This window comes from Pleurodeles waltl, chromosome 8 (assembly GCF_031143425.1).
Source record: "Pleurodeles waltl isolate 20211129_DDA chromosome 8, aPleWal1.hap1.20221129, whole genome shotgun sequence".
Taxonomy (NCBI): domain Eukaryota; kingdom Metazoa; phylum Chordata; class Amphibia; order Caudata; family Salamandridae; genus Pleurodeles; species Pleurodeles waltl.
Genome location: NC_090447.1, coordinates 1,016,391,039 through 1,016,535,217, shown reverse-complemented (window position 1 = coordinate 1,016,535,217; position 144,179 = coordinate 1,016,391,039).

The following is a 144,179-nucleotide window of genomic DNA, read 5'->3' as shown; positions in this document are numbered from 1 at the left end:
CTCTTTGAATCCTGTACCTTCAAGATGACTTTCTACAACCTTGGACCCTGGAACCTATTCATTCAGAGGGTGACATAATATTCCCTCGCCTTGACTAAAACCATCATTCTCTCATCACAACTAAGGGTGGTGCAATTGCTGGGTGTCTCTTCATTTTGATTTCTCTTTTATTCAAAGACACACTTACAGTTTAAATTTAAATGAGTATGTTTTAGAAGGAGAAAAGGAAAAAAGGATTCATTGTGTTTGGAGTGTGAACTAACACAATGCAACAAAAAAGTTAACAGAATGAATATTATCAGTGAAAAAACTAAATTAACCTTCCTTGGGTTCAGCGCAGGAGTCAGTATTCATAAAACCACTATATGGACTCTGATTTCTTTCAGTAATTGTTGTTTGATATTTTCTCAAAGACTTGCACCCAAAAAGAATCTTTAAATGAACCCCTTTTTGAAAAATTTAAAAATAACACCTTAGTGTCCCTTATGGAAAGTTGAAGGGTAACTCAATGGTGATCTCTGCAACTGGTATGGTGGAAGTAAGCTTCATATAACTCATGGTGGGGGCAAGAAAGGCATTCTCAAGCTGACTGTAAAGCACGCATGTACAGATGCCCAAAGTGACTGTGTTCTTTTGTCACAGACTACCTCCCCTGGCAGAGGGGTTGTGCCTGACTACTACAGCTTGAAGTATTCTGCTCAAAAGGTTCAGCACACACCCATCTGTCAGATTTGCTGGCATCATGACCCACCTCCCAGCTGTGGCAGGGAGGAACACACTGGAGATAAGAGCTGAGACGACGGGCAGGAAGCTGCTTATTGTTCTAGTTGTTTTGAGTCAGTTGCTTCCTGCCGTCGTGTGTCCTACCTTGTTTCTGGTATCTCCTCACTCTGTCTGCGTCCTCTGGAGGCTTCTCTCTTCCTTCCACAGTGTTTCTTAGGTGCGCATTGTTCTCAGGACCGAATTCTTTCTTTCCTTTCAGTGGAATTCATCTGCAAAAGAAAAGGAAGAACATTTTCTAAGGAATCACACCAGATTGAACATTGTTGAACATTGCAGCTACTTATCTGATGTTGAAGGCATCCACATTTTTTGCAGTGAAGTTACACTTGATACTTGTTCCTGAGAGAAAAAACAAAAGACATACAAAAGGTGTAATTGAGAATTATACAAACTGTAACCACACAATATTTTGCTCCACTCCTACAAGGAAAAGGCACACAAAACAATGGAGGAAAAAGCAAGGAGAAAGCAGTGAACATGAGGGAGAAGAAAGGGAGAAGGGACACAAAAAATGAGCGAAAACCGGAGAGAAAGCTATGAAAATGAGAGACAAGCAAGGAGAAGGCACACAAAAAGGGGGAAAAAGCAAGAAGACAAGAACAAGAGCAATGCATCAGGATGGGGAGAGTAGGGATTATTTAAAAAAATTGTTTTGTAGCAGATTTGTGGATAAACTGTGATTATGCATCAAACAATTAAAAAAAAAAAAAATGTGTCCCCACCGTTAACCCACCACCGAGCCTAGTGGGTATTTGTACCCTGCCCATTCTGTTTTATTTTGTACTCTTTTCTTAGGACCCAGCTAAGTCTGAGTCCCAAGATGGCTGCCAGCACTTCCTGGTTGAAGTGCTGGTAGCCAATTAGGTCTCAGCACAAGATCTATCAGATCTTCGGACGATCTGCATCCCTAGGTATACAAATTAGTTTTTTCTTTAATAAATCCAAAATGGGTTTACTCCAAGTCACAAAAAGTGATCTTTCTGGACCAAGATCTAGATTTATTGCAAATTTGGTCCAGTTCTGTGCAGGGGTTCAGGCTGTAGTCACATCTAAAATCTCTATGAACATTAACATGGGAAACATACATTTTTTAAACCACCCCATTATTCTTGACCCCCCCACCTCAAAACATGTAGTGGAGAACTGGACAAGGTAGGGCAAATTTTGTGAAGACTCATCAAATCAATCAATCAGGTGTTATTTGTATGGCACAGCTTGTCACCCAAGCAGGTATCCAAGCTCTTGCTGCAGTTGTTTATACAAAAAAACAGGTTTTCATTCCCTTCATGTAGCGGTTCAGCAAGGGTGCGGTGCGGAGATGAAGGGGTAGGGCATTCCAACCTTTGGTGGCGAGGTGAAAGAAGGAGCATTCTCCGGCGCCTCAGCTTCATATGTGTGGTATCTTTGTGATGGAAATTTGTACCGATCAGAGGTTCCCGGTTGGTTGGTGGAGGTGAAGTCTGTGGTTCAGGTAGGTGATCCTTGGTTTTAGAGGGCTTTGTAGGGATGGGTCCGGAGCTTGAAGTGGCATCTTTTTCTGGAACAGGAGCCAATGGAGGCCATTCAGGTGCACAGTGATGTAGGTTCTCTTAGGCAGATTTAGAGTGTCACTAGTGTTGCAGAGTGCTCTATATAGGAGGTTCCCATCACTTAAACGTGGGGACTAGCCAGAGTTCTCTGCTTCCTTTTTGCATAATTTAAGCAGCACTCCAAGCCTGAATGTGTTTTTGTTTTGACGTATACTGGGTGTTCCCTTGTTTCTGAGCAAAGCCAAACTTCTCCAAAGAGCTGTTATGAGACTGAAACAAGTGTCACAGGTTGCTTTTATTCATTCCAGATTAGCTTGGACACTAATACAAAGCTGTAATACTGTGCCTGGATGAGTATAAAACACATTTATTATTTTACATCTTGGCTTAGATGGCACTATCTTACCCTATGCTCAACTGCTTTGTTGTAGAAATCACAAACGTCCTTGTCTCCTTCTAGCATGGCGTGCATGACACTGGTAATCCTTGCTTAAAAAACCAACCAGTTCCCTCATTCATTTTTGCACAATATAAGCATCATTTGAGTCTGACTGAGATTTGTTTTGATTTATACTGGGTGTTCCCTCGTGTGTGGGCAAAGCTAAACCTCTCTGAAGAGATCTAATGAGAGTCAAACACAAGTAAGGGGTTGCTTTAAGTATTCCAGGTTAGTTTGGATGGTATTATACCAACCCAAAACTGTAAAGCTGTGCCTTGAGTGGTAAAATGTCTTTGTCATTTTACAGCTCGCCATGGATGGCACTATTGCATCCTATGTTTAATTAACTCATTTTTGAAATGACAAAAGACTTTGGGCCTAATTTAGATCTGGCGGTAACAGTCCTACCGTAAACATTTAAACTAAAAACCCATCTGCAGCCGTGATGGTCAACATCCCATACTTAGATGTTAGTGGGAGAATAGGCTAAAGACCTCCGACGGTCCTCTGTCACCACCAAGAAATACCACCCACATTAACAGCGCAATAGGCTAAAGGGACTGGCAGTGAGACGCCAGCCACTTTTTCTGCTGAGCCAATCACGATGTGAATTCCCATCAATGCAACTGTGGCGGCTAAACCTCCACACCTGAGTTGGCAGATTGGGAGGTATAGAAGCACAAAACGTACCGTTTTTATGCTTTCTACTTTTCCTGTTGCCATAAACCTGCTCATGCCAGTCCTGCTATTGTGTCTGGGCCAGGTCCAAGTTGGAAATCAACCTACATCATCCCTGGATCAGAAGGTAAGTCACGGTCTTTCCTGTTATCCTCAGAGTTGTTGTTTCACAGTAGTATTCAACTTGTAAATGTGTAAATATTGCTTTGCAGCAACACCATAATGATGCACAATACTTAAGTGTGTAGGGCCAGATGTAGATAGAAAAAATTTTGCGAGGTGCAAATTGCGAGTCCCAGCGACTCGCAATTTGCACCTCGCAAAATATTATGCAGGAAGGTGTCTCAGACACCTTCTGCGACTCGCTATGGGGTCGCAAAGACCCACCTCATAAATATTTATGAGGTGGGTTGCAGTTTGCGACCCCATAGCGAGTCTAGGCACTCACGGGGATGGTGGCCTACTGGAGACAGCAGACCTCCATGTCCGTGACTGCTTTGCAATAAAGCAGTTTTTTTTTCTCTTGGCAGCCCGTTTTCCTTAAAGGAAAACGAGCTGCAAATAGAAAAAATACCGAAACCTTTTTGTTTCGTTTTTTTTCAGAGTAGGCAGTGGTCCATAGGACCACTGCCTGCTCTGAAAAAATATTATTGTGTGCATTCACAAAGGGGAAGGGGTCCCATGGGGACCCCTTCCCGTTTGCAAAGGAGTTACCATCCACTTCAAGTGGATGGTAACTGCGAGTTCATTTGCGACAGCTTTCGCGGTCACAAATCAACTCAACATCGCGGTGCGACTGGCAAATAGGTAGGGAACACCCCTTCCTATTTGTGAGTCTGAAACAAATTTTGAGAGTCGGTACCGACTCGCAAAATGTGTTTCAGCATCGCGTAAGGGCTTTTGCGCCTCACAAACGGCGTTTTTCGCCGTTTGCGAGGCGCAAAAGCCTTCTTACATCTGGCCCGTAATGTTGTAGTTAGAACATATTTCAGAACAGACCTCAAGATGTAAGTAGAACCCACCAATCTGATGCTACAGGTGGGTGTACACAGAATGTACTACCAATCTTACCTCTGAATTGCAAACTTGGCAGAGATGTATGATGGTCACATGTCCCCTTGGTGTGTGCAATATTTGCCAAACATAAGATGTCACTTAATTGTAAAGTGCCAGGTTCTCTGTGTAATGCATATGTGCATATAAATGACACCTGATGTCAAAATAAACACACATGCATTCTTCAGTCACAATAAAAGAAACACATGTAATTTTGGTGTAAGTGTCCAGTAACCACATAAATGCCTGCACCAAAATTAATATGTCCATCACAAATGTAAAACGGGGGCATGGTTTTGATGTGCAGAGAAATGACGGCTTTCCCGTAAGCTCCACTAAGCCTCTGGCATTTCTGTCAGCACAGATGTCCATAGGGGATTAAAATCACCCATATTTGTGGCATAAAGCAAGCAGAATACAGATGGAGCAGTGGGATGCAAGTCGGAGCCTCAGACATGCCGTACTTTAGCATTTATTAGCAATTCAGCTTGTGACTCATCTCCCTCAAAATTGTGGCATCCTTTTTCTTCACAGAGGCACACAACACACATCGTTCTGAGAAACCATAATGTGAGTGGCAAATAGGATTTCAATTAGAACCTGGATATATTGCACATAATGTCCTTAGGTCCTGCAGTAGGAATAAGAATAGCACTTGCTTGACTCTTACAAAGCAACTTGCTTCAGTATACACGCACAGTTTATTTCTTATCAGCATTACTTTACCTCCACGAGTTCCCTGAGCCCACGCTTCCCAATGAATTACACTTATATCATTTTACATCACCTCTGCAGACTTTAGGTGGTCATTTTGACCTCGGCGGTCTTTTTCCAAGACCGCAGAGGGACCGCCGTGCGGAAGACCGCCAGTGGTGGCGGTTTGCCGCTCGGCCGATTATGACCGTTGGCAGCTCTCCGTCCCACCAACAGCCATACTAGAGGGCGGCAGGGAAGTGGAGGTTGCTCCACCTCCACCGCCACGCCAACAGAACCCCGTCCAGCGGAATCACGTCCTGTGATTCGGCGTGGCGGTGTTCTGTTGGCGGTGTGGTGTCGGCGGAGCAGCCCCCATGGCTCCGGTCCCCTCCCAGAGGGTCGTCCGTGAGGGGAGGGGGGTGGGGGGTTTTGTGTGCGTGCGTGGGGGTATGCGTGTGTGTATGTAGAGGGGGTGTGTGAGTGCGTGTATGCTTGCGGGGGTGTTGTGTATATGGGAATGAGTGCGTGTCTTTCTGTAGTTATGTCTGTATGGATGTGTGTGTGTATGTTTGAATGTGGATGTGCGTGTCTGACTGTTTGTGTGGATGTTTGCATGTATGTCAGTGTGTGTGCTTGTATGTGTGTTGGGGGTGCCTGTGTGTGTGTCGTGTGTTTATGAGTGTTGTTATGTTGGGGGTCGGGGTGGGGAGGGGTGTCCTGCCACCTTTGGGGGGTGGCAGGGGTGGTGGGGGGATAGGGGAGGGAGTCGGGTTGGGGGAGACCCCTATCAGTGCCAGGGAAGGAATTCCCTGGCACTGATAGTGCTTACCACCATGGATTTCATGGCGGTTTCAAACCGCATGAAATCCATGGCGGTAACCTGGGTCAAAATACTGGCAGCGGTATGGTGACGGGTGTCGGGCTGGAGACCCTGGTCTCCAGCCTGGCGGGCGGAACGGAGAACTGGCGGATGACCATGACGGTAACCGCCATGGTCATAATACAAAAAAAAATACCGCCAGCCTGTTGGCGGTCTTACCGCCGCTTCTCCGCCTTCCGCCAGGCTCATAATGACCCCCTTAGTCTGTAATCTTAAACCAGCAACATGCTCAGACCTTTGAACTGTATTCATACACCACGGCCATATTGTCTATACTTGATATTTCTCTTTTTCAAGGAGGAAAATCACGGTTCTCCTGCAACGCTTCAGTTTATTAATAATGCTTATCAAAATAAGGAAGACAGATCATAGAAGTATAAAAAAATCTTTGGGGGCTACCAACAGATCAGGTTTTACCTGTCAAGACGTGCCCCTGCAAATCGGTCTTGCTCACCATACATTCTTCCTAACGTATTTCACAGCAGACAGTAAGTTACGCTTCTAATGCCAATTCTGAAATACAGACCACATCAAGGCAACCACAAACATTCTGAGTAACCTGTTTCCACACTATCCGATATTTGTGGCGAAACACCTTTTCTCGACAATTTTTACATTTTAGCAGTCAAACAATAGGCTGACAACAGGGATAGCAACACAAAAAAAGGGGGGACAAAAGCCAACCAGTCCCTGAATCTCCTGTGATAGGTAGCCCTGAGACTGCTTCGACCCTTGAGGCCATACTCCACAAACTCAAATCTGTACATAAGATTGCACAGAGCATCAAAACTAATACAGACATGTTACAAGTGGAGGTGGTCGGTATCCGTAAGGACCTTAAAAAACGTAATCATCCATATCTGTAATGCTGCAACAAGAATAAATGTGTTGAAAGATTTTACTAATGGGCAAATCACACATGTATAATCCCTTGACCCATCCATCTCTTCACTAAAAAGGGAATTAACTGACCAAGAAGATCAAAACAGGAGCAACCTTAGTATTTTTGGTTCACATGAGGGAATAGAGAACTCTGCCAACTCTGCTGCTGAATTCCTAATTTCATGAATCCAAGAACCACTTCAAATTCCCTTCAGCAAAGAATTAGAAATTGAACTAGCTCATCAGTTTCCAACCTTTAAACCCAAAAACATGACCAACCCAGGACCTATGAGCTTTAAACCTTTACACTTTCAACATTCTGAGCAAATTGTAGCACATATGCAGAAGGTTCTAACACTCAAATAGCATGACCACAGGATCTCCATATCACAGGACTATACTAGAGACACAGTGACCCGGAGCAAAAGCTTCTTAAATTTTAGGAAATGTCTTATTGAAATGGAGATCCAATTCTCATTCTCCATCACATCGTAATTCCGGATTACCTTCAAAGGCCAGACACTTTCCTAGAAAACAAAACAGAGGCACATAATGAGTCTGACCATACTCCCGGTACCTCAATGACTCCCCACCCAACTGGCTTTTCCTACACATGGGAGTGGTCATCGCAATCAGTCAGCAAATATCCTTATATTGGGAAATCCACTCCCAACCCGAGGAAGAAACGTGTCCTGAACCTATGAACGGTTAGCTGGCCATTCCTAAATGTCTGCCATATATTTGAATGGTCACTTACAGTAATAATTACTTGCTCTGTGTGTATTGCTGTTGACATGTTATCTCAATGTGCATGTTAGCCTACAGGTCCTCACAATTCAAATTCAGTTTATCTGTAGTACTTTTAAGCTCTCAATCTGCACTGAATTTTATTGATATCATTCCAATGACTCACAGTTTTTTGTATGGCCCTTTATGGTCTGTTTTGATCACCTTAACTAATTTGCTGGTGTGGTCTTTCACACTTACCTTAGATTGGTATCATCTATATAATACTAGGTATTTCCCGCAATATCAATAATACAGTTACTATGAATACATTCAAACTGTTGCATACCAAAATTTTAAAAATAGGAGTTGAAGCATCTTAGTTTGTAATCTTTATATATACAATATAATATATATATTATATAAAACCGTTTCAGGTTTGAAACGTAGCTTATTTTAAATCCTAAAATGTATTGGATTTTTACAATACATTTTGGAGATGTCATCTCCTTTATAGTCCATGTTAATCTTATTTCGTCCTTTGATTTTAGTCTTTCTCCTTACACTACAAGATAATAATGTATGCATATCATCCTTTAAAGATTACAAACTAAGACGCCCCAAGTCCTTATCTATCATTCCGTGATTACATCATCTACCCAGCCGCCATGCTATGCCAGGCTTACCTGCCATATCCAGGCTCTACCATATTTTGTTTTCCCACATACTATGTCAACTACATACACCCCCTGGTGGGAAGGGACCCTTGTTTATATGGATATTTTTAAACCTTGTGGGTCCCTTAGGTTGTATATTTGTTTACCCCAATCCCAACACATAATCTACACCGAACTCCACTGGACCGACCACCACTGCGTCCATTTCTCCTTCACCAAACCCCCCACACACCACCACCGACCCACCACCCCTTACCGCATGTGGGACAAGATCCCCACAGAACGCCTGAACTCCGAACTGGCAAAGAACCCCCCCAACACCAACGACCCCAACACTGCGGCACACAACCTCACAAAATGTATCACCCCCTGCGCAGACTCACTCGCCCCCCTCAGAAAAAACATTACCACCGCAACATCAGGAACGCCCCATGGTTCACTGCAGAACTCCAGGACTCCAAGCGCAAATGCCGCAAAGCAGAAAAAGCCTGGAGACAAGAACCCTCCACTACAAACTTCTCCACCCTCAAAACTTCCACCTGCAACCACCACCAACTCATACGCACCACCAAAAGAGTACACTACAAGAAATGCATCGACAACAACGCCCAAAACATCAAAGAACTCTTTACCGTCATCAAAGAGCTCTCCAAACCTAAAGCCAGCAAACTAGACCCCACACACACACAGACCCTCTGCAACGCCCTCTCAAACCACTTCCACCGCAAAATTCTGGACATACACAACAGCTTCATACCACACACACCTGCCACACACACCCCCCACCCAACCAACACAGACCCCCCCTCACACCCCTTCAGTCTACTTACCACCTGGGCCCCTACCACCAAGGAAGAAACTTATAAAACAATGAACTCCATCAACTCTGGATCACCCTCCGACCCCTGCCCCCATCGTATCTACAACAAAGCCAGCCCAACCATCGCCCCCATACTTCGAGACATAATCAACAGCTCAATCAACACTGCGACCTTCCCTGACCCCTGGAAGCACGCAGAAGTTACTGCACTGCTAAAGAAACCCAAAGCTGACCCAGACGACCTCTCCATCTACCGCCCCATCTCTATCCTCCCCTTCCCTACCAAGGTCACTGAAAAACTAGGAAACGCCTGCCTATCTCACTTCCTCGAGGAAAACCACACACTCGACCCGTCCCAATCTGGGTTCCGCAAAAACCATAGCATGGAAACCGCCCTCATCGCATGCACTGACGACTTCAGAACCAAAGTCGACAGGGGTGAGACTGTCGCACTCATTCTCCTGGACCTCTCCGCAGCCTTTGACACTGTCTGCCACCAAACACTTCGTACACGCCTCCACAGCTATGGGATTCAACGCAAAGCCCTAGGCTGGATCTCCTCCTTCCTCACCAACAGAACCCAAAAAGTCTGCCTCCCACCCTTCCAATCCACTGCCACCAAAATCATCTGCGGAGTCCCCCAAGGCTCATCCCTCAGCCCCACCCATTTCAACATTTACATGATCCCATTAGCCAACATCCTCCAACCACACGGCATCACCATTCCCTTTTACACAGACGACACCCAACTAATCTTCTCCCTCTCCTGCAACCCCAATACCGCCAAAAGCAACCTCCACACTGCACTCCTCGACACTGCCGCCTGGATGACAGCCAACCACCTCAAGCTCAACTCCAACAAGACCGAGATAATCATTTTTGGCCCCCACAAATCCATATGGGACACCTCCTGGTGGCCCACTGGCCTAGGCCCTGCACCTAGCCCAGCACCCCACGCACGCAACCTTGGCATCATCCTCGACCCCTCCCTCACCATGACCCAGCAAATCAACGCCGTCACCTCCTCCTGTTTCAACACACTGTGCATGCTGAAAAAAACCTTCAAATGGATTCCCAGAGAGACCAGAAGAACCACCACTCATGCACCAATCAGTAGCAGGCTAGACTAAGGCAATGCCCTATACGCCGGCACCAAACTCAAACTCAAGCGCAAACTCCAGAGAATCCAGAACACAGCTGCATGACTCATCATGAACATCCCCCGCCACAACCACATCTCACCACACCTCAAATCCCTTCACTGGCTCCCCATAGACAAAAGGATCACCTTCAAAATCCTCATCCACGCACACAAATCCTTCCACAACACCGGCCCATCCTACCTCAACAATAGAATAAACTTCCACACCCCCACCCGACACCTCCGATCCACCTATCTTGCTCTTGCCACAATCCCACGCATCCAACACACCACCACAGGGGGCAGATCCTTCTCACATCTCGCCCCAAAGGCCTGGAACTCCCTCGCCATCAACCTCCGCAAAACCCAAGACCTCCTTCTTTTCAGAAAAAATCTCAAGACATGGCTATTCGAACAGTGATCGTCCAACTTCCCCCCCCCCCAGTGCCTTGAGACCCTCACGGGTGATTAGTGCGCTTTACAAATGTCTTTGATTGATTGATATATTCACCCCATGAGTGAGATACCTGGTACTTCGAGGAGTACTTTAAAAGCTGCCTTGGTTTCTTCCAGACCCCCTCCACCAGACAATTCATTCATCCCTGGGAAATCTACTCAATGTCCCTATGAAATGTAATTTCTCTGAATACCAAGGGGTTAAATCATCTAGTTGAAAGAGTACACGTTCTAGACTATTGCAAGGATCTTGCTTGGGATATAATATTGTTCTCAGAAAGTAAAATCAGTTTCAAAGATAGGGAAAGGCTGATTCTCAGATGTAACCTGTTTCTAGGCGATTCGGAATAAAGCAGGGTGCTTACCGTAATTTCCAAAAAATGGAACCTTACAGTGATAGCCGTAAAACATGATACCAAGGGCAGATGGTTACTTACCAGGTTTAATAATGGGTCTCAGGACCTTTATGTTATGAATATCTGTGCTCCAAATACAGATGATCCATCATTATGGCTCACATTTAATAAAAAATTTACTGAGATTCCATGCGAAGCCAAATTAATAGTAGACAGGGACTTAAACCTCCCAGCGGATCCCATCTTAGATCGACAATCTGCTTTCAAGTTCTCATAAACAATTGAATAATCTTTGATCCTCACACCATCTACAAGATATATGGTGAATACATTACCCCAAAGGTAATGACTCTGCCTTTTTCTCCTCAACACACTAGTTTTTCACAAATAGACTGCCTACTTACAAGCCCCTCTAGACGTAAAACAACATCAGATGCTAGGATTCATCCCATTCCCATATCCGATCATGCAGCCATCTCAATGTACATTCATATTAGCCCTGATAATAACTAAACATTTGGTGGCTAAACACAGAAATACTGGAAAATGAAACAGATATTGCATTCCTAAGGCAAGGAAATAGATCGATTTTTCAAAGAAAATGAAAATTCTGTCAATTCCCCAGTGATGCTATGGGATGCATGTATATGCACCATCATAGGTCATATTATTAAACACATGTCGATTAAAAATGGTGAGATTAAAAATGATCTTCACTCATTATGAGCGGAAATCAAACGTAAAGAAGAAGAATTTAGACACACTCATAACAAAATTTTACTTGATAATATCAAGAAATTAAAATACTCCTACAATTCAATAGTGAGTTAAAGGGCATATCTCAGTGTCCATACACAAAATCTAGACTATTCTTTCTCGCAGTAAAGCAGACAAACAACTAGCCTACACACTCAAGTCCATCAACCACAATATCCAAACTTCACAAATCAAAGACCAAGATGGATCTCAAAAACTCAAAACAAAAGAAATACTAGAGGTTTTTAAAAAGAATTATGAAAAACTTTTCATCATACCAACTGTAAGCAATACATTTGAATGTTTAAAATTTCTCATATTACTTCCCATGTCTTCCATCTTCAAGGCAGACAAATTAGTTCTAAACAAACCAATAAAAATAGTCAAAATTCTCACAGCAATAAAGTTGATGAAATCCAGAAAGCTCCAGGCCCTGATGGCTTTCCCATTTATTTCCACAAAACTTTTACAACTTCAAACATTAAGCACCCCCATAACACAATAGTGCACATCACTCTCCAAGGGAAAGTTTCAAGCACAGCATCTGAGATCACAATTATAGTAATTCCTAAAGAAGGTAAGGGTCATTTTGATCACAAAAGTGTTTACCCTACATCACTCCTAAATATGGAAGCAAAAATCTTCACCAAAATACTAGCTACAAGATTAGAAAAGTACATTCCTAACCTTATCCACAAATCCCAGACAGACTTTGTCAAAGGCCGCCTTGCCAGAGACAACATTCTGCCATATAATTGAAAAAGACTGTGTGTCCTCACTTCAACAGTGGCAATTGCCTTTAATGCCAAAATGGCATTTAACATTGTAGTATGGCCTTTTCTACACGCTGTTCTTGAATCTCATAATCTTAGCTACTCTTTCATTAAAATGGTGTTGGCTCTATATGCACACACCAAAGAAAATATCAGGATAAATGGCTCCACCTCTTCATATTTTGTTTTATACCGAGTCACAAGGCAGGGATGTCCTCTCTCTTCTCTACTTTTGTTTTACTAGCTATTGACCATCTACTCAAATTAATCAATATTGCACCTGACATTAAAAGTCTTAAATTTGTCTTGAACGTGTGCAGAACTGCATAGTTATCTTCTCAGAACACATTGAATATGCAATTCCATGTATTTTTAACATAATACATTTGGTCTCTAGAGTTTCTGGTCATACTCTATATAAAGATAAAACAAAGTTTTCCTCTAAACAACCTGTGCTTCCCCTCACATTTGGGTGATGCAGGATTAAAATGGCACTACAATACAATGAAATGCAAACTATCTCTAAAGCCAAAGATGTGCTAGCAGAATGGACATCTAAATACATATCCTGATGGGGCAGAATTCAAACACTTAAAATTATAATTACTCCAATAATTAATTTCATATCTTCCCTGCTGCCACTGAAACTATCCCAATCTTTCTTCCAGAAAAGCAATAGACTTACAGCAAAAATGCACTGGAGTGAGAAAAGAGCAAGAATCCCATCTGAAGCTCTTAGGAAGACATTCTCCAAGGGGGGGTAATTTCCCAAATTGGGATCATTATCAAACCACTTTTTTAGCAGCACAAGGTGTGGTGTGGCTGCTCCCAATAACAATAAACACTCCCAGATGGATAGAGATTGAACAGGGGATCTGTTCTCCCTTTAGTCCTGCTTTCATCATCACAATGTAAAATTCTCTACCATCTCTTTCCAAATGAATATTTACAGACACTATTAACACTCTCAGACTTCTAGATAAAAATCCCCTGGTGTCAATCCAGATTTCCAGATGAGCATCACTTTGGCATTATACTAAACTTGAGCTAAAAGATGCAACACAAATTACATCTGAATGGACTTCCAAAGGAGTTAGAGTACTCAGAGATTTATATGACAAGAATGATGATCTGATCCCTTATACAACTTTAGCTATCATGCATGCCCTAACAAATCTAGACTTTTCCAAAGATAAGGCAATTCTCAGAACATAGTGCCTCCAAAATTTACAAATGTTTAGCTGACTCACAAAATCCACACTCCTCTGTCTTGTTATCCAAATGGTCTAGGCACTTTGTGCAGATGTATTTGATCATATATCGAAAGAGGATTGGTAAACAATTGTCAAACTATCACTTTCAAACAAAGTATCTCCTGCCCTTATACAGTCCAGGTTCTTCACTATTCATTTATTGAACTGGACTCCAATGAGACTACATAAATTACATCTACAAAATAATGATGTCTTCTGGAATTGTAACCTAAAGTCTGGTTCTCATATTCACATGGTTTTTGGGTACACACTTTTAGAACCATACTGGAGATTAATACAAAATAAACTATCTAACATTTTTAGTACAACTATAACCCTCCATTTCCAAATGGTGGCCCTTGGGCTGCTGCAAATACATTGAACCTTAACTGTGCCACAGGGTCCCTCCAAGTCTGATCTCCTGTGACTGGAGGTACTGTGACCAGGTGCTTCCCCACTGGTTTTGACCCTGTCCCCTCTGCTTGCCTGTGTTAATGCTAAAATTGCAAAGACTAATAGGATGACTTCACGTGCCTGGTCACACTTGAACAAGCTTTAGCACAATGGCTCCAACATTTGATAACCATATGCATGCATACTACATGAACTGTGAACAATTGCCCACAAACAAATCAGAATCGCAGACAACTCCAAATGCATGGGTGACATTGTGCAATCACAATACCCATGGAGCAAGTTGGAGACCTTATCAACTTGAATGGTATGTATTTTGAATCACATGCCTGTGTAAAGCTTGACCCTACCCCCCCCCCTGAGAAGCTCAGGAGTGCTGGTGCTCTAATTCCACTGAAAGTCAGGTGCTAAAGGGATAGTACTTGACCCTGTTGCTCAGCATCTATGGTAGTTCAGCCCCAGGAACTACAGCAGTAAATGACCTCACACTCCTAGGTTGTACCAAGTAGCTCTTGTTTGCTCTCCGAAAGGGGTCTCTCACAGTTATAGTTTTTAACTATAAATGTATCTACATGTGCTGTCTTCTCCTCATTGGAATTTCTCTTTCTCTTCAACAGAGGAAGAGTTCTTGTAACAGAAAGACACAGGAGCTTATTTACAGGGAGCTTACAACTCTGTTGAGTCCTTTTTTTATGCAGCGGCAGCCAAATGCAACACTTTTCCTGGCCCTGCATAAAAAAAATCCTCCTTGGAATCCAGCTGCGTCATGTAGATTTTAATGTATGCAGAATGGGTGTTCCGTCAGGAAAAGTCACTTAAAACTCATGCAGTGATATGTATAACATTTCGCTCTTTTAGCACTTGTTCAAGATGCGTATCATATATCCTGTAGTGTCTCAGAATTTCCATGCCTGCTTTAGACAGGTGTATGGATTGACACAGTAGCTTTAAAACATGAATCTGGCCATGTTAAGTCACTTCACACCCTGGAAGACGTCTGTTTTTCACATTCTCACTAGTTGAGAAACTCATGCGGTAGGGCTCCTTGACCAACCTTGGACCATTGAACTATAATGTAATCATCCACTGTAGCAATGCTATGTGACATTGTGTACTTTTTGGAAGTGACAGGCCAGGACTGTCACTTCTCCATGGAGGAACGGATCCCCACGTCCAGGCCTGCAGGACAACAGATAAGTGCACACAAGAAGTAGGTAATACATGTATTGCCACTTTACATTCCAACACATACTTGTATTTACTTACAATATACTGTCACTCACTATTTCATACATAAATACACACTCTGCTCTGTACATACACATCAATAGACTATGCCCACTTGCAATGTAACACATAGCCATACTTCATACATTATCTCTGACATCCAGGACCAATGTGAATGTGTAGAATGTTTCATTCCAACATTTTACAGTCTTTTACATTGGTCCTCACACATTAGGCTCCCTGTGCCAAACTGAACTGATGCATCACCTCAGGTTTTTGGTGCATTGGATACATAAGGGGACACAGTGCGCATACCCTGACCTCAAGGCCCATAGTGAGGGTCTTCAAACTGAACTTTCTTTTGATCAACATTTTTTTTAAAATCCTAATTTATTTGTGGGTTCTCCAAATCCCAAATGGGATCCAAGTATCCCAAAATAAATTTAAAAAAGAAAGAAGGGTCTGGCCAAAGGCCAAATGCTACGTTAACATAGGTTAACTGCTCATGGAAGATGGCTGTATGGCATGCCCAGTGGCTAGGCCCTGTGCCCAACTCCCACTGTCCACTGCTGAATGGTTGTACACAGTGGTGGTTGGCCACCCACAGAGGTTTGAATGCAAAGCTTGGCTAAAGGTTATGTCATATGGCTGACTTCCACTATGGATGGTTTAAAAGTTGCACATCAGGAGTTGGCCATTCATGTTGGTAGGACACAGGGCCTCCAGCCAGCCCTGCTGTGGATAGGCCTTCCATGGAGAGTTAGGTGCACTGCCTGACCTGTGAAATAACAATGTGTTCACTTGATATCATTATGTCATTTGTGTCAAACACACAAAGGGGTGGTGAATAGATAGATAGATAGATAGATAGATAGATAGATAGATAGATAGATAGATAGATAGATAGATAGATAGATAGATAGATAGACAGACAGACAGACATGAGTTGCTTCATTCTGTTAGAATAACCCTCTCCTGAGGCAGGCATGTATTAATTAACTTCTGTCACTTTTCATTATACACCTTAATAGTAGAACTGCTTTCATATGTGTCAACTGTTGTACTTTTGAATGTGATAGGTTTAGTATATACATTTTTATTTTTGGGTTGTTTCATAAATGATAAATATTGCTTTGCTGTGCATTTGTACGCATACAATTGTGGGTTATATATTAACATGGCCCAAATAAACAAAAATATCACTTATCTGCATCCTTTTTGCTTGGTCTGGATAAAGGGCAAATGTGAGGTGCAATTTTTACTCCTTGACTGAGGACACAATAGCTTCAGTACATAATTCCATATTTATCGCTTACTTTGGGTAGAAATTAAATACGCAGTATTTCACAGGACAGAGCTTTAATCTGTAAAGGGACTTACAATCTTAGTAATTATTTGTATATGCTTATACATTTTAATAAAAAGTCATATTAACGTTTTGAAAAGGGATTGCATTCATTTATGGGTAACCTTTTCTAAAATACTCGTGTCACATGTATTTCGAATGATTATTAACAATATACACAATTTATAAAAGTTATTGCTTGCATTCTTTAAATTTCGTTTAACGTTCATACTCAATAAACGCATATTGGGAAAAGTGCACTTATCTTTACTAAATACAAAATTATTGGCCTCATTTACAAGAATCTGATACATTGGATCAATGACTCGGATTTCTTGCGCCTGCCGCAAATGCTCTCATGATACCATGGATGCGCTGTATTTGCAATACAGAGCTCCACAGTCCAAGTTCTCATGGATGCGTCCGAAATTCTGATCCATCTGTTAGTGCTAAAATGGCACATTACTGGAGTTGCATCATAAAAATGACGCAACTCCAGAAATGTGTCAGAACACAGAGGAGAGGCCTATGTTAAAAGCCCTGCATCAACCCTTACGCCTGGTCTGAGCAGGCGTAAGATTTTAAACGTAGTTAAGTAGCAGACTGACGCATTGAAAATTTGTATATTTCACTGAGCCAGTTCTGGTGGCTTTTAACACGGTAATGCCTACCATGCATACATTATACCTGGCAAAGGTAAAATGTGACACAGGCCTCTACAAACTGATGCATTGGGCTCAATGCGTCAGTTTGTAGATATGGAGCAGTGTGGGGCACTAATTGCACCCCTGCTGCATCCAAAAAATTGAAGGCGGTGCAAGATCCTTGTAAATGAGGCACCTACTTCAGTTATTTTATTTACAGGTAAGCAATATTTTAAGATTTAAGCCGAATATCATAATTTAATAAAGGAATTATTTGTGTTTGGAGTGCTCCTTTTCATCTTGCTTTATTGCAGAATAGTATTATAGCATTTTAAACAATTGTTAACATACTGTTGGGTTACTGAGGCCAAGCATCATTCATGTATGGAAATATATTATGTTCACAAACGCAAACAGTGATCCTTAATTGCCTGTTGCAATCAGTGGGAAAAGGTTTTTATTCATTAACCTATTGAAGCGTACAAAAGATAATGCCAGTGGTGATGCCAAGCTTTGTTGTTTTCTATTAATGATTCATATTATGTTTACTCTTCTCGTGAGACGCAGCAAGCACGCTTTTCTAAATGCTATTTAAATTATTCTCCTGTGAAAATATGCTTGAATGGGATTCTAAATCGAGACCTGCCTCGTCAATCTGTATTTAACAAAAGGTAAAACAACTATTTTTTATGTTGTAAAAATAAGCATTTCTATTTTTTATATGCATGCTGAATTTGTGAGTGGAAGTCCCACAGTGATTCAGTACTTAACAAGCATGTGAATATCCAGCATATTGTACAACAGATTTAATTGCAATTGTAAACACCCGTTAATTGATTATGAGTTGATGTTTCTAATGCTCGGTGCCAGATTGGAAATTTGAGATCCGTCCACCCTACAATTTTCTCTAGAGATATGATGACAAACATGTATCCTATCGAAATGTCCTTTGAATTAAAATTAAAAATCTTTGTCCCTCCAACGACAGGCTGTATTTTCATGGTAATGTTGTCACTGGCTAGTATTGTAATTTTTCATTTTTATAGTGCTTTTCTCTTTAATTTGTATCAAGGCCTCAAGGAGTGTTATAAGCGGACGATAAGGAAGGACGCAATATTCCGGTGCATGGATGACAAAATGTTGGTTGTAGTGTTGACCGAAATTGTAGTATTTTCATGTCAAGTGTGATATCCAGATAAACTTGTTACAGCAGCATGTGGCAAATTCTACGCATGAAGCACTATGCAAGAAGAGTGCCGCATACACAAACTAGAGTCATTTGAGGTATCTGTGTCTCATATCAGGAGAGCTTTAAGTATCAAAATTCTTTATGTGGGCGATTTCCAATATCTGTCTTATCGTTTAACGGAAAGTGCCCTCTCAATGGTCCATGGTTGAAGTTCAACTTCGGGCGGCACTTTATGCCACGCATGTTGTCATTAGTCAACGCAAGGTAAACATTGGTCTATCAACATTTGAACTCTGCAGCAGTTGATAAACTGTATCCAATCACCTCCTTTCTCCTACGTGTAATGAAAGGCTCCCAACGTGTAATGAAAGTCTCCCAACTCCCCAGAATGCTACCCACAGTTTCTCTTAGAGTTATCCATCTCAGTGTGCTGTTTTTAAGCTCTCTCTCACTGTTGCTCAGAAAATCTGGGAGTTTCCTTCATTGGGGGTGCCGGTCTTTTGTTTTAAGAAAGTGCCTTCCTGTCACACTCATGGTATGTGACTTTCTCTCTCAGAATGTTAGACCCTACTAAGTGTGACTGCCCACCCTCTGGCTGCTACATCAGCCTCCTCATTGGGATATCACTCTTCCCTTTTCCGGTGCTGTCCTGTTATTCTGAATGTACAGCTATCTTTCTGGATACTCCCTCCCACCAGGTGATGTTCTCTCCTCTGGGTTCCCCACTGAACTCACAAAAACCTACATAATCTAGGGGTGCTGCTTTCACTCTGAGCTCTTACTTCTAGAAGTGCTTTCTAAGGGCACTGGTGCCCTCTCTGGTGTTATTTCTCAGTCACTGCCCTTACCTGAGAACCCCTAGAGCTGGTGCTGATGTCGCTTTATGATAATTTCCCACTCTTAGGCTACCACCTTGTTTCTTCTGCCTCTCATGGTGCTCTCCCACCAGTCTGCTCCTCCATCATTATCCTGTTCTGACTTTCTTGTGAATGTGCTGCTCTCTCTGGATGCAATCCCATCCCTGAAAATCCCCTCCTTGGAGACAGCTTTCTCAAAGTGTGCTGCTTCAAAACATTGATAGTCCTCTTAATGCCCTATTGTACCTCTGATATGCTGGTGCAGACTTCCTGTGATGCCCTTCTCATGGTATTGCTCAGACTTCCTGCTTAGGGTACTGCTCTCTGTGTACACTGCCCTGTGCTATAGATCATGGTGCTATCCCCTCTTTCTAAAAGCCATCAGGGTGCTGTTCTCACTTCTCCTTTTGTGTGGTGCCTTTTCTCAGGGCACTGCCCCTTACTACGAAAAACACTCCTCTGGAAGCAACTCTCTCTGATGGTGCTTCTCCATCCTAGGGATAGTCCTCAGTACACTGTTGTTACTCAAGGTGTGACTCTCAAGGTGCTGCTGTCCTCTCTCTTTTGTGCTATTTTGTGCGGAATGTTCCCACCTCCCTCTGTCTTCTTAACCGGATGACTCACTTGGTCAAAGTCCTACCAGCTCTGCTACCTTGCAGATTACTGTCCTTTCCATCTGCAACCCTTCTGTTTCTGTTCCCCTTAAGATGCTGCTGATCTCTTAAATGCACGCAGCTGACTGTCCCATCTAATCAGGTTGCTCTGGCTTTTTACCTATATCTTTACCATGTTATCCACTTTATCCTTGTTTGTCTACCAGTCACACTCTTTTACACAGTTTCACTTTCATGGAGTGGGCTGTGTGTCACAGAAATGTCACTGTTCTGCACATGTGTTTAACAAGGAGGACCCATTTGCTGTAACTCTGTGCCGTTCCTAATCATAAGTAGGCTTCTATTTGTGAATAAAAGCATGTGATTTACAGAAATCTAACATTATTTTCACATTCTATTTGTGATTCCTTTTATTTTGTGTGTTATTTTCAGCCTTGCAACTCTCCACCCATTCGCACTGCCTTCCTCTTCCAGTCTATTGGCTCTGTCTCTCCACCTATCTCTCTCTACCTCCTTGCTTCAACTGCTCTACTTTCTATTAACAATTGGCATTGTTTGTTTGTCTATCTCTTGTCTCTCCCCTCATCCATTCTTTTGCTTGCCCATTCATTCATTCACCTTGTCAACCATTCATCCCTATATCCTTGCCTCTCCCCCTTTCCTTTGACCCTCACGGTCTAATTTTGGCTTGTCTCTTCAACCATACCTTGATCTTGTATCCAAACGTATCCCTTTGTCAGGGTCTGAACACCAATGTATCTGTTATCCCTAGTTTCTCCACAAATTTTTGTCTCGCCACTCATCACAAGCCATGACTCACACCCCTCCCGTCTTTTACTCATTCCTTAACCCTGGTTTCTCCACTGGTTGCTGGCCACTCCACACAGCCAATGGCCCTCTGTCTTCATCTATCCAATCCCCTAGCCTTCCCTTGCTAATACCTTCCCTTGTCTCCACACATCCTGTAGCCCTCCATCAATTCCGTTCCTTCACCCTGTCCTTGCCTCTAACCATTCCATGCTCCTTGTGCCACACTGTTCCTCAGTCTCTTTCCTCTCCCTTTTCTCTCCACCCACCACTTGCCCTGGTAATTTGAGACAATCCACATTTAAAATTAAAGACAGAGCTGATTTTGTTGCCAAGTTTGAGAGATATGCACTGTAATGTCTGATACTGAATTACAAAAGAGCTTGTGATTCAGATCCCCTACAGGAAAGCACGTTTAGCACCAGAGAGAGCACCGTTGCCTAATGTGCTAGCTGTGGTGGTCAGCATCTAGCCTGCTGGGTATGTATACATCCTGTCAAGGCTGGCCTGGCTAAGTATTTCATACTTCTGAGGTCGATAAAGGGAGCCTGAAATAGGGAGGGTAACCTATCCATCTGCATACACGTATTGTGCCTTATTCTCTCAATGCCCCCAGCTCCCTCTCTGCTGTCTTGTAGTGCAGAGGATTCGCCATCTGACCCTCTGCAGGCCTCCTGGCACTGCTGGTCTCACAAATGTATTCAATTCCCATTTCCTCCCTACTTCCACTCCTCACCGCCTCATTCAGTTTCTCTACTCCAACACAGGAACTTTTAGGCTTGCACTACACTTTTGATAATGTTTATGGTGTGGGCAGAAGCAGTTGCTTTTTAAAAGACAAAGCACTGCAGGTCAGACTTCCAGTCCCTACCGTCAGGCTCCCAATCTTGGTTGCTCAGTTGTTTAGTGAGCTCCTAAAGGTCAGCTGTAATACATGTGCTCATTTTCTTTACTAATCTTGCTGACGTTACCGACCATTTCAACGGTGCCCGGAGCTGAGGATGTGTTTTGGAGGCTATGAATTCTGGGCTACAGCGACAGCACGAATTCTGGGAATAGAAACTGGTTCCCAGAATCCTCTACCCTGGTCATCCTTTGTTGTTCTCCTGTTGGATCTTTCCATCCATTGCACATGTTGCACAGCGACTTAATTTAGGTTAAATTCGTGCCCTCATGGAGTTTGCAGCCTTTCACTAGCCCGGGCTGAAGAAGACAAGGGGAAGGCTGAGGCCCTTTTAGTCTAATGGGAGTTGCGCGCCTGAAACTGATGCATGCCTACTCTGAGATGATGTCTCACAAAAAGTCATTGCATGGACTAACTTTTACTGAAGTACTGTTTAGAAATGTTTACGCATTGAAAGAGTGTGCTGCTTTGCCCCATTAATTGCAGTGCTGATTGCTGTTTGACAGCTTTAAAATTAAAGGCTAATATTTTGCATACATCAACGCAATTTTATACTTTTTTGCTGCTGCAAAGCATCACTGTCTGCCACAAACAAGTAATGAACCACCACAGTGATCTCATTTAGCACCAGATTTCATAATGTAAGGGAGCACTATTTAGCTCCATTACTTTTTGTGGTACCAAGGTTGATTTTGATAAAGTAAAACATCAATGCTTTTATTTTGCTGGCTTGGAGATGGCGTCATTTCAACTGTCTTAGAATAGCACTAACTAACTTCTGTAAAATCATCAGAGAAAAAAGTTCATGTTTCGTGTCCTCTGTATCCTGGTTTGCTAACTAACAGGTTGTCATACAAGAAAAAACAAACGATCAAGACATTTTATAAAAAGTTTAATTTTGCAAGGACCTATTCAGTATCGAAACGTCAATCTCCCTGTTACCAAAACTGCAAGGAGGACACAGTCCTTTGTATTTGTACTGATAGTACATGAATAGGGCATGAATAGTCCCATGTTGTTCCAATGTGTTGGAGCCCATTCACAAAGGAAGAGTACATAAAAAAGTGAGGCAGTAGTACTACTTTATTTACTGCAAACTGCTTTTGTAAACACGCCCCAAACTGTACACCTTCTCAATGCAGATATAACATATAGCAGAAAAATAATGAACACTCGGATTCCATGCCTTCGATTTTGCAGGTCGCACTTTTATTTTAATAGTGGTTTACTCAGAGTTTGTCTTTGGATTGTGAAACAGTCATGAATATTTCAACATGATCAACTGTCTAGATTTAGCATGGGAATGGAGCGTACCCATACACTGAAGATGATTAAATATTTGACTGATTTGCAAATGGAGGAGTTTAGTCTTGGCACGTCATCAATGCTTAATGTGCTCTTTGGGGAGAATCTTTAGTTTCAAATCGTTTACTTGTGCTTTTAATATAGTGCGAGTTTCAGCATCTAACATTTACATTGTATCATCTTTGCTGCTGAGAGACCTTGAGCAAATCAAACGAAAAGTATGAGCCACATGTATAAAAGTGTATGCTTGAAACAATGGAAACGCAGGTACATTTCAGGAAAGAAAAGAGTTGACAACTTGACTAGTTGCAGTCACTAAAAGTTGGGTGTCAACATCTTTTTGACTAAAACTGTTTCATGTCTTTGTTAGTGAGTTAAGGCAGTGCTGGTTCAAGCACCCTTTACCACTCTGTTAAGAAAGCAGGATTCTTGAGATGGTAATCTGATAAATAATGTTCGTGCATATATTTTGTGTGATACTTTGATGCAGTGTTGATGTGGTCTGTTGTTTTTTTTCTGCTGTGTTTCTGTGCTGCACTAATGAAAGATAATGCTATTGTGTTGTTCTCTGGTTATTGTGTTGTAATCCATTTTGACTGTTTTCTTGTGTGATAAATAATGTTCGTGCATATATTTTGTGTGATACTTTGATGCAGTGTTGATGTGGTCTGTTGTTTTTTGTTATGCTGTGTTTCTGTGATGCACTATTGACAGATAATGCTATTGTGTTGTTCTCTGGTTATTGTGTTGTAATCCATTTTGACTGTTTTCTTGTGTGATAAATAATGTTCGTGCTTATATTTTGTGTGATACTTTGATGCAGTGTTGATGTGAGTTAAGGCAGTGCTGGTCCAAGCATGAAAGATAAAACTATTGTGTTGTTCTCTGGTTATTGAGTTGTAATCCATTTTGACTGTTTTGTTGTGTGGTGCCTTGCTATGTTTTAACTGTGTTGAATTACTTCTCGTATGTTATTGTACTGTTGCTTTTTCCTTTAGGTTAGTCCGCTAATGCTGCTACTTTTCCAGCCACAAGTAGAACAAACAAATAACGCTGTCCATGGTGGTAAAGTAGCATCAGCTCTTTGACATACCAGTCAGCTCAAAACTATGGCAAAGAAAGTGGGGCCTATTTTCATTGGTACGTTTACATGTGCAGATTTACTAATGTATAGACATGCTACTACAGAAGTGGTGTTAAACTTATTTTATTCATACTTTCCAGTGTATATATGGCACTAAGTGCAATGCACAGATCTCCATTCCCTTAAAACTGGGGTCGGAGTCTGCTAAAACTGGATTTACAAGTGAAAAGTTGTTACTAGTACCTTTGCACAAATAGGTAGAAGCTCTGTTATATTGAGACATAGGCTCCAGGGTAATTTTACAGTAAGTTAAAGAGGAAATACTTCAAAAGGCGGGGGAACTGGAAGAAAATAGTTAAGATCGGGTAGCAGAATGTATCTATTCATTTTTAGTGCACAGGATAAATCTTGAACCTGAACCTCCTCAGAATATTTCTGGACTGGGAAGATTCCACCAGAAGACGTTCCTGCCAAAGAAAACCTCTTACCCCTGTTGGAAGAAGACTAAAGAACTCAAGGACCACTGACTCCTGTTGGCAGCAACAGAGCACAACTGCTTTATAAGGGTCAAGTGACTTGCCTCCTAGTTGCCTGCTTCATGGGCACAAAAAATCTGCAGAATGTTTTACTCAAAGAGGGCCAGCTAATCACGAGGACTGGACTCTGACCAGAGAAACACCCTGCGTTTAGAAGCCAATAGAACATTTACAGCATTGAGAAAAGTATGACTATGAAAGACAGGGGCAAGGTTTTGAGGTTTGTCCTGTGAGAAAACTTTGACTTCCATTTGAGAGACTAAGCTTGAAGGTAGGAATCTGGGCTGGGATGACTTGCTTTTTGTATCTGACTTCTGCTCCATAGACTTGCAAATAGAGCCTAGCTCCCTCTCACATGCTAACTATTGTTTTCAAGATAACTTTTATTCTCCTAGGCACTGTTTGCTTAAAACTCCAGTTCCCCTCATTCTGGTTAATGTCCTTCATATTTGGGTGTGCTTATTAAAACATGGTCTGTTCTCTATTTTTCTAAATTGGTTTGGGAATTTTAATGATTTGTGCTCTTTACTTTGAAACTATTGGTACTACTTAAAGTTAGTGTGCACCGCTCTGGGGATTGCATTTGCTTTTGCCATAGATACGAGGATTTGAAAGTGGATCCCCCTTGAACATTGTTTTAACGTCACAGAAAGTGTTTATTTAGTTGCTAAATGTCACTAACTCCAAAATTAATAATAATATTATTCTGACAGTGCACTAATCCTTATGTGTTTGTGTGTGCACTAACATGGGGGCAAGGGGTAGGCCAACTGGAACTCACTAAAAATGTGTCCAGTTTAATGCATGTCCGATTACTTATCCGAATATGGTTCCTTCTTCAGGCTCAATATGATGAAGTCATTAGTTACCTGTTGATTTTCTCTAACCCACACTTTCACTGCCTGTAGACTTCTAAAATATTTATCCTGCAACAGTGGTGCTTTACATATGTGGGTTACTCAAAGCCAATTTAACCCAGAGGCAATTATGGCCCAAACTCCAAAAAAGCCACACACTATACCAATATGAAACAGCTGGTTAATATTGATAGAATTGCCTCACTTGGACAGAAGAGAAGTTCCATACTCCTCCACATGGTCCTTAAATATAAATATATTTTTTAAAAACATAGACAGTGCCAATATGTCTGTCTTTAAACGAGTGTTGTATGATAATGTGAAACATTACATGTAGTTAGCATAGGAATAGAAATGTATTTGTGCCGAAGCAAACAACTACAGAATAACATTGGTGTAGGTTGAAAGGTCAGGTGACAGTTGCACTGTCAACCCAGAAGTAAAAATCCACAGAGGTTAATGACTGCCCTCCTCAAATTTGAACATACATTATTTAGTTATCTGAGACATTTTAGTAGCATTCACTGTTGTGTGTCCCTGAAATCTCAACTTTAGGTAGCTGGATCAATAGAGAAATTGATCGTCACTGCTAGAGGGCAAGTATATTTTGTGGAAGAAGACAACTTCTACCCTCTCAAAACATGCCAGTAGCGTTCAAAAATATTTTTTCTGCAACAGTAATGCCCTACATATATGGGCGACTCAAAGCCATTTTAATCCAGAGCCAATTAAGACCCAGTCTCCTAAAAGGTCATACACTACACCAATATGAAATATCTGGTTATATTGATAGCATTGCCTCACTTAGAAAGAAGAGGAGATCCCATACTCCTCTACATGGTTCTTTAAGTGTAAATAATAAAACAAGCATTGTCAATGCCTATAGGGCTGACTTTTAAGGAATGTTTGATGATAATGTGAAGCATTACATGTAATTAGCATAGGAATAGATATGTATTTGTGTGGAAGCAAAAACCTGTAGAATAATAATAATGTAGGTCGAAAGGTCTGGTGACAGTTGCACTGTCAAGCCAGAACTAAACACCCATGGAGGGTAATGATTGTCCTCCTCATATTTGTGCTGGTGCCAGAGAAAAACAACATACTCTATCTAGTTATCTGAGACATATTAATAGCATTCAGTGTCATGTGTGTGCCCCTGAACTTTCAACCTTAGGTAGCTGGATAAATAAACAAAATGGTCACAGCAGCTAAAGAGCAAATATTTTTTGTGGAAGCACATAACTTCTGACCCCAACAAGTATTTCTGGCTCTCAACATGTGGGCAGAGCCAAAGCCTCTCTCCAATGACAATCATATAATTGGTGACAGATGTTCTGTCAAGCCAGTCTATATTGAAGTTCACAATTGAGCAATCAATTTTTTATCTACTTTGAATATGTTGTTAAATGACTGTCATAACAATTAGATAATGTGAAGCATTACATGTAATTAGCATAGGAATAGATATGTATTTGTGTGGAAGCAAAAACCTGTAGAATAATAATGACCACCTTTAGAGAATATATGGTCTTAGATAATATAATCTTCTCAATCAGAATTCATTAAAGATAGACTATCAATGGACAATATTCATTTGACATTGAATCTAAGTGGCATTATCACAAAACAAAATAGGCAAATTCTCCCTCTCTTGGCTGGTGCAGAGAAGGCATCTCATGGAATAGATTGGTTATTCCTTCAAAAACACTTGCAAAAACTAACCTGGGCCTAAACATCAGAACATATCTTAGCAAAGTGTGCATGGCTTTCAACTGTTCTCAAAGTTAATAACACAATAAATTCATTGAAAACTCTAACCAGGGCAACAAGATGAGGTTGCACTTTATCCTCCATAATATTTGCTCTGGCTGTAGACCTACTGATATGGAAAGAGAACCTAACTACTCAGAGAGAGTGCCACTGATATTCCCTATGAAGATTGTTAGAGAAATCCCGCCAAATCTGACAGCATTTGCATGTGGAAGGAAGACCCCAGAGTCTCTCAGTCAACATTATTTAAAGCAAAATACAAGGGAGTTGGTAAATTCCAACATACAGAATGATATATACAAGCTACACAACTGAAACTTACAATAGACCTCATCACACCTCATGACCAAAATCTCTTATTAGTAGTTGAATGGAAACTTTCTGCAAACCACATTTCTTGCCCTGGCTGCTAACTCAAATGAGAAAATAAGTTAATCTGTTATATTCTACTCACACCATATTGCAACAGTGCAATATTGTGGTTAGGAAAGGGGTGTAACCACCTATCCATCACTAATGTCTCCCATGTCACATAACCCTGACTTTTCTCTGAGATACTTGGATCAAAACCACATTAGGAGATCTCTGTGATAAAGATTGCCACATAACCTTGCCACATTTTACAAATATTTGAATGATTTACAAAATCCATCCAAGCTTACATCTTCAGTAAAATGGTAAACAGAATTAGAAACAGAAATTAGCGATGAACATAAACTGAATGAACCCTTGGACTTGGTCCTACCCATCATCAATAGTAGTCAACACAAAATCTTGATGAGATAGTATTTAGTTTCTATACGCCTATACACCATTTTTGACAAGGAAGTTGAGGGAAAGTACAATGACAAAGCTATGGTGGACGAACAAAGAAGCACAAGCATTTTGTAAAAAGATAATAATGCAAATCAAATCTATAACATCTATCAAACTAAACCCCAACTCACTTACCCTGTGATTGGTTGTTATGGGAGACAATGTTGAGTACCTTCTCACCACTAAGATAGGCAAATGTCTCATTAATATGTTCCCAGCAGACAGACTCCCCATCACTCATTCCTGGAAGCTGCCCTTTTCTCCTGCAATGATATTTGGTGATCAAAACTGTGGGCCAATTTTTGCCATGGAAAAATTAACTGTGATTGTCCAGGCTAGGATACATTTGAATATATTTTTCCACCTTTCCACGTGTACCTGCTGTATGTTGCTATTTTGTTGGTTCACTTAAATATAATGCCCATGTGCCTGAAAAACTATTTAGCTGTTTAGCTAAAGTTTGGAAAAAAGGAAATGTCCATCTGAGAGGGACAAGATAACATTTTGGATAGCCTGCAAGATACAGCCGCTGGATTTAGTATATCAACAGACCTTGTCCAAACAAAGCATGGAATATTGACCTTATTTCACACCTTTGGGATGATACCCTATCCAAGAATGCAGTACAAGGGGAAATAGATTTACTAACATCTAAATAAACTACACATGACCCTCCATTTATAGTCGTATTACTAGATGTTTTCAGACAGACTCAGGACAAACATGAACAATGGTCACTATTCCTGACCTAACAGGAATACAGAGATTGAAGAATCTCAGATATATGTTCTGCTGAGAGGAAATGTAACCAATCTGATTGTAAGAGAAAAATAGATTACTCAAGAGAAAAAGTTTCAGACAAAATTCAGCCCCACCATCATGATTTTAATCACAGCAATACATGAGATAAGAACACTTTTGCCTCAAAGGCTCACTTTGAGGGAAAAAAGGTGGCTGAATTATTTGCCATTATGAAGCAGCATATGTCTCAGAAATGGGGAATAATCCTGTTGATTGAGACATGGGTAGTGGTGTCTATCGATATATGTGGCCACTCCCACCAATTGAGAGCAAACACTAACTCTGCTCCCAGCCAGCGGAAGCTGTAAAACTACTCCCGCTTTCTGGGGGCAGAGTTTTCATCTGTTTCCTTACCTGCTGTCATATGGGAAGAGAAACAGATAAAATATTGCTCCCACATGTAGGGAGCTACATTTCATGCAGCTCCCTAAATGCAGTAGCAAAGCTGGCTCCCGCAAGAGGTGGGGAGCCAGCTGGGACCACGGGGGTCTTCAGGCTCCCCAAAGTTCATATTATTGCACTGGGTGGCTGTGCCCCAGGTGATGGGGTCCACAGGGCTGAAATCAGCATGGAGAGGGGGCACAAGTGCCCCCAATCTGTTTTACCTAAGTTACTGGCCCCGGGAGGTGGTTGTCCCCAGGGCCCGGGGTGGTCCTTGTGGCTATCCTCAATAAATGTTTGTTTAGCCCTGGGATGGTGTAATTGTAATTGTATTTATATAACGCTTGCTATCTCTGATGAGGTGTTGAAGTGCTTTTTGGATAATAGCACCCTACTCCAGAACACAAAGGATTAGTGGTTAATGAATTAGTATTGAGAAATACGAGTTAATTTGTGTGGTAGACATTTTAGTTGGATTGAATAGAATAATGGAGTGTTAGAAGACTCTAGAAAGTGTTAGTCAGGAGATCACAGTAGTAAGATGAGGTTTGGGACGGATATAAGGAGAGATGACGGAGGGAAGAGTCTGTAGAAAGGGATTGGGAAGATCACAGCAGTAAAATGAGGTTTGGGATGAGGCAAAGGAGAGATACATGAGGGAAGAATGTAGTACAGTTGTTTTGGAGAACTGAGGAAAAGATCTAGCAAGGATTATTTTCGGGATCATTTTAGTAGAATGAGGTTTGGGATGAGGCAAAAGAGAGATACATGTAGTAGTAAAGTAATAAATATATAGATATATGATTATGATTGTGTTATTTTGGGACCAGTATTGGATTGCTTTGGTGTGGGTAAATACATTATTGTGCTAACAGATTTATTCTCAAAGTGGCCTGAATTAAAAGTGAGGGAGAAAATGTATTCTTCTGCCATTGTCAAATTTTTTGCTCTAAATTGTTTTAAAAGGAAGGAATACCGAGGACAGTTTTGAGTCACAATGGTTTTCAATTAGTCATAAGGAGTTCCAGGATTTCTCATCTAGAAATAATATCAGTTGGAAGCACACATCATTGTTATATCATCCAGATGGGAATGGTGCTCTAGCTTGCTTTAATAGAGTGCTAGTAGAGAATGAACAAACAGCTATCGTAAACCAGAAGCATGGGAGAATGGAGATTAACAAAGTTGATGTGGGCCTACCACATCACTCCTACAGCTACAGGATTTTCTCCTTTTAAGATATTGCTTGGGAGAGATCCGTTGACAAGACAATCATGCTTGAATGAAACAGGATATGAAAGAAATGGTATCATGGAAAATAGTGAGAGAGAACATTAATGAAACAAAGAATATCTACAAAGCTCAGTATGACAGTAAACATGGAGTGAAAGAAGGTAAATTGGAGGTGGCTGACTATGCTAAAGTAAAACATCAAGAGAAAAAGATGAAGAGTGAGGGGAATTGATTTGGACTGTAAAGAGAAGAGGAGGTTTACAATAATTATGCAAGTTAAATGATGGGAAAATTTGACATTTTAGCACATTAGCGAAGTGTGAGAAAATTGCTGAATTGGGTGGGAGAATGGAAATGAGAGAGAAAAATGTAAATAAATCTAATCAAATTTGGTTAATGGATGATGCAGTGGATAAGAACATTGTATGTGACAATGAGAGAGATGTCCCAGAGAATGGAGAAAGAGTGTTCCCTGGGGCATTTCCAGGCCCCAGGAAGGGGGTCCACACTGCCCCCCTCAATACTATTATTAAAGCCCTAGGGAGGTGGTGGTCCCGGGGCTCATAAGACGCCAATGGAGGAGGTTCCCATGGCCTCACTATAAGATTTAAAAAAGACCCGGAGAGGTGGTGGTCCCTGGGGCTGAAAAAAGACATAGGTGGAGGGGTCCTGTGTGCCCCCATCCTTTTTTAATATTCCCACATGCCTCTGGAACCTGGGCCACCCAGGGGCTATGCTGAACAAGCACAGGAGACTGCATTTGTTTTTTCTTTATTATTACCAGATTCTCTCTTTTGTCATGCTTGGGTCAACTTGGGCTAGTGGTCAGGGTATTCCTACCCTACCCCCTTTTCTGACATGAACTCCATCCACTAAACTCTAAATCAGGCCTATATTGGATAAGAGGTGAGCAGTAGCAGCAAAAGCACATTGTTTCTTATCAAATAAATTGGGCTATTGGTTGAGGGGGGTGGAAGCCCCGCTCAAGCAACTAGCATAATCCTTGTCACGATGAACTAAAAAAGTCACTAAATTAATCTGTGCTTAATCCTCTGGTAGCTTGGCACAAAGCAGTCAGGCTTAACTTAGAGGTAAAGTGTAAAGTGTTCATGCAGCACAGAAACAGTATTAATGTAAAAACCCAACATGTGAAAATCCAAACCAATTAGGAAATATAGGGGGTCATTCTGACCCTGGCGGCGACGGCGGGAGCACCGCCAACAGGCTGGCGGTGCTCCCAAGGGCATTCTGACCGCGGCGGTCCCGCTGCGGTCAGAAACGGAAAACCGGCGGTCTCCCACAGGTTTTCCGCTGCCCTGAGGAATCCGCCATGGGGATTCCGACCTCCTCACCGCCATCCTGTTCCTGGCGGTTGTGACCGGCAGGAACAGGATGGCGGTAAGGGGTGTCGTGGGGCCCCTGGGGGCCCCTGCAGTGCCCATGCCAATGGCATGGGCACTGCAGGGGCCCCCGTAAGAGGGCCCCTAAAAGATTTTCAGTGTCTGCCATGCAGACACTGAAAATCGCGACAGGTGCTACTGCACCCGTCGCACCCTTCCCACTCCGCCGGCTCCATTCGGAGCCGGCTTCCTCGTGGGAAGGGGTTTCCCGCTGGGCTGGCGGGCGGCCTTCTGGCGGTCGCCCGCCAGCCCAGCGGGAAACACAGAATAACTGCGGCGGTCTTCTGACCGCGCAGCGGTATTCTGGGGGCTCCCACCGGCACCGCGGTTACCGCGGCCGGCGGGAGTCAGAATGACCCCCATAGAGTCAATTTTAAGATAGAAAAAGTATACAAAAACAAGTAAAGTGCCATTAGTAGAATCAGAGATATGGAATTCAACATTTTAGTGAGACATAGCACCTAAAAGTAAAAAGCGCCACTAGCACACATTTGGCTGTACTTGACTGGGGAAAAGGCCAACCATGATGGAAAGAAGGCCGGATGCATAGGCCAAGATAGTCTAACTGAGAAAGTTACTTTTTCACAGTGTGGCGTGAAGTGTTCTGTTTGCAGCAGAGGGAGCTACAAGGAGAAGAGAGAGTGCCACAGATTATTGTATCTTTGGCATGAAGAGCAGGCCTGGCATCACCAATGGTTGTTGCTGTAGTGCAAAGATTCAGTAGGGTGTCTCCAACAGTTGTTGCGTGGGTTTTGCATTTGTAGTTACCTCAGTCTCTCGTTGTAGTGCAAAGTACAAATCTCGCATTGCTGATCATTGCTATTGGTCAATGTGCTGTGAAGAGCCACATTCATCGCAGTTTTGCATTGGCAGTCATCATGGATGCAGAGTCTCAGCACAAATGGACCTGTTTGTAGTCGTGAACAGCCCAAAACTTGAGGACTTATTATTTCTTCACAGAGGAGTGTACTCATATGCCAGTCAAAGGTCCAAGGCCTGGGAAGGATCCTCTGGGGGATCAGGAACTCACTCAAGACAGGTTCAGTTGCAGGGCCAGGCAGGTCCAGTTGAAGCAGGTCAGCTGGGATAGTGTAAGGAGGCCTCTGGAGCTTGTTGTATCCCTGTAGCTCAGATGATGTCAGCCAACTGACCCTTGGAATCACTCTGATCCAGTTTTCCTTCTCAGACGGGGGAAGGATTTCAAACAGCAAGGCAATCCTCTGGGGAACAAGGCAGGCCTCAAGAAGCAGGGCAGTCCTATGAAGAACAAGACAGTCATTCTTCTCTGGTGTTCACAGGTCCAAGAGTGTACTGAAGAGGTGGTTCAGTAGGTCCATTATTTAAACCTGGTGTCAACCTTTACTGGTTATTGACTTGGAATATCCGTGACATGAACTCCAATCAGAAACACTGTTAAATACGCACAAGCTGAACTATACATATTGCCCTTTTGCAAGAAACATACATGACACACACAGAAATTCCACGCCACCTGAATGAATGGTGAGCACACTATTGTGACCCTACCTAATCCACCTGTGCTAGAGGAAGTCTATATGATTTAAAGTGGGCTCTCCATTCCAAATAGATCACTCAAATGTAGACAGAGGACCCAATTCACAAAGGTAACTTAGACTTGTTTTCTAAACTTAGGCCAAATGTTTACATTTATGACTTTGGTAATTCACAAAGGGCATTTATGAGTAGTATTTTTAGGACTGCATTTTGGGCGGATCTCACTTTCGTGCCATTTTTTAAGCACTTACAGACTATCTGGGACCTTGGGGGAAGCCTCAAGGACTCGCCTCTGGTCCCATTCCTTCAGCAAAGAGCTGTGTGCAGGGAATAGAGATGAAAGGCCCATTTTTTGACAGCGGGACCTGCTTGTTAGGTCCCACTGTCAAAAAACAGAGTGTTTGCTATGAAGCTATAGCAAACAGCTATGTCCCGAGGGTGGGCACCATGGGACATAGCAATAGCTGGCCCTGGGGGGGTCCGCAGGGCCATCAGTGGCTTCTTTGGGAGCTGTGTGGCCCCCATCCAACTTTGAAAAAGCCCCAGGGAGGTAGTGATCTCCGGGACAAAAGGGGTCAAAAATGGACCCCCTGTAATTATTTCCAATATAGCCCTGGGGTGGCGGTGGATCCCATAGCTGTGTGGGAGGTCATCTGGCTTTCCACAAATTAAAAAAGCATTTTTGCCCCTGGGATGGTGTCCCCAGGATGTGGGGCCACCCAACCCCCCTGCGCAAATATCATTATAGCCCCAGGGAGGTGGTGGGCCATGGGGCTGTGGGGAGCGAGGAGACCCACACTATTAAAAAGAAAAGAATAACCCCGGGGCCTAGCCCACCATAGGGCTTAATAAAAAAAAAGCATGGGAGCAGGTGCTTGTTTTTTTATTTAATTTTTGTCACAGGTTTGCGACCCTGTTGCGAATTTGTGGTAACATTTTCTTAATCCTTTTTTTCTGGGAGTCCCAAGATGGCTGTCAACACCTCAAAAGCTTCATTGTTGAAGTGTTGTCGGCCAATCAGATCTCAGCATGAGATCGGGAGGGGTCGTGAATCTTTTGCGTCCCGAGATATTTAAATTTGGATTTTCTTTAATTTGTGTAAAATGACTGAACACATTTACACCAAAACATAAAAGGTAACTTTCTAGACCAGGACCTACGTTTTTGCTAAATTTGGTGTAAGTAGTAGTTTCAGCGATATTTCTGGGTTTTGTTTTTCCTGTGGAAAAATGAATGGGGAAAAGTGTTTTAGGACCCCCCCCGAGACCTACTCACTGACACAAATCTTCATAACTGAATCATGGTTGGGAGATGCCATGGCTCCAGTGTTTATCCAGTCTATCAAACTATCCCATAAAGTCATACAGAAAAAAGAGGTTGAGAGGCCCTCATCACCAGATGCAACCCTACATAAACTTCCTCTTGTAACTTCCTCCTTCTTTGCAGACCACCACCTACCAATGTTTGTAGACAGTTTCAAACCTTATAATACTACACGTCAACCTACCCATTTTTACAGACCTAAAAATTGGCTTGACAAACCCAATATGCCCCATCCAAAAACTATCATCGCTGGTCTAGTCATACTGAACTTACATCAGATCATACACAAACCCACACACATCACTGGACACATCCTACATATCATTGTTGCAAATCCAGAACTAGTTACATTTCAAAGGAATACTCCAGTCACACAGTCAGACCACCATTTGCTAGCTTTCTTACAAAAACACCACAAATCTATATAGTCAAGACCACCATACATGCATCCACCTATCGACCATGGTACAAACTCAATTTTGAATACTTAGAACACAACTAACAACCAACACAGATCTAGACACAATAATTTCCGTTCAAAAACTTTATGAGCGGCTACAGGAAGTTTTTAATATCCTAATCCCACTAAGAACACCAAAACAGGACAAAGGAAAGCAAGCACCTTGGAAAAATGCAGAGCTAAAAAATATAACACAATAAATCAGAAGTCTGCAACAAACCTGGCTCAAAACAATAAGCAATCAAGACAAACGGCATAGCATAAGAATACAGTAGACTGCCATGGAATCAGACCTCTCTGCTGCCTTTGACACAGTTGGCATGACACCCTTACACAAAAATTCTACGAAGCTGGCATAGAATGGACTTCTCTTGACTGGATCACATCCTACCTTCAAAACAGAACAAGTGTCATTCATACTCCCCTTTCTCATCCAACCTGCACTTGACAAAAGCAGAAGTTCCTCAAGGCTCAATATCTCATCTATGCTTTTCAACATCTACATGAAGTCATTACTGGAAATGATCAATGAATTTCAGCTCACATGCTACAACTGTGAAGATGACGCACAAGTACTCCTCAAACTGGAAAGTCCTGAATACATGGGAAATGCTTCAAAGCTATTGATCAGTGGATGACATGGAGTCTTCTCAAACTGAATGGTTCTAAAATGGAAATACTCACATGTAGTGACTTGAAAAAGAATGACCCACTCTGCGCCTAGCCTGATGATCTGGGACCATCTCCTAATGAATCTAAGGAAGTAAGAAACCTTGGAATTACCATGTACTCCGAGTTAACAATTAATGCCCCAGTCTACAAATTAGCAAGCTCAAGCTTCATGACCATGAAAACTCTGTGACATATCTTCCTCCACCTGGGATATCCACACATAATTCATGCTACTATCTCTCTTGTACTATATAAAATGGATTACACCAATGGCATCTACCACAGATCATCGCATCAACTATGAAAAGACTATAACAGATTCAAAACTCTGCTGCCAGACTACTCCTAATGTGAAGCCACAAGCCCACATCTCTCCTACCTTGAGGGCCCTTCATTAGTTACCAGTTGCCAGAACATCCACCTTCAAGCCGCTTTGTATCACCCACAAAACAGGACCACTTTTAACCCAGAAAAAAATCACCAAATACATTCAACAAAGGAACCTCCGCTCAAGGGGCCCAATTCACAAAGATAAATTTAGACCAAAAGTCTAAGCTTAAATGAAAAGTCTATAGTCGAATTTTACTCATAGTATAGTTAGACTTTACTATTTATAGTACTTCATTCCCAAGGTTATTATAATGCATTATGGTCTAAATCGTTTTTTATATGTCATCTAAAATGCAATTAACCTGAAAGATTCTTCCAATAATTAAAGAATGCATTGGGATTAAAAATATATCCAAGCAAGATATTATAGAGGAAGGATCAATCAATCATTAACATGAATTAATAACCATCAAATTTTGTCATTTGGAAGCCTGACAAAAAAATAAACTGATTATACACTTAATTAATTGTAAATACTTTTGAGGATTAGCCACAATGGTTATTACACAAACAAAATGTCTTACCCACATAATGAGAAAGAAAATGTACAACAAATTATCATTTTAACATTTATCCTCAATTAAACTGTTCAAATTTCACAAAAACATCATTAAAATTGTGATTGCAAATATTCAAAACTTAAAGATGAACGTAAAGCTCCTCATCATTATTCAATCCCAAAGGGCTCTTTGTCCTCATTAAAATAATATATTTGGATTCAAGTTGTCTGAGTTTTATTACTCTATCTCCACCTCTCTCTCTCTCTCACCAATGACAACAAAAGCACAGCAGAAACAGATCTCAGAAGCCAAAGGACTCACCTCTGGGGACTCAGGGAACAACCATAATGCCATGGAGCCCGAACTGCAGATCTTCCTCATGCTGGTCTATCACCTTCTACACCAGGAATATCAATGCCGACGACGATGACCACAGTGAGTACTGCAGCCTAGCACACAGGGGAGGGGGAGGAAAAAGAGAGTGACACACACATGCAACACGCAACACCACCACCCTCAACACCATACACACAAACAGAGGCAACAACATTACACATCCACCCCATACCCCTCAGGAATAATGCAAGGACAAAAGGAAGTGATTAAAGTGAGTGTAATAAGATACAAATCCAGAATAAAGTTCTCAAAATTCAAAACAGTATTTACAGATATACAAATTGAGGGACACTGCCCAGTCCATAATGTCCGTGGGCCACAGGGCCACATCACATAGGCCAAGGCCCCACTTGACTCCTGCACAACACAGAGAGACCATTGCTGGGGCATCAGGTCAAAAATACACAGGCACCTCAGGGGGACAGGGAATGGGGGGGGGGCACCTCAGCCAGAAGATGGTACAACACCACTGGTCCTGGAGGGGGCTACATGCCCTCTGCGATGTCCTGGGGAGTGCAAGGCCACAGTCTCTCAAGTGGGTGGTTTGCCCACTGCTTGGTCATGGGGAATGCAAGGCCACAGTATCTCTAGTGGGTGGTTTGCCCAGTGCTTGGTCCTGGGGAGTGCATGTCCATAGTCTCTCAAGTGGATGCCTTCTTCCACTGGTTCTGGAGGGGGGCTTGTGCCCAGTGTGCTTCATCCTGGCAAGGAGGGTGTGAGTGGATGCCTTCTTCCACTGGTTCTGGAGGGGGCCTTGTGCCCAATGTGCTTCATCCTGGCAAGGAGAGGGTGAGTGGATGCCTTCTTTCACTGGTTCTGGAGGGGGGCTTGTGCCCAGTGTGCTTCATCCTGGCAAGAAGGGTGTGAGTGGATGCCTTCTTCCACAGGTTCTGGAGGGGGCCTTGTGCCCTGTGATGCAGATCTTTGGTAGTGCAAGGTCACAGTATCTCACCTGGGTGTCAAACCCACAAGATTTGCAGTGGTCAGGATGCATAACACTCCATGAAGGCAGGACTACAGTCCATACGCTGGCGGCGATGGCTGCACAGTGGTGGCAGTGCCGGTGCTGGTGTCAGTGCTGCCATAGGTGGGGGAAGGCTCCAGCCCTTCCCCTGCAACCTAGGATGCCTGCCCACTGGGGCTACTGTTGCTGCCAGTGGTGCTGGTGGCGGTGCATGTGGTGGTGCTGATGGTGGTGCAGGTGTCAATGCTGCCAGTGGTGGGGGGCGGCTCCAGCCCTTTCTCTGCATCCTCAGACGGCTGCCCACTGAGGCTGCTGCCAGTGGTGCTAGTGGCGGTGCATGTGGCAGTGCTGATGGCAGTGCAGGAGGCGGTGCTACCAGTGGTGGGGGGAGGCTCCAGCCCTTCCCCTGCAGCCTCGGACAGCTGCCCACTGGAGCTGCTGCTGCTGCAGGTGGTTCTGGTGGCGGTGCATGTGGCGGTGCTGATGGCGGTGCAGGTGGCAGTTCTGCCAGTTGTGGGGGGATGCTCCAGCCCTTCCCCTGCAGCCTCGGATGGCTGAAGCACCATGGTTGGTGTTGGGGGCTCAGATTCTGTCACAGCACTAGGCATGCTGTCCCTCCTGCCTGCAGGGGCAGGCCCTTTGCCCTTGCCCTTGGCAGCTGGTGGTGCCTCCTTGCCATGTGGTGGTGCCTCCCTGCCCTTGCTCTTGCCATGTGGTGGTGCCTCCTTGCCCTAGGCAGCTTGTGGTACATCCTTGCCCTTCCCCTTGGCAGCTGGTGCAGGCACACTGCCAGTGCTGATGAGTGTCTCCTTGGAGTCTCTCACACCTGCAGTAGCTGCCAAAACTACAGTGGTCGTGGACTGGGAAGCTGAGGTGCTGGCCTGCGTTCTGCCCACCCTGGCCCGACGTGAAGGACGGGGGTGGAGGGGTAGGGAATAGGTCAAGGGTGGAGTGGAAAAGCCTCTTAGGAACACCCGGGTGGGAAGAGGGTGAAGGTTTGGAAGTGGAGGACGAGGCAGTGGTTGTAGGAGGTGCATGTCTTTTGTGGGTGGGTACAGGTGCATGGGCTGGATGCTGTTGTGAGGTGGATGGCTGTTGGGTGTCTGAGTGCTTGCGTTTGGGTCCTTTGGGAGGAGGGGGCACAGATGCAGTGGGAGAGGACACAGGGGACGTGTGCATGGATCTGGGGGAGGTGACTGCCAGTGAGGGCCATGTATTGATAGGCGTGATGGTGATGGAGGCAGGGGGTATGGATGCAGTGCATGCGGGTTTGAGTGTAGACTCTACTGGGAAGGAGGTGGACAAGGAGGAGGAGAGGGACACAGTGGAGGCAGTTGATGTTGGTATTTCTGCATCTGGATGGTGTTTATGTGAGTGCCTGTGGGATGATGTGTGGTGCTTATGTTTGCCTGAGCCACTCCTGTGTGTTGTCTTGGGTGCATGCTGGTCTGAATGTGAGCTTGGGATATGTTGGGGTTCAGGGGAATGGGACTGGGCAGAGGAAGTTGGAGAGGGGAGGCTAGCGACAGGAACAATGGCTGCCATCAGGGAGGAGGCCAAAGCCTGAAATGATCTCAGTTGGGCCGCCACGCCAGAGTGAATGCCATCCAGGAATGCATTTGTATGTGGTAAATGCCCTGTCAGGCCCTAGATGGCATTCGCAATGGTTGACTGCCCAACAGAGATGGATCACAGGAGGTCAATAGTTTCCTCACTCAGGGCAGCAGAGCAAACTGGGGCAGGGCCTGATGTGCCTGCGGCAAAGGAGATGCCCACCCTCCTGGGTGAGCGGGCACGGAAAACACACTGAGGGGCTGCTGGGAGGACAATGCTTGTATGGGGGTGGCAGATGTACCTATAGTTGGGGTGGCCACAGAGGTGTCCGCCACCACCAGGGAGCTTCCATCGGAGGAGGTATCACTTTCAGAAATGTTCCCTCCTGTCTCCGCTGTGGTGCTCCCCTTGCCCTCTGTCCCACTGGTGCCCTCACTGTCGGTGGATTTGGCCTCCTGGGCCCTGTGGGATGCAGCTCCCTCCATCGCCAGTGCAGCCGCTCCTCCGCCAGATGATGCTAATGCACAGGAGGACAGGGTGACAAAAACAAAAAAGGGGGGGAATAGACAGAGGATACACTTGGTCAATGCCAGCAACAACTCCACTGTTGGCGTACACAACACACAGGGGACAGCCCTACGCACTAGGTGATGTACTACTAGTCACAATGCTAGTCACCAGGCCATGGATAGTAATATCTAACGCCAGTTGCAGCATACCTGAGACCCACAGAGCCCTGCCCAGTAGTGGATGCTCACTAGCTTTTATGGAGGTGGAGTTCATCAGCCCCTGCCCAACACGGAACCTACCCTGCAATGTCGGGCCTGGCCTAGAGGCACCAACAGGCATACATCGCCCACCCAGAGACCACCCCACCACGCGCAAGTACTATATTGGGAACTGTACTCACCCCCTTGTGGCTGCTGTGATGCCCTCAAGTGCCCATCCAGCTCCGGATTGGCCACCGCCAGTATGCGGAACATCAGGGTGGTCAGGGTTCGACGGGCACCCCTTCCTCGTTGGGAGGCCATCCCCAGCTGGGCCTCCGCAGTCTTCCTTCCCCAGCGTCTCAGGTCCTCCCACTGTTTGCGACAGTGGGTGCTCCACCTGCCACAGACCGCCAGGGTCCGCACGCCCTCGGCGATGGCATGCCAATTACCCTTTTTCTGATGGGCGCTTACCTGCAGAGGAAATAAACATAGAAAAAGGATATCAGTCATACCGTCTGGCCTACTACACTAATGGCCCACCATATGCCTCTCATCCCCTTACGCATATACATTGCCAACCATACATGCAGCACGTTGCACATTATCCTCACCTACAGACTTGATAGGGCCACAATCCAAGAGCTGTGTGCCCAATTGGAGCCAGACCGTATCTCAGCTATCCGTCAGCCCACTGGGATCCCCCCTCTTGTGCAAGTCCTATCTGTGCTCCATTTCATGGCAACTGTCTCCTTCGAAGTGACAGTGGCCTTGTCAGCAGGAATGTCACAGCCAATGTTCTCAAACGTGCCGACCAGAGTGTTGTGTGCCATGATGAAACACATGCGCAGCTACATCGTTTTCCCCCAGGTGGAGGATTTGGCCACAGTGAAAGCTGATTTCTATGCAATGGGACATATCCCCAACATTAATGGAGCAATAGATGATACACATATTGCCTTTGCCCCCCCCGGAGAAATGAATAGGTGTTCAGAAATCGAAAGAGCTTTCACTCTATGAATGTGCAGATAGTGTGCCTGGCGGACCAGTACATCTCCCATGTGAATGCAAGGTATCCTGGGTCTGTGCATGATGCCTTTATCCTGAGGAATAGCAGCATTCCATATGTGATGGCTCTACTCCAGAGTCACTGGGTGCGGCTAATAGGTGAGCTCCTGGTCCCTACCCAGTGTATGTTGGTATATGGGTGTGGGGTTGGCCGTAAGGGTTAGTGTCTGGCTAACAGGTATCCCTCGATATTTGCAGGCGACTCTGGTTGCCCCAACCTCTCATTGCTACTGACCCCAGTGAGGAATCCCAGGACAAGGGAAGAGGAATGTTACAATGAGGCACATGGGCAAACAAGAAGAATTAAGAGTGAACCTTTGGCCTCCTGAAGGCCAGGTTTCGGTGCCTCCATCTAACAGGCGGTTCCCTGTTCTACTCACCCAAGAAGGTGTGCCAGATCATCGTGGTATGTTGCATGTTTCACAACCTTGCCTTACATCGCCAGGTGCCTTTTCTGCAGGAGGATGAGGCGGGAGATGGGCGTGTGGCAGTGGTGGAGCCTGTGGAGCCTGTGGACAGTGACGAAGAGGAGGCAGAGGATGAGGATGTGGACAACAGAACATCAATCATTCGACAGTACTTCCAGTGGCACACAGGTAGGACATTGTAACTTCATGTTCCATTGAAGTTTTGTGTTGTAAATTTCCTCTGGCAGGCTGCTGTACCTACTACTATGGCCACTTACTGTACCCTTTGACATGTCTATTCACAGATATCTGTGCCCTACTCTGGCTCCTGGTGTATTGACTGCAGCAAAATACAGGTCATACCTATGTATACATTACTGTACAGTCTAATTATTATGTCTACAGATTGTTAAACGAATACATACTTAAATCATTTGACATACTACATACTTGTATTTTTTCAAAGGGTGTTTATTGAAGTGCTGAGAAGTAAATGAATGGACTCTATCCTGGACGAAGTAAATGGGGATGTGCAATGGGTTTGGGTGATGGTGGAGGAAAGTCCAGGATAGAGTCCATTCTATTTGTATCACTGGTGCATTGTCCAAGGGGACATAGGAAGGGGAGCAATGGCAGTTCAAGGTGGACAGAGTAACAGAGTGGGACACAAGGGTGACATCCAGGAGAGTCTTATTTCCTGACGGGGTTCTGGGCAATGTTCTTTGGCTTCTGCTTGGATCGCAGGGACAGTTTGCGTGGTGGTTCTCCTTCTGCAGGGGAGGGGTGCTGGTGGCCTGTTGTTCCTGTGGCAGGCCGCCTGTCCACTAGCATCAGCGGAGGTGGAGGGCTGTTCATTGGTGTGGCTAGTGTCAGGGGCCCGTTCGTGTGTCACTACCTCCCTCATGGTGTTGACCATGTCTACCAGCACGTCTGCAATGGTGAGCGGGGTGGTGTGGATGTCCCTCAGGTCCTCCCTGATCCCCAGGTACTGTCCCTCCTGCAGCCGCTGGGTCTCCTGCAACTTGGCCAGTATCTGGCCTATCGTCTCCTGGGAATGGTGGTATGCTCACAGAATGTTGCTGAGTTCCACCTGGAAAGTCAGTTCCCTGGGTCTGTCCTCCCCCTGTCACACAGCAGTCCTCCCAGTTTCCCTGTTGTCTTGAGCCTCTGTCCTCTGAACCGTGTGCCCACTTCCACTGACCCCAGGTCCCTGATCGTCCTGTGTTTATGGGGTATCCTGGGGTCCCTGTAGTGGTGGACACCCTGCAGATTGACGTGTCCTGGCGACAGAGGTATGGGCCCGCTGGGTGGGTGCTGTGGTGGTGTTTCATGAGGGGGAGAATCTGCAGTGGTATGGGATGGTGCCTGGGTAACCGACTGTCCGGAGGACCCTGATGGGCCAGATTGGTCATCCAGGCGAGCATCCAGGCGAGCAGAGCTGCTGTCATCACTGTGAGCCTCTTCTGTGGGGGGCGACTGGTTGTTGCTGGCACCACCTCTCTAGTGACGTTGGGTGTGGGACCTGTGGGGATGGGTTTCTGCATGTGACATCTTGTGCATGGGTGTGTTGGCCTCTGTGGTTGTGAGTGCCCTGTCAGATTTGCCTTGTGTGAGTAGTTATTTTGTGGGCTAGGTGATTCTCTCTAGTGTGCATGCTGTGGTGATGGGTGTCCATGCAGGGCTGTGAGTGGTATTATTGTTGCATGCAGTGCTCGGTATTGGGATGGGTGGATTGTGATGGTGGGGTGTGTGGGAGGTGGTGGAGTGCTGGGAGTAAGGGTGGGGGAGGGGGTATGTGATGACATGCAGGTACGGGGTGATAGAAATAGTGAGTTGACTTACCAGAGTCCAGTCCTCCTGCTACTCCTGCCAGGCCCTCAGGATGCTGTATTGCCAAGATTTGTTCCTTCCATGTTGTTAGTTGTGGAGGAGGAGGTGGGGGTCCACCGCCAGTCCTCTGTACAGCTCTCTGGTGTCTTGCAACCATGGAACGCACCTTTCCCCGTAGGTCATTCCACCTCTTCCTGATGTCATCCCTTGTTCTGGGGTGCTGTCCCACGGCGTTCACCCTGTCCATGATTCTCTGCCATAGCTCCATCTTCCTTGCAATAGATGTCTGCTGCACCTGTGATCCAAATAGCTGTGGCTCTACCCGGATGATTTCCTCCACCCTGACCCTTAGCTCCTCCTCTGAGAACCTGGGCTGTCTTTGTGGTGCCATGGGTGTAGTGTGAGTTGTGTGTGTGAGGGTGTGTGGAGTGATATGTTAGGGTGTGTGCTGTGAGGTGCGTGGATGGTGTATGGGTGATGGTGTTCTGTGGCTCTGGTTGTGTAGGTGCTCTTGCTGTGTCTCTCTCTAGTTGCAAATTTTGTTAGTCGTAAAGGGATGTGGGTAGTGTGGGTGTGGGTTTTATAGTGGTGTGGGTGTGTGGGTGTGGTGTGTTTATGAGACAGGTGTGTGTAGTTTGAATTGTCCAATGTAGTGTTGTTTTGTTGGTGTGTGTGAGCGCGGCGGTATGTACCGCCAATGGTTTACCACGGTTGAATGTCCGCCGCAGTGATTCGTGGGTCATAATGCTGTGGGTGTAGTTCTGTTGGCGAAACGGTGTGGGTTTTGCTACCACCAGTTTATCACTAACCATTGGGGTGGCGGACTCGTGTATGTGTCTGTATAGTGACCGATTGCTATGTGTGGGTCATAATATGGGTGGCGGTATACCGCAGCGGTCGCGGTATGTTGGCTGCAGTCGGCATGGCGGTAAGCGGGACTTACCGCCAATGTCATAATGAGGGCCTTAGTGCTCAGTTTTATTCTATATTTTGGACAGCTCACCATTTCTTCCCCTTTATTCCCAATGTGTCTATAATAAGGCAAAAACATGTTTCTGACTAAACAACACTGAATTGTAATTCCAGCACTACTAGTACCGCACTCTGATGGTAAAAGCAAACCTATAAGTCTCTAAATGCACAAAACACTAACAGTATGATTGCTGCTCAGTCTAACATGGGATAGTTGAGTTCCCTGCACGTTGTAAATTGCTTAAGACTTTAGATCATGAAAGCTAATGTTTGAATGTAATCATATTAGTTTTCACAATAGCTAATTAAAAATAAATCACACGCGATATCAATGTTTGAATGCAAATAACATCTCAGTAGATTGCCTGCTGACATCTCAGCAATCCTCTTTAGTCAACGTTATCCTCTTACGCAGACATTCAAATCTGATTTTTACCTTTTTAAAAATTTAGCAGATGTAAGTGCCCATAAATCAGCGATGACAATCATTGTTAGAGCGATCGATAGTGAAGAATATACATTAATTCAAATGCTATTGATAACCTCATGTAGCAGCATCAGTCTTCGGTGAAATAAGAAAAATGAGACATCTTCCAAAAATCAATGATTTCCCTTTTTATGTCATGCATTTGCAGGGCATTAATAATACATTAGTTTGGGCCGCATGTGTCTGTGGTCATACTGTTGGGCGGCTTTGAATGGCCCCATGCTGAGGAAGCCGGAGGGCAGGAAATGCAAAGAAAAGACTACTGTCAAAGGCTTGAGTTTCATATTATACTCCACCATCATTCGATGTTAAATATGTATACTGGGCACACACAGCTTGGATTTTTAATATATCTTTATTCAGTCCTTGATATCAGATGTACTGTTCGGCCTTATCATGCTGGAATTACACAGGACAACGAAAAGGTACTGCGAGCGCCGATTCACGCCATTCAAAAGGAAATGTATGCAGGTGTTACAGGAAAGAGTAACGAAAAATACTTGATTCAGACTCTCCACGTACATTTGTCAAAAAAGGTGCATTTTAATTGGTTATTGGTTGAAAGGTGTCTGCTTGACAGCCTGTTTCTCACTTTTCACATAAGTGCTTTGCAGCTCAGATGCCTAATCTTGTTTAGTATAGGGAAAGTCATTTGACATAAAACTACCTAGATGACTACCGAAAATTAATTGCCAATTAAAAAAGAAAAATGTGTGTGCTACTCTATAAACAAGCCAATATATAAAGCTTTCGGTCTTTTGGCCTTATTTATGTCTTTGCATATCTGCTTTGAAGCTATTTGCATACAATTTACAAATTCACAGTATAATTCTTCAGCATATTTATGACTGCAAAGTTGCAGATATTTCACCCTCTACCAGAAATATTTATTTTCTGCATGGTCCTGTTGCTTATTACTTAACACGCATTGCATTCATTTTCTTGTGTTATCTCTATTAGAATAAAATACGCTTCCTAGAAAGAAAAATACATTCCATCAACAAAATAATGTACAAACAAATATATGCTTCTGTCTCCTTCATTTCCATCGCCCATGTAACGTAGATGGGTCTAAAGTGTCGCACAGGCAGTTTGAAAAGATGCAAATATGACGGGGATGACAAGGAAAAAGTTACTGTTCTTGTAGTTGATTTTAGTATGTACTGCGCAGTGAAAGAAGGAGTGATTTATGTCAATATCATCATTTTTATTTCACAATCTAATTGCTGGTAAATGATAATATAACAAAGCAACTGTGCAATAGATGCTCCAAAAAATAGCGCAGACTCTAACGGCTCAAATGGTGGCTAACACTGTAAATAATTGCAGTCAAGAATAGCAAAAACATTCTAAAGGCACTATTATAGTGAGAAACTTTCAAACGTATGTATATTACACATTTAGGTCGCTTTTTGTTCGTGTGCGCATGTGTGAGTGTGGGTGTCTGTGTGTGATATTTTCAACAATCGAATTGAAAAAATATTTCGATTTTTACCATTTGCTACATTTCGAAAGTTTTCCAGTTTTCCTTCACTTGCTCAAAGTTTTTTTCTCTATGGTTACCGTTTTAACAAGCTAGTTTTCACACTAAAAAATCCAAAGCTGTGTTAGGGTACCTGGGATGGTAAAAGGTTTTAGTCATTTTTCAGCTTGATGTGGATGGCCTTACCTTATCCTATGCTTAAAACTTTCTTGCAAAAATGACAAAAGGCTTTGCCATTTTTTTTAGCTCAGCGTGGACGGTACTATATTAATCTTACGCCTAAAACTTTGCTAGAAAAATCAGGCATTTGCTCTGTGCAGCCATAGTGTGATAGTGGTGTTGAAAATGTTCCTTATAAAGGACCTGCTTTTCATCCAGAAACGTGAGAACTGCACAGGGTTCCTACTACCATTTTTTGTATCATTTATGTGATACTCTAAGCTTGAAAGGACATTGCTTTGTCATAACAAATGTTCACAAAAGTGTTTTAAACTTTAAAAAAATATAATAATTCAGTGTCAACGTTATTATTCTGTGTTCAATGTATTGAAATAAGATTACAATGTCATGGGTTACAAATATATATTAACATTAAAAACATGTTTGCAAGAAGTAGAAAAATATAACAATGTGTAAAATAAGTTAATATTTGTTAATAAAAAGTTACCAAAAAACTCTCTATATTGTTATTGTGAAAAAGCATCCAGCTCAAATTGAATGTATTTTGAATGTAATATATAACAAATACATACACTGTTAAAAAAACGTTTTTTGTGTTAGAAAAAGGACATACATATTTTATTAGACTGTTAATAAATGCATATAAGAATAACTTTTGTTTAAAATGTCTATGCTACTACGAGTAAACATAACAAAACTATAATTATAAATATGCATGTTATCACTCTGAAATTGTTGTAAAAACCTAATAACTATCCAAGGTAAGTATACATACTACAAAGATAGACTTCACTCAACTACAATAGGGAAATATTCTAATATTTTTGTCCAGCTGGACTGCGTAGGTTTGCCTTACTATTCCTACCCCAAAACTAGCAAATTGACCAACATGTCAGACTCTGTAAGGATCGGACTTACTATTCTCACTCTAAATGAGGCAACATTTAGGAAACTACAGGACTTCAGGGTGAGGTGAGGTTTAACCTAACTATTCCCACTTCAAACTTAGCCACACAGGATAAAGTATTGGACTCTGGAGGCATTCGATTTACTATTATTACTCCAAACTAAACAGCACTGGAGAATTAGCTGGACTCCTGTGAGTATAACTTATTATTTGTTCTCCAAATAACCACATTGGGGAATGTGTAGGACTCTGGAGGAATCAGAATAACTATTCTCAGTCCAAAAAAGCAATATTGACTAAAATATTGGATTATGGAGGCATCAGATTTACTAGTCTCACTCCATACTAAGAAACACCAGAAAAAGTGTTCAACTCTGGCGAGGGTATGATTTACTATTCCCACTCCAGATTTAGCCACACATGAAAAGTGCTGTACTCTAAAAGGGTCAAATTTACAATTTACACTCTGGGCTACATGTACGAAGCAGTTTGTACATCGCAAACAGCGAATCGGGCCGTATGCGATGTGCAAAATGCACTTTGACATGTTCCAAACCATTTTTGCGATTCGGTAAACTATTTACCGAATCACAAAAAGGGATTGCGAGTCACAATTAGGAATGGGGGGGTTCCCTTCCTAATTGCGACTCGCAGTCCCATGTATGATTGTTTTGTGACTGCAAATGCGGTAGCAAAACAATTGCAGTTAGAACCAGTGTCACACTGGTGCTAACCGATTCGTAAACGGGAAAACATTCTTTCCTGCTGGACTGCAGCAAAGGACCACTGCCTGCTCTGAAAAAAAGAAACAAAAATGTTGTATTTTTTGTTTTTGTAATGCATCTCATTTTCGTTTAAAGAAAATGGGCTGGATTACAAAAAAAACCTGCTTTATTTAAAAGCAGTCACAGACATGGTGGTCTGCTGTCTCCAGCAGGCCAGCATCCCTGTGAGGGCCGCCATTCCCAGGGGGGTCGCAAAGAGTCGCTCTGACTTCAATTTGCGAGTTGTAAAACCAAACTTTGGTACATGTAGCCCATAAATACTAGCCACATTGAGAAAGGTGTTGTACTCTAAAAGGGTCAGAATTGCTACTCCCACTACAAATCAGCAGCAGTGGGGAAAGTTTTGGATTCTGGATGTGGGGGCAGGGTACTATTACCACTTGCCACATGGACTTTGGATGGGTCACATTTACCATTTCTAATCAAAACTCTTCAGTCTTGTTTCTTGACAAAGCACTGGAAACTCAACTTACCCCACTGAAGACAGAATTCCTCTTTACCACAACTTCCCACAACGCCTCCTCAACCCAAAACTAACTCAACAATCTCAATGCTCTTAAATGCACCCCAAAGTCATTGATTGTGCCAAATTACTTGGAATCTCCCTACAAAAACACCAGGAAATGGCCAGTCACATTAACTCTACCACTAAGTTCTAACAGGCACACCAAAATCACACAATCAGTGTGGCATGCAGAGTAGTTTTGGAAATCAGTCACTTAGATCATATCTCCGCTTCTCTGATCACACTCAAGTGGTTTCCCTTTGAATCATGTATGTATACTGAAGATAGCCTGTATCGCACACAAAGCGCTCCACAGATGGACCCTGAAATACTTGACCCATTTCAGGTGGCAGCCATGCACTAAAAACCGCAAATTAACTCCCACTAGAGCAATCCACATTCAAGAAATAGATATCCAGGTTGTTGTCCTTTACTCGTAGTACACACAATATTTGGATCTCTCTATCGTCAGAGATCTGCACAACAAACCCCCGATATCAGACCCATGTCACCATAATTAGTTTAGTGTAGTATGCTGGATGGGTGTCTTTTATTCCTTTCTGTATAAACACTGGTGAAACACTGTCAACATTTGGCTCAGTGACTGGGATGTACATCTTTTGTGGCATGGCAAGCCATTCTAGAGGTCTACTTACTTTTATCTCCTTGACATATTCTTTAAAGATAAGACTTCAAAGCTTTTCTACCATTGTAACATATTTTTCCTTTTTAATCAGGGAATGGGCTTGTCATTCCGTTTCTTTGGATTCACCTCCTTTAAGTTCTCTGATTGAGTATACCTCATTTATTTCATTCTGTCTCTGGAGCTTTCCTCACATCTATCACTGTTTGAATAGCCTGGACCTGAATCAGTATTGTAAATTCTCCCTACATCATGAGCATTTCAGAGGCTGTCTCTTCATTCTAATGGAAGAAATTTTGTGTTTACTCCCCCATTATTTCCCCAAAAGTGCAGTTCTCTATCCTTGTGTTTTGAAGTTTCCAGATCAGGATTATCATGTGTAGAGCCCACTCCTGTATTATTTAGTAGCAATAGGTTATGAATCAAGACTGTTCTCCTCAGATACTTAAGGGGCATATTTACAAGCCCCTTGCACCGCAGGTGCGTCACTTTTTCACGTAGAAAAAGGGATGCACTGACAGGGCAAGGGGCTTGTAAATAAGCCCTTAAGAATGCAAAATCTCATGCTGTATATTTTATGCTCATGGTGTACTGCCTTATATAATTAAAGTCCTCCTATCAAACTATTACCGGTGCATCCTGTTTTACCTAACTTGCATTTTTTTGCCTGAATTATCTTTTTGAGATTAGGTGACAACCTTAGCATTGCCTTGATGGGATCATGGAACTGACCTTGTAGCTGTTTTGCCAGGCTATCAGATCTTGGTATATCTTTTTCTGCTTTTTGAATCACCTTCCATATCTATTTTGCTAGTGACCATTTTTTACTTAAACAAGTCTGATGCATTGGGAATAATCACGATTGTCCACTTTTTGAATAACTCCCTACTAGCCAAAAGTATAATGTAGATGGTTAGACTCTTCTGTGGGAAAAAGTGATTATTTCTCCTGGAAATGATTCTAAAAATATTCAAAGTCTAGCTTACCTTGACACCCTGTAAAAATATTGCTGTTAAGATTTTAGTCCCAAAATTGTTTTATTCGGACAATCAACAAACATGCATTTCGTTGGCTTCTTGGAGGTTACATCTTTTACATTTCTGGGCAGCCTTTCCTGTGGTGCCCAGTAGATTTTATAAAGGGTGTAAAAATGTTTCCTCTTATCAGATTTAACACTAGTCTAAAGCAAACTCAAAGATACTTGCCATAGCTGTCCTAACACCGGAGTCGGCAAGTGTGAGTCCCATATTCTTTATGGCTCCATCCATTTAGCATCATCTAGTTTGATTAATTCCCAGTAGTAAATTGTAACTTATTTCCTTGGTATCCGATGATTTTGTAGAAGTTTTTCTTACCTCCAGTTTTTGGTATTTGTTCTTTTTCACGTTTCCACTAAGTTTGGAGGTGAAGATATTTGAAGCTTGTGAGTATTCTGTCTATTTTTTCAAAAATTGCATCCTATCTAATGAAATCTTGTAACTCCCCTCAGGTTTTGAACCCTGAATTATATAATGGTAAGCTTTTTTATCCATTGGGTATAAAGGTGTTCCAGTAGATTTGCATATTGTGAGTAATAATAATATGTAATAATGTATACCTAGAAGTCTTCTTATAGTTATCCATGTGTTAAGGCTCACATTCAAGCAGCCTTTTTTGTGAAGTTCCTGATCACCAAAATTGTATAAAAATGTTCTTGGCATAAGTCTTTTACCAAATAACTATTATATATATATATATATATATATATATATATATATATATATATATATATATATATATATATATAAAAACTATACAAACATGTTCAGGCTGTGTGTGTGAGACTACAGTTGTGGGCAGCCCGTTAATGGAGCACAGGTAGCCTGGCACAGGAGGAATCCTGCCAGAGTGGATACTGACCTAGGGTATGCCCTATAACATTAGTGGGCATTCATAGATATGTTGGTAGGGTTTATTGAATTATCTGTAGTGTCACTGTAACCTGCATATTTTGGAAATCTACCTGAAAGTGCAGTTTGGCTTGAGTTAGGCTTATATAGTCAAGTGAGGCATCAAACTGAGGTGAAACATGCACATGCATGCTGAGTTTGAATATGGAGGTCCCAGTAACCTAAGTAAACATCTAATGGTCATGGAGAATTATTTATCTGTCTTAGAGCTCAGAATCAGATTTGAGACCTTTTGTATCTATATTGGCCCAAGTTAATTACTCAGCTATCCTGCAGAAGAAACAAAGGGGTCCCCACAAAAAAGAGAAATCATCAGTGCTTGACTCAGTTCAACTGAACAAAGAAGGAAGTCTGGACATTGAGGCCCATATTTATACTTTTTGACGCAAAACTGCGCTAACGCAGTTTGGCGCCAAAAAAAATAGTGCTGGCTAACGCCATTCTGAAGCGCCATGCGAGCGCCGTATTTATTGAATGGCGTTAGCCGGCGTTAGCCGACCGGCGCTGCCTGGTGTGCGTGAAAAAAAAACACGTACACCAGGCAGCGCCGGTGTAGGGAAAAATGGTGTTTGGGCGTCCAAAAATGGGGCAAGTCAGGCTGAGGCAAAAAAAACGTCTTAACCCGATTTGCGGCATTTATTTTTGGCGCCCAGACGCCATTAACATGACTCCTGTCTTAGCAAAGACAGGAGTCATGCCCCCTTGCCCAATGGCCATGCCCAGGGTACTTCTGTGCCCTGGGCATGGTCATTGGGCATAGTGGCATGTAGGGGGGCACAAATCAGGCCCCCCTATGCCAAAAAAAAATAAAAAATAAATACTTACCACAACTTACCTTTTCTTCCCTGGGGTGGGTCCCTCCATCCTTGGGTGTCCTCCTGGGGTGGGCAAGGGTGGCAGGGGGTGTCCCTGGGGGCTTGGGAGGGCACCTCTGGGCTCATTCTGAGGCCACAGGTCCCTTAACGCCTGCCCTGACCCAGGCGCTAAAATCCGGCGCAAATGCAGGTTTTTTAGTCCCGCCCACTCCCGGACGTCATTTTTGCCCGGGAGTATAAATCCGACGCAATAGCATCGGAGTCATTTTTTTACACGGGAACGCCTACCTTGCATATCATTAACGCAAGGAAGGTGTTCACGCAAAAAAATGACGCTAACTCCATGAACTTTGGCGCTAGACGCGTCTAACGCCAAAGTATAAATATGGAGTTAGTTTTGCGTTGAATTTGCGTCGAAAAAAACGACGCAAATTCGGCGCAAACGGAGTATAAATATGCCCCTTAGAATCAACACAGATGTGGCTACCCTTTGAAAACTGAAAACTTGGAGAGTATATGGTAGTGATGTCAGCCAGGGGTGAAGCTGAGGCCATCAGAGGAACTCTGAACATATACAAATTTGATAGTGCCATATTGGACTGTCAGCAGTGGTTGGCACAGGATTAACCAATTATTGTTGCCCAGGGATTGGACATGTGTGAGGCCCGCTCCACAGACTCATTGTTGGCCCAGGGATGCAATCTCTCATCAATACACCACAAAATCAGGTCCTTGGACTCCATCCCTCGGACCCAGAGCAAAGGATCATGTTCTTCTGCTGCCCATTTATGAGGTGGGGAGGAGGGTGCAATAGAGAGCCAATTGCTGCTCCCTCGTGGGAACAGAAGAGGTAACTTGCTGCTGTTGCATAGGAGCAGATAAGTAGGTGCTAGCTCCCAATCATGGCACTGGTAGGGCTGACTGGGCAGCAGATGTAGGTTCACTGTGCTGTCCAATGTGGCACCGATCTTGAAAAAAAGACAAAAAGGAAACAAAAAGGAAAGAAGAGACATGGTGTGTAAGACCAGGCTTGTAAATGCATCAGCAGGAGCGGCTAACTAAATATGCATTTTTATCTATTTTAGAGCATACCATAATACTCTGAGGGGCTTACTCTGCATATTTCTCTTTGCTTGTGGTGTCTCATTCTGGACAGGGGTACTACAAACTAACCAATGGAGTATTGTGGGGGGCTCCAGAAGTTGCAGCAGCCTCCCAGAAAGGATTTAAAACTTTTAATCCCACATATCCTGGGTCATTTACGCCATCACCCTAGGAGAGTTATTCTCTAGTTTTCAAAAACACTGTCAGAGCTGGAGTGTTTGTTCTGAGGCTCTTGAGTGCAAGGATCTCTACTGGTTTGTTCTATGCTTGCATTTTATGTGGTCTGCAGTGCGGTAAAATAAAGGCTTAGCAACATGTTATTTTAAGTCTCAGAATTTATTTAAAGTATATCACTGACAATGGAATTTGGTAAACTTTGCAATGTGTTTATTAGTAATGGTTGTGTTTATTGATTCCAGTGATATCATGATGATATCCAATTCTGCAGTTTCATTACAATTGGATTTGTAAATTCAGCAACCCTGAACTGTAATCCATTTTATCTAGTTTTTTCTCAAAGTTGCCTAGTATGTTTTCCAATTGTCCTTTTCTATTCTCACACGTAGAGAACGCAAATGTATTTTTTACATTTTTTTCAACATGCTTCTCATCCTGTATGGTCTCTCTCAAGGGGACTACCTTCCACTTATTTTCATATTTTGATGTCATTTGGGTTCTAACAAGTAAGATTTCTTTCTTTTTAACATATATGTAAATACACTTCTTTCCATTCTCTTTGTTTTTAAACAACAGCACACTTATGTTTTTGACATTTTTCTAATCAGATCATCAATCTACTCCACTTTCCAGATATTGAGCATTTTGTTTCACCACACTATTTTTAATATGTCTGCAAACATCAATTGAACTTTTGCCTCTCATTGCTCCAGCTTCTCTCTCCTTTTTTTAAGTTCCCAATGTCTCTTTGCGGTTGTTTTACCAATGTCAGACCTATCTGGTATGAGAAAGTGCCACAGTTTAATATCTCAGTGTGTTCCCCAATTTAACTATTAACCTGAATAGGTAAAAAAGTTTATCAATATTTCCTTGGAAAGTTCTTGTTTGAATTTAGTTTGAATAGATCCCTGTGGACTCTCTGTATTTCTGTATGTTGCACTCCAGGATTATGTTGTTGTCATTTTTAACGACTCCCTCTTTCAACATTTTTATTATATAGCCATTCAGGACACTACCATCATATATTCTGGGATCTTTAATAGTCTAACATTATTTCAACTAGAATGATTTTCTAGCCTCTCATAGTCTTCGATTAGGACACAATAAAGGATCAACAGAAGCAGGAATAGAGACATAAACAAAACCAATATTTTCCTTGACTTTCTAGTTTAGGATAATGGTGTCAAAAAAGATAATCATTGCACAAATATAGGACTTCGTGAAACAAAAATGAGTGCACCACTTGTGCAATTCTTTCATAAGCAAAGAAGTGTGTTGCCTGCAGAAAGGCTGTATGTACTCTCCATCAATTTAGAAAGGCCAGACGTTTGTAATGCTTAGTGCTATCCCTCATGTGTGCCATGTCACAAGTTAGTATTTATTATGGTGTGTCATGATTTCAATGCATATTTTTTTACAGTGTGTGTCTCTGCAATAATCATGCTTCCACAGTACACCACTCTTAGTTGTCAGTTTCAAAAACCTTTGATGCTTAGTTCTGATTGCATAGTAATCCTGTGACCCTTAACAACATTTCTGCAACTCCCATATTTCTGGACAATAGGCTGACAATGCTCTACAAAGCAAGCCTTTATACATATGAAGTCCTCCACCTTCAGGTAAGAAAGCATAATGCAGAGGGACATCAGGCCCTTGGGGTCAGCACTGCCTAACCTTCATAGTTATAAGAGACTGTCTGCTGTCAAATTATGTTTCCATGGATCATGTGAAGTAAAGTTTGCCATCTGCAAGTTGTCTTCTAGCATTACAATGTTTGCAGTTCTAGACACTTCTAATCTTTCAGAGGTTGTGGGTCAGTTTTAGTGCATGTTTTGTTTTGTGTACGATGAGCTTCAGTCATAGCTTGTGCCATATCCCTTCAGCTTCAACATGGCTTTTGGCAGATTGGTTATGTCTGTTCAAGGGTAGTGCCTTCTTCTGTGGCACTGGTGACCTCCTTTTGTATTCTTTTCCTTGTTATCCATCAGCCTGATCCCATACCTAATTGAGGTCTATGTAGGATAATTTATTGTGATTTATAATCAGTCTGGCTGGGAAGAGAATCAGGATAACTCCCTCAACAATTCTTTCACTGACACAAAAGATATTCTTTAGTGCTGTACCACAGCTGTGCTGTGAGGAATTTTATGAACCGCACTGTTGTACCATGTTCCAGGGCTTTCCACAATATAATATCTCTGTCTCCATACAAGAGTAGATGAGCAATCACTGATCTAGTAAGTGAGCTAGGAGAAGACCTTCTAGCAGGGACCCTCTGAACTCTGTTTCAAAGGATAGAAATGTGGGGACACCTGGAGGGGCACTTATGTTTTAAGACATCTATCAAGATCTTGTAACATGTTCCTACCCTCTACGTCTTCTAGCATGCCAATTATTCTAAGAATGCTGGATGTCCACAACAGCTATGCCAATCTTAGTTTTAAATTATGTCCTTGTATTGAACTTTTTCTCAAGCACTTGTCCAAGTTTGTCTGTTCATAAGATTTCTCTGGTTGCATTGATACCATTTTGAATGAATCTCTGCATCCACCTCATTTTTCACCCCCGAAAGTGAAGGGCTTACCAATTCCATTGTTTCCTTCAAGGTAATTTATCGCCCCGTTGATTAAATAGGAGTATCTGAATAATTTCAATTTGCTTTGTAGGGGTTTTGTATCCAATTTCTGCCTAACACCTCCTATTGTTGTCCTCTTCAATAGTTGAGTGTTGATGCTATGTCTTTTGTGAGGTGCGTCAAAATACTAAGTCTACTTTAGTGCACTCTTTCACTGATAAAGTCTGTGTTAACCTTTCTTATCATGGCATTAATAAACTCTAATGGATGCCATAATAGAAGGGGCCAGTCTGTTCCCAGTGTCTCCCTTCTCAAGACAAATTTCTAAATCAAATGTGTTCCAATCCTGAACTCACTGATGAAGACCAAATTCAACCTTGTTTTGTGTAACAAGCTAAAACCTACCTGAATGGCAGATGGTACAGGGTGAAAAGATGATTTACTCAAAACATCATATAAAGAAAATAATAAATATCAAAGATAAAAAAGGGAAACTTATATTCAGGAAACAATGCATTTTCTTGCCACCTGCCACATTTTGTAGAAAGCTGACAAAAAGTAAAGTGAAATATTTTAATAATTCCAATAACAGTAAAAGGAAGCAAACAAGAAGTGTAGCTCTATTGAAATAAGGAGGAATCAAAAGTCGATGTTAGCCATATAATACCTTCTTTGAGGCACAGGTGTGAAAGTACTTGGTAGGGCCCACCCTAAAATAATGGGTAATCTGGGTGATCAGCTGTACTGAAAGATGGGATATCCCTAATCCATACAAGTCACAAAATTCCAGTAGTAAGGGGCAAAGCTGAGAATCCAAAATCTTTTGATCTAGCTGCATGGCTGTCTGTCCAAATAGTTATTTGGAGAACATAAAAATAATTCATGAGATTGCATCTTAATAAAAGACAGTATTCTGTGCATAATAATCATGGGAGCCTGTACCTATTTTTGATTAACATAGGATCACAAGATTTTCAGTTCTCAGCTTTGTCCTGTACTACTCAAATATAATAATTTCTTGCTTGGTGAAAAAGCCCTTAGCTCTGCTCAGGACTTGAAACTAGGTCTTGGTGTACTTTTAATTATTCTGGAATTACTGGAGTAATTTGGTAATTCTGCATTATTCTTGTGACATGGTGTTGCTGATTGTAATGCCATGACTCCACGTTGCATAATTGATTCCCCCATCCAGGGAAAATCGGACCACTTAGAAGCACTAAAACAATGCGAGAGAGTGAACAATTGTGTTTGCCTTTTGGCAAGTGTGATCAGAATGTTCACCTGTCATGTCAAGAATGTGAGTGTCAGTATTTTAAAGGGGAACATCACCGGTCAGAGTTTTGAGTAGATATTTAACTTGGGCAGCTAGAAAATTAACTAAAAATGCATTTTTGAGCTGATATTTTACCCAAATGTACATTTTGGGTCTTTTTTTCAGCACAAAATATACTTTTCTTTCCAACATGAAAGAAGTGCCATAGAGACTTGGAGGGCACAGCAACTTTCTCTCCGTGTCCCAAAAAGTCTTGTCTCTGCTTTATCCAGCTCTTGGTCACTTTCAATTTGGAGAGAAAGCGTCACTCTCTCCCTGCTGTATCTACACCACAAGAATCTTAACTTTTTGGGCAAAATTAAGTAAGTTCCATGCAGCACTTTGGGAGAAGTTTGTTGACTGAGGGAGGGCATGCGCCATTATTTTTTGATCATTTAAAAGTTTTCATTTTTATTTTATATCTTTGTAGTTGGCCTGCAGCTTGGGCTGCATTAAGTATGCCCATGAGTAAATAACGTCTTTGAAGAGAAATGTTGGCATTTTTGGATTGTAGAGGCCTGGTATTATTTTTGTTTCCCATTTTCTTGTGTGCTTTTTTTCAAATGTATACTGATTTATTTACCATTTTACTATGATGATGTAACATTTCTTGGGCCTATTGTGTCCTGCACTACGCCATGTGTGCATTTTGTATCTATGTTTCACATAATCTATGCTGTGCTATATGGTTTTCAAAATATGTAAATGGTTACGGATGGCTGTGGATTGAATGCAAACAGTAGTTTTTTTTTTTTTTTTCTTCACATGTCTGTTGCGGATAATATCTTTGCAATCATTTTCATACAGTGCTACAAGATGGTTATCTGAGAGGAGAAACAGAGACATGACAGGGAAACTGCCTTCAATGTACTCCATGCCTCTTTCTTTTCTGACGATGCAGCAACGACCATTGATATAGCCAATGTGTATGTGTTTGCCGTAGGCTGCCTTGTGTTCTTAGTTCTTCATGCCTCTTCTTTGCTGGAAGTGTCCATTTTGTGTAGCCAGTGTGTGTGTGTTTGTGTGTTTGTGTGTGTGGTGTGTGTGTGGTGTGTATGTATGCATGTGTGCGTGACTATGGGGTCATGGTGGTTATTTTGTCTTTGTTCTCTATTCCTACCTCTTTTCTGGCTGTGCAGCGACCACCATTTTGTAGAGTCAGTTATTGTGTGTGTGTTTGGTGGCCATTTTGTCTTTATCTTCCATGTCTCCTTCCTGAGTGGCCATGTGGAGGATGAGCTAGCGTTCTCCATTTTGCACATCCAGTGTGTACTATGAGGTCATTCATTTCACTTTTAAAAGCTGAATCAGAGGACCATTGATAGAAGAAGCCTCTGACATTTTTGTTATTTTTTTCTTTTGCTCCCAATATATTTATTTGTGTTTATGGCTGATTGTAGGATACTGCTGTTTATTCATTTTGACTGCCTCTCCCAGTCCTCATAGACCCTCAGGGGCACCAGCAAATTTTTAATCTATTTCTTTTTATTTTTACCTGCCTTCCACAGAGTCCACGTGGGCCTGAGGCCTGTTTGAGCTCCTGTCATTATTTAATGTACTTTTTAAATTTTGCCTGCCTTCCACAGCCTATCATAGAGTTTGTATGGGTCATAGGTCCTGGTGGAGACATCAAGTATTTAATACATTTTTCCCTGCACCCATTGCCACCGAAGGCCTCCATGGCCTTGGAGAGACAGAAACTATCATTTTCTGTGTAATGCTGTTGTCCTGTGAAAAAATAGTTTAGGCATGTCTTGGGTAGTCTATTGTCAAGCATTTGGCATGATTATGATGACCTCACTTGTGTTACATTGGCTATTTTCTTATGATTACCCAGATGTCACTGAGACTTTTGTGGCTTTGCTTGCAGGTGCTGTAGAAGGCATTGCACACTGTACTAAAGTCTCTGAAGGGATCACATGAGTCTTCCAATTATAAGAGCTTCTTCTCCTATTGCTAAGTGCTAACTACAAGGGCTAAGAAGATGGCCAAAAAGGGAGGTTCCAGCCAGAAAAGCGCCCACTGGAGAGGAGAAGAAGGTTACCACTACTAGCATCAAGCCCTCATCCTTTTTCCGGAAACATGGCGTTCCTGCTTCAACCTCCCCTAGGCAGAAAGGGGCTCAGACCCCTGCATCAATGGCACCACCACCACCAAAACCTAAGGCTATGTCTATCAGGGCTGGCTGCAGTGACTTTAGTCATGTGAATCTGAAATGGAATTGTCTCGAACCACCGGCCAAATCATTGCAGAAAAGTGGGCAGCAGAAGCTGCAGTCAGCAACAGATCCTCCGGAAATAGGAACAGAACAGGATGTTATGGGTCCTATTGAGTAAGATACTGTTGAGAAGACTGATTTTTCTCATCAACTTCACAATCTCAAGCAAGATAAAGAAAGAGTAGTCTTTCATCTTCTCCATTCCCCTTCTGATGATCTGGACATGGATTGGACAATAGCCAAATCCAAGAGACAAGGGGAAAGGAAGCTTCCTGTGAGCCCTGCAAACAAAGAAGGTTGTGATGATGTTGATGAGCTGGTGATTATCAGTGTGGGGAGTGGTAAGGAAGAGGTGCATATCACCACTACTCAACCTGGTCAGAGGCATGTGGTACCAGAAACACCAATGGTTCCATTATTTGCAAGACCCCAGAAACCTGCAACTGCCACCACCACTACCACAGTCTCAGCAATCCCCTACTGAAACACAAATAACAACAACACAATCACCTAGCTTTATATCCAGTTTTTCAGGCTTTCCCACAATAAGAAAACTCTCCTCCACAATTTGCCTTCATGAAGATGACATAGCAATATGCTCAATTTTTTAAAAGAATGATCATCATGGTAAGCCAGGTGAACACTATATTATCAGAGCACAACTGCCCCATTTGAAGCAAAAACACACACTTGCATGGAAAGAGCACAATAAGGCCCATCCCTCATAAACAATAGCCCTCCATAGCCTCCAGGCAGCACAAATGTCCCTGCTGTCTGCACCTAATTTCCTCTACGGCCTGTATGATTCTCTGAAGGATGGCAGAGTCCACAATAGTAGTGGTGGTTAGTGGGTGGCTTGGTTGACTGGGGAGCTCAGCTACTTGCAGTGGCAGCAATGACATCACTGGTGTTCCACCAGCTTTTGGCCCAAAACATCAATGGCTGCCTTCCCCTCCTCCTCCTCAAGCAACACAAGTCATTGTAGTACACTGCACTTGACTCAGTTTTCAGGAGGTTCAACCGAGCAGCTGTGTTTGCCGTCTGTGGGCCGCTGGGGGCAGGTCCTCAAGCCAGATTATAAATCACAATACAGGTGGCTTTAGGGGAAAATTTGGTGCTCACAATCGCACACCCATGAGTAACAATAATTATAGTTGTTCATTCAACTCTCTTGTGAAATAGTGCTCTTAAGGGGAAACACAACCACAACCCCCAAACATTTAACAATCTGCGATTGTCAAAAACATCAAATATGCATGAAGGCACATGCCCTAAGCTTAATACGAAACATTAATTTGTCTTTGTGTGTGTATATATGGACCACATGGCGTGTGCCTCCAGCTAGAGTAGCTAGATGATTCAAAGGAAAAAACACAAATTGTAGTATTTAACTCATTGTACAGCAGCCACAACATTGCTGTTTCCCTAGGGCCATTAAAGTTTTCACTTGAATATTTTTGAAGTGATTCTTTGTGATTAGTCAAATATTTCCCATGTATTTTTTTCCACAGTGGAATAGCACTCCATGGTAGGAATAATAATCACCACCATGATCAAAATAGATATTTTTACTGAAATGAAAAAACTGTTTCATATAATAATAATAAAGTGATTCATATTGTGTTTGGTTACTTCTACTAAAGTGTCCCCGTGCTGAGATTTCACTCTCAGATGCAGAACCAAGGAGGCATGCTCAGGATTTAACCATTTAGTTCTGTCTAAATAGCCATTTTTTTTGGGGGGGGGAGGAAGGTTAATTTAGTGCAGAGACAAGCGCATCCACAATTTTGAAACTAAAAAATGAAAATAGCAAACTTTCATGCGTGCTCTTTCACCGAAGGAACACAGTCTAAGAAAGCTACTGCAGATCAGAGACTTCCGCCGGGCAGATAAGGTTTGACAAAAGCGCACAGATAGCAAAGCCCTTCCCTAGTCAGGATTCTGTGGCAGTAGCACATAGCTTTGAAGGACACTCTCTTTCCCAGGGGCAGCCAATGAAATTTGGTGAGGGATGGACCCGTAGGCAATCACCTCGGGAAAATAAACAACAGTCAAGCAGCTGCTTTCTGCACTCTCTGGAGTCTCAACAATCTGGATTGTGAGACTCCCATGTACAACAAGTTGCAATAGTCTAGTTTGGACATCATCAGAGCCTGGTCTATTGCCTTACTTGAAGCTTCCTGAAGAAGTCCCAGGATGTTTTTGAAGGTTTTCAGGATCCCAAAACATTTTCCCTCTAGACTGGTGATCTGACTATAAAACAAGAGTCTTTCCTCAAACCAGATGCCGAGATTCTTAACTTAAAACTTAGGGCGAGAAGTGGCCCAAGTGAATCTGGCCACCAGGCAGAGGACCACATTGATGGTTGCTTTACTAGGATAAGGACCTCCATTTTACCATCATTTACTTTAAGACATATGTAGTCCATACACTCAGCCAGCTCTAACAAACGGATCTTAACAGAGCCGCCATATTATTTTCATCCTGAGACAGAGTGATAATGAGTTACGAATCATCAGCATACAAAACAATGTTAAAGCTGTAATGCTTGATGATATCAGCTAGAGGGTGCATATAGAGATTGAATAGAGTGGGGTTCAACTCTGAGCCATGGGGCACCCCCTTCTGCATTGGAAAAACCTCAGATGAACAAGGTTTTTGAGCCACCTGGAAACTGCAGTTTGGAAGAAAGAACCTAGCCACTGCAGGGCCTTGACTTCGATTCCGTAGTTCCATAGCAGTTTCAGCAGAAGGCCATGGGACACTGTAAATCAGCATCATCAATGCTGCAGTCTCATCCCGATCAATGACTTGCCTGTTGGATTTAGAAGCTAGCAACAGAGCAGACTCTGTGCGATGCTGGCCAGGGGGGCAATCAAATGGTTCCCCTGGATCAGTTCCCAAGCCTCATTAAATTTTGACAGCTACTTCTTTATATACTTTTCAGCCACTTTAGACACAAGGGGAAGCAGGATGATGGGCCTGAAATTTTCCAACTTTGTAGGATCCAGCAAGAGCTTTTCTAAGAGTAGTACTATGGTAGCCTATTTCCAACTCAAAGGAACCTGACCAGACTAGAAAGACTTGTTATCTATATTACAAAGCAGAGGTAATATTGCATCCATCCCTCACTCCAAAACAGTGGGCCAGGGAGGTTCAGATGGTGCACCTGATTTAACATCTGTCATCAGAGGAAGTAAATACTCCATAGTAAGAGGATGAAAACTAGAGAGTCCTAACACCAGACGGTTCAAATCAAACTTCGAGACATGGAGCATCTCCAACTGCCTCCTAGAAAGTAGAAAGAAAGAAACTTTGTCAGAGAAAAACAGAGCAATCAAATTACAGTGTTCCTCTGAGGCGATGGTAGATGCGATCTAAAGAGCAGCAGCTGATAAACACATTTTGTTCTCTAGATGAAGATTAAGGTCACCTAGAGCTGTAAAGTTAGCATATTGTAAAAAGAATGAAGGCAGAATATCTGCTAGGGTGGCTATGAAATTCGAGGCTGTACCCAGAGGGCAATAAATCAGAAATCCAGCTAAAGTAAATTTACTGGCTAGAGCAAGAGTGAGAAAATCTGCCTCACTGCCTGCAAACATTATCTCAGAAAATGTACAGGGAGTAGTATGTTTAAATGAATAGCAATCTCCACGCCCCTTTGTGTCTCCCTGTCTAACCTACCGTATAACTTTGAGAGATAACAGTGCTGAACTTTCCGTCAAGCATGTCTCAGATAAGAAAATAACATCTGGCTGATGATCAATCAAAAAGTCAAGGAGCTCCAGTTTATGTTTAACTAATTAATGAGCAGCAATTGAGTGAGTACTAATGTGCCACAAAAGGGGATGGCAAACTCTCACTCCCCATTAGTGCCACTGCCATATGGGGCTTTAGGCATGAACCCACACTTATCCCAGGCCAAATTCCCTTGGGATCGATCCAGTGTGTGTCAGCAGCTCTCGAGATAATAGGAGTGACTTGCAATAGCTCCAAGGAGGCATATCTCCTAATGGGCAACCCCAAACAACCGTTCAGGTGCGAATGGGAACAGATGGACTTGCCTTAGGTGCACCTTCGGAGTGCCGGCAGGGGGACATCACAGCTAACATGCCTAAATTGAAAGCCTCTGAAAGGGGTGAGGCTGTAGCATGACAGGCACTGAGACCCTTGGCAGGGGTGCAAACAATCACAAACTGGAGCCTAGCAGCTCTGCTCCATTTGGAAAGCTTCCCTCCCAGATAGAAGTATAGGCGGGGCAAAACGTAAGTTAGGAAAAAGAAACCATAAACACATTAAAAAGGTGGTGGTAGCTGACCTAAGATGGTCGGCAACAAGATCTGGAGCCAGGCAATTCCAAGCACGCTGGTGAGGATGAGAACTGCAACATGCACTTAACATGTAGATCTGATGTCTAAGTTTAGACCTAATGTCTAACTTTACTAGTAGTGAAGTTAGACTTTTGATCTAAACTTCGACTAAAATTCTAAACCTATTCCAAAAGTCTAAACTTAGACCTAAAGTCTAAACTTTGACCAAAAGACCAACTTTGCTACTAGTAATGTTTGACTTTAGGTCTACACTTAGACTGGTGGTTGGAAGCATTTACACCCAAACACTGAACAAGATGCCTTCCTGACGCACCTATCAAGCATCCTGTTGCAATGGGTGCACCTATCCTAGGAGGCGATTATAAAGCCGTACTAGACCCTTCCCTTGACCGCTATGCCTCCCCGTTGTCGGGCACGAATGCACAGACACAGGCAGAGGCGCTATGAAGATGGATGCAGGGTTGGACTCTCACCGACATATGTGGGCAAGAAATGAGGGGCTGAGGGAATATTCCTTTTACTCTTATCCACATAAAGTACCCGTAAGACTTGATCGTATACTATGCACTAATACACTATAGATCCAAATAACCCATGCCACCTATTTAGGGAAAACATTATCAGATCATAACCTACTGAACTAATGGTGACGTGGGGAAGGGCGTCCACACTGACCTCTACGTGGAGACTACAACCACTGCTCCTTGATGATGCTGTATTGAAGGAGGAGATAGCTAAAGCAATAACAAACTTCTTCACTGATAACGCATCTTCCTTGTTGGTAGAATGGGAGGCATTCAAGGTGGTGATTAGAGGGACAATAGTGGGGGAGACAGTGGGTGCCCGGGCAGTCATAACGAGGGAAGTACAACTTGTGGAAGACTTTCTGGGCCCCCTGGAGGAAGAAGTTGTGCTTCATGTCCCCCAAGCCCTGCTGTTACAGGATGTTTGGGCCAAGCATGCGGAACTCCTTGAACTAATGCAAGTGGTGGATTATACAAAATACAAGGAACGAGCACACAGTGAAGAGGATAACTCGGGAACACTTTTAGCACGTCTTATAAAGGACAAGCTATCTCCCACTCCTATCTTACACATCCTCACTCCACAACTCAATAGCATAAACACACAGGAAGAGATTAACACTGCATTTCAAAACTACAATGCAAATCTGTATTCTACTCCCCAGCACCAGATCAAACGAAGCTCAGTTCCTTTTTGTCTAATATAATCCTGCTGGGGCTCAGCGATACAGCAAAGCAAGCCCTGGGAATGAAGATAACGCAAGGGGAAATGCAAGGTGCCATCATGAGTATGGCTCGTAATAAATCACCGGGGTCGGATGGCCCCCCGGCTGAATTTTATTCCATTTACAGCACAAAATGAATTCCTCAATTGGAAAAACAATACCAGGCCTTGATGGCCACTATTCACCTTCCCGATACAACAATGCAAGCAATAGTAACCTCGCTGCTAAAACCTGATGAACCTGCAACAGGTATGTCATCCTATAGGCCACTGTCATTATTGAATACTGAATATAAAATAATGGCTAAATTATTAGCACGGAGACTCCTCCCCTTAATAAGTAAATTGATACATACACATCACTGTGGATTTATACCGATCCTTAATACGTCCTTAAATATACACTGCCTATATCAAATTATGGACTATGCAGGATGGCGATATCCCTGAGCGGCTAGTCTTTCCCTAGATCTTCAACAGCCATTTGATAAATTAAACTGGGACTACATGTTTGTGGTAATTAAGCAATTTGGGCTCCCGAAAGAATACATACGCTGAGTGTGACTGCTATATGCCTGTCCCACTGCAAGGGCACGCAGTGGACAGAATTTATCTGACTTCTGCCTGGTCTTTCGGGACATTAGGCAGGGGTACCCACTGTCTCCCGTGCTATTTGTCCTAGCACTGGAGCCCCTGGCATGAGGACTTAGGCGGGACGCTGAGACATGGGGTATTAAGATAGGCACTGCAGAGCACTTGGTATCTTTGTATGCCTACATCATTGTGTTGTACGTGAAAGATCTAGGCCAGGACCTAAAGATGGCTGCACAGATATTTGCAGATTTCGTACCCTTGTCTGCACTAAAGATTAATTACACCAAATCCATAGCATTCGTATTCTGTAAAATGGACATAGGAGACACAATTGCCTTTGGTAACAAACTAATGCAAGTAGCCCCAGACACTTTCCGGTGTATAGGAAATCAAATACACAGAACCTCGGAATCTGTTGGAAGGCAACCTACAAAGAGTGATAGCTTCTCTTAGGTCACAGGTCCGATTCTGGATAATGCTGCTGCTGTCCATTGTGGGCCGGCTGGCGCTGGCAAAGATGGTAGTGTTACCTTGAATCATGTACAATTTCGTGAACCTGCTGGTAATGGTCCCTAATGCTTATTTTAAAACACTACACTCTATGCTGCTAGACCTCATCTGGGGGACTCGTAGATGCTGGATAAGCTTAGCGAAGTTGCAGATGCCTGCAGACCAAGGAGTTATGAGAGCACCAGATCTCAAAGCCTACTGTACAGCGAGTCAACTTCAATGGCTGGCATACTGGCTAGCTGGACACAATTTACATTAAATAGAGTGTACTCAAACCATGCTTGACAGAGGCCAACTCCATTCTCTGATCTGTCCTGGATCACGCTCCCTGGGTGGGCTGCCGCTCCTAGTACGAGTGGCCCTCCAATGCTGGAAGCTTACCCTCAGGTATACCACCGACACAATTCCCTATGCCTCAAATATCCCATTGCTGGGGCTCCCCACAAATGTTGGAATACTGACCCAGGGTAGGATACAAGTGGGGACGCAGGAGTGAATAGATACTATTGGGGCGCTGATCAAGGACAGACAATTGCTCACACATACAGACTTCCTCATGAACACAACTTGCCTACCTCACTGTTCCTGTTATATGCGAACATAGTACGCTCTGTCAGGGATCACTGGGCACCAGATGGAATTGAACCTCCAACGCACAATTTCATTCATGCAATGCACATCATGGGGCATGGGAGACACTGAATTATATGGCTTTAGAAGGGCCTCAGAGTGCATTTACAGAAGCCTTTAACACCCCTGAGAACCAAATGGGGGAAGGATATGGGTAGGGAACTCTTGGACAAAGAGTGGTCTTCCATTCTGGTATACCCAAAACAAGTATTCCGTAATACCAGATTTAAGTTCATACAATACACTATCTTACATAGAGCATATCTTATGCCACATAAGCAACACATCTTATTCCCGGTGCTCTCACCGATATGCCCAAGATGCAAAGCAGAAAATGCAGCATTACTTTATATACTCTGAGGGTGCCCTAGTACCACTCAATACTGGTACGATATTGATACAATACTGGAGGAGGTGACAGGGAGACGTGACTGGCGGACAGTAGAGGCGTGCCTGCTTGGTCTGTTCCCACACACAAAAAAAGGGAAGGTGACATCATGATTTGAAGACTTAGCCCTACTATTGGCAAAGCACCTTTTAACTAGGCGCTGAAAAGAAACAACAGCACCCTCAATGGTACAGTAGAGTACAGAGGTGAGGGAATGGGGCATGGCACAGAGTGCCACCCTCCGACAGGAGGGAGGCAGAGGATTGTGAGGTGCCCCATAGCATTGGAATGGGACGCACTTCTACAAACCTTTCAGGCAACCTGTGAAAACGAAATGGTGAATGGGTGAGGAAGTGGGGGTCACTCAGAATATAGCACTAAGCTTATTTAAGTTCTTTTGTAGGAAATAGAGATTAAGAATACATGCCATAGTGAAAAGAAGAGCGTAGCTCCTAAAGCTATGAATAGGGATAAGCTGAGACCATCATCCGACACAGATACATAACACAGACACATGACACAGAACAGAGAACTAAAGATGGGAAATATCACTTCTGTGCCCAACACACGAGAATTTGATGTCAAGTTTAAGGGGGGAGGGGAATGTAATTGGTTATTACTGGAAACCTAAGCAAATATTAAAATTGTATATGCCATGAAAATGTGATTCACCTCTATGCCTGGCCGGAACAGATCCTATGGATACATATTGGCTGGCGGTTAGATTGTTCAACTATATGAAACAGATGTAACATACCCTGACAAGGATCATGGACAGAAGACATGTTTTACTACAATGCACAACATGTGATTTATTCTATAAACTGTGGCAAAAACAATCAAAATAAATGTGTTTTAAAAAAAATACACTTAGACTGTTGGTCCTGCTCTTATTCCTTTCTACTCCCTCCTTAGTCCTATCCTGTGTACGACTCCAGACAGAGTTCAAATCATACAACACACTCCACCCAAAATAATGCTCTACAGATTCATTTCCCTTTGGCTATGTGGCAAGTAAGTGACAGTGCAGGGTATGTGTGGGTAGGTTAAACAGCAGGCCTTGGGCTAGCTTTATGTTTGGCTATCTACTTGTTGTGTAGCCATTTTAGCAATAGTTTTATACATGCTATTTTAGCAAACTAGGCCTGCCGCTGTGCACTTTAACCTAGATAGGTTTATTTTAGCTTTGTTACATTATTTTAACAGTAGCTACATGTGCAGTCTTGTTTTATTTTCTCTATATAGCTGTTCTTCACCTAGGTCAGCACTGCTTTCTTAAACAAGGCATTTCTGTCACTCCGTGCTTTGCTCAAGGCTTCAGTAAGATAGGTTGCCGGCAAAAGTGGTAAGCTTCATGTCCAATGTTTGCAGACACATGCACACTCTTACGTGGGGATCCTTTCTTGGAACATCAACTCTTTTATTATAAAATCACTACTTTGACCTATGTACGTTAGAGGGAGATCCCAGCCAGATGACCTCGACTGTATGCTGATTGCTGAATACTTCGCTACAGCTGCTTATGTAGACTACGGGCCTCTTGCTCAGATATGAGGGATGATGTCTTCCCGGTGGAACCTGAAGGGCAGAATTAGAAATTAACATGATGTGCTCTAACATTGCTTAGGTAGGAACTAGCTCTACAAACCTCAGTGACAGTATGGTAGCGTTATTCTTGTGTTTTACTCTCCTTGTCACAATTTTAATCTTATTGTGCTTCATCATCCTAGTTATTGCAATACATGTTTTATTATCTAAGAAACAGTCACTTCAATAAAACTTTATTGAACTATACTCTGCCTCTGATTGTCCTTGCATACGTGAGACTAATGTAACTGAGAGAAACGGATGAGATCTGAGTGACCACGATTCCCCTGAGGAGTCATTTATGTGACATGCCCAGTTGCTCCAATCATCCCTGCTCTTAGGTGGAGAAGAGGCACTGCTAGTTAGCCGGAACAAAACCCAGATTAGGCCGAAAGGTGTCACATGGTGCGGGATCAGACTCAGTCCCCCGCAGTACAGGTGATTCTGCTGCTCAAATCTAGTGCTCTCATTAGGATAATGAGAACCTACAAGACAGACTGATTGGGTTTCTTATACTGGTAGGCTTAGTCACATGGTTAACGGGAGGTAAAAGATGGAATAGTAATGAAGTCATGAAAGCGATCATTTAGGGCCTGATTTAGATCTTGGCAGTCACACCGCCAAGCCATATCGTAGGCTGACCTGAAACGGCCCAAAAAGACCATCAAGCCAACTGTATTCCACCCGCCGTATTTAGATGTTACAGTTCTGAATGCAAATTGAATATCACCAGACTGCTGATGGAGGGAGACTGTGGCGGAACCCAATGGACTTTGTACAATGGCAGGAGCTATGGAAGAGAGGTAAGTGACACACTGTCTAGAGATGTGTTTACCCCAGGACTACACACTACACAACACACCACATTCGCACAATAACACAATCCCATTCCAACTCAACGCAACACAACACGTACATGCTGACAAAACAAATTGACATTCATCCATGACAGAAAATACACACACCATTGACACTGTAACCACAAATGATACAACCACAACAACCAACACAACTACACACTCATCTATAGAAATACAAACAAGTACAAGTACACACATCACGACAACATCTGTCATACAACAACCCCAATCACCTGAATGTGTCACAAAGCAGCACAACATACATAACAAGGTCAGTCTCACATGGAAGTGACACATATACTCAGAAAAACATACCACTCACTTCTGCTCCCTCCACCTCAACCGGCCATTTGCATCACACCCACACATACTTACTTACACACACAACTCGCAGCAGAACATGACAGGTATAGGTCCTGTCACAATATGCACCCAGGACACAGTTGACAGGTGTGAATGTACCATCATTGTGGTGGTGTCAGCATTCATTTGTCCATGAATACTGGCACCATAATGACAGTTGTGTATGTGTGCCATAAGTGTTGTGTTCCAGTGTGTACCCAATTGTGTCCCGAACATATGCATGTCACAGTGATGAAAAAATATTACTGTGACATGTATATGTGTAGGAAGGTAGCCTCTTTCTAGCCTTGTTACCCCCACTTTTGGCCTGTTTGTGAGTATATGTTAGGGTGTTTTTACTGTCTCAGTGGGATCCTGCTAGCCAGGGCCCAGTGCTCATAGTGAAAACCCTATGTTGTCAGTATGTTTGATATGTGTCACTGGGATCCTGCTAGCCAGGACCCCAGTGCTCATACGTTTGTGGCCTATATGTGTTCCCTGCGTGGTGCCTAACTGTATCACTGAGGAGTATTGGGGTTCCAGGAGATCCCTATGGGCTGCAGCATTTCTTTTGCCACCCATAGGGAGCTCAGACAATTCTTACACAGGACTGCCACTGCAGCCTGAGTGAAATAACGTCCACGTTATTTCACAGCCATTTTACACTGCACTTAAGTAACTTATAAGTCACCTATATGTATAACTTTCACTTAGTGAAGGTTAGGTGCAAAGTTACTTAGTGTGAGGGCACCCTGGCACTAGCCAAGGTGCTCCCACATCATTCAGGGCAATTTCCCCAGACTTTGTGAGTGCGGGGACACCATTACATGCGTGCACTACATATAGGTCAATACCTATATGTAGCGTCACCATGGTAACTTCGAACATGGCCATGTAACATGTCTAGGATCATGGAATTGTCACCCCAATACCATTCTGGTATTGGGGGGGACAATACCATGCATCCCCGGGTCTCCAGCATAGAGCCCGGGTACTGCCAAACGAACTTTCCGGAGTTATTTCTGCAGCTACTGCTGCTGCCAACCCTCGGACAGGTTTCTGGCCCCCTGGGGCCTGGGCAGCCCAGTCCCAGGAAGGCAGAACAAAGGATTTCCTCTGAGAGAGGGTGCTACACCCTCTCCCTTTGGAAATAGGCATGAAGGGCCTGAGAGGAGTAGCCTCTCCTGGCCTCTGGAAATGCTTTGAAGGGCACAGATGATGCCCTCCTTGCATAAGCCAGTCTACACCGGTTCAGGGATCCCCACAGCCCTGCTCTGGCGTGAAACTGGACGAAGGAAAGGGGAGTGACCACTCCCCTGACCAGCACCTCCCAGGGGAGGTGCCCAGAGCTCCTCCAGTGTGTCCCAGACCTTGGCCCTCTTGGATGGAGAGGTGTGAGGGCACAATAGACAGCTCTGAGTGGCCAGTGCCAGCAGGTGACGTCAGAGACCCCTCCTGATAGGTACTTACCTTTCTCTGTAGCCAATCCTCCTCTGACGGCTATTTAGGGTCTCTCCTGTGGGTATCTCACAGATAACAAATGCAAGAGCTCACCAGAGATCCTCTGCACTTCCCTCTTCGACCTCTGCCAAGGATCGACCGCTGACTGCTCCAGGATGCCTGCAAAACCGCAACAAAGTAGCAAGAAGACTACCAACAACATTGTTGCGCCTTATCCTGCCAGCTTTCTCGACTGTTTCCTGGTGGTGCATGCTCTGAGGGCTGTCTGCCGTCACCCTGCACTGGAAGCCAAGAAGAAATCTCCAGTGGGTCGACGGAATCTTCCCCCCTGCCAACGCAGGCACCAAACTTCTGCATCACCGGTCCTCTGGGTCCCCTCGTATCCTGACCAGCGTGGTCCCTGGAACACCGGAGCTGGGTCCGAGTGTCCCCGAAAGTCCTTGCCTCCCCACTCCAGACAGTAATCCTGTGTACTGCGTGAACTGCAGCTGCTCGGGCTTCTGTTCACTTTTGCAAGACTTCCTTCATGCACAGCCTAACCCAGGTCCCCAGCACTCTGTCCTGCACTGCCCAACTCTCTGAGTTGGACTCCAACTTCGTGGGACCCTCTTTTGTTGTGCTGAGTCAACTGTCATGCTCAGATCTTCTGAATGCCTGTTCAGGTACTTCTGCTGGTGCTGCCTGCTTTTGCATGGACTCTCTGTGTTGCTGAGTGCCCCCTCTGTCTCCTCTTCCAAGGGGTGGCCTCCTGGTCCTTCCTGGGCCCTAGCAGCACCCAAAACCTTCAACCACGACTCTTGCAGTTAGCAAGGCTTGTTTGCGGTCTTTCTGCGTGGAAACAACTCTGCATCCTCCTCTAGTGTTTTCTTGCACTCCCAGCGACACTCTACACACTACACTAGGCCTGGGGTCCATTTGTGGTTCGCATTCCACTTTTGGAGTATATGGTTTGTGTTGCCCCTAGGCCTATTTTTCCCTATTGCATTCTATTATGTTCTACACTGTTTGCACAACTTTTCTAACTGTTACTTACTTGATTTTGGTTTGTGTGTGTATATTTTGTGTATATTATTTACCTCCTAAGGGAGTATATCCTCTGAGATACTTTTGACATATTGTCACTAAAATAAAGTACCTTTAATTTTAGTAACTCTGAGTATTTTGTTTTCTTATGATATAGTGCTAAGTGATATAAGTGGTATAGTAGGAGCTTTGCATGTCTCCTAGTTCAGCCTAAGCTGCTCTGCTATAGCTACCTCTATCAGCCTTATCTGCTAGAACACCTCTAATCTACTAATAAGGGATAACTAGACCTGGCACAAGGTGTAAGTACCACAAGGTACCCACTATAAGCCAGGCCAGCCTCCTACAATATGTAAGCAGTTACCCGATCTCTTGTGCAGTGCCCACTCAAATTACCCTGGCACTGCAGCATCTCTATCTTTGAATCCGTAGAGTGGGGTCATGTTTTCTCCAGAGGCCTGTGGCAGCAGAGATGACAGGTGTTTTACAGTCATGTCCAGTCAAAGTCGGGGTGAAATTGGGAAAAAGATGAGTTTTCGCCCCACTTCACCCCATCCATCAACTCAAACATGGAGGTTGGACCTCCATTTTTTTCTTAGCGGTAAGGCACATCCAAATCTGCACAGTGGGAAGGGTGTCCAGAGCTTTTTGCCGTCTGCCACTTTTCCCTATTGCACCATCGATGCAGGGGATGTTTCTTTGCAGAGACAGTGGTTCAAATGAAGATGTTCATCTATGGGACCATCAACATCTTAATACGGCTGGCGCACCATCATAATGGTGACGGATTTTCGGTCAAAAAGTCGATGGCGGGAACATAAGTGCCAATATCTAAATTCGGCCCTTAGTCAGAACTGAAGGTGAACTGTGGTATATGCTGAGATGGGTTTGCAATTTATGGGCTGGGTGGGTCAGGAAGAATTGGGTAGGGAGGAAGAAACCAAGACATAGGAGGCTGCATAATGTATACAAGAATTGCTAAATGGGCTTGGAATAAAGGGAGAAATACCTTAACAAGTGCAATAGTTTTCATTGAGAAAGGAAAGTGACTTACCACTTGTCCCAGCAGACACTCATTCACCCTCCACTGAGTGCTGGTCTCTGCCCTCCTCTGGAGAAGCATGAAGTACTTCTAGTATAATACAAAAACATAATGCACATTTAGATTTCTGCTGTAAGATGGCCTCACTATATTTTGCACAAGTTATGAAAGTAATTCATCACTAATCTTGGGTTACCCACTCTTATCTACTATCGAAAGTATCACTTTGTTTCATAATTTTTCATTGAAAAAATAAAACAGAGCAATACAAAGGGAGAAGATGGGGACATTGTCAATAAATAAGTTCAGACACACATAAAAGAAAAATGCAGCTCACATTTCATTCAATGAGGCCTTAGCCCCACAAAAGGGATCCCCATGTTACAGAGACAGTTATTAAGGAGGAGGGTGCGTCAGGGAGTAGTAGTAGTGGTTTGTATCCTGGGTGGAGTAGTCAAGCATGAAATGCTATATAATGTTTTCATAATATGGAGACATGGCTCTGAAAGAATTGGAAATACAAACAATGAGGGGTGGAAGGGAATGGAACATACATTTGTCGGTAATCTGCGATGCTGCACTGTCATGACATCATGGACCTTATATGTCATGACATCCTGTTGTGGCTAATAATAACCATCTCAGCAATTGTAATATATAGGTCATTTGTTCAATATGGCCTTCTGTCAATCTACATGGTGTGCAATATTTGGCCTGTGTTCAAGTATATGTTACCAACAAACTTCTGGTAATACAAGACATGTGAAATAGAGGGTGAGAGAAATGTTATTAAAATGGAGAGAATGAAAGCTACACACAGGAGGAAGTTGCCAGGCTTGTGTGGTTAAAACTGACAATTAAACAAACAGGGGTAATTTAGATAAAGTATAGAAGACACTAATGCATACTAGTTTAAATGCAGAAAATATTCAATATAACTTACCAGCATCAAGAGCAGTAAAGGCATAGGTGGAGGCTGCTTTGTTCCTAATGGGCAAGTATGAGGGTAAGTGGTGATGGACTATCCTGAAACGAAGAATAAAAAAGAGGATACCAAAGAGTCTACCCCACATTAGCCTACCCTGTACTCTTCTACATGTTTTTCAAAAATGTCAGGACACCGGGAGCAAGTCCTCAAGACCTGAAATGATGGGTGCAACATTTCCCTTCGTGTTGTGGCCAGCCAATCACAGCATGACCTCCCACAAGAACCCTCACGTGAGCAGGAGCTAGAAGGCAAAAACAAAAAACCCTCAGCCAATCAGATTGCTTTTGTCTTTATGTGACCGTGAGACTCTTGCAAGCATATTGCAAAGGCAATCTTCCCGATATGCAAAGTTTTTGAACCTTCATTTCTCAAAACTACTCAACAAATTTACACCAACTCAGAAGGGAGTATTGCAGGACTCATGGCAAATATTAGTTTATTGCACCCCAAGAACAAGTCCCTCTAGGACCTCAAGACGTTCCAGGGATCGAGGGTAATGTACTATGTCCCCTTATATATTTTCTAAATATATGGTTTATGACATGGGGACTGAGTTTCTTAGTCCTGCAATGGTGGCCACAAAATGTTTCTTCATGTTAACCAGATAGCTTTGTCCTGCACTGAACCTTCTCATCCAAAATGATGACAGTAAAAAAAAAAATGTCTCTGACAATCAGATCATTCTATTGTTAAATATTACAATACTGGGGCCTCTTACAGGGACAAGTGTCCTCATATCACTATAATATTAACCCCTTCATGGTCACCTGAGAGCCTCTTCAAAAGCACATTTCTTGAAAATGGCCAAATGGATTTATACTAAATAATGAAAATCACATTTTCAGAGTATAGTTCCATTGGAAAGTGCACTACTGGTAGGGGCAGGTAAGTACCTTCGCTTAGTAATAGGCCAGTATGCTCCACTAGGTCCATTCAGGTCTCAATAAATTAATCCCAGCGCAACCCTTGGTAGCTTGGCAATGAGCATTTCAGCTTAACTTTGGAGACAAGTGTGTAAAGCATTCAAAAATCACAAAACAGTAATTAAGTAAAACGCAAAACACAATTAAAATCCAACACCAATTTGTAAGAATAGATATTGTTTTTCTCTCTAAATGACACTTAAACAGCAAAAATCTAATAAAGGGAACCAGAGATATTAATTTTTTGAGGAATAACGTTTTTTTTAGTATATTTAGAAACTAAAATCTCCAATCTGGACATCTGGTCACACTCAACTGAGGCAAAGTAAAATTTTGAGGCTGACTGCGATGGAGCCCTGCTCAGCTACAGTGAGTGGGAGGCCTCGGTCAAAGTTTTACCTTCAAACTTAAAGGGCCTCATTACAAGTTTGGCAGTCTTTTTGCAAGATTTCTACACTGGAGACCACCTAAAGATGCCATTTTGGCTGCAATACGACCACCGTATTAAGAGTCACACTGTGAAGTCCACCAAAAAATTGCCACATTTCTGAAACCAGAGGACAGAAAAGAGGCAGTCCCACCACCAGCACCACCAGCCAGAGAAAAATCCACCTAGCAGATTATGATCTACAAATCACGACAGTGGTTCTTCTATGGCAGAAAACCATTGATGAACCGTGGACGTCTCAACTAATTTCTATCAGAATACCACACCACGTTGAATAGTTTAAATACCCCACACCTAATGTATATCCACACACCGACAAACCTACTCACTGCACTATATAACTCACCCCATTACTACCCACAATCCTTTGCAATCAAAATGCCACACACAACCAGAGTCCGCCAAAACAGTCAACCAACATTCTAGAGAGTTCAATATAGCAAGAATAGGTTCCCGTTTACACTTCACTACACACACATCATATACCTGCACAACATACCAAACAAACACCTAAGTACAACACACAATCCACAACACCTGTCACACACTCATATCACAGCACCCGCACCTTACCATTTACCTAACTCTGCACCCATCCCTTTTGCACACAACCACACTGTCTTCACAACCACTACCATGTCCCCACAAAAACACTCATGTTTCACTGATGAGGAGTTGAGGGTCATGGTGGATAAAATTATAAGGGTAGAGACACACATGTTTGGAGCACAGGTCCAACAAACATCTATTGTCAGGAAAATGGAGATGTGGCAAAGGATAGTCGACATGGTCTATTCTGTAGGCAGTTATCCATGCACGAGAGAGGACATTAGAGAGAGATGGAACGACCTCAGGGGGAAGGTCCCTTCCATGGCATCCAGGCACCAGCTAGCCATCCTGAAGACATGCGGTGGGCCCCCACCTCCTCTCCCTACATTTACATCTTGGGAGGAGAAGGTCTTGAACATCCTGCATCCTAAGGGCCTGACAGGAATACCTGGGGGAGTGGAGTCTGATAAGAACCAACAACATTCATGTCACATAATTGTCTTGTCCTGCATGCTCCCCAATATGCACACCACCTACTACAACTCTCTCCTATTCACCTAATATCCTTCCCTGGAATGCCACGTGTCTACTAAACTCATCTAGCCCCAAATCCCTTGGAAATGGCACGTAAAGCACTGTATAATTATAGCACTACAACTCCTAGAATGCAACATCCTTACATATTCAACACCAGTACACTGCACCAAATATTACTTGTCACACATTGTGATGGTGGGGTATATGTGAGGTTGTCACGTAGGCTCTCATTATTCTAATGCAACTATTGGATTTTGAGCAGCAAGATCGTCCACAGTGTGGGAGACTGAGTCTGACCCACGGTGGGTGACACCTGTCGCTCCAAATCCGGACTTTGCTCCGGCTAACTAGCAGTGCCTCATTTCTCCCGAAAGGTAGAGATGATTGGGCAGCCGAGCGCATGACATATCATACTTCTCTGGGAAGTTGTGGTCACTCAGGTCGCATCCGGTTCTCTCATTCACAATTCGGTCTCATATATAAATGACAATAAAAGCAGTATAAGTTTTAAAGATTGGCTTAATAAAAGAACTGCATTTTAGATAGCAAAGCGTGAGCTGCAATAACCATAACGACACAACACAACAATATTAAAATAGTTACGATGAGAGTGAAGCATAAGAATAATGCTATCATATTGCCACTAGAATCGATGGACTATTTTCTATCTAAATCATATTTCCAGCACGGCATGTTAAGCTCTAATCCTGCCTTTCAGGTTCCCCTGGGAGGACATCAACCCTCATACCTGAGCAAAGGCCTGTAGTCTGCGTTAGCATCTGCAGCGAAGCATTCAGCGTACAGTTGTGGTTCCCTGGCTGGAATCTCCCTCTTGACGTGTAATGGGACTAGGAAGTGTTTTTATAATTAACACAGCTGATGTTCTAAGAAAATGTACCTACGTAAGGATGTGTATTTTTCCACGAATGTTGGAGACTAAACTTCTACCACGTTCACCGGCAATGTACCAGACTGTAGCCTTGACTGAAGCACAGAGTGATCAAGAATGTGTTGTTTGAGAACACAGTGCTGGGCTAAGCAAAACAGTTAGATAGAAAAAAATCAAAACAAGACTGTAAAACTGGTTATTGTAAAAATAACAATGCAAAGCTGAATAAAATATAACTAGGTCAAGGTGCACAGCAGCGTAGTGTATTAAACTAATGTGCATGGAGCTATAACTAAAATGGCTACACATCAGCATATCAAACCAACATCCGATCTAACCCATCTTGATTGATCTAGTGTGGAAGAGTACATGGCAGCAATGCAATGGCTCACTCACACTAACATCCCAAGCAAAACACAGCTATAGCTGAGTGCCATTATATACTGTAATGGCCACAGATCAAAGATCCCAAGCTAGACATATACTCACCTGGTTTCGAAAGTCATGTGGCTGAATGGATGTACATGCAGTACATCCAGATACAGGTCAATGTCCATTGTAAACCCATATACTGTGTTCCTAGAAGGACACCAATGTGCAATGTACAGCTCTCCTTTGTGCCAGCCATCATGCCAAATAGTTCACTAGGTAACAGAGGTGAACAGCCATGGCAATTATAAAACAATATAACATGCTATCAGCTGTACAATCACTACCAACATAGTTTACCAGCATAAAACATGGGGTATGGAATTGAGGTTACAGAGTGTCATGTTGTACCAAGTAACATAGTGCATCAGCTGTCAATGTCATTGCTGGGGATCATGTTAAGGCACTGTCTGCATTGAACACAACTGCTACAATACCGCCATTGTAACCTGAACTCTGTGTTCCACTCCCTCCACACATACAGGTAACCTTGCCATTGTCACCATCAAGAGGATACCAGAGACTGTCACTACCCCTCTGGAAGAAGCACCCAGTGATGACAACACCTCTGGATGTCTGGACACTGACAAAGAACCTGGCCCATCTGGTACACCTGGTCAGTCAACAACTGTCAGCCTTACCCCACCCACATCAACTCCTCCCAGCCCTGTTGCATCTACATCAAAGGCAACCATTCGCCCCCCAACCTGTGTCCCAAAGACTGTTTCATCATTTGTGTGACCTACAATACAGGTACCTGAGTCTCACCTTGCCACCTCTGACAATGATGGACCTGCCACCACTTGGAGTAGGCACACTGTGCCAGGAGAACAGGCATATGGGGGCAAAGGTGGGATGGTGTAGGACAGAGGATGAGGGACTCACAGGGACACTACTGACCAGGAAACCGTCTCCCATGTTTTGGGAGCCTACCAAAGTTCCCAAGGCATGATGGGCCAAGTTATCACCATTTTGGGGGAAGTCCAAAAGCCACAGAAGGACGACCACCAGGAAGTTATGCAGCAGTGACAGGCACAAAATGCCCACTTGGCTTCCAATGCAGGGGTGCTGAGAGACTTGAATATCATACTCAGTAGGTTGTGTACCCAACATCTGGCCCCTTCCACTAGCAATGACACATCAGGCCCTCCTACATCTGCAGCTGCTAGTGGAAAGGAAGCCCTGCTATGGGAAGGACCCATACCTTCAGACACCACACCCTCAGACACCACACCCTCTGTAGCTGAAGAACCCCCCACAAATGTGGACTTCCATTTAGACATTCAGCAGGAGCAGATGCCAAGACCAAAACCACTGCCAGTAAGTAAACCTCTCCTGAACTGTTACCCTTGCATGCCACAGATATACCCTGTTGACTGTTATGTAACCAATTCCCATTTTCCTATGGCGCAAGGGCACTGAACTTTTGTTCCCAAATGGTGTAGCAGCTATCCTGAATGTCATCCACCATGACTAAACTTATTACAATTGTTTTGTGTGTGTTTTATGTTAATAGTCACATATGTTTTTAGTATTTCCACAATAAATTACACTGAAGCACAGATTCTGTGTATATCTCATTTATCAACCATGTACAATAGTTCTGCATGCCAACTTTACTCTGATCATGTCCTCTGTCTTGTACACCCATTGTATTGGACCTCATACTTGGACTCCATCGTCAGGAGACTCGTTACAATAGGATTGTAACAGGACAGATTCCAAATTGGTTGTAAACTACAACTACACACAATCAGTGAAAGATATGCTAACAGCACAAAGAGCTTGACTGAGAGTAGCCTCAGGATGTCTTCTAAGGTGTACCACCATGCTAAACTACACAATACAGAAGTTAGGGTCATATTACTTTACCAACAAGGCATGGGGCACACAGATTGGTTCTTTGTGTCACCTGGCAAAGACTTATCACATTTCCATACCATAGCTTCCAATTATATATATACCATGATACAGACAGAGATCAGTACTGATCTACCCATTCCTGGAAACTTTCACTTACATTGGTTACATACCTGTAGGCTTGTCATTCACCTATGTCAGTCCACAGTGACATGCATATTGATCTGCAAATACTAATAGCTAGATTCAGGGTAGAATACATACAACTGTCACCATTGTGCAGGGAGAGGCTATGGTCCTAAATTTACATGTAAGCCAGACACATATCCAGACAGAAATGACAACATTCGACAACCTCCTGTACCCTACAGATGACCTTGACAGGAAAACACTTTTCCACCCCAGTGTCCTGACAGTCGAACAATGTTAGTCACACTCCACATAATCAAGTCTCATTGTACCTGGTATCAGCCATGTCCACTTCTCATGTCTGTCTGCAATTGCTTCTGACACGGTCTGTTGTTTGCAAAGGTTGATGAGCCAAACAGGATCTAGGCAAATCTGTAAGAGAAGCGATATGGGGCAAAACAGACTACACTCCTCAAATTAGAGAAGTCATCTCCACAAGTGTAACTTTGCATCTGCAATAACAATACATGATACTGTAGACCCCTATGTTCTATACACAATGCATATTTTCAGTTTGCATGCACAACTCACTCTACAACCTCACAGATGATGCAAGAAAGGAGGTGACATGCTACCCATCTACTTCAGGTCGCACATTTGAACCACAACATTGTGTCTACTTCACATTTCTTTTAGTCAGTTGAAGTATTGATTGATGAGATCTGCCCTAGAGTCTCCTGCTTCATCTTTCTCTGGCTCTTCAACACTTGGCAAATCTGCATTTCCACCCACAGGTTCTGCTGGCTCCCCGTCATCTGATATAAATGGTATCTGTCATCTCGGGGCAAGATTGTGGATCATGCAGCAGGCAACTATTATTTGACAAACCTTTTTGGGTGAGCAGAGGAAGGTTTCTCCTGATCCGTCCAAGCACCTAAATCTTGCCTTCAGGAGCCCAACCAAAAGTCCACTCAACAACACACCTTGTCCTCCTGTGGGCCTCATTGTAGTGACTTCCCCTGGCGTGGTTGGATGCCTCACTGATGTCAAAAACCAAGAACAGTTTAGATGGCCAGAGTCACCTGTGAAGAAATTGGTAGAACAACACACACATATATGTGGGACATGCAACATTGTGATGGCAGGAGAAATACATTTCAAACACGCATTTCAGTTGTAACTTACCAACCAGACAAGCCCTCTCTGTGTGGAGTCATGCCATCCTGATACATGATGAAGGAATCATGGACTGATCCAGGGTACTTAGCATTGACTAGTGAAATGTACTGGTCTGCCAGACACACTACCTGAACGTGTATGGAGTGGTAGTTTTTCCTGTTCCTATACACCTGCTCATTGGCACTGAGGGGAACCAAGGCTACTTGTGTGCCATCTATAGCTCCAACCACATGTGGAATGTGCACCATAGCATAAAACTCTGCCTTCACATAGGCCAAATCCACGCGTTGGGGGAACCAGATGTAGCTGGCTAGGTGTTTCAGCAATTCACACAATACATCCCTCAGAACCTGACTGAACATGGGCTGAGACATTCCTGCAGTTAGGGCCACTGTATTCTGAAAGGACCCAGTGGCCAGGAAGTGTAGCACTGACAAGAGTTGACCTATGAGAGATATGTTATAGGGATTGTGATTCACAGGCATCAGATCTGGCTTTAATTGATCACAAAGATCCATGATAGTTTGACGATTCAGCTGATATTTCTGAATACAATGTCTCTCCACCATGGTGTGCAGGTCTGCTAGTAGGCTGTACACCAGTGGTTGTCGTCCTCTTCAACAAAAAATGCAACATAGTATGTGACATGCGTCATCCAGACATCTTGTCAAGTCAGATGAGCAACTCACACATATCTGCTGTCGAAGTCGGTTACAAACTCTGATGTCTACAGTACAGCACTAGGGATGTACCCAATGACCCCCTCCTTGGTGCACATACCCACCAAATACCTACTGAACTGCACATACAGATTTATCTGTTACTGCACATGGTTGTAAGTCCAATACATGTCTTACACATATTATTGCACATCATCTAAGTTTTCAAAGCACATGGGAACATCCGAGTAGGTGTCTATTCCCATCACCACATGTCCTCCAGTTACACAGCATTTACTGCACAGATGCACAAATTGACAACCAAACATGAAGGCAATACTTACAGTTGTACTGCATGATATGTGGTATAGTTAATGATGTAGATGATAAAACTCCTCCATACATGAAATGTGCTTAAAATGGCAGCCACCTGACCTACTGTACTGGACACATGGAAGTGACCTAAGTCCGCTGGCGGAATTTGTCATGGAGGTCACAACCGCAGTGGAAATTGCCTTTGGAAGACATTGCTGCCTTTGGTGGACCTTGGCCAATGGTGTTGTACGTCAGCGGTAATGATCATATACCTGGCAGACATGACTGCCATCTTCTGCAGTATTGCTCACTTGACTCCTGACACTGCTGCCAGCAAGACCTTTACTTCCTGGGTTGCTGTGTACTGCCTCTGGGAACTACCATGCCATGTCCTGAAGGTGATAAGGACCTAGCCTTCACCCCTGAAGAGCAGGATAAACTTTTGGAGGAACTCTTACCCCTGTACGGACAGCTATGTGGTGCACCCAAGGAGCAGGTGAGTCTAATGCAATACCAATGTGTGATAGGTGTGGTGTATGGTGGTGTACCTGAAATGTAAAGTAGTGAAGGTGTTGATGCATGCAGATGAAAATTTGTAAATGAGTGTGAGTTGAGAGGATGGGAATGTTTGCCTATTTGCTGTCACTGAAGTATACTGTCCACTACTATTGGTATGGTGCATGTGGATATGACTTCTTTCCTTTTGTCTGTGTCATCCATGCAGGTCAACGCCCATCAGAAGAAGGCAATTTGGTGTGCCATCGCCAAGCAAGTGCGGACCCTGGGGGTCCACAGCCAGAGGAGCGCACACTGTAGGAAGTGGTGGGAGGACCTGAGATGCTGGGCCCAGAAGACTGCAGAGGCCCAGCTGGAGATGACCTCCGAATGAGGGAGGGTTGCCCGTCGGACCTTGACCCCACTAATGGCCCACATTTTGGAGGTGGCCTACCCTGAGGTGTGTCGGCATTTAAGGGCAACACAGCAGCCACAAGGGGGTAAATACTGACAGAACGCCTGTACTGACCTCCAGATGCAGCTGTGACAATGTGGTAAGTGCTGCAGGTATGATGACTACTAGGAAGACATGGTACTACAGTTGCTAACATACAACCACAAATGTGGCAATTGTATTGTGCATGGGAACATGTTAATCACCTTTGTCTACCAAATAGTATGACTGCATGTGGAGATGCACATGGGACTGTGTCATATGTGTGACTCTACCCAGTCATACATATTTGTAGCGTGCTGGGTCATACTTCCCTCCCAGTGTTCACAAGTCCATTTACCCAAATTGTAAGTTGCAAAGCTCTTTGGCCTCTGATAACTCCTATTCCACTTTATCTGCTCTATGTGCAATATTCAATCTGACAGATGAGTAACAGTGCCAAGTAATCCTTTGTCCTGTAATAGTTGAACACTTCATGTGAGGCTGTCCTCCCAATCAAGCTTTTGCTAAGGCCAACATACTACACTCCCTGTGAGGTTTAAGGAGCTGTCCACATTGTCATGTCATATTCATATATTGGGAAATGTGAAGTTTCATCAGGGTAGACGTCCTACAATGTGAAATTCATGGTGACAATAATACATTGACATTTCAAGGTATTACATTGACATATGTACAAATAACTTTTTTCCTAACCTATTTGGTGTTGAGAAGGTAAGTGGCTAGGATGCTGATCACTTAGCCCATGCATATTGTCCATGCTAGATAGGGCAATACCATACCTTTATGAGTGAAACATATACTATTTGCTGCCTACATCAAGTGTCAATTTATACTTTGTGCCTGATTTGATGTTGAAACCTCTTTTTTCGCAGAATTACCCCAGCAAATCTGAGACTGTTTGGACAGTTTTGGTTCTGGCTCTGCTCATTTCTGCCTGACTTAATGGTGTAGCAGGTGTTCAATTTCTCATACACCTGTTGGTGTTGCGGGATATGTTGTCATTCAATTTGCTTGAATATAGGTGTATGTGTCATTCAAGGGTACATTAGTAATCAGTTGTGTAAGTGTTAGTTTTGGACTAAGGTAGAAGGAATCACTTGTCTGGACAGGTGTTAGTGATGTAGGATTTCAGATGCTGTCATGTGGAGGTTTCTATTTAGCATGTATGGTGGAATGCTACAAGTCCTGCATACACATTGTTTGGTGTCCATTGTATTGTTGGTGTTAGTATGCTCCCTGTTGTTGTCTGTGGATGTGTCCTGTGTGCTAAGTAGGCCCCTTTTGCAGTACACAGAATTGTTCTCTATGTGACAATGAATCAGATTAGTGGGTGCAGAAACCCCTAATTAATATGTTCCTAATGTTTAGATGTTTCAATGACATGCTATGCCATTTCGTGATGCACACTGTATGGGAATGCCATATGTAGTGTCTTCATCTGAGGTGTTTGCCATTGTGTAAGTTGTATTCAGAATGATGTTAGGTGTGTGATTGGAAAGCAACATGCTGTGTTGTATTTGAAGTGTGATGAGGTTACTTTCATGGAAGAAGACTGCTGGTGATAGACTGGGCAGGTGTGGAGTAGGAATAGGCATGATATTGTGTTATCAGTCAACTGCATTTCTTTAGACTGATTTGATGATGGACAGTGATGATCTGTATAGGGATAGATTTTTAATGTAGCCAATCTATCTTGAGCATGATGCTTCTGAGTTACAGCTGAACTGATGGGATGGTGATGTAGTGGTCAGATGGTTAGATTATGTTGTGGGTGAGTCTGTGGTCATATGGGAATGTTGGAAGTATCTTGTTGTGACATGATGTAGACTCGGAATGGTTTCTAACTGGGGCTTTATTTGACATAGATGTATTGTTACTCTTGTGCATGTTGTAATATATGTGTGTGTGTATGAATAATGTGATGACCCTCTCTCTCTCGCTCTCTCTCTTTCTCTCTCTCTCTCTTTCTGTGCCTCAGCATCATCAGGCGAAGGAGACAGGGCACCTGAGTGGGAAAGCTGCCAGCCACGGGACCAGGAGTGTTAAGACCACTCACGACAACCACACCGACACTTCATACAACCACTCCCTAACCCTCCACTCTCAAACCCCCTGCTGATGACCATCCCGTGTGTCTAAAAAAGTGTTCCTTTCATGTTTTGACCTTTTCCCTACTCTGCTTCCCCCGTGAGACTCCTAAATGCTCTGTTTCCTTCCACAGGCCAGTCCCTTCCACCTCCAAGTCCTCCCCTACCCCCCCTGCAAGTACCCATGCCCCTACCCCACCAGAAAGCCAACCCCTCCAAAGAGAACCCAACCCTCCCATAAGCCTCCCCTCCCAAGTTCAATCCCAAAGGACACCCTCCCTAGCCTAAGCCCCAACCCCCCTCCATCCCCATCCCTGAGGTGCCTGTCTTTTCCTCTGATGCCCCTATCTGTGGAGTTTACATGGCAGTCAGGAGTCACATTTGGGGCACCTAGATGTGCATAAAGTGCATGTTGTACTATTTCTACTCAGAGTGGTCTATGGCCTTGGACATTTTCACATTTGTTCTAACTTTTAATAGATAATTGGGCCAACCAGTTCTTTGAAAGTTACATATTTGTCCTGCATCTCTTTTCATAAGGCCTATTTGTAAATGGCTGACATTGTTTGTGTGTGACTATTTGTGTGTAAGTGGTGCTTGTGCTACCTGTTTTGTCTGGGCAGCATGTGGGGGTGTGTGCAGTGCATTTGTCCCCCAGTGATGGGTGTGTATTGTGTGATGGCCACGTGCATGTTAGGTACATGTTGTTGTCATAGTATTGAGTGGTGTTTCTGTTGACATGTGTTTGTTGCAGTATTGTGTTGCTTTGGGTGCTTTCACTGTATGTGTGTGAATGGTATGTCAGATACGTTGTGATGTGTGTTTGCTGGGTATGTCGTATGCTGTGTTGTATGGATTGTGTGTGTTTGTTCCCTGTTGGTGGTACATTGTGGTGTATGTGTGATTTGTCAATGGGTAGTGTCTATTTTGGGTGCTTGCCAATGCATTGATGGTGTTGTGGTGTTGTAGTGTAGTTTTGTGGTGTTGTGTGTTACTGCCAGTGACTGTACCAGTGCTGTGTTTCTGGGAGTAAGTGTGTTTTGGACGTGTGGGTGTACTGTGTATGCATGTGTGTATGTGGCTTTCTGTGAGTGTGCGTGTCAGTGTCAGGTTACATGTGTGTGTCATCCTCACCACCCATTCGTGATTGATATGTTGTGTGTGCATACAAACTTTGGCAATTTACTACAGTGACAGGTAAGTGTGTGTACTCAGGGTTGCTGTCATCATCTTCTGCATTGATTCCGGTGTCTCTGAGCAGGTAGGAGCAGCAGGAAGATTTGTAGTTCAGGTTCCATGGCTGCGCCAGATGAGTATGGCTTCGTGAAAGTGAGTTTCTCCTATTAAACAGTTGGTTTCCGCCTGGTATTTCATAGGGGTGCGACCGCAACGGAAACCTTGGCATTGTGCAACCTTGTAATCTGTTCTGTGGAAATATGGTCTCAGCCGGCCTGCCGGTGACTACCGTCACCCATGGCGGCTAGACCGCGCTAGCGGTGTTGGTGGTGCTTTGGATTAATTCTGTTGGGAATACTGCCACGATCATATTATGGCAGTCTTCTCCACCATTCTGTTGGCAGTATGACCACCATCGCCAACATGGTGGTCCTGGGCTCGCCAAACTCGTAATGAGGTCCTAACTCTTTTTCTTGAAGATTCTCTTCAACGGGACAAAGTCGCAGGTCGGATTCGACCTCCCTGGAGCCCTCTTCAGATATGAGTCACAGGAGACCTTTGTGAAGGATTCTACATTCGGACTTTGACAATTTTTCATGACGGAAATCTTTGTCCGGGATGAACTTCAAATTGAAGCCAACCTCCCTGGAGTCGTTTTCGGATATGCTGCATGGGAAGTCTTGGTCAACTTTTTACGTTCGGACTGAAAAACTTTTTAGGAGACTTTTCTCTCCGACGTAGGATGACCCTCCACAGCAAGCCGATTTAGAGTTGACGTCTTCAGATTGCCTTTCCATGAGTCCCTGGGGAAATACTGGAAATCTGGGGCTCCAGAGCTTTTCAGTGGGACGAACCTGCAAGTCAGGTCGGGTCTCAGTCAATGTGAGCCAGCTTGACTCACGTTGTCGTGTTGGTTTACTTATGGAGATTTTTTCCAAAACTTCTCCAAACTTCTGGATCTTCTTCCATAAGGTCTCTGAAGGTCCTTTAGGAGTCCACAACTCACCCCAAGGTTACAGATCCTCTGAGTTGCTCCTTGAGGGTTAGGACTCCAACTCCCAGAATTTACCTGGCTCAGATCCAAAAAGGACCAATGGTCACTGGTCAGCTGGTCAGTTTCTTCAGGCCTTGATGCAGGGGACTCTGGTCAGCTATTTTCTACCTGTAGCAAACAGTGAGTCCCTCCTTGAAGCAGTTGAAGATAGGCAAATTCGTTTTACTGGTGAAGTCCTAGTGTGTAGCTGGTGCAGTCCTTCAGAGTGCAGTGCCCACTTGCAGGTCAGAGGTCCAGCAGGGCAGTTGTTTTCTCCTTTGGCTCGTTACTTGTAGGGATCTGAGGTGGTGGTGCAGCTCTGACAATTTTATCTATGCTCTTGGAGTGGAAAGCAGGGGTGCCTCTTGACCAATCACATGCAGGCCACCACTCTCTTGAGTGACCACTTCCTGGGAAGTGAAGCAAAAATCAATCCCAAGTAGCAACATTCTCAACAAATTCAAGCCTACCCACTGGTGAGGCTAAGTTTTCCTTTGCACACCCCTTTCCAGGCCTCTCTTAATCTACGTATGGGTCACCTAGCTGTCTGGTGTTGAAGGAAAAGGGTGTTATCCACTTGTTGGCCCAAATGTCCTTCCCTACTTTGAAGTACAGTTTGGCTCCTCTCCCCCATCTAGTTTCACCATCTGCCGAGTTAGCTCTCCTCCCCCAGGCGCTTCCTTTGTGTTCAGCCCAGGCCACTTCACACCTCATCAAGGCAGGCTGGCCAGGCTGCCAGAGGCTGACCATTCGGAGAAGGGCACAAAAGAGTTTAAACTGGCAACTTTCAGCTAGAGTTCTAAAACAACTCTTTCCCTGAGTTAGTTATATTATGTTCAAACAATGGCAAATTGCTTGAGTGATTATAACAATAGGTTTGACACCAAACTTGAAATATCTAGCTCCTTTTGAGACTTTATTAATAAAAAATAAAGTCTCCCCATGTGAGCTTAAGGAGCCCATTCACTAAAATGTGGGAAAACAAATTTAGCTATTTTTTCCTCACCAGGGCTTATAAAACATCTTTTATAAACGTCCTTCTTATAGCTACACTGCATCTAACCCCAGGGGCCCAAAGGGCACACCTTAGGGGAGACTTCTATGTAAAAATAAGCTAGTTTAAGGCTTTGGAAGTACTTTTAATTCCAAAGTCGAATTTGGGCTTAACTTTAACTTAAAAGCAGCCAGCAAGGCAGGCCTGCCTTTAAAATGACCCTGGTCACCACAGCAGTGCACCTGTGGGGGCACTACTTATGCTGGGGTCCCTAAACCTACATGCCCTACAATTTACTGGGGACATAAAGGCAGGTTGACACAGCCAATTATTATTAGCCTAATTTGTATTATAATTTTAATCATAGCACAGGCCCTGTGACTGTTTAGCAGTGCCAAAGGCACCATCAGAGTCAGAAAACACCACCATAAATGAAAAATGGGGGCAAAATGTTAGGGGGCTTCAGCAGCCCAGTTTTCCCTCAAATTCCAACTCTTCTAAGTCTGGTAAATTTAATATGGAAGGGAAGGATCTGTAGGCTAATGCTTACCCGCCAGAAACCTGTTTTCTGCCTTAGGTTTGAATCCAGGGAGTGTCACTCAAACTTTCATCCTTCCAGAGCACCACAGAGCTGTATATTAATAAACACCTGTCACTCAGTGCAAAGGTTCCCCAAGGGGTTAACCTACACGTTATATAAATATATATATATATATATATATATATATATATATATATATATATATATATATATATATATATATGTTGTTTCATGAAGATCCATCAAACTTTTGCAAACGTAATAATAATAAAAAGTGTATCGTCTTGAGTTTAACTGTGCACTTTCATTGGATCAGCACACAACCTTAAATAGATGCACTTGATGTAACTTGCTAATTGCTCGCCACATGTGATGCATATTCTTCAAACAACACTAAAATTATATGAAAGTCACAATCGTTTTTTTTATATACATACTGGCTGTTGCCACTGTGTGGTTATGAGTCAGCTGTATATTGCATTGAAAAGCTACTTTTTGCCAATAACTTTTTACCCCATGAATGGATCTGTCCTAAATTTGGCACTTTCTTAATGTAGGCAACAAACGAAAGATTTAAGCCAAGCATGGCATGAAAGTAGAACATTATTCAGAAGAAGGTCTTTTTGTTTTGTGATGTAATTTTCAATAGTTTTTGGGACATTCCCATTTACAATTTAAAATATTCTGGGCTGTAATAAAGAGTATTTTGCTGACATAGAGTGTCTATGCAAGGCACATTGATTTCCTTTGTTCAATTCACCCTTCATGCACACGTGTAACAATAAAAAAAATTGTTCTTAGGACATGACATAAAATTGTATTTATTCTGTTTTTTATTCTAATATATTCCATTTACCGCATTACATTCTGTACAAGCAAGCCCACTTTATAAGTTACAGATAACAGTCATTTTAATTTTAATATATCTACAATTGATATCCATATTCTCAGTTGTCTTTGATGAGCCCCCTACATACCTTTAGTTCTTTGAGACAAATCATTTTATACCCAAGATAAAACTTGCACTACAATCCTTATGTGTAATCACATCTATCCCAAGAAGCTGCTTATTCGTTGGATTAAATAGACATAATATCAAATGCATCAAAAAATGTATCACAACCTCCTCTGTGTTTAATCCATTAGGCTTCCTTCTCTCGTAGTCAGTCATGTATGTCAGTCATGTGTTTCAACTCTATTTTCCTAAAAAGTAAAGCAGATGGTGGATAAGTGTGTTCATGCCAAAACATTAATTTATACAATATAATAAATGTTGCAATGCAACAACAATTGCTGCTTTAATCAGATATAAAACATACATGATGATACAAACACTCACAAGTACAGCAAGCAGGTTATCCAGGTGGTCTGTTCGAAATATTATGTACTGTTGAATGCAATTATCTGTCTTGATTACTATTCAAAAGTGTGCCAGTGCAGTCAGGCTAGAGCAATTGTGATGTGATCTCAAGATTTATTAAGCCAGTGACCAGGATACTAGTTGCATACAACACTTTCTGGACCTTGCTGAACTAGTTTTTCAGAAGACTGATGAGTAAAGTTTCTGTGATAGGTTAGTGAGAAATGGGCAAGTTAGATCCAATATAAGGAAAGTGTTAAAATCATAGAATTAATAGAAGATTCATGTAATCAGGTTGCTGTTGATGGGAACAAAGCCAACTGTTTTGTTTATTAAAGAAAAGTGTGTAGAGCAGTAATGCTGGATGTGTGCATCAAGTGTGAGTTTAAAAGCTGTGAAATATTCTTGCTCATCATTTCTCCTTTCTGGGATTAAGAGTCTGTGAGAAACTGGAGAGGTCATTATCTGGACAATTAACCTTTAAAATATGCTGTTAGAAATTATAATTTTCCATGTGGTATTACCCTTGTTTTTTGCCTTCACTACCCTAATTTTGATGAACCTATTTTTGTTAGCATTAGTACTCTGCAAACACCAAGGCCCTCATTACAACCCTGGTGGGGAAGGACCGCCAGGGCTGTTTCGTCGGAAGCACCGCCAACAGGCTGGCAGTACTTTCCTTGGAATTACGACCGCGGCAGATGCGCTATGGTCGCACCGCCGGGACCGGCGGTTTCCCGACATTTTGGTCCCGGTGGTTGTAATCCAGGGGATTACGAGTCCCCCTCCCGCCAGCCTTTTCATGGTGGTATGAACTGCAATGAAAAGGCTGGCGGAAAGGGGAGTCGCGGGGCCCCTGGGGGCCCCTGCACTGCCCATGCCTCTAGGGCCCCATGAAGCTTTACACTGTCTGCATAGCAGACAGTGAAAAGCGCGACGGGTGCAACTGCACCTTTTGCACCGCCACAACACCGACGGCTCCATTTGGAGCCGGCTCCTATGTTGCGGCCGACATCCCTGCTGGGCCGGCGGGCGGAAACTAGGTTGCCGCCCGCCAAAGTTGTAATGAAGGTATAAATCGGTAAAACAGTGGTAAAGTGCTTTTTTCCTCCCATCCAAACAATTTAAAATGTAATAAACCTGATTGGTACATTTAATTTACTTATAAGCACTAGTATATTGTACTACTTGTACCCAGAGAATTTCAAATAAATGCTTCTAGTGGCCTGCATCACTCATTGTGCCACCCACTGAAACAGCACTGTAAAACATACCTCTGGCCTACTACTGCATCATGTGTGTGCAGTTGTAAAACTGCAATTTCGACAGGCAAGATAAAGCAGGCCTAAGCCTTTCTTTTTAATTCTTATAAGTCACCTCGAAGGTAGACAATAAAGGCTCATTGAACAGGGTGAATGGCATTTAAAAAGTAAGATATGTTGATTTAAGGTTGTATGTGCCCTAGCAGTGAAACATTTCCAAAGACATTTTTCAATGCGGGAATGATAGTCATACATAGATTAACATCTGTTCACATTATTGCATTTATTAAGAGATGAACTCAATTACAGATTAGCCACAGAAGTACGTCTTTCACTCAATTTAACTGTAATTTAAAATTGTCTCTAATGGTGAAGTCGGATTTGAAATTACTATTTTGAAAATGTCACTCTTAGAAAGGTGGAATTTTTCTGCCTAAGCCAAATGTGCCTTTCCCTCAGTATCCATTGTCACCTGACTTTTAATGGCTCTCATGCAATGGATATTCCTCTTTGACAGTGGAAAAAGGGCCTGGGCTCGGTGTAGAAAGATTTAGCAGTATTCTGAGGAAAGTTGCAAGGGATGCCACTTTTATGCCTGCCACTAGCATGTGGGTGGAGGAGACTCCCTTATCAATAACAGTAAAATCCTATGAAAAACCAAACCCTCTTACATCACATCCTGGGGGAATGTGAACTAAAAGGAATCACACAGGGCATCTCTCTGCCCAAGATGTCAGAATATTTTTTCCTTTGGTAAGAGCTCTGGGCACACCCCTGAGTTGTATTAAAGGAAATAAGGATCCCCCCTGAAAACCCAATTCTGGGACAGGGTTTTCCCACACTGGGCTTGTTGCCACTCTGGCTGCTTAAAAAATGACAGGGGCAGGTGAAGATGTGAATTATGTCTGCCTGGTGCAGGGACTGCCCCTTTGAAGCTTGTACAGATGGTCACATCCCTAGTCCATCCTGTCAGGGGGACGTCACAACTCCTGGATTGGATTTTATATTTTTATTAATTCGAGTTTTTTAATCAATAGTTTAGATATTCCCAAGCCAAAGTCATACACTGAGAGTCTGATTCACAAAGGTAATCTTACACATTCACATAAGTTTCAATTTTTTTGTATTCACAAACTACAAGTTAAGAATATGTTTACAACTGTGGAGACTCCTCAGTCGGTTCAGATAACTCTGCACATAAAAAGATAGACCTGTCCTATCTTTGTATGTATAGAGTTCTCCACTCCAATTGCAGATTTTCTGCAGTTGAAAACTTACTACTAACTCATAGTGTCGCGTAGGCTCTCATTATCCTAATGAGACCACTGGTTTCGGGAGGCAGAATCACTTGTACTGCGGGGACTGAGTCTGATCCCGCACCATGTGACGCCTGTCGGCCTAATCCAGATTTCTTCCAGCTAACTAGCAGTGCCTCATCTCCACCCACGAGCAGGGATGATTGGGGCAACCGGGCGCATGCCATACATGACTCCACAGGGGAATCGTGGTCACTCAGATCTCATCTGTTTCTCCCAGTTGCGTTAGTCTCACGTATGGAAGGACAATCAGAGGCAGAGTAAAGTTCAATAAGGTTTTATTGAAGTAACTGCATCTTAGATAATGAAGCATGTATTGCAATAACTAGGATGATGAAGCACAATAAGATTAAAATTGTGACAAGGAGAATAAAACACTACCATATTGTCAGTGAGGTTTGTAGGGATAGTTCCTACCTTAGCTATGTTGGAGCACAGCATGTTAAGCTCTAAGTCTGCCTGTCAGTTTCCCCCCGGGAAGACATCATCACTCATACCTTAGGAAGAGGCCTGTAGTCTACGTAAGTAGCTGTAGTGAAGCGATTAGCAATCAGCACACAGTTGTGGTCATCTGGCTGGAATCTCCTTCTAACATACTTGTCAAGGCATCTGATGTTCCAAGAAAGGATCCCCACCTAAGAGTGTGTATGTTTCTGTGAACATTGGAGACCAAGCGTACCACTTTTGCAGCAATCTATCTTACTTCAACCTTGAAAAAAGCACAGAGCTTGTTTAAGAATGCAGTGCTGACCTAGGCGAAGAACAGCTATGCAGAGAAAATAAGATAAGACCGCAAATGTGGCTAATGTTAAAATAACAAAACAAAGCTGAATAAAAGATATCTCAGTTAAAGTGCACCGCAGTAGGCCTAGTTTGCTAAAGTAATGTGTGTAAAATATAGCTAAAAATGGCTATACAACAATAGACTGTGAGTACAAAAAAAATTTAACTTACACAAAAGTGTAAGTTTTCCATTATGAATCATGCCTGTTAATGTGTTATACTGTAACACAGTGTTTTTTTATGGAAAAACTAGCCTTGTGACAGTGAAAAATTACTTTGGAGATTTTTCACTGCCAGGATATGTAAAACCGAAGAACAACTGTCCAACTTTCTAAATACCATGCATCCTGCCATATGGGCATTTGGAACTTACTATAGGTGTGTATTACCAGTATTAAAAAGGAAAGCTTATGCCTGGAAAAAATTTCTTTTGATGGGTCATTATTTTCCAGATTAGAAACTGCACAGCTAGGCTCATGTTTTCACATGTCACTTTCTAATTTCTACTATAAAATGTCCTTTAATGCAGCAATATCCAGGATGAATATGACTGCACATTTGTAACCATTCTATTTTGTTTTTTATGAGACTGAGGATTTCCATTGCCAGTGAAAGGAAATATACTACGTGATCCAATTGTTGGGATGGGAATGGAGGGAATATTTTAATATTATCAATCCCTAAGAATATAATAGATTGGTCACGGACCATGTTGCTACATTCTGCATGGAGGGCCAGCCATGAAAAAGCAGTATGCCTTGATTTCTCTTTAACCCTCTGCAGGCAGATCCTTCATGAATAACCTTTTTCGTACAGCGAAAGCATGCGTGCACATTTGCTCGATCCCTTTCACAAATTCGCAATTCTGTTTTCATGCTCAAAGTCTATTTGTAGTGAAGAAAGAGGCGATCACAATGGCAGACATTCTAACTATAAAATTCAGCAAATGCCAACAGAGAATGCCTGAAGTTTAAAACAATAAAGCATGTTATGCATAAAATGCATTTTTAATAACATGTTCAGGATATGTATACGCATAAGTATGTTATGCGTTTCCTTTAATGTCCATCAATTGACAACATACAAGTGAAACGCTGAAGATATTTTCATCTTGCCTGTGATTCCGTATGTGAAATTCTTCAATAAAATGTCCTCTCGAAACGCATCTTTTTCTCTAAACTTTAAAATTAAATTAAAATGTGTAACCACAGGTGGGTGAAACCATAGATATCTTTGGAAAACAGAAACATACAAGTAAACAGTGCTAAGGTATTCTTATGCATTAGCATTCTTATGAATTCAGTGTTGCCATTTTGCAGGCTGTTTAACAGCTAACTCACCTTTTCTTTTTTAATTCATGTTTTATTTTATAGGGCGAAAGAACCTATCTGATCAACCGTTCTATATACCCTGTGAGGTAAACACTGATTTTACAACCCTGTTTGATTCTTATAATAACTGGTCAAGTCAATGTTTTTTTATCGCTTATACCCTTAGAGAGTACATTATTAACATTGCTTTGTACAATTTACTAATAGTTTTTGCCATGATGACAGTTTCTACCATGGATAAGTACACGCTAAAACAAATGTGTATATTAGCAATGCATTTGAAAATGTACGGATAGAAGAATGCGATGAACTAAGTCACACGTGTATCTCAATCTTCTCAACAACGGAGGAAAAAAATATTAAAGGCGTGTGAAGTGTAGATTAAAGACATGAGGTACGGTGCAGCAAAATCAAAAGCACTTCAAGTTTGTTTAGTTTTTTAAAATAGCTTAAAGTCCCTGATATCGTCATTCACAAGTATGAAAATTACCTGTACGACATAGACATCGAAAGTATTATATATGTTTTTTATTATGTATTCATTGCATTGAGCGGAAATTCTTTAAAGCGTGTCTACGAGTGTTAAATGTAGAGTATTGTGGCTATATTGCTTCACGGGTGTGTGTCGCGGGTGGTGACATGCATGGCCTCCGATCCAGAGGATAGATATGTCAGGGCAGTAGGGGTGATTGCAGGACAGATTCACAACTTCCTGAACATTTATGTTCCCTCAAAGATGGTAGGAGAGACCGTAGACTTATGTAAAGATGTGATTGACTTTACCATCATGGGTGGGAATTTTCACACAGAAGCGATCCCCACAGCAGACTGCTCAAAGAACCCCATATAAACACAGGAAAGGAGTTAACAGCTGGCAGCCTGGGATTCGAGGATGGGGCTGTGTGATGTTTTGCACGTGTGGCAACCGGGGAAGGTAGCATATATGCACATCGTTGCCACCCATAAAACTAGGTTGCACATAGATTTGTTCCTTTTGCCAGTTGCATAACTTTCTGCCACAACGGGTGCATACATATTGCCCAGAGGGATCTCTGACCACTCGCTTGTAGTGCTCCATGTTGGTGACCTGAACCCATCCACAGGCCAGTATGGAGGTTGGGGGAATGGCACCTTGCACTGAAGGAAGTGGCCCACCCTTTATCCAATTAACTGGACTGTTTGTTAGAATTGAACAAAGGCTCTGTGGAATTTCCAAGTGCCTTATGGAGGGCACGTAAGACTTAAATGAGAGGGGTTGGTAGGTCCCATTTCAGTGCTTTGGATCCATAGTTCGAGCAACAGATTGCAGACTTTTTTTTAAAACAACTTTTATTGGGTCTACTGAAGGTGTAGTGGAGTGAGTGACTTTGAGGTTGAAGGACAGAGACGTAAGATAATGTACGGAGCCCAAGAGATCTTTCTGGCTTTTGCAGATTATTATGGTTCCATTTGTGCAAGATGGATGCGGCCTCCTAGGGAGACAACATCCCTCCTGATTAGAGACCAGCCACTCCTAGTGTTGTTAAGTGCTGCAAGGGAGGAACTTTATCAACCTTTTACTGAAGAGGAGCACAACACAGTGTTCTCAGACATGCAAACTTGCAAGACTCCAGGTCCAGACAGTTTCCCAACTGACTATTATCTAAAATCTAGGAAAACACTCCTACCTCTGTTATTGAATATGTTAAATGAGGCCCTTGATAAGGCCTGTCTGCCAGAGGGTCTGTATTTAGCTACTATAGTAGTGTTTCCTAAGGCAGGGAGAACCCCTGACTGATGTGCCTCATAGCGCCCTATCTTACTTTTGAACAACAGAATAAAATTGTACGCCAAAATGCGAGCCAACAGACTCCTTCTGGGTCTTCCCTCGTTGATAAATAAGGACCAGTGTGATTTCATGCCCAATCGTAGTATCCGGCATTGTATCTGGTGGGTCCAGGTGGCGGTGCACACAAAGACAGACTCAAGGGTGACATTGCCTTCTTATTGTTTGCCTTTGAGAAAGAGCATGATACGCTAGACTAGGATATTTTGTGGGACATACCTCATCGCATGGGATTCAGGCACAGATTCATATCATATATACAAGTGTTGTAGAGAACTCCTAGTGCACAGGTGCTGGCCAATGGTGCCTTGTCGGATACATTCCTCATAGGTAGGTGTCCATTGTCACCTCTTTTCTTTGCTCTAGGGATAGAGCCATTGGCAACCTCGGTCAGATGTGATGCCCAAGTGGAAGAGGATGAGATGATTGGATAGAGGACTGCATAGCACTATATGTGGATGATGTGCTGCTGTTTGTGGCTCTTCCGAAGTCCACGAGCCCCTGTATCTGTCAAATGCTCAATCTTTACAGCCAGGCATGCAAGTGAATTAGTTCAAATCCCTAGTGGTGCCTCTCACAAGTGCCATGAATTCCACACACTTGTGGATCCAAATCCCCATCTGTCAATTGAGTTTTAAGTACCTGGGTATGCATATAGCTCTTCTACAGAAATTGGTGTGATTCCTCAACCTGACAACCTTGGTGACTAGAATGCAGGTAGACCTCAGGAAATGAGCTTGACACCACCTTAATATCCTCATCAGAGCAGCATTATTTAAAATGATGGTTCTGCCACTTCTTTCAGAACGTGTTCTGGAATTACCCCTATGTAATCCCCAGGAAGCAGTCACAGGGGACCATGCCTATGGTGCACAATTATTTATGGGCTAAAAAGTGCCCTGCATAGCATTTGGGCTGTTCCCCCAATCTACATTTGATAGAGGGATGGCGGTCACTGACCTAAGCCTATACTACTGGGTCACTCAAGTCATCATGATTAACAATATGGTCTGGGGAGGGCGGAATAACCCTGCCTTTCCGTTAAAAGTGTCCATCCTGGCAGTTCATACTATTGAGAACATACTATATGGAAAGCTTCTCCCAAGGTCACTCCAATGACTGACAAAAGTGATATTTCAGATGTGGAGAGTGGCCATGTGCTGGACCGGGTGGGACAGAAAGATCACACTACACACTCCCCAATGGAGAGGACGATGGTTGGGCCCGACTGTGTATCCACGACAATTATGGGATTTTCGGCGATGTACTCACATGACATCATTCCGAGACCTGAAAGTGTAGTCCCATTTACACCAAAAAAAGTTCAATAGATAGCTACTGCTCCATCACACACTTTTGACCCTTGTAGACACTATAGTTCACCCTAATGGAGGAGTGGCTACTTTCAAGAGCATTAGGGAAAGGTGGTATGTCCCGTATATATAGGTCATCAGTCATTAACTTACCTGACTTGTTCACCACTTTGAGGGCTAAATGGAAAGCATGGAAAGACCCATTAGAAGATGGGTAATGGAGGGGAGACTTCTTGGCACCAAAGGAACTGAGGAATCTCCACCAAGCTGTGTTTGATTTAACTCCTTTTTTTCATACTACATATCTGACTCCACTGAGGTTGTGGAGGGCCCGCGGGCATCCCTCTTCCTCCTGCACACGCTGTGGTGAAGAGGAAGCGGACCTTCATACATGTGGCCTGGACTTGCCCTATTATATCTCACCATTGGGGACCTCTTTTTCATAAACCATCACAGGTTTTGGGGTGCCCAACAAAGAAGGAGGCTAATATTGTCCTTCTGAGATCGATGGAGGACAAATACATCATTGATTGGGGTGGGAACCCTGATGGCAAAGATGGACATTGGTTGATTGTGGGCTTCAGCAATGCCCTTCAAAGATGATGGGCTGATGCAGGGGGATAGACTGGTGTGCCAAAATGGAGGAGCACGTATATGTGGGAAGGGGCTGCCCACATAAATGTAAGACAATCTCTGGGCTATGGTGGAGTTTTTCTGGCCTGGATTAAACCTAAACAGGCAACTTTGTCTTATCTCAGCTTTAAGCCTCATATGACTGTGTGTGCTGTACATGGCACTGTTTAGTTTTTGATACTGCTAAAATCTATTGAATCTGGTGTATTTAAAAACAAATCTGCAAAGTATCAAATGAGTGGCCTCTTTAATACAATATAATGATGTAAGGACTACATTCAGTTATAGTCCCTACAAGTTTATCGTAGAAAGTGCCAGCCAGTTATTTCATAGAAGTGTATCTGTAATTGAAATCAGTGCTTCTAAATTGTAATATTGGCTATGTGTTTGAGTTTATTGCCTCATAAGTGCATACATTTGCACCCAGGTGGAATAAGCAGCATCTAACATTGCATATTTGAAGAAGAGAACCATTCAGTGTGAAATGGCACCAATGTTTGACGACTGGCCTGATAAAATTACCACTAGTTTCTGATATGACTCTTTGTCTTTTTTCTGTCATCTATCCTAACATTCTACTGTACCCTCCCCACATGGCCCCACCCATCATGATTTAAAATGCCCAATAACTTGCATGAACAAGTGTATGGCTGCGATGCTACACATTTTAGCATGATCTCTGCAGTAACTGTGTGAGGAAAACCAAAACTGCTTTGATGTGATTGTGTTCCTCACTATCATGATTCTAATACTGAGTATGTAGTGGGAAGTAGGTCTCTGTAATCCCTTTCCTCTCTCAATATACTTGGATGAGTTGCCCATGTCTAGCTCAATGGAGGTGGCAGAATTTATACAGAGGTACAGTATAATACAACTAACACAGTTGAAATAACAATCTTAGAGCCAGATTTATCAAAGTGTTGTGTTGTCCTCAATTCATGCAAGGTAACACAGAGTCAGATGTACCAAGCCACACAAGGCCACCGTGCTTGGCCCTGTGGCACTTGGTAAATCTGGAGTAACTCAAGGTAGCAAAAGTCTCTGCCTTGCATTACTCTGCTCCAGGGAGGTGTTCTATGGGTGAAGTGTGGGTGTTATCACACATTCACCCATGTCTTCCACGGAGTGGCGTAACAAGGAGAAATATTTGTTTTCTTCTAAACAGGAAGTGGTGTGTTTCATTCCTCCAAAACCATCCCAGCCATATGCACAGTTAAGGGTAGTATTACTTTCCAATTACTATGCTTGCTTCAATTCCTGTATATAATTTCTCATTTAGCTGCACACCTGCTTCCCTACTTACCATTTATATGGATCTGGGACTCCCAGTACTGCGCATTGCAAACACAACAGCAATGTTTTGTCAGTGGGTTCTTCTCCTCTATTTACTGATCCTTGATTTTTCACCTGAGAAATGTTTCCAAATTTCTGGAACTCTTTTATTACTCTCTTCACTTACTGCTGGTTCACATACTCACCTTATCTTTTTGAAGGTTTGTGAGTGCCTCGCACCTCTACATTTCTCAAATTTGGTTCTTTAATTGTTTCTGTATGGATCTTCACAATCTAGAAGTGTTTATACCGCTCAGATTTTTCTCCAGTTGTGACCTTTTAAAGATTCACTTGCTGTTTTCACATAATATATAGAAGTGCTAAACAGAGTTGCCTTTACTTCAGGGGATTTTGAATAGAAAAGGTGTGACAATTACACCCTGCAATTGACATTTTTAATACTTTCATCTATTTTCGTTCAGGTTAAATTACACACAAAAATATAATGGTAGCATTCCTGACAGATTGCATCATAGTAATTCCTCACATTACTTAGTTTACTTCTGTTTAACCCCTTCGCTGCTAGCACCACGTGCTAAGCCTTTTTTTTATATTTGGCATAGTTCACTCTTAGCCCCCCCATAACCTTTTGTCCACATAAGGTATCCACACAAAATGTGTGTTCTTATTTTTCAACATCCTGGAGAGTCTAAAGATACGCAGGGTTTGTGGATTCTCCTAGATGGGACTGAGAAAAATATGCAAAATATAGCTAATATTTGTGAAAAATGGGTTAGAATAAAGAATCATTTTTTTTCCATACAAATGGCATCAACAAAGGGTTTATGGTTCTAAAATCACCATCTTTACAGCTTTTAGGAACAGGCAGACTTGAATCAGAAAAACTATTTTATCAACTCTGTTTTGGTATTTCACAGAGACAGTCCATTTTTCCTATTTTTTGTGCTTTTAACAACCTTCTTCCAGATAGTGGCAAAGATGGGTATGGAACCATCAGTGGACCCCAGAAAGCTATACATTTCTGAAAGAGTAGACGACATTTTGAATTCAGCAAAGGATCATTTGTGTAGATCGTTCAAGGTTTTGTATAGAAAGTAACAGTTGAAAACTGAAATTGATTTGAAAAGAACAGCCATTTGTGTCTACGTTTTCATCTGTAACTTTTTCTAAAAATGGCAGATTTTCAAAAGCAATATACAGTTACATTACCCAGGCCCTTCTGGTTGCCAGGATATATAGGACTTGTAGGTTTACCAAGAACCTGAGGTATCCAGAGCCAATAACTGAGCTGCACCTTGCAGTGGTTAATCATTGTGTACCGGGTATACAGCAATTTGCATGGTAAAATGTAAATAGTGAAAAGTAGGTACCAAGGAAACCAGTGTATTTCAGAAATGGGCACAAGATATGGAGTTTAGAAGCAGGTGTTATTTGCATATCTCTGAATTTGTGGGTACCCTTATTAGCATGTGAATTAGAGGATTTTTTCAAAATTACTCCTTTCTTACATATTGTCTTACATTTGGAAGGTGCAAATGCAGAGAAATGCAATTGGTAATCACACTTGTTCTACTATTCTCAGTTCCCTTAAGTCTCCCAAGAAAAATGGTACCTTACTTGTGTGGATAGGCCTAGTGCCAGTGACAGGAAACAGCCCAAAATGCACTAATGGATACATCACATTTGTCCACACAAAAGTGACCAGTTTTTTTTTAAAGTGGGTAGCTGTGGTTTTTGGGCCTAATCTCAGCTGGCACCTAGGGAAACCTTGCACACCTATATATGTTTTAAAACTAGACACCTAGGGAAATCTAGGGTGGTGTGACTTGTAAAGCTCTCACTGTTTGTTTTACCCAGAATCCCGTATGCACCTAAAAATTTGTTAAACAACACATTTTCCTCACATTTCTGTGATGGAAATTTCTAAAATCTCCTTCCCCATCACACAAGCCAGAGGAATATTGGGCTTGTGGGATGAGGAAGGAATGGTTATGTCTGAAGGGAGCAACAAAGTTCCTACCACTCTGCGTTCCCCTCAGTCTCCCGATAAGATTGATACTTCACTTGTGTTGGTGGGCCACGTGCCGGTGACAGGGAAGGGCAAAAAACATGTATAGCTTGAGGAGGAACCAAAGAAGGCCCAAAAGGGCAGTTTTTTAAATGCATTTTAGGCTAACTCTGCTTTGGGCACCCAAATGTGTGACATATCATTTTAATCGGGGGGCCAAGGGGAACTCAGGGTTTTGGACATTTGTGATTTGTTTATTTGGCACAGAAATGCAAAGGAAATGTGTGATTTTAGTAACATTTTGAGGTTCACAGGACATTGTGGTTGGAAAATGGTGTGGGATGGATGCAAAGCCCACTACCCTAGATTCCCTCAGATGTCTGTTTTCAGAATTATCTGGGTCTGGTAGCTTTTTCCAGGTGGCAGCCTACCCTAGCCCAAAAAGTGCAGCTGTTTACCATTGCAAGTGGAATGATACAGGGAGTTAACCAAACTCTCATGGTCTAATTTGTAAAAACAACACCCAACATAGTCAGATATCCTGTTGCTTGCTATTGGGGTAAAATGGTTTAGTCCACAGGGGAGCAGAAAGACGATGTCCCTATTTTTGAGGGGGCATGGCCATGCCCATACTGGGCAGCACCCACCCCTATAAAAAAGTAATCCCTTGTGTCCAGTGGGCTTTCTACCCAACAGGGGGAACAAATGGGATTATTGACCCTCTCTGCCCCCTTAGGGGCTCTTTTTGGTGGGGCTGGCATGGACATGCCCATGTTGGGTAGCCCCCACTGATACAAATACAAAATAATAAACCCTGGTGTCTAGTGGGCATTCTACCTCCTTTGGGGGCAGATTTGTGGTAATTGGCTGCACCTCCCCCCCCGGGGGGGGCAGAAAGACTGTTTCTATATTTTAGGGGGGTATGTCCATGCTCATGCTGGGAAGACCCCTCTGATGCAAATAAAAAAAGCAATCTCTGTTGTCCAGTGGGCTTTCTACCTCTCCGTTGGGGGCAGATGGGGTTAACTTTCCCTATATGCTCCCTGTGGGAGTCAGAAAGACAGTTCCCATTGTGTGTCTTGTGTCTTGGGGGCCGGAGCATTGGCATGCCCATTGTGAGCAGCCCCCTACCCTTTGTTTATAAAAACATCCCCTGGTGTCAAGTGGGCTTTCTGCTCCCCCTGGAGGGCAGATGGGTAGTAATAACCCTCCTCTGCCCCTGGGGAGGGGGCAGAAAGGTTGTCCTTATTTGTGTCTGGGGGTGGGGGAATTGGCATGCCCTTTGAAGGGCAGCCCCCACACCTCTTTCTTTAAAAAGCCCTCCAGGGGGGACAGAAAGACTGTTTGTGTCTGGAGAGGGGTGGGGGTACTAGCATGTCCATTTTGGTCAGCCTCCATCCATATAAGTCAAATAAATCCCTGCTGTCTAGTGGCTTCCTGCCTCCCCCGGGGACAAATCAGAACTGCATGAGCACATGTTCAAATCTCAGCATTTCCGCTTAAGGTTCAATCCTTCTTAGATTAGTGAAATGAGTACCATTTAGCTTAGAAACAATAAATATTCACATTGTGTCAACAGAGCCAGGGTCCTCCTTGGAAGCGAACATGTGCGCTACAAATACACTTGTTATTTGATATGTTCTGGTTCTCACTGATGCATCAATAATGATTTTGGTTCTTCAGCGTACATGCACCCACAGTATCTACATTTCTCCTATCTACTTTGGTAAAAACCGATGCATATGTTACATGGTATGCCCATTAATAAAAATATGATCTCTCACTAGGTAACATTTTAGCACATGATTGTGCAATTAAAAAACATAACAGAATATACAGACAAAATGTAAAACCCTGTGATGTTGAAGATGCCAGAAATCTTGCAGTTCTCATAGAATTGAAATATGTAGAACAAACGACCATGAATGATTGATTAACCAAAATATTTACATTCCGGACATTCCCATTACATGTATATTTATATTTATGAACTACCAGTGTTGTCCCATGTAGGCCCATTAAAGTGAAACGGCAAACAAACCATGTATTAAAACTAACAAAGAAAATGTGAAAATTGCATGTTGTAATTATTTTATTCTTTAGCTGACACTTGAATTTCACATGTTCTTTCATTTATGGTACAGGAAGGACAAATGACTCACAAGACATTATTTAACAAGAACCATGAAATATATCATAAAATAAATTTATGTTTGTCTGCTTTCCACTGATGGCGACTGTCAACTCGCTTATGTGAAACTTTTACTTTTCAGTTTATATGGCAAGAAAAGTCCAGTTAGTTATGTGAAACTGTTTTATTTTCATTTTCAATTTATGTGGCAAGAAAAGTCCGTTTAGGAGTTTGCAATGCTAATTGCTCGAGCTCAAGCAAACGCGATACCGTTTCCATTGCAAATGCTTGTTTAATAGTTACCTTCAAAAGATCTTTTGGCACTGACAGTATCCTTCATTGACCTGAATTTCCATTATATAATGATCTCAATAAAACGTATAATACCTACAACTGTGATTTTCAATTGCACTGGATTCTGCCTGTTGGTAAAATCTCTGTTCATATTAATCACCTCTGGTGCAATCTGTTGTCTTTTATGTGCAGACAGACGTACAGACCAGGCTTTATTTTAGTGGGGATTTGTAGGACCGGACCGATCAGTGAGAGACTTGAGGATTGCAGACAGATAAAATCATGATGTGGTACCACAAACAACATGGACTTTTACAATATCGACTGCAAGACATCAACTTGCACAATATTTTCAAGGTAAGTAGATGTCGAGTTTTAGTACAAAAAAAGTCGATATCTAACAACATAGAATTGCAGGTTGAAATGTTATATTTTTTTATAGTTTGACATACAACCAGTACTATTGATTTACGGTCCGAAGGAAGTTAACGCTGCTGGGAGCAGTCTCCACCATCTCCTTCTAAAGTGCAACACTCAACCAGAGAGAACATCGTACTTTAATTTGTATGTGTTTTTTTGCTAGGATGTCTGTATTGAATTAACTGTAGTCCATTACCAAGTGTATTGCTCTTCTGCAGTCTAGACTGAACCCTCTCAGTTTCTCCTAAGCTCTTAAGGGCTTTAAGATCAGGATTTCCTCATATTCCCTTTCTATGCTTTCCCTTAATATAATTTAGTCAAGGATTGCCGACATAAAGAGGCCTTTCAAATCAACGCCGCCTGTGCCATTATAAACTAGAGTCACTGTTGCATATTGTTTGTGCCTGTCGTGTGCTTTTACCAAGAGGATGAGGTTGCGAAGATCACATTAAAAAAAAAAATTATGTTTGTGGGTTGCAGATGTATTAAAGTATGCCTGAGAGGAGAGGACCTCCAACTGAAGGAAAGATTGGCAAAATACATGGAAAAAGTCCTGTCTCCCTTGAAGACTAAAGTGCCAATGAGACAGAGTTAATCAGCAGAAGATTATGGGTTCTGACACATGTTTGGACCTCCCATTATTAACATTGCAGATGTTATACAATTGTTCACATGATAAGGTATATGATAGACTTTAGGAATACATTTTGCACATCTACGAATTCTCAGGTTGATTGACTGGTTTTAGCCACAACCTCTCTCTGTTTATATATTCTGTGAATGTTTTTATTTTTCAGGATCTAGCCCCCTGATGTATGTTGCACTTTTTCATTCGTTTGCATCAACCCCGGCATTTAAAAAAAACTATGTACCGAATAACATATTTTAGAGGATAATGCATTTTATATTTTGAATTAGTTTTACAATAAACTTTGAAGCGTGAATCAAATCAGGACACCATGAATTATCTTCCTGTTTCTGTGCTGATCCACGAATATCTAAATAAAACGAGGCGGCTGCTTAGCTCTTTGGAGACGTCTGTTTATTGATCGAATGTTGCATCAAAGCCACACTCAAATTGAGTCATAGGCCGGCAACCGGTCCAGATTGCCAATTTTGACTGGAAAGTCCAGGAGAGAAAACAATAGTGAAAAGAGGCCACAAAACTGAGCAATGTATCCCCAATATTCGGGTTTAAATGAATGGGACTCTGGAATATGTTTGTAGTTCCAAAGTATGCCAAAGGATAAATATGCATCACACTGCTAAAAAGCTTAAAATCTGTTAAAAAGCTGGGAGGCATGGGATTGCCAGAGATGTTTAATGTTATTATAATACATGGAGTCTGAAATCCATGTATAAAAGCATGTTTCTAATGCCAAGTCAAACTTGTGATGGGTTTAGACACCAGTAAGAAATAAATTTTGTAGCCCCTCAACTGTAAAAAAGGACTACACTTGAGGCCTATGAGTGTAACGTAGTTTACTCTCCATTAACATAGCAAACATAGGAATGGAAATCTTAAATTCAAATATACAACATACAATATATTTCAATTTAGATATTTATTATAGCTAATTAAACATTCAGTTCGCACATAATATAATCAACATAGAATCAACCAAAAAAATATAATACAACCCCTACCCTAAATGAAACATACATATATGAAAACATAAATAACATACCAGTAAATACGCAAAAATAAACAAATAACACAGAAACAACAAAATCACAAAATAGTATACATACAAATTTACAACCGCCTCATACATGAGAGGATATTTAAACCGCACAATAAAGTTACTGCTTTGATGCTACAATTATGCGTTGTAGTTTGGATTGTATAAAATTCAACATAATAACAGCCAATTCTAGGTTATAATTTCCTGATTCAAATTCTCGTGTTACAGGCCTGATGGTAGCCAATCCTGGTCAGGGCTTCAAATTTGCCAATTTCAAACACTTCATGCCAATGTTCAAGACATGCCAATTTACAAGCCGACGCGCGTTTCGGTGAGTGAAGAAAAATATAAATACACCTTCATCAGGACTTTATGATTCAGTATAATTGGCATCTTGTAATCTGCCTATCAAAGAAACATCAAAATTATTCATTACAATTCTTTGCATAGGGGGAAGGCTCGAATCATGTCAGATTTGCAACCAGACCAACTCAAGTGACTTAATTAAGAAAAAACACCGATAAAGTGCCCAAGATCAAAATCTATAAACCCAATGCTTAATAAAGATAAATAAATCTAAAGATCCAATTAAAGCACCATTAGTGTCCAGCAAAATACTAGATAAAGTGCAGAAATAGAATCACCTATAGCCTAAAAGTGTTGGATTACCACCGAGAGAATCTAGTCAAGAATAGTAAAAGACTAGTTTGTTTATATTAAAATAAGATAAAATACCTTAGATATGAAAGAACTTAGATATCCCTTACAGGCTGGATTAAACACTCTCCAACTTCAAATTTGTAGTCCAAAATGAAGGACTAACACATGGATATAGCTAAATGAAGCTATGCTTTCTCACTCTAAAAGCAAACATAATGAAATCATTAGCTTGCACAGGGCAGGAAAGTCCACAGGATAGAAAAGAAAAAATCTGCTCATATGTACAATCGCTAACTACAGACTTACCTACAAGTTCACATGGTTTAAAAAACGTAATCCACAGGGGAAACCCACAAGGATACCAAACTGGTAGGGAACAACTTGCTAACTGCAAGGGAACAGGGGGGAGTCATGAGCCAGATAGAAATGACACAATCCAGACGGTATAAAATAATTCAATCCACAAAGGTTCAGCAAAGCTAGCCTACCAGTATCAGCAGGATCCAGGACATATGACCAGCACGAGGATCTCTCGAGGAGCAATAACCCGTACTTCCCCAGCTGCCTCCTATTTAAACCAAATCACCACAGGTGATGCGATGAACATAGAAACAGGCCCGTAGGGGCCATCTAAGGAAATGGTCAAACATGCGCCATCTTAGAATCGTCAAAACAGCATGAAATATGCCAAAATCTACAGAGAATAAGAGATACAATCAAACTGTAGAGTCATAGCCATATAGTAGTGGCAAAAGGAAATAACCAAAAATAAAAAATATAAAAAATAATGGCCAATTCTAAATCAAACCAAAGAGTAGATATCACTTACCAGCACGCCCAAAACAGTGGGCGCCATCTTGGAACGTCAAAGTACAGGGTACTCAATGTCCCAAGGGTAGGCACAAAATCGGTTAGTAAAATATAATACGTATCGTGTATATAATACAAATCGATAACATAAGATTTTATAAGAAGGAACCGAAAACGGTTTTATCGTATAAAGTGAAGAATTCACTTCAAAGTAAGATAAAGGGCCACCACAGGAGAGCACAAAGCAACCCTGTGGTAGGCACCTGGAAAATTATTGACCCCTCAGGCAATCCTGTACATAAGTACTCAGATGGCATTGCTCCAAGGGAGATCTTCGTTCAGGCCATTCTCATATGTGTTTAAAGAAAAAATCCAAAACACTTCTTTCTTTTTCCTTTGTTTTTCAGGGTCCACATCGTTTCTTGTTAGTACTTTCTCAAGAATAATCCACCTGATATCTACCTCCTTGTGGTTTAAAGATAACCAATGAGCAACTAGGGGGGCGTTGATCTTTTGTGTCCTAATCGCAGATTTATGTTCCGATAGCCTAGTTCTAAATTCCCTGGAGGTCTCACCTATATATCCCAGGTTGCAGGGGCAAATAATCAAGTAAATTACATTTTTAGATCTACAATTAGTCATGTCCATAAATGGGATAGTCTTGTCATTGAATGTAAACTCTTTTGCAACAATGGCTGAGTCACAGGTGTGGCATTGGCCACATTTGTAATTGCCCATAACTGGATTAGATCCTGTTAGTGACTTTTGGCCAAAAGTAGATACAAAATTGGTAGCTGATTTCACCAAATGGTTCCGTAGGTTTTTGTTCCTCCTGAAAGCGAACAATGGTTTTTCAAGTTTGTCCGCTTCAGTATTGGAATTCAAAATGTGCCATTCTTTGTTAATAATACCCCTGATTTGATTATTCAGGGTAGAATGGTGAATCACACAGGCTAGCCGGTCACTGGTCTTGCATCGTTGTTTTGAAAACAGGGCCTCCCGGTTGTAAAACTTGGCTCTTTTTAAGGAATCTTTGATGGTTCTAATCATCACAGTTCCTCATACCAGACTCAACAGCAGAGGAGAAAGGCGAGTCACTGAGAATAGATAAACCTGGATTGTAAAAAATATAAAATGGCACGTCTTTTCCTTCTTCTGTTCTGTTTTACTAAAAAGACAGTCATAATCAGAAATGTGATATTTAATGAAACATCTTTATTTTTTCTATGCTTTAGATAAATTCCCGAAATATAGAATCTCTATATGTCTCTACACATCCTAAGCTTGAGCATTTTTTAAATCTGACTTGTATTAAACTGATACTAATATATCTTTGAAACAAATAACTAACTGTGTTTTGGTTAGTTTAGTTTCGCACTAGAGATTCTAATTGTATTTTTCATGTCTAAAAACTTCCCACCTCTTTTACAGACTATTATATCACTCTTGTCTTTGTCTCCAAAAACACTTTACTTCCTTCTTCGTCTGCTATCAGATACACTAGATCGAATATATATCTGATACTATTTCTTCGAATATTAATAATTCCTGATGATATTTACGCAAACCTCATGCAAGAAGGTCAATTCCCCAAAACGCCATGGGTAGCGGAAGTGACATCACATGCTCTTTGACCTTCAGTTTTACACTTATCCTTACACACAAACACATTGACACATGAACACACCTTCTCTCACGTAAACACATAATCATCTGTGAGCAAACACACAACATATATTTAATCCCATTATTTTTGTACTTATGTTGTATTTATCTCAGCTGCCAGGAAAGGCCGTATCTCAGCTAATTGTACTTCATATTTTATTACAATAATAGTGAAAAATGGAACATTATTCACTATTAGTGTAATAAGAAATGGACGTGGGTTAGTTCTCCATTCTCTTTATTTTCTCTCTAACTTTCTAATACACTAATAGCGAATAACATCCCATTATTCACTATTAGTGTAATAAAAAAAAAAGAAAAAACAAAGAGAGTGGAACCCTAACCGACATCCATAAGGACAAAGCTGTCACTGTATTCCTGGTACTGATTTTGAAACCTTTGAGGCCAGGGGTCTTAAAGACAGTGCCAGGGGTTGCAAGAGGCAAGTCGGGGGTCACTGATACGACCCCTGGGGACCCCTAAATGACATCAACGACCTCATGCCTTGAAAAAGCCCCAGGACTGGGCACTGAGAAGGGGGAGAAATGTGGTGGCTAACTCATTTGAAACACTGATCTACTAAGATTTTATTGAATCTCAAGAAACTTTATCACCACAATTGCAAATGATTGGAGACTGTTCATAAAATAGAACTATTTCCTAATCATGTTTTAAACTGTCTACCTCAATTAATTATTTCAGTGTTGTACTATGTGAGAGCAGGGGTTTGGCCCACCACAGGCTAAGACAGTGTCTAAAATATAAAAGGGAGACATAGCCCCTAGTCTCTACCTTCTCAGCAAAAAAATAAAGTTAAACATGTCTTTTCCTTCTTCTGGTCTGTTTTTCTAAATGGACAGTCATAACCAGAAAGGGGACATTTATGGAAACATGCTTGTTTTTTTCCTATGCTTTAAATACATTTCTGAAATATAAAGGCCCTTATTACAACCCTGGCGGTTAGTCATAAAGTGGCGGTAATACCACCCACAGGCTGGTGGTAACTACTGCCAAATTATGACCATGGCGGTGATAACTCCCATAGACAGCCAATGTACCACACCAACCGCCACAGTGGAAACAACATTCACCACAGCGGAATCCGCCATCAGCCAGGCGGGAGACAAAGTATCGCCCACCATATTAGGACACACAAAACCTCCACCTTTTCTAGAGCAGTACCAACACGCCAACAAAAGCCTGGTGGCAACCGAGCCCAGAAGTGAAAGGACTCACCATTGGAGACACAGGGAAGAACCACGCCGCCATGGAACCAGAACTGCATGTTTTCCCGATGATCTTCTACGTCATGCTTCACCTGGAACACCAACGCTGACAAAGACGACAATGGTGAGTACAGCCGCCTAGCACACAAGGGAGGGAGGGAGGAAAACGAGAGTGACACACACACGCACAACACACACCATACACACACACACCATGCACACAACCAGCTGCAGACGTAAACCAATGGCACACGACACATGGCATAATAAAACACGGACCACATTGCTGGAGTACTGACAATGTATTAGCATAGCAAAACACACCACACAAACCAAGGGGCATATTTATACTCCGTTTGCGCCGAATTTGCGTCGTTTTTTTCGACGCAAATTCGGCGCAAAACTAACGCCATATTTATACTTTGGCGTTAGACGCGTCTAGCGCCAAAGTATGAGCAAATAGCATCATTTTTTTGCGTGAACGCCTTCCTTGCGTTAATGAGATGCAAGGAAGGCGTTCCCGTCTAAAAAAATGACGGCGACGCAAATGCGTCGTATTTATACTCCCGGGCAAAAATCACGCCCGGGAGTGGTCGGGTCAAAAAACCCCGCATTTGCACCACTTTTTAACGCCTGGGTCAGGGCAGGCGTTAAGGGACCTGTGGGCTCAAAATGAGCCCACAGCTGCCCTCCCATGCCCCCAGGGACCCCCCCTGCCACCCTTGCCCACCCCAGGAGGACACCCAAGGATGGAGGGACCCACCCCAGGGACATTCAGGTAAGTTCAGGTAAGTATAATTTTTTTTTTTTTTTTTTTTTTGGGTGGCATAGGGGGGCCTTATTTGTGCCCCCCTACATGCCACTCTGCCCAATGACCATGCCCAGGGGACATAAGTCCCCTGGGCATGGCCATTGGGCAAGGGGGCATGACTCCTGTCTTTACTAAGACAGGAGACATGTAAATGGCGTCTGGGCGTCGTTTAAAATGGCGCAAATCGGGTTAAGACGATTTTTTAGCGTCAACCTGACTTGCGCCATTTTTAAGACGCCCTAACGCCATTTTTCCCTACGCCGGCGCTGCCTGGTGTACGTGGTTTTTTTCCACGCACACCAGGCAGCGCCAGTCTGCTTGCGCCGGCTAACGCCATTCAATAAATACGGCGCCCGCATGGCGTTTCAGAATGGCGTTAGCCGGCGCAAAATTGTTTGACGCTAAACTGCGTTAGCGCAGTTTAGCGTCAAAAAGTATAAATACGGGCCCAAGTATATTTACAGATGTAAATAAAGGGCCAAAACCCAGTCCAAAGTCAAAAGGGCACAATCCAAGGCCCAACCTGTATCCTCACACATTCGTAGAGAACACTGCAGGGGCATCATTTTGCAAGTGGGAAGGCACCTCAGCCGAATACAGGAACTTCATCACTGGTTCTGGATGGGGCTCCATGCCCATGTCCCATTGCTGGGGAGTGCAAGGCCACAGTCTCTCAGGTTGGTGAATTACCCACTGTTTCTGGAGGGGGCTCATGCCCATTGCTCTGTCCTGGGGAGTGCAAGGCCACAGTCTTTCAGGTGGGTGACTTGCCCACTGCTTCTGGAGGGGGCAACATGCCCATTGATCTGTCCTGGGGTGTGCAATGCCACAGTCTCTCATGTGGGTGACTTGCCCACTGGTTCTGAAGGGGCCTCATGCCCATTGCTCAGTCCTGGCGAGTGCAAGGCCACATTTTCCCAAGTGGGCGACTTGCCCACTGGTTCTGGTGGGGGCTCCATGCCCATTGCTCTGTCCTGGGGAGTGCAAGGCCACAGTATCTCTGGTGGGTGACTTGCCCACTGGTTCTGGAGGGGGCTCCATGCCCATTGCTCTGTCCTGGTAAGCACAAGGCCACAGTCTCTCAGGTGGGTGACTTGCCCACTGGTTCTGGAGGGGGCAACATGCCCTTTGCTCTGTCCTGGGGAATGCAAAGCCACAGTCTATCAGGTGGGTGACTTGCCCACTGGTTCTGGAGGGGGCAACATGCCCATTGCTCTGTCCTGGAGAGTGCAAGGCCACAGTCTCCCAGGTGTGTGACTTGCCAACTGGTTCTGGAGGGGGCTCCATGCCCATTGACCTGTCCTGGGGAGTACAAGGCCACAGTCTCTCAGGTGGGTGACTTGCCCAGTGGTTCTGGATTGGGCAACTCGCACAGCAACCCTTGGACTCAGGCCTACATGGTGTCCGCTGCCCGTGACGGCTGCACTGTGGTGGTGGATGGAGGAGCCTCCTGGGCAGCCTCTGCACTCTCTGATGTCTGCACTGTGGTGATGGATGGAGGAGCCTCCTGGACAGCATCTGCACTCTCTGAGGTCTGCACTTCCACAGCTGGTGGTGGGGGCCAGTGACAGCTGGAGATGGTGTCAGCCTGACAACCTCCACTGGCATAGAGTGCTTTGTCTCCTCCTGTACAATGGGCATGGATCCATGACCCTTCCTGACAGTGGTGGATGGGATGTTCCCCTCTCTGCCTGGTGGTGCTGGCTCCATCCCCTTCTTCACAGATGGTGCAGGCTCCTTCCCCTTCTTCCCTGGTGGTGCTGGCTCCTTCCTCTTCTGCGATGGAGGTGTGGTATCCTTACTACCACAATGAGGTGGTGCTATCACTGTCCCCGTGGACTGTTTGCATGAGGTGCGGCGCTGTGTCCGTACGGCCAGGATGGGGGGGAGGGGTAGGGAAGAGGTCAAATTGGGAAAGGAAAAGCTTTTTAGGGACGGTGGGGTGGGAGGAGGGAAGAGTAATGGGAGTGGAGGATGAGGGAGGGGTTGTTGGAGGTGTAGGTCTGTTCGACTTGGGTGCAGGTGCATGGGCAGTATGCTGATATGAGGTGGGTGACTGTTGGGAGTGTGAATGCTTGCGTTTGTGTCCTTTAGGAGGGGGGGCAGACATGGTGGGAGTGGACACAGGGGACGCGTGGAGGTGTCAGCCAGTGAGGTGTGTGTTTTGCTTGATTTGGTGATGCTGGTAGTAGATGTTGATGTAGTGCATGCAGGTGTGAGTCTGGATGTGACTGTGAGGGAGGTGGAGGAGGAGGGAGAGGAGGAGACAGTGGAAGCCGTGGATGTTGTCTTATCTGCAACTGTATGGTGTTTGTGTGAGTGCCTGTGGGATGAAGTGTGGTGCTTGTGTTTGCCTGTGTCACTCTTGTGTGTTGCCTTGTGTGCATGCTTGTCTGTATGTGTGCCTGGGATGGGTTGGGGTTGAGGGGAATGGGAATAGAAAGTGGGAGCTGGAAGGGGGACGGTAGAAATGGGGACAATTGCTGCCATCAGAGAGGAGGCCAGAGCCTGAATCGATCTCTGTTGGGCTGCCAATCCACCATGAATGCCCGCCAGAAAGGCATTGCATTGCTGCATCTGGGATGCCAGCCCCTGGATGACATTCACAATGGTTGATTGCCCTACAGAGATGGATCTCAGGAGGTCAATAGCCTTCTCACTCATGGCAGCAGGGCTCACTGGGGCAGAGCCTGAGGTGCCTGGGGCAAAGGAGATGTCCACCCTCCTAGGTGATAGGGCACAGGCAACTCGCTAGGGGCTACTGGGATGGCAGGGCTGGTACGGGGTGGCAGATGTACCTGCTTCTGGGGTGGTCACAGAGGTGTCCACCACCACCAGGGAGCTCCCATCAGAGGAGGTATCTGAGTCTGTGTCATCTCCTCCTGTCTCTGCCGTGGTGCTCCCCTCGCCCTCCGTCCCACTGGTTCCCTCGGCATTGGTGGACTCTGTCTCCTGCGTCCTGTGGGATGCAGCTCCCTCTGTTGCCGGTGCCCCTGCTTTTCTGCCAGATGATGCTAATGCACACAAGGGCAGGATGACAAAGCAAGAAATGGGGGAGACAAAGGATAAACTTGGTCAATGACTGCACCAACACCACTATTGGCATGCACTTCACCCTCACACACAGGAAACAGGCCTAAGCAATATGCATTGCACTACCAGTGATATGGTGATATAAGAGGAGGAGCACACACCGCCAACTGCAGCACACCTGGGATCCATGATGCCCTGCCTGAAAGTGACTACTAACAAGCTAGGTTACCTGTATTTGCCATGCAACCATTACCCTAGAGATGACACATGCTGCAATGGCTGGCCTGGCCTCAGGGGCACCCACTAACACAACCACCACCCAGATACCACCCTACCAGCCAAAATATGTAATGACCCCCAATGTATTCACCCCTCTGTGGCTGCTGTGATTCCCCCAAGCGCCCATCCAGCTCAGGGTAGGCCACCACCAGTATGTGGGCCATCAGGGGGGTCAAGGTCCGAGGGCACCCCTTCCTCTTTGGGAGGCCATCCCTAGCTGGGCCTCTGCAGCCTTTTGTGCCCAGCGTCTCAGGTCCTCCCACCGTTTCCGACAGTGGGTGCTCCTCCTGCCATAGAGCCCCAGGGTCCACACATCCTTGGCGATGGCATGCCATAATCCCTTCTTTTGATGGACGCTGACCTGCAGAGGTTATACAGACAGGAGTACTACATTAAACTAACAGTCCAGCCTGTCACAAAGCTGGCCCTCCATACCCGATTCCATCACCATTGGCACACATAGGCCAGCCCACAACATGTACACCGCCAACAGACAATCTCCCCTACACTTACACAATGCCTTCACCACATCTCCATGCATCCATGCAACATGCATCGTGCCCAAAGTGTACTCACCTGTTAGTTTGGAGGCCCATACAGCTGTCCGTACTGGGGTAGGACCCCATCCATCAGTTGCTCTAACTCCTCCGAAGTGAAGGGTGGGACCCTTTCCCCTGTCACACGGGCCATGGTAGGTTCCAGACACAGGTCACAGCAGCACACAGAGTGTAGGTCTTCTTCTGTTAATGGTCAGGAAACAAGTGAGGAATCAGATAGAAAATGGTGGTGTCATCTGCGACGGTGTACACCGTCACTGCCGTCATACATCCCCATTGGCCACTGTACTCCATAGGGCCCAATATTATCCAATGAGGAATTGCACGCCGGTGCACGACCGCCCACCGCCACGACACCCAATGTCGCAGAATTACCTCACTTCCAACTGTCCCTCCATACAGGACAGGAGGTCACCATTTCAGGGGGTTAAACAGGCCCATCAACAATTGCTGCGTCACAGGTTAAATAGGCACATACTTCGAAATGTACACTGTCCCAATACATAATGTGCACCATGTGGATTGCTGTTGTGGTTTAGTAGTTGAACTTGTGACAGCCTACTCACTCTTGTGTCCCTTAGATACCTACTGCTGCGAATGAATGGGAGTTGGAGACATACCCCATGTATAGACCCTTTGTGGCTACACTGGAGGACAGGCATATTATCCTCACCTATAGACTGGACAGGACCACAATCACAGAGCTGTATGCCCAGTGAGAGCCTGACCTGATCTCATATGTCCGTCAACCAACTAGGATCCCTCCTCTTTTCCAAGTGCTATCAGTGCTCCCTTTCCTGGTGATAGGCTCTTTCCAAGTGACAGTGGGCTTGGCAGCAGGAATGTCACAGCCAATGTTCTCAATTATGCTGGCAAGAGTGTAGTCTGCCCTGGTAAAACACATGTGCAGCTACATACCTTCCCCCGAGGTGGAAGATTTGGCCACTGTGAAGGCCGGATTCTATGCAATGGGACATATTCCCAGTATTATAGGGGTGATTGACGGCACACATATTGCATTTGTACCCCCACGCCAGAATGAACAGGTGTACAGGAATCGTGAGAGTTTCCACTCCATGAATGTGCAGATGGTGTGCCTGGCGGACCAGTACATCTCCCATGTCAATGTTAAGTATCCTGGGTCAGTGCATGATGCCTTTGTCCGGAGGAATAGCAGCAACCCAAATGTGATGACCCAACTACAGAGGCACAGGGTGTGGCTTATAGGTGAGCCTTGGTCCCCACCCAGTGTATGCCTCTGGTGTCAACCTCATAGGATAGTGTGTGGCCAAATGTTGTCCCTCAATACCTGAAGGTGACTCTGGCTGCCCAAACCTATTGTGGCTTCTGACCCCTGAGAGGAATGCCAGGACAAGAGCTAAAGAACATTATAATGAGGCACATGGGCAAACCAGGAGGATCATCAAGAGAACCTTTGCCTCCTAAAGGCCAGGTTCAGGTGCCTCTGTCTGACAGGTGGATCCCTGTGCTACTCACCTGGGAAGGACTGCCAGATAGTAGTGACATGCTGCATGTTGCACAACCTGGCCCTCAGACGGCATGTACCTTTTCTGCAGGAGGAGGAGACTGGAGATACACCTTTGGCAGCAGTGGACCCTGAGGACAGTGAGGATGAGGAGGCAGAGGATGAGGATGTGGACAACAGAACATTAGTGATCCATCAGTACTTCCAATGACACACAAGTCAGACAGTGCAACATCATATTTCTATGACTATTGGTGTATTCTGTGTGGCTGTGGCATGATGGCAATAACTTCCTTTTAACTCTACTTACTGTCACCTATGGTTTATGATTTTACAGATGTTGGTGCTATGACAACTGTGTACTGGTGTGGTGACTACAGCCAGCTACAGGTCATTGTTTCTATGCTCTCACAATGTACAGTTTATTTGCAATGGATATAGCTGTTTCCATAAATACACATTTTCAATACATGAAATACTAGTGGTCAAGTTTTGTTCAAGGGTGTTCATTGTGGTGCTAAGAAATTTAGGGAAAAGTGCAGTGGTATGGGGTGATGATGGAGGAAAGTCTAGGGTATTGTTCCAGTCTGTTTGTAGCACAGGTGCAGTGTCCAAGGGGCCATTGGAAGGGGAGCAAAGGCAGTTTAAAGTTGACAAGGTGACAGGGTGGGACACAAGAGGGACAATCTGGAGAGTTTCATTTCCTGGCAGTGGTCTTGGCAATTGTCTCTAGCTCCTGTTTGCAGGGTGGTTCACCTTCTGCAGGGGGAGGCATGCTGGTGGCCTGTGGGTCCTGTGGCGGGGCCTCCTGGCCACTAGCGGCAGCGGAAGTAGAGGGCTGTTCAGTTGACTGGCTAGTGGTAGGGGCCCGCTGGTGTTCTGTTGCCTCCCTCATTAAGTTGGCCATGTCTTCCAGCACCCCTGCTATGGAGATCAGGGTGGTGTTGATGGCCTGCAAGTCCTCCTGATCCCCTGATACTGTCCCTCCTGCATCCGCCTGTTCTCTTGCACGTTATCAAGGACCTGGCCCATCGTGTCCTGGGAATGTTGGTAGGCTCCTAGGATCACTGAGAGTGCCTCCTGGAGAGTCATTTCCCTGGTCCTGTCCTCCCCCTGGTGCACAGCAGTCCTCCCAGTGTACATGTTGCCCTGTGCCCCTGTCCTCTGAATAGTGTGCCCACTGACCCTAGGTCCCTGATTGTCTTGGATGCGAGGTGTGGCCTGGGGTCCCTGTACAGGTGGGCACACTGCTGATTGACGTGTCCTGGGGACACAGGTGTGGGTACGCTGGGTGGGTGCTGTGGTGTTGGATTCTGATGGGGGAGGCTCTGTGGTGGACTGTGATTGTGCTTGGGTGACCAGCTTTCCAGTGGTCACTGATGGGCCAGGTAGGTCTTCGAGATCCTGAAGTCCAGAGTTACTGTCATCACTGGGGACGTCTTCTGTTGGGGGACTGGATAGTGGTGGCACCTCCTCTCCACTGACGTTGGCTGGGTTACCTCTCAGGATGTAAATGATGTATTATGCTTAATGTGTATGGCATTTGTACATCCTTGGTTTCCCCTCTATTGTTGGTGTTGCCTTGCTAGCTTTTGCTTGTGTATGGTGATGTATTGTGGGTATGTTAGTTTCCCTATGCTGGCATGCTTTGGTGATGGGTGTCCATGCAGGGCTGGTAGGGGTGTCCGTGCATTGGTATATCATGCATGGCTTGTCATTCGTGTTAATCATATGTTTAGGTGCAGTATGTGGGGTGGAGTGGAGTGATGGGAGTGAGGGTGAGGGTGTGAGATGGCATGCAAGTATGGGGGGGTGATTGGTAGTAAATGTTGACTTACCAGTGTCCAGTCCTCTGGCTACTCCAGCGAGTCCCTCAGGATGCAGTATTGCCAGTTCTTGCTCCTCCCATGCTGTGTGGTGTGAGGGCGGAGGTGGGGGTCCACCGCCAGTCCTCTGTTTGGCAAGCTGGTGCCTTTCTGCTATGGAACGTACCTTCCCCCGTAGGTCGTTCCACCTCTTCCTGATGTCGTCCCTTGTTCTTGGTTGCTGTCCCACGGCATTCACCCTGTCCACGATTCTCTGCCATAGGTCCATCTTCCTTGCAATGGAAATCTGCTGTACCTGTGCTCCAAAGAGCTGTGGCTCTACCCTGACAATTTCCTCCACCATGACCCTTAACTTTTCCTCAGTGAAACAGGGGTGCCTTTGTGGTGCCATGGGTGTTGTGTGGTGTGTGTTGGTGAGAGTGTGTTGAGGAATGTGATGGGGCGTGTAATGTGGAGTGAGTGAGGTATGTATGGGTGTGAGTGGTGTGTGTGTGTGTAGTTTTCTCTGTGCTCTTCTTCTCTGTCTCCTGGTGGCAATTGGTGTTCGTAAGGGTTTGTGGGTATTGTGGGTGGGTGTTTTATAGTGGTGTGGGTGTGTGGGTGTGATGTGTGTATCGGTGTTAGGTGTGTATTTTTAGAATCGGCTAATGTAGTGTTGTTTTGTATGTGGGTGTCCATTCTGAGCGCAGTGGTATGTACCGCCAATGGTTTACCACTATTGAATGGTCGCGTGGTGATTTGTGAGTCATAATGTGGTGGGCGTTGTTTTGTTGGCATAACGATAGGGTGTTGGTATTGCCAATTTATCACTGACCTTTGGTCTGGCGGATTTGTGTATGTGGCAGTATCCTGTTGGATTGGTGTGTGTGTCATAATATGGCTAACAGATATCCGCCATCGCGGCAGTATGTTGTGGCCGTCAGCGTGGTGGTAGCGGGATTTACAGCCAATGTCATAATGAGGGCCATAATTTCTGCATGATTCTACACATTCTGAGCTACAGCATTTTTTACAATCTTAAACTGATGCAAAAAATATTTTTAAACAAATAACTGTCTTGGTTAGCTTAGTTTTGCCCTAGAGATTGTAACTGTATTCTTCATTTTTATAAACATCCCAGCTCTTTCATATGAAAGAACTTCACACCAGCGGTTTAGCTGCTTTGTGGGAAGGGTGAAAATGTGATCATTTATTATTAGGGATAAAGGTACACCTTGCTGCACATTTTAATGATATTTCAGATCACCATGAAGTTCCATTACCACATAAAGGAACTTGGACTATGGCCTCTCTCCTATATTTTTTTAATGTGCGACAGGGTGTTCTTTATTGCATTAACAATTTAATGTTATTATAATTTTTGGCTAAGGGCTAGCACAAATAGCTCAGAGTTGTATTCTTAAAAACAACCACTTCACTCAATCAGAGGAGACAACTGCTGTTAGTAAAACATAATAAAAGACTCCAAAAGCTACAACGAAAGTCTCCAGCTTGACTGCTAGAGTATAGGAGAAAAGTGTCTATGGCTTTGTCCTGTACCTTTGTGTTAATGATTTGCTTCAGGACTGGTTGTGCTAGCCTCCTATAGATACAGCAGAACTAAATGGGATCTAGTTACTGCAATTGAAGCAAGCGTTTACCCCATGGAACCTCCATTCTCTGACATAAAGTTGAAGATAATTTCTATGGTGAGATGCAGTTGCAGCTGTGACAGACACATTCTGAGGAGCAGTTGGAGCAGAATTTTTTTTTGCTGACGTAAACTGAAGTAGTGGGGTGACATTTGAAGAACCCAGAGGTTTGAAGAAGGTTTGGCAAAGTAATAGCGATGCAGGAACAATATAGTTGAGGATGGGTTGTATTGCTTCAAATTAGTAGAATTTGGAGAACACTTTTTAAAAAACATGTTCATCTCTAGTTACTTTTCACACCAAAAAAAGCAAATGGGAATGTATTCCCTTGTTTCTATGCCACAAATTATTGCATTAATTTCTAACCCTCCATCTTGGCCACTTGGAGAAACAAACTATTTTTTTATCCACAATGTGTTCATGGAAGCTTTCATTATACCTTTTGAATCGGACAAAGACTTATTTTCATTGCTTTGACATTTTACCGATTAGACCCAGATTTCAAAAGCCTTTGTTGTGATTGTAAACACTTTGATTCAGAGTTTGCATTTGCAAACATGTTTTTTCTATTTATTACCCTCCTTTTAGGATTTCGGAAACGTTTTTCCAAGTCCTAAAATAGGATTTTGATTGGGAACTGATCCCTATCAGGAAAAATCATGTTGCAGGAATCTGCTCAGAATACTGAAACCTTATCTTATGTTTCAATGGTTGCAACTGATATCCAGTCACAAAACATCAGAAAAATCACCAACACATCAGTAGAGGTGCTAACCCATGGCAATTGGTCCCTTCAGGATCCCTTTCCCTTTATGAATGTAAAAACAACTTATTGTGTAGTAGGTAGTGATCCAGGAATACACTGCCTAACCTTTGAAAAAGTTGAAAACATTTTGGGATGCATTTAAACAAAAAGTAAAATGCTATCATGGAAATGGTGGTCTACTGAACCATCCCTCTGATGGGTCCCAATCATAATGATTCTCACTTTTCCATATACCTCATGTATATACATGAGAAAGGTCAGATTGCAACCCACTATGAATCAGAATTTTGTGAATCAAAGTATTAGTACATAGTTTGGTTCACAAAATCACAGTTCACAGTTTGTGATCAGTATTTTGCAGCCAGTGTTTCTTACATTTGACCATAAATACATAGTTGCTCAAGTATATTGGATACAACATTCAAGGTTCCTTATTTCTTAAATTTATTGTTGTAGTGGTTAATTGCTGACCATGTACCACACATTTTCTCTGTAGAAGGCCTTGGTATCTATCTTTTAAGATGATGTTGTTTTCACACAGTGAGGGTTCATTCACAGTGCCCATTGAAGCTGTAGCCTATCTACATCATTGCTTACCAATCTGGTTACCTACATTTACTCACATTTTCTAAGTACATGCCATATTTTTCTCTCTTCCTAATTGATACACTACACTGAGAATCACCACAATGGTTTTGGAAATTGGCAAATGCGATGGGCTTTCTAAGCACAAATAATGCGTCTAATATTTCACTAAATATTGCACAATTTTAATTCTTGTCCATGTATTGGCATACTCATTCATCTTGGTGCCATTTCTGGACAAGTCCATGATAGTTTAACCACTTTTCAGATAGGAAAAACAAGAAAATTTGAATGAACAGTAATTACTTAAGATAAATTAATTTAGATTTTTTACAATTCCTTTTAATGGTGGTCTGCTTGAGACATTAAATGGAGTCACCAAGGTGACATCAGACATCAAATCAGCATGCATATAAGGCTATCATTAGGACTGAGTCTGAAACAATAAATAGATGGCTAGTATGGGAAACAAATGTGTTTCTTTGAGATAAATTCACAGTTGGGGTCGTTTTAAAAACTGTTTACTCTGTCCTAGTTTACATTATGCTCATTCTTTTGGTGCACCTGGCCCCCAACGATGCTGTGTGACCAATTGTCAAACAAAATACATGCAGCCGTCCTTTTAATGCACCAACTCAGAGTTAGCACATAAGCTGGAGAGAAGGTGACAAAAAAAATTAGAATAGGAGCTCAAAGTGATAAATGTTTCTGTCTAGAAGATTCATCAACCCATGAGGGAGGTCCTGAAAGCCCCATTAGGAAGTATACAGTGACAGATTTTATCCTTGTGGATTTCTGTATGGCTGCTTTCAGATACCATTCTGCATCTGAAAAGCACCCTGCGCACCCTTCCACTACCTTTGCAGGTACATCCCTGAAGAGCCTTCCTCACATGAGATTGTATACTGTGACTGCACACTTATGTGGTGGAATCCCTGACTAAGTTGTAAAACCATGTGAAACTCTGACTAAATATGCCATTCAAGAATACACCAATATTGAGCTATCATTTGGGTGTCACAAAGTTTGTGTCTCCTTCATGGGTCTCTTTGACCCTGCATCTTCATCTTTAACATGGTGCATTTGTATGTGTAAAGGCATTTCCTCATCTGCAAACAGCCATGAACCCATGCAACTGATAGTACACAAGTTTTACTTTGCAACTGTGATAAGTTAAAATGTGTTTCATCTTATGAGAAATAATTTTTACAGCCATGGACATCGTCTGATTAATAATTAATTTTGATTCTAAAAACTATGGCCCATACTTACACTTTTTGATGCAAAACCGCCCAAACGCTTAGTGCCGGCTTGCGCCATTTCTCAGTGCCATCCATGCATCATATTTATACCATGACACACAATGGCGCTAAGAAATGGTTGGAGTAAAAAATAATGACCTAAACCCTTGTGCCCTGTCATAAGGCAAAATTACGTTAATGCTGCAAACCTGACTCTAACCCGTTTTGCGGCACGTAAACATGTCCCAAACGGATTTGTTCCATTTTACCACCTTATTTGCATCAACCTTAGACGCACAAGCAGGAAAGAGTGCAATTCAAAGGAAAGATGGAAGCATCAGGCCAGGAGAGACCCAAGGGTGACCCCATACAGCTAGGAACCCGCCAGAAGGATACACAGGAGTCCCAGGAGAAGGAAAAGAAAAAGAGAAAGTGTTGGTTCAGTGAGGAGGAGCACAACATCCTTGTCAGAGAGGTGACGGAGCACTAACACCAGATCTTTGTCACCTCCAAATTGCCAATTGGTAAGAGAGAGGCTATATGAACCAGGTAGTGGACAAAATAAACAGTGTGGCAGAGGTGAAGTGAACTTTCACGGAGTGCAAGAAGCACTAGCATGATTGCAAGCATAGAACTAATGAGAAAAGGAAGCCCTGCAAACTGGAAGTGGAAGTCCAGCACCACAAGAGGACCTGGATGAGATGGAGGAGATGGTTGCAGCAGTCATTCCGGAAGAGCTGGTCACAAGAATACAAGGACAGGACAGCACAGACTTCCAACAAGCACCACAAATGCAGGGTAAGTTGCACGGGGGAAATAACAGCCAATTTTACAAATGCCAGAAGGGGAAGGCACATGGAAGGCACATAGGACACACTCAATGCATGCTAAAGGAGTGCAATAGGACACATTGCCCATGGTTCAAGATGCACAGTTCACAGATTAGCAACACATGTACACACGCCCTGGTTGTGCCATACACCACAACACACACACACACCCTGGACATACGTCAGTCACCTGCCCTGAACACCAACATGTACATATGCAGCACATTGGATGGAAGATACATTTAATTACTATGCCTGTGGCTGTGGTATCACAACACACCTTGCATAGAGTCAAACCTGCTCTACCTATCAGAGAAGATGAAGAAAGTCAATACCATTCTTGGGGTTATGTCATGGTGGTGTCTCTTGCAGAAACACTTCCCTACTGCCATGTCCCATTGCCGAAACACATGTGCAACATCTTACAGCACACATTAAAATGGCACCTTAGGTAACATTACTTGTACATACTCAGGAAAGAGCATCACCCTGCACATATACAAAACATCCCCACAAGGCAGCCACTTCTTCATTATGCTGCATCAATGCCTGTCTGGGTGCAGGAAAAACGAATCTGTGCAGCTGCTGGGGGAAGTGCAGGGTGGTCCTGTATCACAGTAAACATGGCACTACCCTGCATACCTAACCTGGCGCAGTGTTGAGCCACACATATTGATTCTGATCAGAACTGTGCCACTAGAGAAAAATTTGCACTACAGATTGCAATCTGTAGAACACAAAACATACAGGGTGAACTCACAACAAGTCTGACACAACCATGTGAACCACATATGAATGGGGAAACAATCACACAAATACAACACATGGTGTATGTCTGTGAACATCATGGTGCACATTATCACATTGACGGGCGTGAGATGGTGCACAGACAAGTCTGGGCCCATGTGTGCACTTGTACTACCAGCTGCAATATCTTCATCAAACTAGCTAGAGGCCCTGCTCAAAGCTGAAAATACATCAACTGGCTATGCCCATAATTTAGTGGCATCAGGCACTGTCATGTACAAAATGCTGTTCCCATCAATGAATGATACCCATGCCAGCCATCCCTGGTGGTGTCAAGCCACTATCAGGGAATACATAACACCTTGTAAATATGACACAGCCTATTGCACCACCTGAGCTTCCCTTTACGTGACACTCAGGTGAAGCAAAGGGCTGATAAATAGGACCCATAATGTATAAGAACAATGTTTTTCACCTGTAAGTTGTCACTGATCCTCCAATAGCAATTTGATGATGTATCATGGCAACTGCCACAGCATAGAAAGATTTATTTCACACCATCTTATTGCAGAGGATGATGGCTCTCCTGCTGGCCTGCCTGTCCTGGAATTCACCGATGACCTGGATGACCAGCTGACAACCATCAGCCAGCAGATTCTCCAGGATGTCCTGAGATCCCTCCAGACACCACCCCCAGTTGCAAGGAGGACAATCAATGTTGCAGCCTTTCCAGATGACCCACCAACACCCAAAATATCCAACCCGCCAGTACAAACACAGCTCAGGACTCCAAGGACCCAGAGACAAGCTTCCAGAGGACAGTGGTAGGAGTCCAGCGGGAGCTGGCCAAGAAGGTGCAGGTGGGGATGGAGACTGTGGCAGGCAGCCTAGAGGGAGTGCACACATGCCTTGTGACAGCTAATGAACACACAGCTGCCAGCCGAGGCACACACTCCCCACTGCGTGGATTCCAGCAGTGTTTAGCGGACATACCTGCTGCCATGAGGGAGAGGTCACAACAACTGCCGTCCCAAATTGGCAGCAGCATGACAGACAACAAGATGGACTCCATTCAGCGTGAAGTGGCCTCCCTCAGGAAAGAGACAGCTGCCTACCACTGGGATGTTGCAGCTATATTGAAACATCAGCGGGTCTTCCTTGCTGCAGTGATGCCATATGTCATACCACAAATGGCAGCTGCAGGGAGTTTTGACTCCACACCCTTAATCCCTGAAGTGTGTGTGGCTCCCTCAACCTCTCCACCACCACCACCAGTGGCACAGGAGGCACCACACACATCAGAGGATGAAGATGTGGAACAAATTACTTTTACTCGGAAAAGTACTCAGTAGCACCAGTTTGTGCCACATGGGCAGTTTTCTCCTTAGTTCTGAGCTAAAGTTCATGCTAAAGTTATCACAGTAGGATATGTGCACTCTTCACCCACCCACTGTTGACCTGTCTGCTATGGACTGTCATTGCCTTTCATTTGCCAATTGACAATTTCTGTTCCTCCACACTTATCGACACTACTCCGAAGCATGTCTCAGGACATGTCCCTCAACCCTAGACTTGTTTTGTGTCACAAATATCAGGATTTCACAAATGGGGTCTCTGACCTGGACATTGTAAATATCTCACTTTCACACTTACACTTGTAAATACACACCTTGCATACATTTAGCATGTCTACGTCTTTTGTGAGCCATTTACTCAGCTAAATGATTGTAATGTGTGAATCCATGTCATTGGTCACAGAATATCAGTACATGAGTGCAGGAGTGTGGGGGCACAAAGCTACATAAATGGATCCTAACATGACAAATGTGTATCATCCTACAGGCAATTCACTGAGTATGTTAGAAATGAAGAACACATATATGGTTTCCTCATCATATACAGCAGGTATGGCTGAAAAGCAACTCTAGGGCAGTATTGTCAGCTTGGAGTACCAGAAGAACTCATTTGTGTGGTACAGAGGTAGCTAACCTCATCAGTGTTGGCCACCGGTCAGTGTTGCAGGTTAGAGTTCCAATTTTGGTTGTTGTCAGATGTGTCACAGTTCCCATCATTGTTACTACAGGACCCCAACACTGACAGCTGAAGTACCAGACTTACCTGTCCAATACAAAGTATATATAGTCATCATGAATGGTGGGTACACTGGATGGCAGATGCATGGACAAGTAGATGTGATGTTGCAGTCAATGTGTCAGCTCTATTGTCAATAGGGGTAGCACAAGGTAAATGAGGCTTTTGAAGGCAGGACAGATTCTCTAGGCCATTTGCCCAATTTGCACGGTGCACTCATGGGTAGAACACTGAGACAGACACTAATTACACAAACTGTATCCAAATATTTTAATACATACATTAATAAAATGAACTACTTAAAAACAACTAAAACCTACCCTATCCTAAACTAACGTATATTAACTCTTCTTATCATGCAACTAAATCTATCTAACCTATACTAAACTTAACTTACACATAAAACACCATACTCTAAACATTTACCCCCCACGCCCCTTAAGAAACAAGTAGGAAAACAATGACTACAACTACACATGTACTAACTAATCCTGTGGCCTAAACAAATATATATATTTTTTGTAATTTTTTTTTTTTTTTTTGTATTTCTTCTTATAGAAACACATACAAACCCCAACATAACCCCCCACCCAACAACCCAACAATAAAAACATAAGAATAATAACCCTCCCCCAAATATACTTATCTTAATTATTGGCTACACCTCACTAACCTACCACTAACTACATAAAACCCAAACTAAAATATGGCACAGCTTTAAAAGGGAGGGTAAGGAACTGGGAGGTAGTCCATCACTGTACAAGTTCATTTCCTTGACTTTTTCACCTTCTTCGCAATGAACTTTAGGAGTTTGCAGTCATCTGCCAAAGCCCCTCCAACTTGTCCAAATGCTGGAGAATCAGGTTGATGTACTGACATAGGTCCTTTTCAAACTGTGATGGCAAAGTGGCTGGTGGTGGCAAAACTGGTGCCTGTGTGGCGATTGGTGCTGCAGATGTGGATGGGGTGGGTGCAGATGGGAGCTCCTGCATGGTTGAGGAGCTTGCTCCATGCATTGTCTTCGGTGGCTGTGTGAGTCCCCCATCTGGGAATGCTCACCATTCCCCAGAAGCTTTTTCAGCAAAGAAACAGCATGCCATGTGGTGGTATCCCGAATGCACCTCCAGTATGTGGCGGTAGCGTTCAGCCTTTCATGTGAACTGGCGGCTCTCATTAGCAGTTATCTTGACAGCTGTAAAATGAGTAGCCATCAGTCTCAGCATTGCATTGAGTCTGTACAGATTTGTAACTTACACTGCACAGACACACCAACACCATTGCACTCTCCTTCCACGCAAAGTTCTGCATGTGAAGGGGCCGTATTGATAAGGTAATGTGAAGCCACATAATGTGTATTAAGCCCACCTAGTATACACGGTGCAGGGCATAGCGTCCCTGGAGCTTTACAGATATTGAAGCTCTGGTGGTGCTTGGGCCTCTTACACATGCCTCATGATGTCACCATCCATCCTCCTATGATATATGTTCATTGGTCCAGAAAACTACATCATTCATTGCATTCCACACTTCTGAATGACTCACATCAAACCCTGGAGTAGCTAACAGGAGCCACAATATGACACTTGCTGGATGCATCAGGGTCTTCAAATCTCGCCATCTCTCCAATGGTGTATGGGGCAAGTCCACTTGTAAGATATGAATGTTGAACATTGCTTAGTGTAAATCTAAGTTAATGCAAATGGACAACATAGTTCAGTGTAAAGCTGTTAGGCTGTATGACGAAGTCATCCTAATGGAAGATCAGTGAATCTGACAGACAACTATGATCACTCAATCACACGTACTCTCTTATGAGGTAGACCCACACATCTACAAACCATCACTGTCCATGACACTCCTGTGGTGCATTTCACAGCACCATGTCTACTTGGCATTGCCATGCAGCTGTCTGTTAGCACAACACTTCCATTACCATTTGGGACAGCTTGAACATGTATATCCCACCTGAGGGCCATGCTATGGTTGTTGCAGTGGCTGGCCCATTATCACTAACATAGCATGTCAGCCTGCATCAGATATAGTATACATCTATATCATGAGCATAGCAAACTGATGAACTGCTACCCTGGGGTTGTGTGGGTTTTCCAAGGTGTTGAGGATTGACATCATATATCCTTCAGTGAAGTAAGTGAAATGTGTGTGCCATCACAAGGCAGTCACACTGTGGGAATTGCAATGGGAGTGGACTCATGTGAAGACAGTTGTAACTACCTGCATATTGACTGATTTGAAACATGGATGTATTGCCAGTGGTGTATGCCCTGTCATTGTTGCCATGGTATACCATTGTTGAACCAGTGAGGGATGAGTACATGGGCATAGGAATATGGCTCAACACAGACACACTTGCTTAGTGGTCAGAGGATGTATCTGGTGTTGCAGGCTAGTGAGTGATGTTCCAGTGAGGGAGCTGAAGCAGTGCAGCCCCATGCTGTCAGTGAGGAGCAGCAGGCCTGTGGAGCAGACCCAGCACATGTGTGTGGTCATGGAGACCGTATAGGCTGCCTCTGATAGACAATGCACAGGTCAAATGGAACTGCCAATAGCCTGGATCCAGTGCATGGTCAGGCTCCCTAACATGGCCTTGCATAATGACACCAAGAGGCCTATAGGATTACAGTATTGCAGCACCTATTGCATCTATACTGTCCTTGTGGGCCTTATTGCACACCTTACTCACATCCATGTGTGTGCGTAGTCATAATTAAGTCACAGCATGATGACAGTGTGGTCCAATATCATGTATACATGTGAAGGCTAATGATGCATTCAGCAGGAGATGCTACAGATCATGGAAACTTCTGCTGAGTACATAGGGTCCCTTTTCAAACATATCCTTGCCCAAATCTCACACCTTCACTCAGCAGCCCTACAGAGTGTTTGGAATTCATACTTAGGAAAATTTGTTGTGACTCTGAGGTTTGGAGTTTGCTCTCCATAACTAATTTTTACACACCCTTTCATGCCTGTTTCATGGCACAGGTGGCATTCCTTGCTGTTTATTGAAAAATGTAACTGTGCATGCATCACTACACTTGGGGCCATATATATGAAAGTGGCGCAGCACCTAGCGCTGTGCCTGTTGAAGTGCGGGTCCTAGCGCACTCCTGATACCACCATGTGTACACCGTCTCCAATAGAGTGTGCACATTGATGGTAGTTAGGGGAAGTAGGGTCAACATTGTTTGGCGGTAGTCTGGCGATTTGCAGGATTAAAGTAAAAAAATGTTTTGCTAGTCCTGCTAAGCACCCAGGGGTCCATTGATCATGATGGGAGCATATATTTAATGCCTGCAAAGAGCAGGCATTAAGAAATCCACCACAAATGGGGAGCAGCAATCTCACTGACTTCTTTGTGCTAATTTGGAGGCCCCCCTTTGTGCCAGAATGACCCTCTTGCATACATTTTGGCTGGCACAGCCAGGATGTGTGCCAAGCCTTTCCAAAGTGGTGCAATGCATGCACTCCTGCAGGGGCCTATTAGGGCATCCATGTACATTACAGTTTAGCAGTGAATCAGCACCATGGTGAACTATTGTTAGTCTACAGTACAGGCATGATGGTGTTACGGGGCACTAAGCGGGGCACGTGAGGTTTCAGTTGAGTAGGTGTGGCACCATTTCTCATGATTCTGCCCCATTGTCTTCAGTGGCAGGTACATTAGTCTTCCTATGTGTGCAATACAATGCATTTGACAGATGTGAGTGCAGCCTACAGGTATGTCAGGTATGTGTGGATGAGATGGAGTTGTTGTTGGCACCACTTGGGTGGCATTTGATGTAGACTGTTCCTCAGTCTTGCATAACATGAATGAGGTGGGGATGTGCCTAGGTGTAACTTTCTTTACATGGCCATGCCATAGGCCATTGACATGGCAGAACTATTGTTGGTTTGGTCTAATGTGTGTGAAGTATATTTAGTAGGCAAACAGTGGACACTTGTAGCAGTTTGGGGTCTTCTTCTGCATGCAAAGGGGACATAGATCCACCTGTCCTTCACGTGGTGTGGCTTTTAGTTTGTGGTTGTGTGAGGTACATGTGGGCGTTTGTGATGTCCAATCATTGCGGTGTACTGCAACATGTTGCATATGTGTTGTTGCCAGTACATCTGTGGTCCCATGCCCATGCGTCTTTTTTGTGGTATATATGGTGTTTCTCCTACATGGTTGGTGTGTTGTGTGTGTATTGATTGGTTGGTTGACTTACCGACAAGTAGGCCATTGCCATATTGTCCACCCTGGAACCGCTCGTTGTTGGTGGAGTGCCACAATATGTAAGCATCCGGACGCTGCTGGGGTACTTAGCTGAGATGTTCGTGAAGAGCCCACAGTGGTCCACAATGGCCTGCACATTACTTGAATGGCTGTACTTGCAGTTCCTGTATAGATGTTCCGTAGCTGCAAGTGGCACCGGTTGTGCATGAGTGCAGTTCATTGCACCCAGCACATGCGGAAACCCAGCAAATAGATAGAATCCTTGTTTGGTGTCCTGCTGCAGTTGCTGGGTGTTTGGGAAGCAGATGTGGTGGGGTGTGAGGGGGATGATGGCATTTAGGACTCTAGGCAGGAAAACTGATATTGTTGGCTGGGAGACAATTGCCACTAGTGCCCCTGTTGTCTGAAAGGACCCAGAAGCCAGCATGTGCAGAACAGTGAGGAGCTTTGTGATGGGTGGTATGTTTTAGGGAGTTTGAAGCCTGGCTGTAATGTCTGGTGCAAACTGGTTCAGCGGGTGAAGAATGGACTCCCGGTTGAGATGGTATGTCCTGATGATGTCTTGCTCCCTGAGGATAAGAGGGTTGTCCTCTGCCAAAATATCCTCTCCTGCCTTCTGCATTGCCTTTGTGGGTTCTGTGGTGGTGTTTGGGGTTGCTGTTGTGGAGGTGGAGGGAGCAGCTGTTGTTGCAGATGTCTGTGGCATGTGCCAAACTGGAGCAGTATGACTTCCATGCTATCCTGGAGGTAGCAAATGTTCCTTCTGTGATTTTTCCTTAAGTAGTGGTGTATGTGCCTCATTTTGTGGTGCAAAAAGGGGTTAACATAATTTTTTCGGTCTGCCGCCCACCTGTGCACCATTTTAGCACGGGGGATAAATATGGAGCTAAGGGCTTAGAGTAATTTTTAGACGGAAATGGTTACCTTGCATCTCATCAATGCAAGGTGGGTTCACGCCTCTAAAAAATGACGTTAACTCCTATATTTTGTCGCTAGACGGGTCTAGCGTCAAAATAAAAATATAAAGTTAAGTTTGTGCGGAATTTGCGGAATTTGCGTTAAAAAAGTGACGCACATTCAGCACAAACAGAGTATAAATATGTCCCTATAAATCTCAGTGCAATTGCCGTTCAAAAAATAGGACTTGAATGAGTGAAATTTACATAAAAATGCACAACATTGCTTTCTAGTGGTTGTACTACTGAATACAGACAATTATCAAATATAGATGATAACAATATTGTGTTACAAGAAAATTGAGGACAAAATATTGAGGGACAAAACATTGGCAGGTAAGTGGGCAGAGGAAAGTATAGATTTACTATTCCTAACACCACATCTACATACCTTGATCAGTCGTGTAACAAAACGTTAGGACGCCCCCCTGCAAAGTCCTTGCCGAGACCCAGTGTGAGGCCTGCTGCCTGTGCACAGTGTACTGTGCTGAGGGGGCCCCCTGGAGCTTCAGCACCCCTCTTCACCAGGGGTGGGGTGGACACTGCAGGGGCTAATGTTATGCCACTGACCTTAATGATATCTCTACCACGTAGGCAAATGTATGTGGAGTTAGTCATGGAACATCTGGACTTATTTATTTACCTATCAAAATATTGTTTTCGATTTTCTATATCTTGTCCTCAATATTGTGCCCCACTGACATTTTGGTTTCAATATACAGGGGGTGCACCATTACTAATATGTCATATCTTTTTTAGAAATATTGGAGAAATCTAACATCATGTAGTCAAGGATTCCACACTCTGCTCATATAGATCCAGAGTAAGGGACCTGCCTTATAATTTGCACACAAGTGTTGTCCAGGCCCTCCCATTATTCTAAGAATAATTTGTATAATGATGTAGATGCAACTGTTGAAATGATACCCACCTTCACACTCTCAAACTGTACTTTTCAAGCACTTTTACACTTCTGGCAGCATGGAAGTTTTTATGAGTGCTCATAATTCTGTGAAGGTCAGACTACACCAACACACGTGCATGGTACCCACGTGGTGCATTGTAGTCAAAGTTTCTGTAGTGCAGGTCTTTCCAGTGTCTATCCAAGACAATGGCTGCATTTAGGTGCTTGAAATGTGTTAATTCCCCCAAGAGGGGTTGTACTGTACATTCAGTTCCTCCTGCCTGATGTCTGATTTTTATCCACATACTCTCTTCAAACTGAATGTATCATTTCAGACTTAAATTGCACATCACAGGAATACCTGCAATTTTGAAGTTTATAAGGTCATTTTGTCAGTGAGGTTAATGCTGGATGAGGCCGCACCATCAAAAGCAAGCAGGAATACTCTATGTTTTAGTCCAACAGCACAAATATTGTTCAGGCACCACTGTTGAAGTCATTGTGCAACTATGGCAGTAGGAATAGGAATGTATTTTTTATTAGTCTTCCAGGAGAGACACAGTGTTGGCATTCATCAAAAAACAAATAATGTTTCACCTCCAGAAAACATCTTGATACCTTGCACAGTCTATATTAACTGGCCACCAATGCCTCCTAGCTGTCTTGTGATTTTCCCCAACCTGCATCAATTAATGAATCAATCAGAGCATTTGTAAAGTGCCCTACTCACCCGTGAGGGTCTCAAGGCGCTGATGGGAGTGGGGCTGCTACTGCTCGAACAGCTATGTCTTGAGGTGTCTCCTGAAGATAAGTAGGTCCAGTGTCTGTCGCAGGTGGGTGGGAAGAGTGTTCCAAGTCTTGGCAGCGAGGTGGGAGAACGATCTGCCCCCGGCGGTCGTTCTGTGTATGCGTGGGATGGTGATGAGGGCAAGGTCGGCGGAGCAAAGCTGTTGGGTCGGGGTGTAGAAGGAGATCCGTCTGTTGAGATATTCTGGTCTGGTGTTGATTTATCGTATAAACAAACCCAGAAAATTAGTTAGGTCAGTTTTGTTGGGGGAAAGAAAAAGGCTTTAGCCCTTGGCAGACATAGTTATCATGTTGCCTTCTCTCTGCCCGATTTGGTTAAGTGTAAGACAGACAATTTCTTTGTGGCGTTCCTCACAATGTCAATGATTATCCTGTTGAGTGGCACTAACTAGTAAAGAATGACTTATCTTCTGGTAGTCTACCTTTGGGAAACGGGGACTGATTTGGATGGTTTAGATGGTGGATTTCCCATATTACAGTGATACCTGCTACCAAGAATGAGAACATACATTCTCTAATCATGTTTAATATGGAGTGGCAATGTGTGAAACATTATGTATGCCCATTTGTTGTGTTGTACCACTTATTTGTTTTGCTGCATTATTGCTCTGCCTTTTTGTTGTGTTGTACCATGGTTGTTCTGTTTTGAATGTTTTGTTGTACTGTGTCTTCTTAATGTTTTTGTTGTATTATTTTATTTTATGTTATGTGATTGTGTTGTGATCTGTTGTGCTCTGTAATTACTTGAGATGTCAACCAAAGCAGCACATTTATTAAATAACGATGGCCAAGTCTTTGAGTATTTTAGACAGCAGTCAGTCCAAAATTGTGGCAGACTGCTCTTAAAGTAGCACTTTAGGTTCCCGTTGCAGTCTTTGTGATGTTCACGCAGTTTTAAAGTCAAGTATTATCAGTAATGTGAGGGGATCAGTAATCAAATATTAAGAATATATAAAGGATATTGAAAGTGTTTTAAGACTATGAAAAAATATAAGGGCAAGTAGGTTGTATGTCGATACAGAAGATCATGGGCTGATTTGTTTTCTATCATTGTGTTTAATACATTTTATTATATATATTAGTTTTGCACCATTTGCACAAAAGACCTAATTGAAGTTATTTGGTAGACATATACACATAAATGACAGCTATGGAATAACAAGTGCGCAGGTATAAATCTTTGGGTATTGTATGTACCAGTTATGCCCTATGCTATAGAGATTTATAGTGGTTAATCTGTATTCTTGCGGTGATACTGCCATCCCAAAATGATGCTGACACTATGCTGATAATACAGGGTGTGGTAATACTATCCAAAGTTACTTCAGGACTTATTTTGGCATTTCTTTTGATCTCTGAATAAATGTAGGTATTTTAGTTGTCTGCTGTATTGCCTGCACATTGATATTGCTGGGCCATTTAGTCACATGCAACACTGTCAATGATCTACTATTAAAGTAACATTATGCTGGATTTAGAATTGGGGGTACAGCATACCAGTGCATTATTCAATTTCATTAGTTACAGGAAAGGTGAAAAGATTTTCAGTGGACCTGAAAAGCTGCAATTTGCTACTGGAAGGTTCCAAATATGCTAAAAAAAAATACAGTTTCAAGAGTTTTGTTCCAATTTGAGACACCTAGTGGAGGGGCACTGTTACAGTTGTTGCTTTATAGAAATGTCATAATGAACTCATTTTACAGAAGTAGTTTATCTCACTGCCACTGCACACAATTCAGCACTGAGTTATTTACTTACAATTTGTTTTTACCCATCCGCCAAATACTTTCACATTGGCAGATTTGTGTCCTATATAGAAAGAGTACACACATCCTTAAAACTGTAGGAGAGGCGCTGGGACAATCTGCTACCATCATCAATTCATACTTCTCAGTATTCAATATTTCAGTGTATTCTTTGTTTCGAGTGTTGCAAATCTGCCAAGAGCCAGGATGCATTTTATGGTAATTGTTGGTACAATAAATACAATATTCTTACAATATTCATGCATTGAAGGGACGCCTCCGTGAGCACAAAGAATCCCATCAGAGTTGCTCTATCTGTGTAACAAAAACAAAGTAGTGACAATCTGTATGAATTAAGTGGGCTTCCCAATGGGACATGGATGGACCTGGCACGTATAAGAACCATACCTTATACTGGTCCTCTTCCTTACGTGCATCCTGCTAGTGTGATTACATATTATTGGCAAGATGTGTGTAGAAACACTGCACTGTGTCTTTTAAGGTAGTCTTTAGTGACACTATAAATTTGGGACTGTGCTCAAAGATCAGAGAAACAAGCACACCTGAAACTCTGTGATGGGTGATCTCCTTCTACATTGAGAACTCCACATCAGAATCCTTACATCAAAAGCACCAGATAAGGGGTCACTACATCAAAGGTTAATGTGACCCCGAGCGATTGCCAGTGGTCAGACATATTCCAAGCATTCCTCCCATCACCCTTTGATTGTTTGATGTAGGCCCTAAGTGGCCAAGAGTATGCCAAAACCTGGGTTCCTTTCTCACTGTGCCTCTGGAACCAAGCTACACCCAACTGGAGAGACCCAATCAGACTGAAATTGATCTTGGGTTGCTTCAGAGAGGAGCTGGCTTGGCAGTTCAGGCTGGAATGTTCTATTAAAGTAGGACCAGGACTGATTCTATGGCTACAAATTAAAACCAAAGCATAACTTATGCACCAAATGCATTGCTTATGATCTCAAAACATGTATACCAATAAATAACAACACCTAAAAGCAAAGTGCAATCAAACAATAACACATGCTGAAACCAATAAATTATACTACATTTATAGTCATCTTTGTCAAAGGGTTAAGGGTAATGTGATATGTAACATAATCTAGAAAATGATTTACAACATTTGTAATGTTATTTCTTTCATTAAAGGTGAAGTCACAAACATTGCAATTTGTGTGTGAGTTATCATTTGCAGGGCAGTTGTGTGACGTATTCATTATGGTACTAGCTGTTAGACCTGCCAGCCTTAGGGTGATCTGCCAAACCTTTTGCCTACTTACCTCCAATTTTTAATGAAATTAGTTTTTTTTGCTTTAGAACTCTGTGCACTTTACCACTGATAACCAATGCCAAAGTCCTTGTGCTCATTCCCGTAAACATGGGTTAGTTGCCATACACCTTATTGTCATATTTGATTTTCATATAAGCCCCTTGTAAAGGCATACTATATACCCAGGGCCTGTAAATTAAATGCTAGCAGTGGGCCTGCAGCACTTATTGTGCCACCTTAAAACATGTCCCATGTCTGCCATTGCAGCCTGAGAGAAGTTTTAAACTGCTATGCCAACTTGGTATTAAAAACCCTTTGCCAAGCATTAAACTCCACTTTTATGACATATAAGTCATTCCTGTGGTAGGACCAAGGTAGCCCAAAGGGCAGGGTGCTCGGTAATCAAACGGTTCAACATTTACTTTTATGTTTTAAATGTCATGGTAGTGAAAACCTTCTAAATTAGTTATTCACTACTGTGTGGCCTACCCATCCCACAGGATAGCATTGAGGATTTCTGATTATATTTAATAAGCTTTACTTGGGTGCTGGTAGTAATGCCATGTTTGGTGTCTAAGAAATTGGAAAGATGCACCCTCTTAATGGTAAAGTTAGATTTTTTGTTACAGTAATGAAAATGCCACTTTTAGAAAGTGGGCTTTTACTGCCCTTTGTGCCAGTGGCCTGTCTTTGGTCACCTGACTGGGAGTAACTGACATTTAGGCGGTCATTCTGACCCTGGCGGTCAAAGACCGCCAGGGCGGAGGACCGCGGGAGCACCGGCGACAGGCCGGCGGTGCTCCAATGGGGATTCCGACCGCGGCGGTAAAGCCGCGGTCGGACCGGCAACACTGGCGGGCTCCCGCCAGTGTACCGCCGCCCCATTGAATCCTCCAAGGCGGCGCAGCTTGCTGCGCCGCCGAGGGGATTCCGACCCCCCCTACCGCCATCCAGATCCCGGCGGTCCGACCGCCGGGATCCGGATGGCGGTAGGGGGGGTCGCGGGGCCCCTGGGGGCCCCTGCAGTGCCCATGCCACTGGCATGGGCATTGCAGGGGCCCCCGTAAGAGGGCCCCTAAATGTATTTCACTGTCTGCTGCGCAGACAGTGAAATACGCGACAGGTGCAACTGCACCCGTCGCACAGCTTCCACTCCGCCGGCTCGATTCCGAGCCGGCTTCATCGTGGAAGCCTCTTTCCCGCTGGGCTGGCGGGCGGCCTGAAGGCGACCGCCCGCCAGCCCAGCGGGAAAGTCAGAATTACCGCCGTACGGTAACCTGACGGCGGGACTTTGGCGGGCGGCCTCCGCCGCCCGCCAAGGGCAGAATGAGGGCCTTAGTCTTTGTGAATACCTCCCAAAAAGTGGCACAAAAGAGGGATTATGTGTGCCTAGCAGGATGGGGGGTACAGCTAAACTCAACTGAATGTACTGTGCTGTGTCTCCAAACAAAGATTCTAAGAGCCCTGTTTTGTCACTGCAGGCAGCTTTAGAGCCAGGGAGGGAAGTCAGGAAATTCCATGCATATCAGAAAGAGCATTTCCAGAAGCTTCCCCTGCCTTCCAGGAGAAGAGCACCACTGTATAACAATAGGATATTCAGACCCACTCTTCAGTACACTTCTGAACCTGTGTATACTCTGCAGGGAATAGGAACTGCTGTGCTTCTGGAAGGACTGCCACTCTGCTGGACTGCTTCTCTGAGGACGGCTGCCCTGATTGTCCTGCTGCTCTGCTACCTTCTGCCTAGAGACTGAATCTTCAACTGTCCCAGGACCTCCAAAGTAACACACAAAGGCTAGTTTGTTGACCTCCAGCTTGAACCCGCACCTGTACCCAGCCTGAGTGAGTCTTGACCCTCCAAGTGGTGCCCCACTAGTCCTGGGCCCTTGGAGGTTGTGCTGGAGGTGCCCTGATAGCCAAAATCCAAAAGTGGGGGACATTGAGAATATTAGGCTAAAAACTGCTCTGAAAACCAGGAGAAAATCAGGACTAACTGCTCACCTATCTGCCCAAGGTGCATCACCGATTGGATTGACTTTGCAGCTTCTCTTACTGCGTTATGCTCCACAGCAGCATAACCGTTTAAGAAATCAGATTCCCCTTTGCCTTACTCTAACACAGGCCCAACAACATATACTTCAGAAGAGTTAGGTGACAGGCAACTGCATAAATTAGATGGATAGGCATAATCAGATGGGCCAGGTGTGCAGCTTTGCTTGAGGGATTAAAGACAGTGTGAGAGACACATTAAGAAAATATGTAACTCAAGGGAGACCTGTTATTAAAAATCAATAGGTTCCATTTCAAACCAGAATTTTGATTAGTGACTACCAAATGTCAATATGTGGCTATTTGTGAGATCATGAAATACCAACAAGTCTCTGATAACCTCTTATGTTCTATCTACTTTTTTGAAAGCAGGTGTCCATACATGATGTACAAACCCTAATGCCCATAAGAGAAAGACAAGAGGAAGAAAAGTGAACAATTAGGCTCCAGTGACAAGCAGCTAAACCATAGTTATCAGATTTGGAAAAACTAAAACATGCCAAGGATGCCTTAAGTAATGTCCACAACAGAGTTCTTATTATAGCAGCACTAAGGTCTCAGGTAGCCGAATCTTGATGAAACACTACATTGTGCACCTCTGTCTTCAAAACTCTTCTAGAAATTATTGTATGATGTAATTGAGCAATGCCAATAAAGGTGAGAAAAGAAACGGGGCTTTCTCCAAAATTCTGTGAAATCCAACAATGTCCTTAACCCTTTTAAAGCCGACTTCAGACCTGAAATGAGTACAGAACTGGTAATATCATTTACTTTAGGTGTTCTTTGCAGGCTAATCCAGAGTTATCTGGGGATTTAGTGCTTGTAGACCTCTCTGCAGCTTTTGTTCCTATCCATCATAATATCGTACATACCAATTCACAGACTTTGGAACCATTGGCCTAGTGCTCAACTGAATTATTGAATCAGTATTAACAAACAATTCAGTTTTGCACATTTATCTCAGAATACAGAACTATGGAAAGCAAAAAAAACACAGGGTTCAATCTTATCTAGGGTTGGGAGTAATTTCTATTGCATCGAGTAATCTGAAAAATGTCAATAATTCTGTTAGAAATGGTTGGAAGTCAGTTTGCACTCTGTCCAACCAGGGACCCTCACTCTAGTCAGGGTAATGGAGATGCACACTTAAGTTAACCCTGCCCAGCCCTTGATAGTTTGACACAAACAGTCAGGTTTATCTCAAAGGCAATGTATAAAGTATTTATACCAACACACACAGTAATACAGTGAAAACACCACAAAATGGACAAAACACAGGTTGAGAAAAATAGCTAAACTTATCTAAATCAAACAAGACCAAAACCGCAAAAATCCTACTTACACAAGTAAATATTTTTTTAATTAAAAAGAGTCTTCCTCCATAGAAAACAATAGATGCATTGATGTTACACAGAGTTCCTGGTTTGCGTCAAAAATAAAGCTCCACGGATGAGCGTGCGTCTGAAAAGTCACCAAAACGTTGATTCCTTACTCGCAAGTGAGGCCGAGGGTCGTTTTCTTCTACGGTCGGGTAGACAATGTGTAGTTTTTCTCTCCCAAAAGAGAACGATGCGTCAATTTCTGGAGGAGCACCTAGGGTCCTGGCAGGTTCACATTCATTTTTATGACCAGCGATGATGCATGAGAAATCTGGCCACATGGTGATGGGGAACTGTGCTGTGTGGGGCCTGCGTTGATTTCAGCTGCTGCAAGCGGGTGTTGCAATGTTTCTCCAGCCACGATGCAGGTGATGCATCAATTTTCCCAGCTGTGATGCAGGTGGTGCATCGATTTCTCAGCCGCTATTCAAGTAGTGTGTCATTTTTATAGCCTTGTTGCAAATGGTGTATCAAATTTTTCCGCGCACGTTTCTGTGCGTGGATTTCAGTCTTGGTTCCACCAACTTCTCCTTTCAAGGGCCAAGGGACTGGAGTGGGAACCACTTGGCAGGGTAGGAGTCTCAGCAAGAGAGTCAGGTGCTGGCAGAGGAAGTCTTTGATGACCCTGAGACTTCAAAACAGGGGGCAAGCTGAGTCCAAGCCCTTGTAGACACTTCACAAGTAGGAATGTACCACAAAGTCCAGTCTTTGTCTTCTCTCAGGCAGAAGCAGCAGCTGCAGGCCAACTGAGAAAAGCACAGGCACAGGGCAGTACTCTTCTTTCACCTCTTTAACTCTTCTCCTTGGCAGAGGTTTCTCTTGACTCCAGAACTAATCTAAAAGTAATCTAAAAATCTGGGGTTTTGGGTCCACTACTGCCTTTGAACTCGGCAAACTTGGCAAAGGAAAGTCTCTGTTGTTGACCTTGCCCAGGCCTGGCCCCAGATACACACCAGGGGGTTGGAGACTGCATTGTGTGAGGGCAGACACACCCCTTTCAGGTTTAAGTGTCAGCTCCACCCTCCCCACTCTAGCCCAGGAGACTCATAAGGATATGCAGGCTACACCCAAGCTCCCATTTGTGTCACTGTCTAGTGGAGATACACAAACAGTCCAACTGTCAGTCTGATCCAGACATGGAATAGACAAGCAGGCAGCGGCACAGAATGGCTAAGCAAGACAATTCCCACTTTGTAATAGTGGCATTTCCAAACTGACAATCTAAAAAACAACTTTGCCTAAAAGATGTATTTTTAAATTGTGAGTTCAGAGACCCAAAACTCCACATCTTTATCCGCTCCCAATGGTAAACTGCCCTTAAAAAACATTTAAAGGCAGTCCCTATGCTAACCTGTGGGAGAGATAGACCCTGCAACAGTGAAAACAGAATTTGGCAGTATTTCACTGTCAGGACATGTAAAACACATCAGTACGTGTCCTACTTGTAACATACACTGCACCCTGTCCATGGGGCTACCTTAGGGGTGTCTTACATGTGCAAAAAGGGAAGGTTTGGGTCGAATTGTCAGTTTATAACTGCACACACAGACACTGCAGTGGCAGGTATGAGCCATATTTGCAGGGATACTCATGTGGGTGGCTCAATCAGTGCTGCAGGCCCACAAGTAGCATTTGTTTTACAGGCCCTGGGAACCTCTAGTGCACTTTACCAGGGACTTACTAGTAAATAAAACATGACAAACATGAAAAAGCCAATTATACATACAATTTACACAGAGAACACTTGCAGTTTAGCACTGGCCAGCAGTGGTAAAGTGCCCAGAGTACCAAGGCCAGCAAAAAACAAAGTCCAGCACACAGTCAAAAACATAGGCAAAACGACAGGGGAGATTACACCAAGGATGCCAGCTCTAACAAATTCCATGTTACTCTTTAACATAGAATTACTAATAATTATGCAATTATACAACTCACACAATGAACAGCAGCTTGGGAGGAGAATTAGCACAGCAACTACAAGTTTAGCACTGCTGTTCATGTTGCTTTGCATTTTTCTTATTGCAAAATGTATCCTTGTGTCCATTTTGGACAATTTTTCACAGAAATGTTGTGTAAACTAATTATGTAAGAAATGGTGTGTTTCCCATGAACCCCTTTGAAGTTAGGACTCTAGAGAAGTGAATGTTTACCACTAGGCTATTTGGCCCACTTAACATGACCAAAACTGCATATGGCTTTCACTAATCCTGGAAAATATTTGTACTAGTATATTGGCAAATTTCATTAGCATAATACATCTGCACAGGAGGTCACTGGAAGTGATATTGGTCATGTCTTGCCAAAACCATTTTTAAAGAAGAAGTCACACAGGAGGAATTCATTTCCCATTGTCTATCTCCACAGAAAGTGGCATCACTTCCTGCTTTCTCCCTACTTGAAGGACATCCCATTGCCTGGACATTCCTTTGAAAAGGTGGACAAAGACAAGGGTATTTCCTGTTTGTGCCAGTAAATGCTAGGAAGGGTCTTGGGCCACAACCCAGCACCCCACTCTGCCAATCTCCCCAATCACAACCTCATCACTTATCAAAAGCTTGACCTCTTCATCACAAAAACGTGGTTCATGGCTACTTATTTACTCATCCAAGACATCCTTTCCCCAGAGGCTACAACATTCATTGTGTAAACCGCATAAATAACATGGAAAAAGTCAGCCTCTCTGACATCCACATGTCCTCCTGGTCCTGCACCACAGGTAAGCAAGTAACACTTGCTTCCTCTTCAAAGTCATTGATAAACTCAACATGTGCAGCATGCCACATAACCAATACACTCTAAAGGACACATCTTCAGCCTTGTCTTCTCAACATCACCAACAATGGAGACCATCCATACCCCTCGACGGGGCTGGTCACTTTGCTATCTCTACATTACTCCTCAGCATTCTCCCATCAAACCAAGGTCAACACAAAGGAGAAGATGAAACCTTCAGATTCTTCAAAAGCTTCTCCATAGGCAACTTAATTCTTGCACTCAGCCCATACTCTATCAAGTTAACTTTTGAAACAACTTTAGCATTTCTTTGGAACATTATGTGAACTTCCACTTCCAAACAGCAACACACAAGTTACAGGCAAAGACTTCAGTCCCCTGGACCTTGCTAATAATAAATGATTCATCCACAGACAGGAACAAATGGCAGAAAAACAGAACTCCCATTCCAATCTCTTCATACTGAAGTCCATACACACAACAAAAAGACAGCTTA